Here is a 131,080-nt window from a genome sequence, read left to right as displayed (position 1 = left end):
CAGCCATGGATAAAGTCCTTGGCATAAAGTGGGTGAAGAATCTTACCTTCTGAGAATTCTTCCTTCTGGGAGCCACAAGCCTGGGCGCCCACCTATCAAGAATATCCAACACTGTCAGAGGGACTTTCGGGGGCCTTTGCCACAATATGATTCTAGGAAACTAAGTTGAACAAACAATAATCTCCCACTCAAAGGCAGAAGCGCACGAGTGCAGAAAATCCCCAGGAGCGACAAATAGGCAGCCAAGTCTTACCAAATGCAAGAGATACTAAAAACCTGACAAAAAAAATCATTTCTTCTTTTAATTTTACTGAGGACAAACATCTGACACTGGGTTGGTTGTTAACACATCCTATAAACATATTTTTATATTTGGAAGAAAATGGTATGAACACAGGGTATTATATTCAGGGAAGGTATTATATGTCTCAAATGCAAGGGTTTATAATTCAGTTGTTGGTTGGCATCCGTCTGTCTTGGGAGACAATGGAGGAGTGTGTCTTTGGGGGTGAAGTCAATCTTCTGGAAGGTTACAGCGCCTGCTGTGGCTGTAGAGACTGATAGGGGAGAGAGAGAGAGCTAGGACAGATGAAGGCATTCAGTTGTGCTGCTGCAGATGCACCATGGTGTTTCTTCTTTCTGTGCTCCTCCCAGCAGTGACCTCCTGGTCACTGCTATGGATGCATGTCCTGACTACCTGTCTCCAGGCACTGTGGTAATCTGCAAGGGATTCCCACATAGCAGGGTTGATGTTGCCAGCCTTCATGTTATGTTTGCAGAAAAACTTTGAAACACAAGAGTTGGTCTGCCAGCAGGCCTGGTGTCTGAAGCCAGCTCCCAGTAGAGAACGTCCTTGGGGATCCTGCCATCTTCCATCTATAGACATGACCAAGTCGGTGTAGATTTCACTGAGAAAGGAGTGCAAACATGCTGGGGATGTGGGCTTTGGAGAGCACATCTTTGTTTGAGACTTTGTCCTGCCATGTGATGCCCAAAATCTTCCTCACTCAGTGCATGTCGAAGTCTGGTAGACCTTCAACTTTGTATTGGACATTAGCATCACATTCTCCCATATCCTTTGGGAGAGGTAAGCCATTGCTGTAGTTGCCTTGTCAATATGTTTGTCCAGCTCAGTGTGGAGAGAGAGATTGCTGGGTATGGTGGAGCCCAGGTAGACAAAATTATCTACCACCTCAAGTGTGTGGTCACCAGTGCTGAAGCGTGGAGTGCTGGTGACATCCTGACCCAGAATGACACCAAGATCCTACAAGTTTTCAAACCTCACCCATATAACAGATTGGATCTCAAAAAGACTTTATTGCAATTGGAGTCCAAGTGAATTTTCCACTTGGAAACTGTCATTCCAAAGGGCTTAAATTTTAATTTAGAATTGAGTTTTTTTAAATTAATCATTCCTATTGATGGAGAAGATTGTATTTGGAGTCATGGCCCCTTTAAGCGGAACACACAGCTGTGTCTGCATCAGCCCTTACAGAATGAGCAGAGTGCCTTTTCAATTTTATGGAGCTGACTTTTCTATTTGAGCATATGTTTTGCTGTCATATGTAAGTGTAATTCCTTGAATAATTTTCAAATGTAAATTTATTATATTGTATGAAGGCTTTTATCAGCATGTTATATATAATTCAGCATTCCATTGCAGGCCAACTGGAAGAAGATATTAAAACGGAGATTTGCATCCAATGATCTCGTCATCAGAGTCCTCCTCAGGATTTCATGCAACTGGGGCACGGCCACTACGATTTGAGTGACTGAGAGCAAAGCTACAACACTCCCAGGACAGCTTTTTCCTGGTCTGTTGATTATCCTTTAACAACAAGTATACAGTCATACCTCAGGCTGAAGTAGCTTCGGGTTGAGCGTTTTTGGGTTGCGCCCCGTGGCGACCCAGAAGTAACAGAGTGCGTCACTTCCAGGTTTTGCCACTCGTGTATGCGCAGACACTCAAAACGATGTCACGCGCATGTGTGGAAGTGGCGAATCATGACCTGTGCATGCACAGACACAGGTTGCGTTCGCTTCAGGATGTGAACAGGGCTCTGGAACGGATCCCGTTTGCATCCAGAGGTACCACTGTACTTGTAGAGATACTTTTCTCTTTATTGAATGAAGGAATATATGGATGGAACTTTGGATTTGAGAAATCCTGTATTGCACTTGGATATGATTTTGGTATTGCACACATTAGGTTAAAGCTATATTTTAAAAAAACAGACTTGGTGGAATAAAAATGTCACATGTATATTTGATGTTTGGAAAGTTCTATATAATTGCATAGAGAGTTGGTTGAGCTGAATTTGGTAGGCTTCATTTCCTCAGAATATGGAACTACACCTGCAAATTGCAAATTTCATCCACTTCTGTCAACGTGTGTGTCTGTGTGTGTGTCTGTCTCTCTCTCTCTCTCTGTGTGTGTGTGTGTGTAGCCATTTGAACCTTTCCCCATATAAACCAATGCAAATATGTAAGAAGCCTTGACTGTTCAGATGTGAAATTCTGATTTAGACAAAGCAAGTGTCTTCTGCAGTGGTCCTAGCCAAATCAAGCCACTTTCTGAAGCATCAAAGCAGAATCCAAACTGAGTCATGTCTTCAGCGTATACCCCTAGTTAAAATTTGTGTTGATGAAAGTAACCTACACATCTCAAAGTAGCTTGGTTCCTATCACAGTCCTCATATCTTATTGCAGCTTTTGAGATCACCTAGTATCCTCCTGACGCTATTTTGCCAATCTAAACTGGAAGGAAAGTAAGAGAAATCCTATGGAGCCACTGCAAGACCAGATGTTGTTGGGCTTCACCTTCTATCAGCCCTAGCCAGCATGCCCAGTGGTTCGGAATAATGGCAGTTAAGAGTCCAGAAACCCCTGGAGGGCCACAGGTTAGCCATTCATGGTGTAGACCAGGCTTCCTCAAACTCGGCCCTCCAGATGTTTTGAGACTACAATTCCCATCATCCCTGACCACTGGTTCTGCTAGCTAGGGATCATGGGAGTAGTAGGCCAAAAACATCTGGAGGGCCGAGTTTGAGGAAGCCTGGTGTAGACAGTGCTGAGTTAGCAGGACCAAAAGTCTGGCTTGGTGTTAGGCAGCTTCCTATATTATTTCCTAATCATTTCTGATTTATCCAATGAATCTTCCATTCTCTTTAATGTCCTGTCACTTGTTCCATCCAGTTTCCAGTGCTCAGTTCCTTAGTATCTTATCAGTATTTAAAATATCCTTCTTCAGTTATCTCCCCCTCTTTACACATGTAGGCCTTTTTAATGCAACTCTATGTGTTAGGCCAGGCAACACTCATTCCCAAACCATCCAAATATTTCTTGAGTGTTCATCGGCTGAATCCCTCTAGTGCAGGTGTAGTTAAACTGTATTTGATGGGCCAATGATCAGGGATGATAGGAACTACAGTCCAACAACATCTGGAATGCCATAGTTTAGCCACCTCTAGTTGCTATGCCTCTAGTTCCCCAGGTCTCACTCTTCTTAAATAATTTTGCCGTACAGCATGGTAAAATCTACTCATGCATTATTCTTTAGTTCTAGTCTCCCTTGACAAACTGGAACATTTCTTCTTTCTTCATACTCTTGCTATATATTTCAGTATTAATTCTTTTAAATGATCTCCTTCCCTTTGCCTGCAGTCTCTCCTATCCCAAGATCTGGGCTCATTCCTTATAGATGAATGCCTCTGATCAATTTAGAATGAATCATAACTCAGCTCTGCTGAAATCCATGGGGCCAGTTAGGCCTCTTCAATGGGCTTTCTTGTTCTTATTTTGACCTCCCTAACCTTGCCTCACTCATTACAAGGAGGATAATTTATCTTGCTAGGCTGACCACAGCTTCAGTCTCTCCATCTCTCCCCTTTACCTCCAGCACAGACTTGTACATTTGTTCATGGGTATGTCCTTGCTATCTTTCTTTCATTTGCTCCAAGACTTTCGTCGTTCTCTACTATTCCCTAACCACAGCAATGTCTTTAAAATGGTCATTTCCTTTCCAGACTTCAAAGTTTTGCAGACTTTTTTTTTTTTGCAACTCCCTCTTTATTTCACAGAGCTCCTGCCAACGACAATTTTACTATATATACAATTCTACTTTATTATCTTTGCAGAACTCTATACAATTGCAACTGATGCACATGGCGAGGTAATAATTCAGTCAGGCTATCCTGGGTTGACACAACTCCCCTCAGGGCAATTTGACCATCTACATAGGCCAGGGGTGGCTAGCCTGTGGCCTTCTAGGACTTCACCTCTCATCAGCCCAAGCCAGAATGGCCAATAGTCAGGAATGATTGAAGCTGGAGAGCTGCAGGCTCCCCATTCCTATAGACCCACAACATAACTTTCAGAAACCTCCCCAGGAATCCCCAGGAAAATATGATGAGTGAGCACAATCCCTGTATCTTTTAGAAATAGCACACACACATTGGGGGGAACTTCCTCCCTCCTTCTGCCACAGCATAGATGTCTACAATTGCTGTATTTTAAACAATTCAAGTTTCATCTCATTGCTCATGAAAGTCAGACTTTCAGAAAATTCAGAAAACAGTATGCGTGGGCTAGTGAACAAAGTGTAAAAGAAGTCTGTTTGCAGGTGAAGCCATGCTTATCAAGACTATGGAGTTATAAAAGGTATATAATCCTCTCCACATTAGCTGGTTTGAGAGACTGAGCAATTACAGTGTGAAAGGTTTGATAAATCTTTCTTGGGAAACTTGTCTGACTTGATTTAGAACTAGGGAGTGGCATCTATGTTCCAGTGCCTCCATAGAAACCAGTAGTTTGAAACCAAGAACAAAGTCAGCCAAAGCTCCCGCTACTCTCCTGGCAGCACAAAATTAACTGACGTGCAAAGATTAAGGCATGTTTTTATGCATTGGTCTGAATCTAGCAACAATCCCAACAAATTAGATTAAAAAAAATAATTCTGGAAACAACGTGAAAACTCTTCAGCTTTTTTCTTTTCTTTTTAAAATTTCTTTTCTTTTCTGTTTTTATCAGCATCTGGATGCAGACTTAATGAAAAAAATAATACTAACACAGACATAATTTTATCATTTTATATTAATGAGAGTCTTTCATAATCTGAATTCTCTTGCACATTCTGAAGGGGAGTGTGTTCTTAGTAGAAGCTTTAAAGAAAAAAATGAAGTACAGTGGTACCTCAGGTTAAGTACTTAATTCGTTCCAGAGGTCCGTTCTTAACCTGAAACTGTTCTTAACCTGAAGCATCACTTTAGCTAGCTAATGGGGCCTGCTGCTGCCGCCGCGCTGCCGGAGCACAATTTCTGTTCTCATCCTGAAGCAAAGTTCTTAACCCGAGGTACTATTTTTGGGTTAGCAGAGTCTGTAACCTGAAGCGTATGTAACCTGAAGCATATGTAACACGAGGTACCACTGTATCTTAAACTGGAAATTCTCAATAATCTTGAAAAGTCAGAAAAGTCTGATTCTCACTATTTTATTTTATTTTATTTGACAAGTAAGTCCCTCTAGCAGAAGACCATGTGCACCCCAAAATTGACTAGGGGAGGGGCGGACAGCAGAACCCACAAAACAGCATGTGAGGGAACAGAGGAAAGAACATTCCACTGGGCACTGTGTCATAGAACGTTCACCTTAGTGCAACATTGAATTTCTCCCATTGTTATGTATGCATTCAATTAGAAACAGATATTAGTTATTTCATTTATTATAGCTATCACTCTTGCTATTTGACTAGATTCTTCGCTGTTACGATGTTAAAGAAGGGACGAATAACCTGTGGCCCTATGGATGCTGTTGGACTCCAATTCACATCGTCCCCGACCTTTGGCCATTTTGGCTGGGGTTGATGGGATTGGAGTCCAGCAACAGCTGAAAGGTCACAGGTTTCCCATCCCTGTGTTAAATGAATGTTTTGCTCTAGTTCATTATATTAATGCATATTTTGTACAGTGTTGAGCCTCTGAGAAAAGTGCCACCACCACACTTTCATTACATATACAGCTATGGGGTGAAATTACTTTACAGTTTACATATTGTTATATGAACTCAGATCACCTTGTGTTGTATTTGTTGAAAGCTAAAACAGAAATTTTTGTATCAGCATAAATTTAAGTCAACCTGATGTGCCATAGAGGAATGACTGAAGGCGATGCATCTGTGGTCAGATGACAATGACAACTGGGTTAAACTCTTATTTCCTCCTCCACTCACGCCAAATGTTCTGTTGCACTTGTTGCACCCTGGTGAGTTGTCTCTGAGTATGGCTACATGACTTCAGCTGTTTCTGAACTTTTTACTTAGATGGGTGGAGATTCATAATGATATAGCCTACAAATGATCAAGGACAAGCCCTTGATGAATACTCGGACTGGGCTGGGTTCCTAGTGCAAGTCCAATAATCAGACAGGGATTAAATGTGAAAACTGAAAATGTCTAGAAGCATCTAGTGAATTTGGCACCAACGAAACATTTGCTCCCTTAAGTAAACACAAAATTCTGACGTATACTTTCATTGTGTGAACACATCGTATATACTAACAGCAAACTCATAGCTTACAAACACATGGTTTTAACAAAGCAATCATCAGCAATCATGTCTTGTGTTTTTAAAAATTAAATAGCAGACTTGGAGGGTAATATCAAGATTGCAGTTTGGGAGCAAGAATATACACACTAATATATTCCTTTGAACCCACTTTCAAGCGTGTTAATTGAAAAAAAGAACAGCACCATAGAGCTGACCGGAGGAAACCACCACAGCAAATATGTTCAATTAAAAGCCTATTACAGTGCAATCCTTTACATGTCTGCTCAAAGGAATGTCTCAATGGGGCTTCTTCCTAGGTAAGTGGGTATGGGATTTCAGCCTACGATAACTGTGCTAATATATCAATGCTAATGTAATGAATCTACAAAATCTTTCAAACCCCCAAATCTTCAATAGCTTCAGGAAGGAAGGGAAACCAGAAAGAAACCAGAAACAAGTATGAAAATGCAGGAGACAATGCTGGAAAAAGAGGAGAAAATCCCAAGGTTTTCATGTAATATGAGTTATGCTTTAAATGCACATATTATTATACTTCTATATTGTATTAATATAATGTTAAATGGGTTGAATCAGTGTTGTATTGAACTTAATCTTTCAATTCTGTTATCTGGCATATTTCCATGTGACTATAACATTTGCAGTTGTCAGAGTTATTTACCCAGGGACTTGAAACATCTGCTTCATTATATGCACCCAGGCCAGAGTTAATCCTAGACATAAGATTTCTACATAAAGAGGACTGGTGATGTTGTTGTTGTTTGTTTGTTTGTTTGTTGTTGTTGTTGTTGTTGTTGTTGTTGTGAGAGTCACAGAGGCTTTAACAGGTTATTTCCTACAAGGTGTAAAATAACAGTAATTTCTCATCCTGAAAATCACGCGAGTCAGCCAATCATTTTACTTTATCATTACATTTACCATTCATAAAATCTTCCAAGGAAAACACTAAAATAGCCAACATCAGTATTTGAATGGTGAGATATTAAAAAACTACCGATACAGCTCACTTAAGGCCACTGAGTCTTATTAACTTTATTTTAGCTTAAGCGGGATGTAATTTTGCCTACTGATCCTTTTCATGAAGTGCAATTGAGTGCGTTGTCTAAAGGCAGCCAGCTCCATGGTGGCTGCCATACAGTCACCTCAGGAACGAATGTGACCACCAGCAGGTTTGCAAAGAAGCAAAATACCATGATATGGTATCCCCACACTGATATATGTAAGCACAATGACCTTTTCATTAGTGGCACTCTCTGCATTTAGGGGCAGCCATGTCCCCCACCCCATACAATGTCTTTGGGAAGGTTGGCATAAAATGATGTTCCTTTTCTTCTAGAGTGACCTATTTTCAATGCATGTAACAGCAGCTGTGTTTTCTGGCCACTCAGAGCAGCTTTTGCCAGTCAGGAAGGGTTTTTATTGGACCACCTTAGACAATTTGTTTTCTGAGGTGGTCCAATAAAACTGAATTATGCTTCAATCTGTAGATTAGTCCAGGAGCTGTGGATCAGGTGAGTTCACTTTGACATATGGACCCAATGAATTCATTGAGCATCCCTAATTACAGCATAAAAAACTGCTTTATAAATCAAGTTATTTATTTCTATCTAATGATGGTTTCCAAGGTCTCTCCGCCTGTGACTTTTTTTCTTCAGGCCAAAGGAAGTGAGTGTTCCTGTCCTTAACTAATTGCTGATTCATCCCAGGAAACAGAACACAAGTTTTTCTAGTGGGTCTCTTGTAGTGGTACATCCTTTCTCTTTTGAAATGAAAGGAAATGGCAAAGGGGTGTTTTTGCCCAGTCCACCCATTCCAGGTATGGTCAGACTTTGTCCTACAGTCCCATATACAGTGGTACCTCACAAGACGAATGCCTCGCAAGACAAAAAACTCGCTAGACGAAAGGTTTTTCCATTTTCGATTTGCCTCACAAGACGAATTTCACCTATGGGCTTGCTTCGCAAGACGAAAACGTCTCGCGACTTTGTTTCCTTTGTCTAAAAACAAAGACATGTTTTGTTTATAAAGTTAATTTATTTTCCCTTCAATTTTTGAACTGCTCTTTACAGTATGTGTGACTTTAAAGAGCAGTTAATAAACTGTTGTTGTACCAAATTTGGCTTTGTTTGGACTTTTTTTGACCATAGGAACGCATTAATTGATTTTCAATGCATTCCTATGGGATTTTGTGATTCGCAAGACGAAAAATTCGCTAGACAACAAAACTTGCGGAACGAATTAATTTCGTCTTGCGGGGCACCACTGTAGAGCATGTAGTCCAATTATGATGTAACTAATCATGTGGGACCTATTGATTGGCTTGAAGTATTGAAGTATTTAAAATTACTCTTGATTTACTTTTTCCTGCTATGTCTTGTAATTGCTACTGGATTCTCTTGAAATGTTATATTTTATTGCATGTCCCATTTTGCCCTTGTTGTAAGGGGCTTTGAACAGGGTTTACCACAGAAAAGTGGCATGTAAATAAACTGAGGAGAGACAACACCCAAACAATACAGTAATACCCCTGGTGACATTCAGCAATGCACACACAATGCTAAGCACACTGCAGTGTGCCCTGCACATGGGAATGGCAGGTCCATGAGTGCCTATTATGCTGACACAACCCTCCTCCACCCCAGGAGTGAAGTAGACACCCAGTGATTCAAGGATGCATCGGTGTGTGTAACGCAGCTACATAAAACAAAATCATTTTAGAAGGCTTAACTGACTTATTGACGCTTATAAATAAACTGATGATTCATTAGGGGGAAATGTGATGTTTCAATTGCAAGCTATCACTTGTCAGCTTCTTAAGGTTATCATGGGTTTTGTATAATTGTGCAGTCAACAAAGACAAGGAATGGAATGAGAAGTAAGAAGACATGAGAGGTTGGCCATTATAGTGCACTGAGACAAGAGATACATCCACAGTTAGCATCCTATCACCCAGGAAACCAAGGCACAGTTCCTCCACAAGGTGGTAACAATAAACCCTAGTAGTTCCAGCTATCTTCAAAATGACCTTTCAGAAACCATAGGGGCACTTTAAAGCCTTATAGTTTGGCTGGATCCTGTGTAAAACCAAATGTTAGTAAATAGGCATTTTCTTTGCAATGAAATTGCTAATAACCATCTATTATTACTTTATTCGTCAATGCCTTTATCTTAAGATGCTTTAAAATCTCAGTCTATGATTTGTTTTGTGCTATTTTCATGTTCTTCCTAATTATAGCACAAGGAAGTAACATTTAGTTCAGTGATGTTTCCATGTAGCATGTGTGTGTTGTGGGGAGAGTCTCATGAACCAGAAAGAGAGGGATGAAAGGCTACCTTTGGCTCCTGGGCTTAAAGTTCACCATCCTCACAAAAAATTAAATCCATCAATACAACTTAAAAGTGCTTCAGGTGAATCATGCCCAACATCTGGCAGAAAGATACTGTTTGAAAGTTACCACCAAGCAATTCAAAAAGTGGATGAACTGAAAGGAGAGGTAAGGCCACTACACAAGCACATCAGTGACCAGCAGGCCTACCTGTCCATGGTGGAGTTGAGAAACCGGGAAAATAATTTAAGATTACGTTCTATCCCAGAGCTTGAAAAAGAAGATTTGACTGGCTTTTTGACAGCAGAATTTTCCAAATTCTGGGGAATAAAGGAAGACGAAGACTTTAAAATAACAACGGCATTTAGACTGGGAAGTGCTACCAGGAAGGACAGACCCAGAGACTGCCTGATCATCCTAAGGACCAAACAGGAGAGAGACAAAATACTTGACCTTCATTTTAATAAATCACTTGAGATCCAGGATAGAAGAGCGGAAATTTATAAGGATATACCAAAACAATTACTGGATCTCAGAGCCATCTATACTGACCTAGCAAGACTCTTGAGAGGCAACGGAATACCTTATAGGTGGGAGTTCCCACAAGGCTTATCATTTAAATACAAAGGAAAGAAGGTTAGAATTAAGACAAAAGAGGACAACCAGAAGTTCCTGCACGACCACGGAGAGGATCTCCAGAAGGGAACAGCAGTCCCTTGGCCTCCGCCACAGCCTGGATTGGAACCAACATCATCTCCCTCGGACCCGGACAAAAAGGAGGACACCCCATAAAGAGCAACAACAGATTGATACAGGATGTCTCTGCAGCTGTACAGTTGGAACATTAATGGCGCAAATTCCCCGGAAAAACAAAAAAGGATCTTCCATATTTTGAAAAAGGAAAATTTGGATATAATTTGCTTGCAAGAAACGCACGTGACTAGGCTCCACAGGAAAGTACTAATTAACAAAAGACTAGGCCAAGAATTTATTTCATCAGACAAAGTAAAAAAGAGAGGCCTGGTGATCTACGTAAAGGAGAACCTAGCACCGAAATTTTTGTTTAAAGATGAGCAAGGGAGAATCTTGGCAATTGAAATACAATCTCAAGGAGAAAAAAGTTTTGATATTAGGAATTTATGCACCAAATGAGGGGAAAGCAGAATTTTATAAGAAGCTACATGAGACATTACTGGACTATCTGGACTATTCGAACATCATTATGATGGGAGACATGAATGGGGTGGTCTCTACTTTGATGGATAAGTCACAAAGCCAAACAACTAAGGACGGCAGACTACCGAAAACTTTTTTTGAACTGACAGACAATATGGATTTGATTGACATTTGGCGGACAAGGAACCCCCTAGGTAGAGAGGGAACTTTCTTTTCTGAGGCCCACTCATCATGGACGAGAATCGACCAAATCTGGACAACTAGAGGGCTGGCACCGAAGACTATAAGAGTGGAAATCTGCCCAAAGACTTGCTCCGACCACAACGCCCTGAAAATGGAATTGAGACTTACTCCAGCCGGCTCCTTCAGATGGAAAATGAATGACACCCTCTTTAGAGATCAAGAGATCGTAAAAAAGGCCCAAAAAACTTTAAAGGACTATTTTGAAATCAACTTGAACACTTCAGTGGAAAAAAGAACAATCTGGGACGCCAGTAAAGCTGTAATGAGGGGGTTTCTGATACAACAAAACACAATTAAGAAAAAACTCTGGAATGGGAAAAAGGATAAAATATTAGAGAAGATAAGAGATGGAGAGAAAAGGTTGAGATCTAAACCAAAATCCAAAGAGATCTTGCGAGAAATTAAATTCCATCAGGCACAATATTTGAAATTGATAAATCAAGAAGTGGAATGGAAAATTAAACAAATGAGACAAAGATCCTTTGAGTCAGCAAACAAATGTGGGAAACTGCTGGCATGGCAGTTGAAAAAAAGACAGAAACTTAACTACGTTACCAATCTAGAGGTGGAAGGGAAAAATATCCAGAAAACAAGGTGAAATTAGAAAGTGTTTCCAGAAATATTTCAAAAAGTTGTATACACAAGGGCATGAGGAAGTGTCTGAGATGGAACGATTTTTGAAACTCAACGGTTTACCAGAACTGTCTCAGGAGAAGAGATCAATCTTGAACTGTAAAATAACACAACAGGAAATTGAGGATGCCATTCAGAATATGCAGCTGGGCAAATCTCCAGGCCCAGATGGGCTTACCTCCAAGTACTATAAAACATTAAAAGACTATTTGATTCTACCACTAATGGAGGTTTGCAACCAGATTATGGGGGGAGGAAGGGCACCAGAAACGTGGAAAGAAGCTTTCATCACATTGATACCCAAAGTGGAAACTGAAAAGACTCAACTTAGGAACTACCGTCCCATCTCACTCCTAAATGTGGATTACAAAATATTTGCAGACATTTTGGCAAGTAGATTGAAAAGGGTTTTAAATGAAGTAATTCATAAGGACCAAGCAGGCTTTCTTCCTGGCAGGCATTTGTTTGACAATACTAGGAATATTATCGATATTCTGGAACTTTTACAAACAAATATTAACACTAAAGCAGTGTTAATTTTTATTGATGCTGAGAAGGCCTTTGACAACATTTCTTGGAAATTTATGAAGAAAAACTTGGAAGGGTTGGGAGTGGGACGAGGGTTTGAAAATGGTATAGAAGCAATTTATTCAGAACAAAAAGCTAAGTTGATAGTGAACAATGTGGTGACAGAGGAGTTCAATATTGAAAAAGGAACACGCCAGGGGTGCCCCCTATCCCCCCTACTATTTATATCAGTCCTGGAGGTTTTGCTGAACATGATTAGGAGGGACCGGCAAATACAGGGGATTACGGTCGGAGTGAAACAATATAAACTGAAAGCATTTGCAGATGACTTAGTAATAACATTACAGGAGCCAGAATCTAGTACAAAAAGAGTTCTGGAACTGATACAAGAATTTGGTCGGGTGGCAGGATTTAAGTTGAACAAACAAAAAACTAAAGTTTTGGGGAAAAACTTGACGCCTTTAGAAATAGAGGGGTTTCAGAAGGAAACAGAGTTAACTGTGGTTAAGAAGGTGAAATACCTGGGGGTAAACTTGACGCCTAAAAATTTGAATTTGTTTAAGGATAATTATGAGAAATGCTGGTCAGAAGTTAAGAAAGATTTGGAAACATGGTCGAGACTGAAGCTTTCCTTGCTGGGCCGAATTGCTGCTGTTAAGATGAATGTTTTGCCAAAAATGTTGTTCTTATTTCAAACCTTGCAGGTCGTGGACAGAGTGGAATGTTTTGGAAAGTGGCAGAGGGATATCTCAAAGTTTGTCTGGCAGGGCAAAAAGCCCCGAATAAAGCTTAAAATACTAACTGACGCAAAAGAAAGAGGGGGGTTTGCCCTGCCAGACTTAAGGTTATACTACGAGGCGGCAGCCTTCTGCTGGTTGAAAGATTGGATTTTATTAGAGAATACAGATGTCCTAGACCTGGAAGGTTTCAACAATTCGTTAGGATGGCATGCGTATCTGTGGTACGGCAAGGCAAAAACACATGGAATGTTCAAAAACCATATTGTCAGGAAAGCAATTTTTATGGTCTGGATGAAATACAAAGACTTACTTGAAAGTAAGACTCCGAGGTGGCTATCACCAGTGGAGGCTAAGGCGTGGAAAAAACCCAATATGGAGGCCGGCTGGCCGAAATATTGGGAACTAATAAAAAAAATTGGTGACAATTGGAGGTTGCGGAGCTTTGAAAATTTAAAGGATAAGGTGCAAGATTGGTTTCACTATGCCCAAATTAACGAGGTTGTTAAGTTGGATAAAAAAACAGGATTCCAGGTGGAAAAATCGAAACTTGAGACAGAGTTGTTAGAACCAAAGACCAAGGTATTATCGAGAATGTATAACTTGCTGCTTAAATGGAACACACAGGATGAGACAGTTAAATCAGCCATGATAAAGTGGGCTCAAGACATTGGTCATAATGTCATGTTTGAAGACTGGGAAAGGTTATGGACCACCGGTATGAAATTTACGGCATGTAATGCCTTGAAAGAAAACATTATGAAAATGATATACAGGTGGTACATGACCCCAGTCAAGCTTGCTAAGATATACCATTTGTCTGATAACAAATGTTGGAAGTGCAAGGAGGCTGAAGGAACATTCTTTCACCTATGGTGGACTTGCCCAAGAGTGAAGGCCTTCTGGGAAATGATCTATAACGAGTTAAAAAAGGTGTTTAAGTACACCTTCCTTAAAAAACCGGAGGCCTTCCTCTTGGGTATTGTCGGCCAAAAGGTCTTAAAGAAGGATAGAACGTTTTTTATGTATGCTACCACTGCAGCAAGAATTCTGATCGCCAAATATTGGAAGACTCAAGATTTGCCCACGCTGGAAGAGTGGCAAACGCAACTGATTGACTACATGGAGTTGGCCGAAATGACTGCCAGAATCCGAGACCTGGGAGAAGAAGCAATGGAGGAGGACTGGAAAAAATTTGAGAATTATTTGCAAAAAATTTATAAGTTATATGAACTATAAAATGACGCATAATTTGAAATGCTAGCCCCAGCAATGAGAGTGTAATATTTATGAAATTGGAGAACAATATTGAAGGAATCAAAGTTTAAATGTTAAAAAGGATAATATGTTTTGTTTTCAGAGTAAATGGACAATAAGGGATTTAAACTTAAACTGCAATTGAAAGTACCAAAGAAACACATGAAACAAGGTTACAATTTGCTGATAAATTTATTGTTAAGAATGCATTGTGCGGGAGATGTGAGGAAGTCCGATAGAAAGTTGAAATAAGCTGTTGAAGGGTTATGACTTTTTTTTTAATCTTCTTTTTATTTCTTTTCTTTTTTCTTCTTCTGTTTTCTGTCTGTGCCTGAAAAAATGCAATAAAAACTATTTAAAAAAAAATAAAATGAAAGTTACCACATTATTGCTGCTGATCTGCTGAAGTATGCGATTAAGCCATTTTTAAAGCCATTTTTTTAAAAAAACATTTTAAACAAATATTAATGTGAGTTACATTGATCTCAGTCAGCAGATGGATCCTCTTCTAAAGATTTGCTCTAGTTTCAAGGTGGAAAGTCTGAAAATAAAGTTTCAGATTGAATCAGAGTCTAGCTCCCTGAAAGTTTATGATTCATTTATCCTTTTCCAGCTTCAGGTTCATCTCTTCACTTGTCTTATGCTTAGTTTTTAGGATACAGTAATGCTGTTGTCGTTTGCAATATTGAGGAACCAGTCCCAGGTATGACATTTTTATTCTTTGAAAAATGCTTTATACACAATATTAATTCATCCCATGTGAGTTTTTAGACATGGGAGTCATTTTGAGGCATGAACACTCCCATGTTGTAAAACAGCTCTTGTGGGAAGCAGATGTAAGATGTCCTGTGAGTCACCATGCAATGGGGTTTCTTGAGGTGTACATCCAGATGTGGCCTCTTGTGTCAAAACTTTATTTGGAAAGGTCCCCAATGATACTGCCAGAATCACCTGCTCACTTATGTTAAGTATGCACAGCCATTTTGCTGGCCTCCAGTAATGGTATTTTCTTAAGAGTGTTTTAAATGCAGACATTTCTTGAGACATATACTGTAATCAAACACTCAGCAAAGTCACCATTTGGACAGTTTCTCAGGAAACTGTTGCAGAAGGAAAGCTGTAGCAAGCAACTGCTGTAGTCCATTGTTGCAATCCTCTCTTAATGTACTAAGGAGACAATACAAACTTTATGTTGCTGTCGTCAGAGCTTTGCGGAGTGGCTGAGCCACCACCGGATCTGCAGCTCTGCACTTCTCAGCAGCCATGATGGAAGGGAAGAGAACAGGACAATCAGGCTAGTGCAGCAATCAGATCTGGTCTGGTCCTACTGCTGGCTGACGAAAGGTGTGAGAAGATCTTGGGATCAAGCAGATCACAGGCTGGCTCAGCCCCACCTTCCAAACGCCCTGCTTGGGGCTTTCCACTGGGCTCCACCTAGCAGGGATGCTGTGAGTAGACTTCCCACAAGTTTTGCAGCTGACAGGAGACCATCTGAGCTGGTAGATTCAAGTGAAGGGATGTATCTGCTCAATCCAAACCTCTCACAGACTATTTGGATTGCTCTGTTGGTTTGTTTTAAGATTAATACTCTGCTTTTCTATTAAAGCAATAAAAAAGTGGCTTACAATAAAATGCAATAAAACCTTGATTAAGCTAAGCAGCTCTTGATCTGGTCAGTGCTTGGATGGAAGATCACTCAGGAACCTTCAGTTCTAATGTGGGGAAAAGCCATTATGTAAATGTACTTCATAATAACTAACTAACAAAGAACTAAAATTAAAACCACACATTCCTTTCAAACAAAAGCATCAACAGCTAAAATAACGAGAGGCAGCAGTACTGAAAGAAAGCCTTGTTGTTGAAAGAAACAATGAAAACCATTACATATAAATATGCACTCTACATTTAACCCTTCATGTAGTGTGGAACATATGACCCTCCGAACGTTGTTGGACTACAACTCCCATTATTGCCAACCACTGGTAATGCTGGCTGGGACTGATGGGAATTGGAGTCCAACAGCATCTGCCTCACTCCTGATAGAGCCTCAAGAACCGAGAAGATGCAAAATTCCCTGTTCCTCAAATGAATTTCCATCTGATATCAAGAAAACTGGGAAGGATTTAGCAGATTTAATCAGAGCAATGCATCAGCATCTCAGGCCCCTTTACATGTGAATGCTTCACTTTTTCCTGACAGCGTCTTTACATATCATAATGTATATGGCCCTTGGGGCCGCTTGAAAAGGTAAGAATAGGTTATAAGGGTGGTATTCGAATTAAACTTTACTCAGAGTAGACCCAATGAAATCAATGAACATGACTGCTCCGAATAATACTTAGTTGAATACTACCCTAAGTCTGCAACAGCATTTGTGGAAAAAGGGAGCCAGAGGCAGGCTGAGCACACAGCTGGGCCAGAGCAAGGCGGAACCTGGGATTTTGAGCCACCTTCTTTCTGTCAGTCATGGGATCCTCAGAAGGTTAGACTACCCTTCCAGACTGATTTTGCTGACTGAGGATATGCAGAGTGGTTCCACGTCTCCACCTAATCATCATACTCAGTTTGCAAGTAGCATCATGCAGTGAGTCAGGGATGAGGGGAAAGCATTTTGCCTCTCCTCATAAGCAACTGATGGAAAGAGGCTACTTGTGCATATACTGATGGGTGCCACTAGTCAAGATCTTCCTCACGAAAACTGAACATTGCAGAAGGGACTCCACATTGCGTTTATGTTTGTAGGCAGGTACACTTGCTGTTTACGACCATTTTAAACATGTATTTTCTGGTGCCATGAATGGTTGATTCAGAGAGTATGTTCTCTGTGTTGTAATCCATAGACTACTCTGCTCTCTCATCATGAACTGAAATATCTGATTTGCAATCATTCAATCTGTCTTGCTCTCAGGCATTCCTGGCCACACCTCTACTTAATGCACAAGTTGTTCCACAGGACAAGCTACAACAACGACTAGTTCCCTCTCTCACTTCACAAGTCTGAGAAGTTCTCATCCCTGACTGGTTATACTGGCATGATAGTTGGTTTCAAAAAAATAACAACCAGTCATACAATAGACATCTTTTTCTTAAAGGTGAATGAGCTACTTATTTCATGCAGAAAAATGCAGAATCTTTCTCTCCCCCCCTTTCTTTCTCACACAGAGGACTTCCCTGGATGAGGAAGTTTTAAACTAATGCCCAGTGGCATATATCTCCATTTGGGGCAAGGTGCTTGAGAGCGTGGTGGCAGTTGTGGTTCAGCTTCAGGCATGCTTGAAGGAGACTGAATATCTGGATCCATTTCAGCCTGTCTCCAGACCTGATCATGGCACTGAAGCTGCCTTGACCACCCTGGTTGATGACATTTGTAAGGAAAGAGATATGGGGAGTATGAACCTGGTTGTTCTTCTTGACCTCCTGATGGCTTTCAACATCATTGACCATGGTATCCTTCTAGAGAGGCTCATGGAATTGGAGCCTGGAGGCACTGTACTTCAGTGGTTCTGTTCCTATTTCCAGGGCTGTTTCCAAAAAGCAGTTATGAGAGGCCCAGAGGGTTCTTGTTCTCCACGTTATTTAATATTTACATGAAGCCACTGAGAGGACTTTTGGAACCAAGTGTCACCAATATGCTGGTGACTACCTGCTCTGTTTCTGTTCCATCTACATCAGGAGAGGTGGCTGAGATGCTGGATAGGTGTTTGGAGGCAACAATGTGCTGGGTATGAGCCAAGAAATTGAAACCGAAACTGTACCCTGAAAAAACAGGTGTTATGTATTCCAAGTTCTTGAGTCAAGGATGTGGGCAGGAAGATGGCCTGTTATGAACAAGCTTGCACTGCCCTAGAAGGGGCAGGACTATAGCTTGAGGGTATTCAACTCAGGTGGCCTCAGTGGCTAGGTTTGATTATTTCTAGCTCTGGCTAGTTCACCAGGTATGGCCCGTTTTGGACAGAGATAACTGCTACTCCATGCTTTGGTAACTTCTAGACTGGATTATTACAATGTGTTTGATGTGCAGCTGTCCTTGAAGCCCTCAGAAATTTCACGGTTCAAAATGTAGCTGTCAGATTATTGACTGAGGTTCCATTTAGAACTCATATAAACCCTGTTCTAAAACTGTCATTGACTGCAAGTTCATTTCTGGGCCCAATTTAATTTGCTCACACTAGTGTTTAAAGCCCTAAATGACTTAGGCCACAAATATCTGAAAGATCACCTCCTTTCCTACAGATACTTTTGGATGTTCACGGCTGCAATAGGGGCTCTCATTAGTTCCACAGAAGGCGCAGGAAAAGGCATCCCCACAGAGGTGCATCTGGCACATTCATGGTACAGCTTTTGGTGAATGCTGTAGATGCAGATCTTTATCCCCACTTTTGACACCTGAGGTGTGTTTTCAGGACCTACCCTATTCCTATAACTGTAATTTGTTTTAACTATTTTTACTTCTGAATTGTAAATTGTTGTAACTCACCCTGGGACTTGAAGTTGAAGGGCATGTAAAAATTTGTTGTTGTTGTTGTTATTAATAATCCAATAATTAAATAAGGCAAAACTGTAGAAAAAATACTTCATAGGGAAACATGAATAGGTTCCCTGCCTCACACATTGCCAAACCCCACACAAAATTAATATGCTTAAAAGCAAAACAAAACAGTTGAAAGAGAAATATTCTGCCCAATGTTGTTTGGAGAAGCCTTTTTCTCTGCAGAAAAGATATGAACAATTCAGATGCAAGGCATGTCTGTGAAATACCTGAAGAAAGTTCCCAACTGGGTGTGGACTATAATTTGCTCCCTTGGTTCTCTTTGCTTGGGAAGCAGCCAAAGTGAACACCCACGTTTCAAGTCAAAGGAATTTAAAAAAACTCTTTTGACCCAAAGCTTTTATTTCCCATGAATGAGCTGCTATTCACAAAGTGCTTTGAAACTCAAGAGATAACTACAGTTTAATTAAAAAAAATCAAAATGCAGTTGATTGCTATTAGTAAAATGAATACTTCTGGGTGAAGTTTATAACCAATCAAACCAAAGGGCGTTCCTTCCCTGTCCCCAGCTCTGCTGCCTTGACTTCATTGGTTGTGGGTTGCAGCTCTCTCCACTGCAATTCAGTGAAGGTCATACAGGGTTCCATATATGGATCGGCCTTCTGGGTGGATATAACCCAAATGTGTAAAAAGCTATGGGAGAATAAAACAAAAACTGTACTCAGTGCCCCAGAGTATATGCACATATTATGCTCCTGCACCATATAGGCAGGTCAAACAATCCATATTTGTCAGTTCAGATGGTGCCACTTGGGCAATGGTGAAATTAGACACGGGATTTAATGGGCTTACTTGGGAAGGAGGGTGGAGAAAAGGTGAAAAGGTGAAATATGACTTGTGGTCATTTTTGACACGGCACCATTTTGGACACTTGTCCTTTTATTGCTTGTTTGCATTTTTCCATTTCTCTAAACTCTTAACCAACAAATGAATATTTAGCAAATATTTATTTGCTTATGTTTATTTTACCCAGGTAAAAGATTATTTTTCAATATTTCACTGACGTACAAAGCAAAACTTCTAAAAACAGAATGCCATAAGGGCTAATATATCCAAACTCTACAATTATCTGTATAAAACAATGTGTAGTTAAGTAGGTCTAAGTTCAGGAATTATGTTAAGAAACTATTTTAGTAATTGTGATGGTAGCAGAGTCCACTAAGTGAGATAATAATGGCAGAAAAAATTGACAATTTACTTAACTCCTTCTAATATATTTGCGCATGTACGTTTGTTCATATGTGCAGATCTTAGCTTTGCTAAACTCTTAAGACAACCAGGAATAGTATGATCTCTGAAGGATAGTTTACAGCCATAGAGGTTACAAATATGCAGAAAACATAAATCAGCCATCATCACTACAGTTTTTAAAACACACAGGACACTGTTTATTATTATTATTATTTTATAACATACTCATTACATATATATTTCATTTGGCAAAGCCCAGTATTCAAACACTGTAAAACCAGGAGCTGGAACAGAGCAATAGTACAGCAACATTTATTCTGGCTACACAAGCCTGGCCGTGCATCCTCTATTCATTTCAAAGAGGCTTGGATGCCCAACAGCAGGACATAGAGAACTGATTCTTCTGCTTACATGTGGAACCTGCAGGTTCTGTGCAGGTTCTGCCCCTTTCGATGATATTCAATTGCATCCTCCTACCTTTTTTTTTAATCCCACCACTGCTATCAATAGACACTGTGGCCACTGAGTCTGGCCAGTCCTCAATGGGCTCTTGGCAATGGGGGAGGGGGTTCCCCTCTTAGGGTATTTTCCTCAGATTATTTTTACTTTTGCAAAACTTGTGGCTACCCTAAATGTGCCACTAACTCCCTCTTGTGTGTGGATGGTACAGTTTTGGCTATATAAAGAGTACATCATCAGTACTGTTATAGATTTGGGCGGATTGGTTTTGATAATGCTTGTGAATCGCCAACAAACCTGTGTTTTTTGTATCTACAAGATGGGGGCCTGTAGTAGCAGGAACTGCTAAACCCGTCATACCAGTTTCTGTTTTTAGTTGATGGCCTAGCTGGCACAAATAACTGCATGACTGAAGTGTTTGCTATGTTGCCACAGGTACAAGTGAGGTTATGAGGAGGGGGTAAGCCATCTCCCCTCTTATCTGCCTGGACGTCATGTAATCCTAGAGTTAGGAAAACAATGAGCCAGGGAACTAGTCTTGGTGTTTAGTCTGAAGCTGGAGAGGGAAGCTGGAAAGACAGACATGTCTTGATATGTGCTGGATCCAAAGCTATGGCTTCTGGCACCCTCCCTCTCCCCCCATAAATCTAATGAGGAGACAAGGACTTTTATAATGTTAATGCTCTGAGCCATTCTTCACTCTCCATCAATACAATTAATACAAATAAATGTATTGGAAAATTATCAAAGCAAAACGGTTTTTGTGTGATTCTTCTGGGTAGGATCTGCACTCTACAGCCTTCCTGGTTGCCTTCCAGTGGAATACACCAGGAAGAAATTCCTCCCATTAGACTTTTTCAAATCAGGAAGTGTAGGCAGCCAGGGAGGTTGCAGAGTCCCGGAGAAATGTTTGATGGAAAGGAAACACACCCATACCACCCCTGGCCACCGTGCAACCGTTAAGGTCAAAATCTCACATTCACATAAATTCCAAAGCGAGAATGAGAAGAAAGGACACCTCTTTCACAGAGGAAGAAAACTATTGAGAAAATGGAGAACAGGTCTCAGCACAGCCCTACTAGTAGCCATACAGTGGCCTAGCAACAATTGTAGCATTAAATCATGCAGACTTCTGTGCTACAAAAAACTTAAAATAAGGGGGGGGGGAACCATGCCAGCATACACATGACGTTTTATTCTAGAATCAATGGAGACTGAGCACTTGTTTTTACCCATGTAGTCCTCACAGAATTTAGATCTATTGCACTACATCTCAGTGTGTCCATTTGAAAACAGATGTAGGTGATCCTGGCAATGGATTTGCCACAGCTGTGCAATGATGCTGTGGGACGCGCACATTACCGCTTCCTTCTTCGTTCATCTGGAGCATGTGCAGGGAGAAAAAGGTTTGGCTAACCTAATCAAGGGGAGGGTTTCCAAGTGCATATCAAGTCACCATGATACCCTTTGTGGATGGGCAGGTTCTAGAATCAATCTAGATTGAAAGAAGCACGTTGAGGATGAGCACGAACGATTTTGCATTAGAAACAAGTTGGCATGCACACAACCTACATGTTAAATACAAACGTGTGCAATGAAGCCCTGATATGTCAAAATGGAAAAATAATAGGCTTGAGGGTATATTAATTTTGAATGGCCAGAAATGGAGTTGCACAGACTGTGTAACGCAGCAGTTGGGGGGTTGGACTTAGACCAAGGAGATTTAGACTCAAATCCTCCCACAGCAACAAAGCTTACTGGGTGACTTTGGGACAGTAACCATCGCTCAGCTTAACCTATCCGACAGGTTTGTTGTGTGGATAAAAGGAGAAATATGTATGCCACTCTTAGTGCTTTACAGGAAGCATGGGACAAAACCTTTTCATAAATAAACAACCCTTTTAGCCGCCAGTTGTTTCCCCATGCAAAATTGCTCCCCAGTCTGCTGCTCCCCTCCCCTTCACAGGGTTCCAAGTGCATATTTACAATGACAATTATACAATGCAAGGACAATTGTGACCTGCAGGGAAAGGGTTAGGCACCTGGTCTCTGTATTACTCTTTTGCTCCAAAGCACAGCCTCCCGAGGCAGCTTTTCATTAAAAACAAAACAACAACATCACTGTCTCCAGAGGCAGCTTCTCATGAAAAATAACAGCAGCAGCAACAAAAACGTTGGGGCTTTTGCTTCATGTAATAGCATGCAATGTGTGATTTTTCCCTTAAAAGATATCATTTGATTCATTTTTTTCTATCTTTTATAGTTTGTAAACCACCACAATTTATATGTGAAGCATGTAATGGATTTCCACAGCAAATACAGAAAAAGACACATCAGGCATGTGAAGCTCCAAATGTACATGGATTAACTTTAGTTAAACATTTGGTCCTGTACTTTGAACTAGGTTACTGATAGCGTAGGAATGCAGCTCTGGTCTGGATTTTGTTGAAATTAATGGGAAGCAAAACAAATCCTGCGCTCTAGGTTGGCAATAAATTATAACCATTTTTTAATTTGTTTGTATTTTTTTGTCAACATAATAATTTTTTTAAAAATGTAACATAAACTTACACTGTCATTCTGACAGGGCAGGGCCACAACTTGGCCCTTCAACTATTCTTGCTAGTTCCTTTCAGTTTCTTCCCAGCAATGAATAACGTGAAATCACAAATGAGGACAAACAGAAAGTAATTTTTCTCTGTGTCTATGGCTGTCAGATATATTTCCTATTGAGAAGTCTGTTGCCACCTCAAATATCAGGAGTACAGAACTAAATATTGAGAATGACAGCATTTTCTGGATTACACAAAGCTTTGCTACCCAAGGACTATCCTTATTTGTGATTATACATAATTGTGGCAATAATCGGACAAACTTCACTAGTTCCATATTTAAAGAATTCCTAACCAAAACCAGATTTAAACATATTCAAATATCAAATCACACAGTTTCCACTGACCATGCTGCAAGAATTGTCAAAGAAGAGACGGAAAAGATGACTAATTGGAGTTTGGAGACAAAGGTGGCTTGATTCCTTTTGAAATATAGAACCACACCCCAAATGATGGGTGTGCATCCAGCCCAATTATTGATAAGAGGATAATAACTTACTAAAACTTATTGCATTCTAGTATGAAAGAGGAAGTGCAAAGGAAATAGACACACTTGGGTTACAGCGCCATGTCTACACCAAGAGTTTAATTACCAGCCAATTTAAAGAAAGATTATTTATCTCTCAGAATTTGTTAAGAATGATCACCCCAAAGCACAAACTGGAGGTGTTATTGAGATTTCAAAAAATGGGAGTGTGAGGACCTCTATACAGTCACTTAGCAATTAATATATTTTTCTCTAAGGAGCTCAAGGTGATGTAGATGGTTCTCCACCTCTCCATTTTATCCTCATGACAACCCTGTGAGGTAGGGTTAGGCTAAGAGACAGCAACTAGCCAAAGGCCACCATGTGAGCTTCATGGCTGAGCAGGGGTATGAACTCTGATCGCCCGGGGGGGGGGCACTAGGTGGCGCATTGGAAGATGGCTGACAATAACATCTCTCTGACACACACGAGGTAATTAAGAGGCTGCTATGGGAAGTATGCAGCCTTCCCGACCCCCCAAGGAGATGGGGGGGACTGCCTTGCCAGCGGTGTCCATGATGCACCCCCGGATCGAAAGAAGGGGGTGTCCGGTCACTTTGCACCAGCCCTCGGTGAAGTCGGCTCTTCCTGACGCTTTCTCCAATCAGCGTACTGGTTCGCTTCAGCTCGAAAATATAATTGGAAATATATAATTGGAAAGAAGCTGAAGCACATACATCAAGCAAGGTTCGGGAGCTAAGACTGCTGATTAATGGATCTCTGGGACCGGAGCGACGGGAGGGACAAATAAATCAAGTGATGAATCACCATTAAGAGACTGGTATGTTTGGAGTGAAACAGAAGGGGGGTGGAGGAAAAAACTTTTCTTTTCTTTGCCTTATGTGAGTATTAATAACCCTCCACCCCAGAAAAGAAGAATCGTTGCATTTTATTAATCACAAGCAGGATTTTAAGAACTGTGTGGGGAGAATTATGGATCAAAGAGACGATTGGTAAACACTGGAGAACGGAGGAAAATTTTATGACGCAGTTTTAAATGGCGCCTCGTTAAGACAGGCTTGTCTAAGAAAGACGGGGGGAGGAGGACCAGGATCATCGGAATGTGAATGATGATTGGAATGTGATCTAAACCTGGCAGAGCCCTCGGATATACTTGGAAAGCCTGGGAAAATGGACAGACCGAGGATAAGTTCTTTACGGAGGTGTGGAATGGCGGCTGTCCCTATGTGATATGATTTTTGGAGAGTGTAAAACCCACACAGAGGATGTTTGCTTCTAACCCGCTTGTGAAGTTTATCAGAGATCGCAAAGAAAGGAATATATGATAATAACAAGAAGATGAAGAAAGTAATAAAGAGACTATCCGGATAGAACTGGATAGAACTGTCTAATTAAAGCAGCAATAAAAGTGATGCTTGGACCCCCGTTCAGAGCTTGAAGTATGGTTACCCCCAACAAAATTTAAAATTTGGCTATATAATTTGGAATTAATGTGTTTTGGAAATAATGTGATTTGATTGGCCTGTTAATAAAAATTATATTAAAAAAAAAAGAACTCTGGTTGCCCGGGTCCTAATTCAACACTAACCCCTACATCATACTGCTTTCTTAAAAAAAGGGGAAAAAGATGTCAAGCAAAAAAAAAAAAATAGCTAGGCATATGTTTAAGTTTTCAATTCTTCAAAGCAATCCCTGTTTTTGAACTTATTAAATACTGTGAATTTTTTTTGGCAGCCAAACTAATAAAAAGGCACTGGTAACTATAGTTCTTATTCTATATTTTAAATTGCACAAGCACATTCACATTGACTAATTAGGATGTTCACATGTAACTTCTTGAGCTAACCATATATCTTCTAACTGTAACATTACTAAAATATAGGTTGTACTTACCTACTTAGCAGCATTTATTTATTTATTTATTTATTTATTCATTCATTGCATAATTCTACGTATAAAATAACCTCTCTTAATTTCAGGATATTATCTGCCAGGTCATAACAAATACATCCAAAATGCCTTAGTTTTGTTGTTGTTGTTAATTGGAGGTTTCACTTGCAGGACAATTTGGAAACAGAACCTTGATTTTCTGGAGAATCACGCACATGCACACACACCACACACACATCCCATGTGTGATGTAATACAGAGAATGTAATGAATATCTAAATCTCATCAGCAGGATTTAATTTCATTACAGCATTCTGAAATATTAATGATTTTAGTCAAATATAGTTATAACTTCTTTCTTGAAATTTTGTGTGTGTGTGTGTACACACACACACACACACACACACACACACACACACAGGAATTAGGACAGAATCAGATTCGTACAGGGAACTTCTGGCCTGTGGATCTAATAAGGTCTGCCAGGCCATTTTAGCCAAGCCATGCCAACTTGCCCTATGTTGTCAGATGGGCTGAAAGGAGGGTTTGCACTCAGGCCCCACCAAATAGCTCATTTGTGGCCTGGGCAAAGCCATTTTGGTGCCTTTGGAATGATTCTGGCAAGTGCCAGAATCATTGGTGCCCTTGTGATGATTTGTAATTGCTGCTAATTAATAATTTGTTAATTGTTAAGGGACGCGGGTGGCGCTGTGGGCTAAAGCCTCAGCGCCTAGGGCTTGCCGATCGAAAGGTCGGCAGTTCGAATCCCCGCGGCGGGGTACGCTCCCGCTGCTCGGTCCCAGCGCCTGCCAACCTAGCAGTTCGAAAGCACCCTCGGGGGCAAGTAGATAAATAGGTACCGCTTACCAGCGGGAAGGTAAACGGCGTTCCGTGTGCGGCTCTGGCTCGCCAGAGCAGCGTTGTCACGCTGGCCACGTGACCCGGAAGTGTCTCCGGACAGCGCTGGCCCCCGGCCAATAAATGTGAGATGGGCGCACAAACCCCAGAGTCTGTCAAGACTGGCCCGTTCGGGCAGGGGTACCTTCCTTTAATAATTTGTTAGACTAATCAATTAACAACAACAACAACAACAACAAATTGTTTATGTGGAGGAAGTCTTTCCCTGTCCCTTCAGAAAGATTTACTCAAATGCAGACTTAATTTAAGGCTGCAATACGATACACTTATCTGAGATTAAGTCTCATTGAATTCACTATAGTTTACTTCTGAGTAAACATGCATAGGATTGCATGATACTTGATTCATAGTGCAATTTTATGCTCATTTAATCAGAAATAAGGGCCATTGTGTTCCATGGGGCTTACTCTCAGGTAAGAATGCACAGGATAACAGCTTAAAATTCATACCACTCAAATACTAAGTGTGGTATTCAATGCTAGGACTAGTGAAATTAATAGACATGACTAGCTTAGGTCTACTAATTTCAATGAGTCTACTCTGAGTAGGGCTTAGTTGACTACAACTCTTATGGGAGGATCTAATGTTACTCTTACATATGGTAAATTCACTGAAATTAATAAACATGCTTAATGAACTATTTTAAGTGGATCCACTCTGAATAGGACTAACATTGGAGACAACTCTAAGATATATTTAACTTGGTGACAGTTCTGATTTGGACTGACGTAATCAAATATTTGCACAGCATTTCCAGATGTCAGACTTAGATCACCTCTGAGCCTCTTGCACACTATTTATGTTAATATGTCATTTGCCAATGCAGAAAAGAATACAGAAGAGATGCATTTGGAAAGTCAGTTCTCCAGCCAGCAAAGATTTTAAATTTATATTAGGAACCAGAATGAAGCAAAAAGAGCTTTGACTTAATGTTTGGAAGTCCTGCTGTGTTCTGTGAACTCCTTGAGTTATGAAGCATTTCTGTCAGAATATCTCCAAAGGTGTTATCCTCCCCTCTTATGTTAATAGCTATGGAAACAGGGAGGTTTAGGCTTCAGAAGTGATCAAAAAGATAATCAGCACCCAAAGAGCATCACTTCAGGCTTCAAGGGTACAGAACTAGACGGGAATGCCACGATATTTGTCTGAAGCAATTGGATCAAGCAACTACTGGGAACAAGTTGTCCACTGTTACTTTTCAGATCGTTTCAAATATAGCTTCGTATTCTTTATGATAACAATAGGACCATGAACTTGGAACAAAACTAAAGATGCTATGAGGATTCATCATTAATCCACTGCCACATAGACCACCAAATGCCGTCTGTAGCTATTCACAGAACAGGAGAGAAAAGCAATTTTGCAGACTCTCAAAGCAGAAATGCTCCCAAACGTGAATCCTGAAGTTCCTAAAAGAGACAGCAACCAAACCAACTGTTTGGATGCTTCTGAGGACCAAACTAGGCATGCACTTATATACATTTCTGACAGCTACATAACTTGTTTTTTTCCTTAACTAATTACGGGGGTGGGGGAGCCCAGTTCTTAAGGTGAAGGCAGTGCATGGGCAGGGGAACCTTCTGTCTTCACTCCCTCATTGAGGTTGGAATGAAAATCATCTGCCCTGCCTTGCCCCCAGGACTAAGCAGCCTTAGAAAGATGTCCCCAAATGCATAAGTGCCACTACATGCTATATATTAAATTGCCCCTCTCACTGCTACAAAGGTTATTATGTCAGCACCTAAGTTCCAGCACACCTCTCTCTCTCTCTCTCTCTCTCCCTCTCTCCCAGGGGGATACCCTACAGCTCAGACCAATCCCCAATTACATCCATCAGGCTGTTGCATCCTGATAAAATCTCTCCTCAAGAGCCAAGGAGGCTGGAGAACTTGAGACAGATTCAGTTCCTACCTTGGAGTCGCCACTATTTGCATATTATTTTAGTAACTGCATGGCATATGGAAGTGCAACAGAAGATGCATCTCCTGGCTTACAGATGCAGGAATGATAGCAGCCTGTCCCACTGTTGTTGTTGTTGTGTGTGGGAGAAGATAAGGTTAAGGGTGTTTATTGTCAGGGACATGCCGCAGCCATGGGCAAGTGTACTTGAATTTTAATGGGGGAAGGTGTGTTCTTTAGCTCAGGATTATTGAGATAAGCTGCTGGAGCTGGCACCAAAGAGGCCGCAGGCCAGGGATGGGGAACATTTCTAGCCTGAGTACCACACTCCCTCACAGACAACCTGCCAGGCCACATTTGTGGTGGGTGGGCCATAGAAAAACGTGGGTGGAGCAATGGAGGTGATTTGGTCACACTGGGCATGGAGCTGGCACCACAGGGGGCACCACAACTATGATGTAGAATGGAAGGTGAGAGGCAGGTGGGAGGGCACCGCTGAAATTTGAGACCCAAAGGTCTGCCACTGGGAAAATGTCTGGAATGGAAAGGGTTCAACCCAGTCCACACATGGCCTCCCCATTCTGTTGCTCACAAACCTCTAAGGGCAGTTTGGAATAAGTGCATCTCCAGCTGAGCCTGGGTTCAGCCAGGGCTATGCCAGCCAAATTCCCCTGCCTGGCTCAGCTGGAGATACACTTCCATCTTCCATCCTAGCTCAGCTGGCTCTCATCTCTCCTTGTGAAGTCTGGCAAAAGTCCTGAAAAGGGCCGTTTTAGATGTGTGTGTGTGGCAGTGGTGGGACAGGGCAGGGGGAGACTTATTCCTATTCCAAACTCCTTATATCTCAGTCATATGACCCAGCAACCCAACTGAAGTTACACTGGCAAAAATGATGGTGTGTGTCAAACTCTGTTTTAAAGTTTTGTTTTTCTTCTGCCTGGCTTTGACCGATTCAGCAGCCTCCCTTCTGAGCAGGGTTTGGAACCGGGGTAACTTTGGCTGGCTTATGATATTTTGGGCTTTTGTTGTTGCTTTTAACAAAAGTTATTTGGAGAGGTTTGCCCTCTGGCATCTAACTCTTCTTTTATAGCTACTTACCTATATTCTGGGTTATTTATAATTATATATTTATTAAAAAAATATACCCTGCCCTTCATCAACAGGTGATTTCAGGGCAGGCAACAGAATAAGCAAATACACACTTTCTTTTATTATTTGGTCCATTGTCATTGCCCCCCTCTTTTGCAACTATATTTTTTTGACAGGTATCTTAAATACAACTCTCTCTATGTCTCTAGATATGACTTAAAAAGGAAAGTTACACACATGTAATTGGGCCATGAAACAAAACACTATAGAGACCATTCTACTCAGGGCCATCTTAAGCATATCCAGTCCTGTGGTGCAAAGATCCCTCCCCCATCCGTTTCCCAGAGTTGTCAACCTTTTTTAAGGGAGACACCAACAGCGGCGGAGGAAGCCTCTTGGGATGGGACGGTGCTGCCAGCAACATGCCCAGCTTTGTGGGGCTGGAGGAGGCGGGCAGCAGCTGGAGGGTGGCTCCTCTGGCGGGGAAGAGACAGAGGCTGGACGTGGCACCTTCCGGCTCAGCTGGCCACTTCATGCTGCAATGGTCATGGCAGGTGGAGGCTCCGGGTGTGACGCTCCTTTGGCATGGCATGGCGGAAGCAGGTGAGGGCAGTGAGCGGGCCCGGGGAGCCGGCCCCGTGGATTTCCACGGTGCCTGATACCCGGCTCAAAGACAAAGATGGCTAGCAGGAGGGGCACTGTGCATGCCTGTTGGGCGAGCAAGCATACCGAGCGAGCGGGCCTGCGCTAAGCAATCGAGGGCGCATGCGCCGCTCCTGCCGAGCATCGGTTTTCCCCCTTTAACCTTCTGGCTCCCCACAGAATTCGGTGCCTGCAGGCTAAAAGGAAAAAACCGAGGCGACGCTTGGCGGTAGCGGCTCATGCACCCTTGCTCACTCAGCGCGCTTGTTCGGTATTCCCTGGACTCTCGCCGGGCACCCAGAACTTGGTGCCCCGCACCACTAGCGTCTATGGGTAAGACGGCCCTGACTTAGTTTTTGTGCTTAGTTTTTCCCAACGAACATTTACTGCAGCCCTTTAAGACAGGACTTGGGAACATTTTTGAATCAAAGGGTTGCATTATCTTGTGGTAAATCTCTTAGAAGCCACATACCAAATATGGGTGGGACTGAAGTCATCAGTGGGTGGTGCCAAAGCCAAAATTAATTGGGGCCAGAGCTAGTGATGAGACACTCTTCTTTTTTCTTCTAGCCACCCTTTTAAGTTTCAGAAAAAAATGATTATAGGATATGAGACTTTATATCCCTTTTAAATTCCTGTCTTAGATTAATGAAGTAGAAAACATTAGCAACATTATCATGATTAGGCTATCATAATAGCTCATTAAAAGCTTTGCCTTTCTCTTTAACACTTTAAAATAAGGCTGTCCTTTAAATAAGACAAATTCAGATGGTGTGTTGCAGGTATTCTTGATGGCGTTATCACAGAAGTATGTGTCATACAATTTTGGATTCTTGAGGTGGGGCTGAAAAGAATAAGAAAGTTCTCATAGTGGAGGTAAATACCAAAGCATTCCAAAGAACCTGCCACACCAAAACGAAGTATTGGGCTTCCAGCACAATTAAGCTGACGGCTTCAACAGCTGTACTGGCACAAAAGAAATATACACACACACATATATAATAAACAGTGTCAATGCTTTGATCATGAGAATGATCAAGATTGTAGCATCCCTGTCATAATGTGGTTCCAGCAGTGAGAGGAGAAATCAGAGAGTCAAGCAAGGTGTGGCTCTGGAGTTTCATTGCTCAAGGCTAATTATTCACCCAAGTCCCCACCCGAGAAAAGCTGCTTGGCAGGTTTGGTGTTGCAGACAGCTGTCAAAGGAGACCAGTCAAGCCAAACTGTTTTTGATGAGGTTGCCGACACTGTACCTTTAAAACACATTTTAAGCACATTTCCTTCCTCAAAGAATTCTGGCCACTGTAGTCTATTCAGGGTGGCTGTCTACTGAAGCTCTGTGAGGGGTAAACTCAAGTGCCCAGAGAGGGGAAATGTGCTTTGAACATGCTTTCAGGATACAGTGTGTATGCAGCCCAAGATTGCACTGCACTCAGCAAAATAATCCCATACCTTCTGGCACACATTCAGTTCTCAGCCATTATATGTCGTATTGTATAAGAAGATGTATTTTTTAACATTTAACCATATGTGTCTTGAAACCCCACAAGGTTAATCTTTTTAAAAAATATAATTTTGCTCAAGGAAAATGTACAGCTGTGGGCATTTCTGGGCATCCCATTACGGAATATTTTACCATTTATTTATCCAGCTCAGAATATTTATTTGGTGGCATATGGAGAATAGTGGAGCATAGAGAAGCACAGCTCTAAGTCCTATTTTTCAGAGTATGGGTGATATTATCCACACTGGGATACTGGGTGAACCCTTCATGATGTGCCAAGTGAATGATGGTGACCACAAGGCTTTCAAGTTTGTTTGTGAGAACCTAGAAATCAGAGAATGACAAAGATAACTGAGCAGAGGTTGGATATTCCTTTCCTTTTCTTTACTCAGGTTCCTTAGGCATGCTGATGCTAATAAATTTGGTACAGTGGTGCCTCGCAAGACGAAAAGAATTCGTTCCGCGAGTCTTTTCATCTTGCGATGTTTTTCGTCTTGCGAAGCACGGTCCGTCACAACTGCGCCTCTTCAAGCGGCTTTTTTAAAAAAGCGCAAGACGTTTTCATTTTTCGTCTTGCGAAGCAAGCCCATAGGGAAATTCGTCTAGCGAAGCAACACAAAAATGGAAAACCCTTTCGTCTAGCGAGTTTTTCGTCTTGCGAGGCATTCGTCTTGCGGGGCACCACTGTATTATGTACTGTTGCTGTTTGATGTATAACTGCCTGTATTTTTGGATTCTCCTTGTGAACACGGCAATGGGGGTTGTTATTATGAGCTCCTGAACTTAAAGATGTACTACTGTGCCACTGGGTGGGATGCCAACGAGGAAATCTGCCACATAGTCCTACACAAAATCCCCATACATTGGTCTCGATGCTTAGAGGTACGCAAGAGCTACTTGAAGTTTTACGTCTTCTGAAGGGAGCTATGCAGAACCCTGGTTCTGCAATTCCCCTCCCAGCACATCAGCCAGTGCCTATGAACTACAGCAGAGGGTGCTAATATAGGTTCCCAGAAAATTTCTTCCTTACTGGGAATGTCTTTCAGGTGCTTCTTATACTTTTCATTAAAGCATTATTTGGTTTACAGTGCTTGAGGAAAACAAATGGCTAAATGGCACCTTAAACCTCGGTTATGGGAACAACAAAGGAATGTCTAGGCGTGTTTTTTTAATAACAAAAATACAAAGCTAAAAATGAATGAACTATAGCTAAAATATTATGTTAATTTTTCACATGGTCTAGTCCTTCCCCTGCCCCAGCCCCTATTCTTAAGAGGCTCTCTTCTCCAGAGAGTAACAGGAAGTAGAGAGGCAGAAAAAGGTCCTCCTTTCCATCCACTCTGCAGTTTTAATCTGAAATTTTAGGCACAGTACTGTGCCCAGAGCTCAGAAACTGCTTGCGCTAATGAAATTCCCTGTCACAAAATGTACCTAGAACAATGGGAGTTTTGAACACTGCAAACACCTATAGTATATTTCTCTCCTAAGGCAGTGTTTCCCAAACTTTTTTGGGCAACGGCAAACCTGTTTACTGAAAAAAAATCTCGCGGCACACCACCATTAAAGCCCCGCCCCGTGACGTCAGCGCGCAGCGTCACGCCGGGAGGGACGCACGAAAGTGAAAGTTTTTTCCCTCCCCCTTGCCGGGGAACCTCCAAGCTTTGGGGGTGGGAGGAGGCAGCAGAGCGAGGGACTGAGGGACGGCGGCAACTGAGGCGCCGGCGGCTGTTGTGGTGGTGGCGGCGATAGCGGGCAGAGGAGGGGGCGGCGGCGGGGCTTGAGGAGCCGTCGCCGGGAGTTGCTGCTGCTGTTGTTGCTGCTGCTGCCCGGACATGCCGGCCTCCTCCTCCTCCGCTGTCTCGCGCTCCTCCCTTTTGCACGCGCTGCCCCGCCGCTCAGCACCACCACCGCGGAGCCGCCCCCGGCTCGACGCGGATCCTTGCCGCCGCCGCCTCTCACCACCCGACTCGCCCGCCTCCCTCCCACAGCACACCAGCCAATGTCTCACGGCACAGTAGTGTGCCGCGGAACACCGGTTGGGAAACACTGTCCTAAGGGACAGAGGAATGTAGTATGCACAGATGTACTGGTTAGTGGTGTCTATACGTAATATGTAGCATTGTATATATAAAGTAATAGCAGCCTCATACTTGGTGTCACTCAGGAAATTTGAGAAGTGAAAAAAATAAAAATTAGTTCAGTTCGGAGAAGTTTAGTCCACTAACTTGATTCAAAATGGTATCAACTTATATCCAAAATTGCTCTTTCATCTCAGAAATCATGCAAAAATTGATTTTGATATCATACGAGGTGTCCAAATGCATCACAAGCTAACAGCTTTCCAAAAAATATGGAGTAGATGGAAGTCAGAAATGGGATAGGGAAGAATTTTATGTAACATCTGTTTTACAACTGATTGTTCTTAATGCCTCAGAACGCCCCCTCTTTTCTTAAGGGGTGAATCAAATGCTAGTAGTGTGTGTTTTGTGGGTGGAGTGGAATGAAGACTACACTGTAAATAAAAACACTGCCTGTTGTAAAAATTCCAAAAACAGGTATTTTTAGCAACCGTACTGGAAGAATTTAACCCATCAAATAAAGCAGAAGCTGCAAAATTAAAGCCAAGCACTTGTTTTCATGAGCTTCTGCAGCAGGTACACCCTATTTTAACCAATCATTATACAAATAATCAGCTGCAGAAATAATTGCTTCCTTGGCTAAAGGACAAAGGCATTCTTCTTTCCAGTGTGCACACTGTTGAATCCCTAAGGCACTGAACATGTCAAGACTAATGCTTTGTACTTAATATCTAGCTTCAGAGTGATAGTTCTCAGATCTACTTTGGATATGAAAAATTGGGGCTTGTTCTTAGTACAAAAATCCAGTACTGAGAGCTCACAGCTTCATCTCCCTCAATCTCATACAAACACAGAAAACTATGCGTAAAATACGTTGGAAAAATATATCCATTTGGACATGAAAATACATCAGTACCAAAGAGACTTTGAGGTTCCATTTGTTTTACGTTGCTTTGTGATGGATGGTAATTATTAATCAGGGCTGTACCAAGACATTTTGGCAACTGAGGTAGACCACAAGTGGCACCCCCTTCCTCACCAGGGAAGAAGGTGTGAGGGAAGATCCACATCAGGAGCCGGGGGTTGGGGGGGGGAGAGAAAGCTTGACACTGGGATCTGCTGTCCCTGTGGATTCCGCTGCCTGAGGTGGTCTCCTCACCTTGGCAGGCCAGCCCTGTCATTAATGCAACTGTTGCAGCTTCTTAGATTGCAATCCCATTCCTTCTTACCTAAAGGAAATCCCACTGAACTCAGTGAGCCTTTACTCCAAGCAAATACTGTATGTATAAGCTTGTGCAGTGAGAGTCTTAAAAGTAAGGAGAAAAGCATAAGTGTTCTAGCTGACACACAAGCGCTCTTTGTTCCTTGAATGGAGAGAGGTATCATAAACTAAACTTCCCCTCCCTTTTAGCTAGAACAGAAAATTGAGAGGTTTATCTTGCATTTATAGTGGCTTAATGGTATTTGTTGTTCCATGGATATTTTTTTTTGAAAGTATATAACCACACACTGTTTTCAGTAGATGTGGTGTTAAATATTGCTTCCTTATGTGTGTGAGATCAAAGGTGGATTCTGATGTGACAGAAGCAGCAACCTCTTCCATGTTGTCTTCCAACTGTACACAATGAAGGCGTGGCACTCCATCAAACCTCTGCCCCTGCCTGTCACACTTTGATTGTTGGAGTGCACAAAACCTATGATTTCTTCCCCTTGTCTCTTTGCTGTCGAGAAGATAGTAGGCCAAGCTGGAATTTGGAAACAAATCAAGAGAGCACGGAGTTTTCAGCTACAGATAGCTGAACTGGAAGGAGCCAGGCTGTGAGGGCCCATGCTGTTGTTTAGGAAATCTGAAGCGGGATCAGTGGCTGTGCTGCATGCTTTTGGAGTCTATCTTGATTATAGTATGCTCTACTTTGAAAATTACACCCATATTATAAAGACACCATAACAAGTGTTATCTGTCTCTCTGACACACACAGACATATGTATCCAAGGGCTTCACAATGTCTAATGGGATTTTTGATGCTTTCCTTTGCATAGGCAATATCTGTGCTATATCACAATTATTCCTGAAACACCCCACAGTTTCAAAAAAACAATTTAGCATACCACATGGGAGGTCTGCTCTTTGGGAAAATAAAAGTCCAAAATCCCTTTGGGGCATGTTGAACTAGTCATAGAATATTTATGTGCCGACTAGAGGCTAAAATAGGTGTAGTTGCACCTGTCTAATCTCTTAAGTCCAGTCATAATATTAGGTTAAGGATGTGAGGGCAATAAGTCACCACCTTCTCAATCATTTATGAGTCTTATCTTCTGCGTGAAGTTTCAGAAACTGGGTGTGGAAAGTGGGCACAGCAACCCCTGGGGGGTCATTAGGTACATCAAGGAAATTTTAATAAATGAAACTCAAAAGCTATCAGTTATGCTCATCTTATAGCTAAATAAGGATAATGAGCTACTATTAGAATAAGCTGTTCCTCCTTCCGTTAAAGTATGACCTTTAATCTTGGGCAAGAACTACACCCAGATAGAAATCAATGCGCTAGGACTACCTAGGTGAAAATGACTTTTTTCTTTCCCATATGACTTTTGTTCTTTACAAATCTCCTTGTTTACGTTTCAAGAACTTTTAGCACCTGAATCATTCAGATTTGCTTATGAATGCATTATTGCCTTCTTCATTTCCAAAAGCCAACTGTTAATAATGTGCAGGAGTATTTGTGGTAGATGGACTCCTGCCATACGTATATATTGCCACTAGGGAGTTACTGTATTTGTGTTGGTGGATTAAAGATTTATGAAAAAGAGAGGATGTCAGGGATGTGGCTGAATCGAATGCCTGGGAAGAGTCTGACTTGGGAGATGAAGGATTGCCAGTACAAAGAGAGCCAGAGTCTGACTCTGGAGACAATAGAATGAGGACAGAACAGGAGTGGGTGAGCTCTTTCTTCACTAGCCACAAGCTGCAGCCAAGTGAGAAGACACAAGCCCCTGTTTGGGTGATGCAGTTATGCCACACCTTAGCTAAGCTGAAGGACTGGGGAGAAGCAAAACAGCTGTGACCTCCTCTCTGGGAGCCTGTGAGTTTATGTAGTCTTGGTAAGCCATAATTTGGCTTACCATATTGTGTGAACAGGGCCTATATATAAAACGTTTGATTGCATTATACATATCTGTCTTGCTGGTGATTGTCAAAATAGCAGCTCTGAAGTTACAGTGCATCGAAGTTGTAATTAACCTCAGGAGGAAAGCCTGCAAATGGTAGTATTCCTTCCAAGGTATGTAGCAGTTGGTGGGGAGGATTTGTATTGGAACTGCAATGCATGGGGAAAGAGTTAACCCTCTCCCTACATGCCACAATTCTGATCACAACCACTTTCCATGGCTGCAATTTATTGACAGATATATGTGCAATGCAGTAATGCATTTCACATTCTGTCTAATTTGGACCTCACATGGAGACACATGATGGTTATGCTTGGTAGATCACACCCTTGCTTATATATAACTGAGGTCTCTTTTAGATTTCTTCTGACAGTAGGTCATCTACTTTTACAGCGTCCAACCTGAGACACAGCAGATTAGTAATAATTATTTAAGTACTTTGCATGGACAATTTCTAAATATATCTCATGGCTGCTACTTATATCAAGTGTACACCAGGAGCATAATAATTATTCAAACTGAGAGTGTTTGATGTGGATTTTGAACATTACAGTTTCCTGCCCATAAAGAACAGTGACGCTTTAAGCATTAAAGACCTTTACATTATAAATATACGTACTCACAAATAAGTATACATGAACTGTATTCTATAAGAGTACACGGCTCTAGTATGGCTAATTTGGAACCTAAGTACAAGAAATATGTAGTCAAGTCTATCCATTAAGTCAGCTGAACAAATGCTTCAGAACAAGCTGTATCCTTGGCATCTTTACATTATGTTACCTGGAAAATCTTGAGTACCTGTGATGCCACAGATCGATGGAGAAATTATGTCACATTCCCAGTCATTTAGGCATCCCAACAATTCAGTGTTCAACACCCTTAACAACTCACAGTTCCCAGGATGGCCTGGGGGAAACAAAATGGTATAGTTCAGGCATAGGCAAACTCGGTCCTCCAGATGTTTTGAGACTACAACTTCCATCATCCCTAGCTAACAGGAACAGTGGTCAGGGATGAAGGGAGTTGTAGTCCCAAAACATCTGGAGGGCCGAGTTTGCCTATGCCTGGTATAGTTTAAAGTGGTATGATATTGCTTGAAAGCAGCCCTTCTTCAGAGCAAATGCTCCAGAGGTTGTCTCAGTTGCTACAGTACAACTATTGGGGAAGAACACTTACACATACAACAGCAAAGGTGACAGTTGTAGAATGGCAGCAGTGCCACCCACAACACCCAGGAGGAGAAAGGAGGCACAGTGGTGGATGAGGTGGCAGTGGTGTAGAGGAGGAGGAAGAGGTAGTCCTCCACACTTGCACCAGGCCTGTTATTCAACAGTTTTATACAGGTCTTCTTGATGACTGTGCTATGTCTGTACAATTCTCTCCCCTTAAGAGTCATGGATGGTAATGTTACTAAGGGTCTTCCGCTCTCCAGTCAATATCTTTTCTCAAAAGCCTTTGGAGCAACTAATTCTGCCTTTGGGCTTTGGCTGTCTGTATTGCCTTGATGCTGTAATTAATATTTGTATGGTACTGTATGGATTTTATTTTAATTGATTGTGCCTTGTAGATGACATTATTTCGCAGTCAGCGTACACTTTGGGACCTTTGGAAAAAGATAGTTTATAAATTCTATGAAGTAAATTATAATATTATTTTTTTTTGCACGGTGTCCTTCAAGATGCTTATGCCGTATTTTGTTTTATCCTCATCTCAATCCTTTAAGGTAGGTTTGGCTCAGAGTGATGGAATCATCCCTGCTCTCCCCTCACATGCAGTTGCAGTTAGGTAGAGGGGAATGCCAGAAATGGCTATTCAGTTGAGCTTCTTGGCAGAAAGAGATTGGGTCTCTGTACAGTTTACCTGCTGTGCTACTTTAAATCAGCATCCAATTTTTAATGTCACATTAAAAAACAACACACACCATCCTTGTGGTAAAGCACCACAGTATTACTACAAGAGAAAAAATATACTTGGACAGTTACTATGAAGTAGTGTCTGACCTCATCACAGGATGATTCATTGTTCCTCTGCCAGAAAATGAATGGGATGTGAGGATGCGTTCTGAGGAGCATCTCCCTCTTGAGCCAACAAGCAAGATCACCTTGACTCACTGGGGATCTCAGAGTGCAACCATATTACTTTTATTGTACATGGAGGGAGGAGGTCAGGAGAGGGTGGACCCTGGGTTTGTGGAAGTAAAAGGCATCCTCATTCCATAGCTGACAACAGGCCAGCAAGTCTGATCAGTGCAATTTCATGACTAATTGTGACAAACTCTTCAAGACAGCTTGGAGAACAGAAGTTGTTACCAACTGCCTCTGAAGGTTCACATCAAGATCAGTGGCTCTGTAAAACAATGGATCTGTATTCCAAATTTTATTCCACTTTAATACACCTTCAGTTTTGCTTCCCTCTCCTCCTTTAAGTCACTGCTTGAGATTTTATCAAAGCCTTTCTGGAACTAGAGCTACTCCAATAAGCTACACCTGCTCTTTTATTGCCTACCTCACCTTGCCTATCCCTGTTATTCATATGTCATTGTCTGCCTCGTCCTGGTTTTCTCTCTTGCTTAACAGATCTGACTTAACGTACCATCAGCAGACTCAGTCTGCGTACACACCAGCCCTTCTATAGCACAAAAACGTAGTTCATGCTGATCTTTAACATGCTTCTTTTGATCTAGGTTGATTCTAGATCCTGCTATCCACCAGAGTGGGTATGGTTACCCATACCCATACCCATGCCTTTTCCTCCCTGCCCATGCCCAAGGCAAATGAAGCAAGAAATTATCATAATTTTGATATATACCCACTTACAACACCATTGGGCAGGTATTGATGTAGCTCCATTGTCAGGACCGCTGGTATCTGCTTTCAGCTGCACTGCACTGCAGAGTAATGCAGAATCACTCTGCAAGGAGCTTTTATTATTAAAATGAAGCTTGTTTCTCAAGAAATGCCTTTCAGGGTAAAACAATAATGCACCAGATCTAGATTATGTGTGAACTACATAGAAAAAGCAAGTACCCATTCTCCATTGATTTGTAGATCGGCATTAATTCATCAGAATTTATTTTATTTCATAAAATTTTTATACCACTTGATTGTAAAAACAACAATCTCAAAGTGGTTACTGAACCTGTAAAAAGACACACAGTGGTACCTCTGGTTACGAAAGGGATCCGTTCCAGAGGCCCGGCTGTATCCCGAAAATTTCGTAACCGGAGGACCACGTCTGCGTACGCACGAGCAGCAAACCCACTTCCGGGTTTGCTGCAGCCGTAACCTGAAGATTCCGTAACCTGGAGGTTACGCAACATGAAGTACCACTGTATAAGTGTTTTAGATTTGTTTTTTATATTCCGTGCAGCCTCAAGTACACCTGATAGTAAGTAAATAAATGGAAATGTTTAAGATGTCTGTGCTGCGTCTTTCTCCAAAGGCACTAAAGGAGCTAACAAACAGTAATAAAAACAGATTTATTTATTTTTAAAAAATGATCATTACCTCACAATACATGCTCAAATAATAAGTTAACAAAATCCGAGCTGTTCAGCAAATCCTAGAAGCACAAAAGTAAACACTGAGGCAAGATGAGAAGTGCTGACCTAGCCCTGTTGAAGCATCTCATACCTAGATTGCACAGCAGTGGCATGAAGCACCAACACTGATGCCAACCTCTGGCGAGATCTTGCAATATTTTAGTGAGATCTTTCTGGAAGCTGGCACCAATGCTAGTGCCGCTTCTCCACCAGTGTGGTACTTTTAGCACCCAATATGACATCCTGCCAAGATCATGTGACCACACAAAGCAGCTTGATTTGGTCTTGAAAAATGGTTATGTGATGAAAAGTCAAAGAAAAGGAATGCAGACATCTATGAAAATCCAAGTGGAACAGACAGGCCATGTCTTCAGAAGACAACACTGTCCCAAAGTATTGTATCAAGAGAAGTTAACTTAGACTATAATGGGTGGAGGGTAAGTGGGTGAGGCAGAATAGATTTGTCTTCACCACTATGGTTTCTATTATTCTGAAATTGATCTTTCAGGATTTCTATTTTGCAAAGAAGTAGATAAAACTGGGGGAAAGGGAATCTTCGGCCTCCAGATGTGGACCCCCATCATTTCCAACCAGCATGGCCAATGGCTAGGAATGATGAGAGCTGAACTTTAGAAACATCTGAGGGGCCACAGGTTTGCCACTCCTGGCCTGAATGTGTTGAAATAAAATGGACAGAACCACAGACAACCTATTTAAGGCACAGGAGAAAAGAAAACAGCTGGCTTTGAACTATTCAGAAATGACAGATTTCCCCCCTTGAATCATAGTCTGGGAGGTTGTTACATCTTGTAGTTGGGTCTGTAGCTATTTCAGCTCAAGTCAGCAGTGAGTCATGAATTTGAAGACAACCTGTAGAAATCAAATTTCTTAGGCCTGACTTTTTTCTGGGAAATTGTGCAAGACAGAAACACATAAATGAAAATGGGAAAATGGACGTGATAAACCTCTGACCATTACCTTTTAAATTCCTGCTACAGAATGCACATGCTTTGGCTGGTGAGTAGGGCCTCCTTGCATGCATTCAATTGACACAAGGAGTGAAAGCCTGAAAAAGCTATTACTTTGTTTATACACAATTACTGATTCATACATCCAATTTGTATCCACTTAATATAGCAGGTTCTCTAAGCAATTTACATAAAATATGCAAAATATAAGCCATAGGTAAATATTAGGGAAAATACCAATATCATTTATTTATTATATTTGTCAGTCACTTTATCTTGTCCAGCGAAACCCAAAAAGACTTGCATACAACAAAACAAATAGACAATAAACCCCATTTAGATACATTAAAGCCAAGAGGAAAGAGAAATACATTAAAACATCCCACCCTCTTAAATATGAATACAATACTGTACTTAATACAACAAGATTCGGTAAAAATTATATAGACTGAGTAAAAATAAATAAATCCAATGAGACTATATGGAATTAAATGAAGCTGAACAATGGAAAAATAAATAAATAAGGAATTAAGAGTTAGAGTGTGGGACAGCCTAGGTAAGCATACACAATTTTAAGAAGTGTTTAAAGCTCTTTGTTGTCTATGCCTCCTGAATTACTCGAGGAGGGCATTCCAAAGCTAAATTTATTTACACAGTTATCTGAGGATAAGATGCATGTCATTATACATTTTCTCAATTCCTAGGCCTGGAATAGAGTGCAGTTACAGAAAATTTGTATGCTCAAATACGTTGTGGACATCTTCAGGGAGAGAGCTTTAGCACATCTCCATGAGCAATTGGGGTATGAGATCATGTGGAAACCTTCACTTCCACAGTTGTACATGTGAAGCTCCCCTTCTTGCAGAGGCATGTGCTGTAACATATGGACTCCCAGAAAATGGTACTAGTTTCAGCACATGATGTCAAAGGCAGGGCTGGTTGGCACTGATAGCATGTAAGCAGTAAGGCAGGGGAAAAGCAGACTCTAGTTCCCCTCTTACACATGCATGCTTTATTGTAAAAAGTATACCAGCACTACTAGCTAAGGTATAATGTATAAAACCACTAGTTTTATACATAAATGGCACAGCTGTGTGCATAACAAATGTCACTGGGCCTGAGAATGATTGCATTCAAAACGCAGGAACATCAAACACCAGAACATCCCTGCTTGATCAAGCCAGTGGACCACCTTGTCCAGCTTCCTGTTCTCACAGTGACCAACTAGATGCCCACAAGCCGGATCTGATTGTAACAGCAAGCTGCCTTCCTGATGTTTTCAGCTACTGGTATTGAGAAGCGTACTGTCTCCGACCCTGGAAGCAGAACATAGCCTCTGTTAATTTGTCTAAGCCTCTTTTAGAGGCATCCAAGCCCGTGGCCAGCACTGCCTCTTGTGGGAGCGATTTCCACAGTTTATGTGCTGTGTGATTTGCAACAGGGACATTGGGTTGCAGAGGCTTTTTACTGGTTGCAGGGCACTGCAGGGGGGGGGGGAAGGAGACGAAGAGAGAACTCCATTGCATGAACTTACATGTGTTTGGAATTTTACTACATGGCATTGCAAAGGGGAGGCAGTGCAAAGAAGGCAGGTTTCTTCTTGTATAAGCTTCCTGAGAAGTTTTACAAGAAGGTGGGAAGTGTTGACGTACATTGTCAGTGTCTATGTCGTTAGCTGAAGGCAAGCGGTAACCTTGTGTCATTTGAGTGATGGGTGGAACGTGGTATTTCCCAAATCAGATTATTCACAACAAGACAAAGTAATTGGTGTCATTATCTGAAATAATAAAGCTGCTGTTTTCTGCTTGTCCGAAAGGTTTTGTCGCCATGATCAAAGAGGGCGGGGAGAAGACAGGAAATGTCAAAAGGCGTCATATGCTAATTGTCTATTGTAAATACATAACCCAGATTGTCAGACTGGTTAAAGGTAGTAGTGCAAAGACCCAATTTGTGCTCACACTTATGGCAACAGCATTGACAAATTAGATAAGGATGGTGCATTATCACAGGGACAAATAAGTTTGCATACACAGTTTCCAGGTTACTTCCCACATTAAAAAATAAAAAATGTGTGACTTCCCACATACAAAAACCAGCCATGCCTTTTGCAGAGCTAAATGTGTGAGTTGAAAATCTGTCACATTTACAGCCAGTATGGTGTGAATAATATGCTAGACTTGGACTGCAGAGACATGAGCTCAAATCCATGCTCAGGCACGAAGCTCAGTGGGTGAACCTGCAACAATTGGGTCTCTTTTTAAGAGTCATGCAGAATTCTGGTACCTTTAGTTTGTTAAGAGTGCTGTAGGTCTGTGAGGCCAGCACCCTTAACAAACTATAGTTCCCAGGTTTCTTTGGGGATGTGGAAGGCATGATTGGCATAAGAGTGCATGGTGTGGATATGATACCTCATAGGATTGTTCTGTGGATAAATTGGCATAACCTTACATATGACACCCTGAGGTCCATGGAGGAAAAAGTGCTATTTTTGTTAAGACTAATGCATAAGAACAGGGAGTGCTACAAAGAATGTGGGTGCTACAAAGTCCACTTCCTCTGGCCAGGACTTGGGCAGCAGAATCCTGTGGGGCAGTGAGTGCCCCGCCCTCCCCTGTTCATCAAACCCTATTCAGCTTGCCAGCCAGGTGCTTGGCAACCCCCACCCCCAGCTTTTGCAGTTCTAGATAGGCAGTCAGGGTGTATGGGGTGTTAGGGGAAGGGTAGTACCTCTGGTGTGGGCACATCATGCTCCTTCTGGGGTAGTTTGTCCACCTTTGGTCTCTGCATGCAGTTCTCAACTGTGGCTCCTAGAAGCTATCAGCATGTGATACAGGAGCCACATCCCAGGAATGGCTCTGACTGGCCAACTAAACCAGGTGAGGGTAACTAATGGGTCTCAAACTCTTGGTGAGTTAAGGATTTCCTTTGCATGCAAAGTCAAGCTCTGGCAGATTGAGCAGACAAGACCAATACTGGGTTCAATGGTCAAGAAGGCGCTTTCTGCACATACTCTAGAGAAGCCTTTCTCAACCTTGGGTCCCCAGATGTTGTTAGACTACAGCTCCCATCACCCCAGCCTAGCAGGACCAGTAGTCAGGGATGATGGGAGTTTTAGTCCAATAACATCTGGGACCCAAGGTTGAGAAAGGCTGCATTAGAGGGAAATGAGGGGCTGATGGGACTCATCAACCTGGGAAAGTAGCCCATTTAGGAGAATTCTGGTCCTAAACCTCTGTTGCCTTGCACAGTATATTCAGGAGAAGAAAAGACTAAGGAATAAATACTACACAAATCTGGACTGGAATCGCTAAAATGGTTGGATGGTACCTTGTACACCTCCTTTCAACAACTCCATCAGCCCAGCTGGTCCAAAATGTATTGCTCTGCTTTCATTTGGTCCAGATCAGTGAGGCTAATGCAGTGGTTTGGATTCACCCCTGGAGGCACACTCCATTGTCTCTCAAGACATATGGATGTTAACAAGCTACAGGAGAGTTCTTGGTGAGTTACCATATAGGGTTTGTGGGCTATGCTCAGACTGACAAGTCACAAGCTTGTTTTAATTTCAGCTGAAGTATGCCTGCAAGATTGGTCTGCGATAGCACATTTTGCATGCTGCTACAGTAGTGTTCTCAATGTATCCATGCAGTCTTCACTATCCTCAAATCTGCAGGATATTACAGATGTAGGTTAATTCCAACTCTTGGGCCTTTCATGTTGGAGCTTTATGAAACTTTATGTTGTTTACTGCTTTGAGGTGGGGTTGGAAATTTAAATGCAGTGGCATAGCGTGGGGGGTGCAGGGGGGCCAGCCGCACCGGGCGCAACATCTGGGGGCGCTCGCTCGCACTTGAGTGCTAAAATCCACGGGTTAGGGGGTGCAAATTACTTGCCTTGTCCCGGGTGCTGACAACCCGTGCTACGCCACTGTTTAAATGTATTGTTTCTAAATGGTTTCTTCTTGCTAAGCAGCAAAGTTGAAGCTGTGTGGAGTCAGTATGAATAGGGCTGCAGTCCACACAGCTGTGGAAAAGTAGAAAGGGCAGCTTTTCCCGGTTTCCAGTTTAGCAGTAACTCACCAAACCAGCAATGTGGGAAGCTCATGAATGGACTTGCCTTGGGTTAAGCTGTTTGGTAGGGACTAAGGAGTTAACAACAGCCCATTGTTGTAGCTGCCTCCCTCTTCTCTCCCTCCCCCTTCCCTTTTCCCTATGCCAGACTAGTTCAGAGGTACCTGGGGCAGTTGGGACATTATATCAGACTGCCTCTTGAAAAAAATGAAATAAAATGACAGGTGACATGTAGACAGTTTCTTTCTAAGGCACAGGCATGCCCTTTTCTCTTAACTGAAGCCTGGTTTCTTTATTGTTTAATGGCAGGCTGTGACAGAAACAGAAGGAAACCAATCTGTGTTTTCCCAGTGCCAGCTAACTAATGAGTCATGGCGTCTTAGCCAAGCAGGTGTGACATCTGATACAATATAAGTACGCACACCACCCTTCCTTGAAGCGTTTCTTTACCCAAAGGAGGGGTATCTAAATTAACTTGTAAACTCAGTACCAAGCCCTCTTTTAATTGGCAAGCTGAGTGTGTGAAAATGCTGACTGAATGCTATTCATAAGTGCTAGCATTTTAGAAGGGCATACTTGTGGGTGGGGCACGTGAGGGAAGGTGAGGAGGGGGAACCTCCCATGAATATGGTTTCCCTACAGGTTTAGGATTGGCTGAAAAACTGTGCTTTGAAATTTATGTGGCCCTTTGATATCTGCCCACGGAATATAGTAATGAGAACCATGGAACCTGGAACAAACTCTGTGAATGCAACTGAATGAAACTCCTCCTCTGATATCAAGGGTGGACTCAGATGACACAGCATTGCATGACTGCTGCTTGCAACCTCATTGTGCAGAGGATTCCAGAGGAGTAGCCTGTTAGTCTAGAGCAAAAGCAACAAAGAATGGGAGTCTGCAGCCACAGGGGAGCCAAGACCCAGCAGCAAAGAATGTGTGAATCAGCCAAGAAACACCAGCTCGTTCAGAGATATATCCATGTATGTGCATATATGTATATATGGAGGGAGAGGGGTGCACACACATGCACACCAATCACATATAAAATACAGTAAATTTAAGACAGTGAAGTATCCTGATCTAGATGAGCAAAGGTAAAACACAGAGCAATAACAGTTTTGCAACTCCACCAGCAATAGGAAAATAAGAACAGATTGGAATACGAAGTTTTAAAGGTTTGTGTAGAAGCAACTAAAAGGGGTACAAAACACACCTCCTGAGAGGCGGAGGTCTATGGAGATGGGACCACCACCAATAAGGCCTGTCTCTCATGTGCCTACTAATCTAATTGACCCTGATGACTAGCTGGCAACAAAGGTCTCTGTAGCTGATCTTAGGGCCTGGGCAGGTTCATTGTAGTGCAAGCGAACCGTCAAATACCCAGGTCACAAGTGATTTGTGGCTTTAAAGATATCCACCTGCACTTTAAATTGGCCTGAAAGTGCATCAGCAACCAACACAGCTGATGCAGAACTATGACTTATACTCTGAATACTTGGTCCCCACAAACAGCCAGGAAGCTGTGCCTAGCCAAAACTTCTGAACCATCTTCAGAGAGACTCCCAAATTGTACATTACAGTAGCCTAATATATGTGAAACACTTTGAATTTTTGAAAAGTTCCTTCTGGAGGAAGGGCAGGATATAAACTGAATGAATAATAACATAAATGTGTCTGACTACGGGGTGAACTGAGTCTACCAGAGCTGAAAATTATGAGGTTGGGGGCAGGGAGAGGTATTAAGTTCTAATTCAGGGCAGGGAAAGAAAGAGTAGGCTAATTACCATTGTACATACTTTGAACCCTCAGGATGGAGCAGACTATGTGTCCAGTAAAATAGTTTGAAAGGCTAAGTGAAGTGCATTGTATTTCTATACACACAGAAAGCATAATTTTGTCAATTGTTTGAGAATTAGCATGATGCATTCTAGCACTGCAAAGAAGAACAGCACAATTTCTACGGGAACAGTCTCACTAAAACATTAGATACAGCAGGAACTTGGCAGTGTACCAGTGATTAGGATTGTCATATTTCAAAAAGTAAAAACAAAGACATCCCAAAAATGTGATTTTTTGATTGACATGCCTAAAATCCAGAACAAAAATTCAGAAATCCCTCCTGGATGTCATTTCTGCCTTTAAAAGCCCAGTAATGTCTGGGAAAATCCGGGTGTATGGCAGCTCTACCAGTGATGGGTAAGCGGGACAGGAAACTACAAACAGAACTGCAACCAAGGAAGACTGGTAGGGGGAATTAGACATATTGTAAACTGATGGAATAGTATCATCTCAGTAGCATCTATTTATGGGATATTGTTGGAATTTAGTGAGTATGTATTTTAATCAACCAAGGCCTAAACTAAGGTTTATCTTTTGCAGACTGTTTTGAAGGAGTTGTTTTATCCTAAGTACTTTCCCATGAAAGCATTTGACATGATGAATTTTGTCAAGTGCGTGTCACGGATAGGAGGAGGATACAAATGATTATTCGGCTTGGTTATAAATGCCAATCTCAGTGCAGTCATCATTAAATCTACACCAGTTTCATGAGAAAGCAGGAAGAGGCATGTTCTAGTGATAGATCCAAGGGTAACCATCTTCTCAAGTGGCTTTTATGAGATAAATCTATACAAAGGAAACACAAAAGTTTACTATGTGAAGGATTAACCTCGGTTTCTTCCTTTTTCTCCTTCTCTAAGCCAAATAATACATTCCATTGATGTCAGTGTATGTGCATTCCTGCCAATGTGGGATTGTGTTCATGTGCATCTAGTGCCATTCTGCTCATTACCACTTTAAAGAAGAAGAAGAAGAAGAAGAAGAAGAGTTTGGATTTGATATCCCGCCTTTCACTCCCCTTCAGGAGTCTCAAAGCAGCTAACATTCTCCTTTCCCTTCCTCCCCCACAACAAACACTCTGTGAGGTGAGTGGGGCTGAGAGACTTCACAGAAGTGTGACTGGCCCAAGGTCACCCAGCAGCTGCATGTGGAGGAGCGGAGACGCGAACCCGGTTACCCAGATTACGTGACTACCGCTCTTAACCACTACACCACACTGGCTCACTTGTTTTGTAAGCTACATGGTTTTGGAATAGATTATAAAAAGTGTCTAATTCACATAATCTTATTTTTTGCCTTTTAAAATCACATGGAAGTGAATTTTTTAGATTTGCATTTATTGAGATGGTTTGGTTGTGCCAGCCAAGCTAAGGTATATTCCCTTAAAAATACAGACTAAATTGCATACCAGGCCACTGCATAGCCATAGGTCAACTCTTGTTCTTTTGAACTTCGAAATGAATTTTACCCAAATACTTAGTATCAGCTGGTTTGGACAATGTGTTCTGCATCTAATGACAGTCCATGACATTTGACTGTTCCATAATTACAGCTTTAAATGAGAAGATATTTCCTGGCAAATGTTGTTGGCATCTGCCTGTCTTGAGAGACAATGGAGTGTACCTCCAGGGATGAAGTCAAACCCTATAGTGACCTCTCCGGGGCATAAGTTTGGACAGTGTATATTGTGCCACTAGTTTCTGTAAGGACACTTATATAGCTGACATTTGCACTTACTGGGTGTAGGATCTATGACGTGTTACATGTGTCAAAAGATGCATAAGACTTAAATCTGCTTCTAATGAAAATGTGTATGTGGAGGGAATCTATTGCTTCAGTGGAAATGCCCATTAGTTTCACTACCTTAACATCTGTCAATTCTTTCTAAAGGACTCATAATCCTTTGCCATTTCTACATAATATCCAAGTTAATTTCTTGAAGGGAGCGTTGTCTAGACTCTTTGCCTCCATTAAAAAAAAAGTAACTGCTGGCACTCGGTAGCTTGCAAGACTAGATAGTCAGGATGAAAACCTGTGCAGTAAACATAACACAGCAATTAGGAGGAGTTAAGTTGCATTGCTCAAGGGAGAAGCTTCAGTGGAACGGTGTGTGGTATGAATATCCTTGGTAGTGCTTCTGAAAAATGCAAAAGTAAAATCTATAGATAGACACATTGCCAGATATGTAAACTTTACAAGCATTAAAAACAGTAGACTGTCTCCTGGATTATAGAACTACCATGTTGTCTATCTTCTCTCTTTGGGAAATAAAGGTTTACTTTGAGATAGGTATTTTTTTATATATCAGATTGTATTGTTTGCCACATTAAAATGTCTGAGAAGCTTGTTCCATTGGGAGTTTTTCTTGGAAAAGGCAGGTACCAGGTGAGTGCTTGAAGATAGTCCTGTTTTCTGCAAGGGTGGATGGGGTGCTTGATGGATTACACATGTTCCCTCATGAAGAGGTTGACGAGTCTTAGCTAGTTCAGGCAGCTTGGCAGATAAACCATCCTGGCAACACATAGCAGAGAGGTTGGCTTAGGGGTTTGCATTGTTAAAGCCTGTGTTTAGTTTTCATGGTCAATAAAGCATTTAACTGTGTATTTCAACTCATAGCTATCTTAAAGTGTGAACTATGTAATTTACAGGTGCTTAGCACACATGTCTTCCTTAAGAAGCACATGTGCTTTAATATCTGGCTAATTAGGGTGGATCCTCATGCTAGGTTTGAAGAACGAGAGTGCTCAGATCAGGACCACAGCATGAGGGTAGGAGAGCTTTGACCCTTGGCCACTGGTTGACTGCCCCCCCCCCACTGTCTGCTATTAGCTTTGGGGGAAAGCTCCTTGCAACTGTAATATACTTTTAGAAAGCCACTCATGCAATCTGCTAATTGTGTGAACGGCATCAAATCTGGTTTGACCTTTGGTGACCCTTGCCCAAAGGATGTTTTTCTGCAAGATGCTTGCTTAGTTTTCTCCTCACATTTTCCATTTAGCACAAAAGACATGAACGAGGGTATCGCTATCTTCAGGCTTTTTTACTTATTTATTTATTTATTTATTTATTTATTTATTTATTTATTTATTTATATTACATTTAGATGTTCCTGCAGACAATTGGAAGCCACACCTTGGTTTCTGAACATTTTGGAAGTCAAACGAACTTCCAGAACGCATTCTGTTCGAAAACCAAGGTACAACTGTATGCAATTTTGCCTAATATGCACATTTCTGCAAAGCGGTTTTACCTAATATAATGCATTTTTGTATGCTACTATATGCACACTTTACCCAGGTATATGCATTTTTGTACACATTACTTGGGATGTGGGTGGTGCTGTGGTCTAAAATCGAATCCCTGTGATGGGGTGAGCTCCTGTTGTTCGGTCCCAGCTCCTGCCTGCGTAGCAGTTCAAAAGCACGTAAAAGTGCAAGTAGATAAATAGGTACCACTCCAGAGGGAAGCTAAACGGCATTTCCGTGTGCTGTTCTGGTTCGCCAGAATAATAATAATAATAATAATAATAATAATAATAATAATAATAATAATAATAATAATTTATTATTTATACCCTGCCCATCTGGCTGGGCTTCCCCAGCCACTCTGGGCGGCTTCCAAAAGAATATAAAAGCAGTTTAGTCATGCTGGCGACATGACCCAGAAGCTGTCTGTGGACAAACGCTGGCTCCCTCGGCCTATAGAGCGAGATGAGCGCGCAACCCCAGAGTCGTCCGTGACTGGACCTAACGGTCAGGGGTACCTTTAGCTTTACCTTAAACATTACTTGGTTGGAGAACTGCATTGCAAAATTGGGAGAAGTGCAAGTTTTGAAGAACCATCTCTTATTGTTTTGCAAGGTAAGCATGCTCACCTTTAAATGCAAACTGAATCCAATGTCTTCTTCATCCCTACCTACAATGCCCATCAGCTCCCAGACAGCCCCGTTTTGTAGTCCAAAACATCTGGAGAGCTCCAGGTTGCTGAAGCAATGCCTGATCACCGTATTGTCATAGTGTCAAATTTTCAGTGGAATCTAATTTTCAGAATCTTCAGTTCTGCCGCCAAGTCTAACATCGACAAGGAACAGAATGCTGTTTATGGAAATCAGTTATTTTTCCTGTTCAACAAAAATCAAACAGCAGCAGTTACTGAACAACCTTCTGTGTTTTTACTGGATAAACATTTAACTTTCCTTCAGCTGTCCATGCCAACACCCACATTGTGTGATGAGATAAATATTTTCACCTAGACTTTCCAAGCACAACACACACTAAAAATACCCCTACATATTTGTATCAGCCACAGATATTGACATAGCTAGAGCATTAAGGAGCTGCCAAGACCAATTTCCTGTGTTTTCAAATAAGGAAACAATTGGAGATATTCTGATTAGAAGTCAGACAACCAGATCTGGAAACAGCCATTTATCTACCATGATAGAAATGGAAGCTTGTACTCCAGCAGATAACATGATATTCTACATGTTAGCAAATAGGGCTGAACCATAAAACACTTCCCTACTAACCACTGAAAAGGAATATTAAAATATGGAGGTCAAATGGCCGAAATATTGGGAAATTTTGGAACAAGAGAGAGATAGACTGAAATTGCAGAGTTTTGAGAGATTAAAAAACAAAGTGTGAGACTGGCTTCATTATTATCAGATAATGGAGGCATACAATTTGGACAAGAAAACTGGCTTCCAGGTGGAAAAATCAAAATTAGAAATAGAAGTGCTAGAACCCAAAACTAAGATTTTGTCAAAGATGTATAACTTGCTGTTGAAATGGAATACACAGGATGAAACGGTGAAATCTGCTATGATTAAATGGGCACAAGATGTTGGACATAACATAATGATGGCTGACTGGGAACAGTTATGGACCACAGGTATGAAATTCACGGCATGTAATGCCTTAAGAGAGAATATTATGAAAAAGATATACAGGTGGTACATGACACCAGTCAAGCTTGCAAAAATCTATCATTTGCCCGATAATAAATGTTCGAAATGTAAAGAGACTGAAGGTACATTCTTTCACCTTTGGTGGACGTGCCCACGGATTAAGGCTTTCTGGGAGATGATTTATAATGAAATGAAAAGGGTATGTAAATATACCTTTCTGAAGAAACCAGAGGCCTTTCTCCTGGGCATGGTCGGCCAAATGGTGCCAAAGAAGGACAGAGCTTTCTTTATGTATGCCACAACAGCAGCAAGAATACTTATTGCAAAGTATTGGAAGACACAAGATCTACCCACTCTGGAAGAATGGCAGATGAAGGTGATGGACTACATGGAATTGGCGGAAATGATTGGCAGAATCCGAGACCAGGGAGAAGAGTTGGTGGAAGAAGATTGGAAGAAATTTAAAGATTATTTACAGAAATATTGCAAAATTAAAAATGTTAGAATGATGTCAGAATGAAGTTAAGTGGTTTAAGCAGCAATGTTATAAAGGTGTATGTAAAAATGGATTATTAACAGGTGAGAAACCAAAGTTATAATATATTAAGTTAAAGGATTAAGATAAAAACAAAGAGGGAAAGAAATTGCTGAATTAACTAACTGAATTGGAATACAAAAAAGGGAGGTGTGAGGAGGTCAGGGAAACAGGGAAATGAATGTAAGGTATGGAAAGACTGATGTATTTTTTTAAGGGTTTTTTATCATTTTTTGTATTTTGTATTTTTTCTTTTATTTTTTCTTTTGTCTTTCTTTTCTTCTTTTTTAAAATTCATGTAATTCTTTTCTTTGAAACCTTAATAAATATCATTTTTAAAAAAAGGAATGTTAAAATATTCTTTATTGGTACACGGCAATATCTCTTATTCTTTTCATTTCCTTTTAACATTGAAATACTAACCCCTTATTATGAAGGCAATTGTGACATTAGATACACTTGGAAATGCAGATGGTTGTGTGTTACTATGTGTTACTAAGTGTGTTGCTATGGCATGTAGTGCCCCTCTTCCAGCTTCTGTTGGCAAAGAGGGATGCCATGACAGCTTCAAACCCCAGCTTTGCCCACTTGGGTAGAAATCCTCTGCTGGTGGTAGTGCTGCTGGCAGTAACTGGCAGAAAGGCTTGGAACAGGGTGTTTCAGGATGGGGTGGTGTGGTGGTGACTTTAGATAACTGGATCCTGTAGAACCTCTGAGGGGGCCTATTCTTGGGCACTTGGGACTATGCGAGCTTGGAGGTGGTGTGGCAATAAGAAAACAAAACACTGCCCCCACCTTCTATATTATGAGAACCAGCAGGACTTGGGGTCTAGCACTCCACTACTTCCTATCCCATTAGGATTGCTCTGCCTGAGATCTGAACCTTCTCATGCTTAGAGTAGTCTCATTTACTTCACTGGGATTACTCTAAGCTTCCATCCAATATGTTACTTGTTGTTTTTTTCCTTTTTAAACCGCTAAGTTGTGGTCAAGGAACAATTCATTCTTGTTCTCAGAGTCTGAAACAATCGTTTTAACACAGGTGGGGTTTGGTCCTCACTTTTGAAGGTAAGGTATTGTATTGTTTTGTTTGCTTGCTTATAAATGCACAGATAGAAAGAGTTTAGCTCTTTTGTACTGTGGTTTCTTCATAAAGTAACAATGACGATCAGTTGCTTAGCTCAGGTACCCAGGTTCCTCCTCTGCTTTCCCTTCTTCCACCTGAATTTTACAGCATATTACTAATTTTTATGAAGGATTACTTGAACTATGCAAACCTTGATAAGTTGGTAAATGTATCATTGGCTATGGCCATTCATTTTTGGTTTTTGATGACATAAACCTTTGATACATTTATTACAAACTAGCTGGTAATAAATATAATATTGGTTAGTAGAAATGACAATTGGGTTTTTAATTATATAAATCTGATTCATATGGAACTAGGAACTCTTGGCAGCCTATGATAGTTGGACCACACCTATAGAAGGAATGGTAGTTGCCACTGTACTGGTTTTATTTTGGGGTGTGTGTGATGGTAATATGGACCTCCATGTTTTCTTCTTAATGCCCATCATTTATTCATTATTTACCAATTATGTAGATACATCAAATAGTTTTCTGGTTTAGAGGTAACTGTATGCATTTGCTCTTTATGCTTCTGAAATTCCTCAGAAACCACATCACTGGTGAGGTCCAAGCTTTCAAATTGGCATGATCTGACTTGTTGTGTGGAACTCATCATAAAGAGTATCATTTAACACATTATTCATAAGGATGAAATAAAAATTAATACAGTGGTATGCGATCAAATACAGAGTGCCCAGCAATTAAAATTGAGCACTATACAATTGGTTATTATAGGACAATTTTATTAGCTAGTAGGAGTGTTTTGTATGCTTGTGAAGCTTTTTTTGGGTATGATTAAAGAAGGGGATTGAACTATTTTGCCACACAGCCTTCAGGTACTAAATGAATCACTGTGATAGAAGCTGGGAATGCTTCCTACTAAGGCTACATCATTCACGTGATTACTATGACAAGAGACATTTTCCACCCCTTGCATCACTCCATGTACCTCCACTACTGTCCCACTGCCACTGATGTAAAGGAAAGAGAGCATATGGTGGGCATAGCATGGCTGTTTTTTGTGTATGGATGAGAATAGAGATATACAGATTCTTATTTCTGAGAAGTTAAGAAAACCCTTAGTTATACTTTGGATTGTGCCCAACTAAGTTACATTCAGAGCAGACCTATTGAAATAAAGAGTCCTAAATTATTCATGTCCATTTATTTCAATGGGTGATTAGTATTAAGACTGGATACAATCCTTTGTACCTTGTTGTTTTGTTCTTTCTTTCTAGCAATATGCATCATACAGCAGAGGAATCACATCTAAAAAACCCACACAAACCATTCCAACTTCACACATTCAAACAAGCAGTGTTTGCAGGAATGGGGGAGAAATTTCATTAAATTTGCATTTAAAGGCGACCTTATCCAACTTGCATTTTCTGAAACGAGATGTGAATGGAAACACAGCAATCCTTTGAAATTTGCTATTCTTCATTTTTATAGTGCAGTTCTCCAGCCAAGCAATGTGTACAAAAATGCATTTAATAGTGCAAAGTGTACATGTAAATGTGAAAACATACAAAAATGCACTCTATCAGGAAAAAAAGGTTTTGCAAAAATATGTATACTAGGCAAAATTGCACATAAATTTTTATATTAGGAAAAGTTTGCACTAATGATTTTTTCACGAGAACCCTTAAAAAACCAAAACTGCAAGCTCACGTGGAAATCTGAATGCAAGTTTAAAAAAATGAGAAACTTAGAGAAACCGAAATTGACATATTCATCCATCCCTAGTGACCTGCCTATCTTATTTTCATACTTCCTGCACAGCATGTGCCATGGTGAATCAAACATCTCCCCTGTGTTGAAATGTGTTCGGGGTGCATGTAGAACCTGCTCATCTCATGAGGCATGAATTGACACTCCACACATTACACATTATTCAGGAATTGCAAGCAAGCCCTAAGCACTTTTCTGTTGCTTAAGCATTGGAAGTGACTCCAAAAGTGAATGCTACATAGCAATAAGTAACACAGAGGTGTGGAAGAACTCAAGTCTGCTGAGAAGCTATATCCTTTGACCAGGAAGAACTAACCACAGATGACTGGGAAATGGATGCTACTCAGAAAGGGGAGAAAGTGTTTCAGAATTTGGAACAACTATATTCTGTATCCTTAACTTCATTTCTCTGAACCCTGTAATTAAAAGTAAGTTCCACAGCTGAGATCTGGGAGTTCTTGCTGAGATTAACTTCTGATACATAAATCCTTAGGATGGGGATTGGGAGCCTGTGACCCTCCAGATGTTCCTGGACTACAATACCCATCATGCCTTACCATTGCTGGAGCTGATGGAAGTTTTGAGTGTAACAGCTGCCTTAGAACTTTCAGTTTACATCTCCAGAGTTCCTATTCACTAGACACACTGTGTTATCATTTGTGTACACTCAGAAGCAAGCCCGATTGAATTAACTGAAGTATAAGATTGGAGCAGGACCACAGGGAACTGATAATTCGCTTTTCATTGCCAGTGAGAATCACAATTGCCAAGCATTGGGAAGATTTACAAATTAATGACCTTGAATATTGGTATAAAAAGTTGTGGCACATTGCACTGGTAGAGAAACTCACACAAAAGGTGATAATTGCCAGGGTACAAAGCACACAGTGAACACAGGATAAGTTCACTGCTGCATGGCTTTGCTTTATTGAACATACAGGAGTTGGTTGTCCCTCCCCTCTGCAACATATGCTTGTTTGTGGTTATGGTGATAACTGTTGGTTTGGGAGGAAGTAAAGGGTAATCTGGAAGCTGTAAGTAAGATGCTTATTAATTTGAAATTGTCAACAAGCTATATTTTATTTGTTTGCTTGCTCATTTTCCAGTTGATGAGGTAATAGTATAGTTCATTTGTAACAATCCTTCACCCTACTTTATGTTTTGTGATTTGTTTTGTACTGATTGAAACAGTTTATTTTCACACACACACATTTTTTCTCTTAAAGATTGAAGCAGCAGCCCCTTTTCTGGTTATGTATCCCTGATAAATCCCCCCTTTAGAGATGCCTTGTTAAAATGTTGTCTGTTTGAGTTGCCAGCATTGTTGTTCTTTGGGGTTTACCTAGGGTGGCCTTATGCTGGTTGTAATCCAATGACGCCTGAAGACCTAAGGCAAAGAAATGGTGAGCTGGGTTTTTTTAGATGTACCAGAGTGCAAGGATTAACATATACAGGACATCATATTGTATTTTTAGACCACCCTTCATCATTTTTAGACCACCCAAGGGATTCCAAGGTGGTATGCAACAGCACGGCATCATATAACACATGTATTTAAACCATAAACACTACCATCTCAGTAGTTCAAAAACAAACAAATAAACAAAACAATCCTGCTGTGATCCAAACAGAATTTAGCTCACCCTTCCCGGAAGGGACAAGTATGCCTTTGCTTGGCAATAAAAGGATGATGAAGGGGACAAATGGGAAGGAGTTCTGTAACCAGAGTGCCATGATAGAGAAGGCTGCCATTTCACGTTGCTTTTGGGGGAAGTTGCAATGCATCTATCTGCCTTTCATGTAAAATGTCTCGGATTTAATCTGTGCCATCTCAAAGTAAAGTCTGGGAATGGCCCCTGCCTGAAATCCTGGAATGCCATTGCCATTCAGTGCAGACTATAGGCTTCAAGCAGTGGCTACGAGGCCTTACCATGTGGGTTGCAAGGCAACACTATTTGGGTCACAGCAAAGCTTCCACAGCCACATTGGATTCCAGCTGACCAGACCAGAGGAGCATTGCATATGGGATTGGACTAAGATGCACTCATTTTATCAATGTCCACAAGTGCTGCAATGTGGCAGGAGAAAAGCCTGAGCCATTTTAAAATAAGATACATATTCCTTGCCAACTACATGCTCACTCCTTTCCGTTGCCACATTGCAGAACTGTTTTTCATTTAGTAGTATTGCTAAGGTATATTGCTTTGTGATTTTCCATTTTAGTATTAATAATATGTATTATTAGCACTATTATGTATAAAGAAAATGTGAAAGTGGGTCTCATGTTGCAGTTTGGGAGTCAGAAGCGGGTCTTGGGTCTAGACTGAAGGCCACTCTTCTAACACAATACTGACCTACATAGACCAATGGCCTGATTGAGCATAACTCAGCTTCTTATGTTCATTCAGGGCTGTAGTTGCTATAGAAAGTGTTGAATTGTGGGGCACATGTTCTTCTGGTATTTCTTTAACTCAAAGGACACTCACCCTCTGTAAATCATGGAAGGACAGGATGCTGCACACACAAAAAGAATACAGTATGAAAATAGGCAGAGTAGAGCCTTCAGGCATGTTACAAGGAGAGTTGGCTGTTCAGCAGCAATTTTTCATATAATGGTGCTTCAGGTGTGTCACTATTTCCCTATTTGAAGTCTTGGATGGTTATGATTCAGTGATCTAAAATGGCTACCAATGATGAAGTTCTAATGCCCGGAATAAAATTTTACGGGTTCCACAATCAAATTCACGCAGCATATGAAGTTCTAACAACCTAAATGCAATCCTCATGCAGAACTGAGCCATCTGCCCTTTGATTCCAATGAACACAGGGTGTGTTGGATACCATGCAAGTCTTTCTTTTCCTTTGCAGCCACGCCAAAATATTACTACCTTCTTTTCTTAGACATCATTTTCTGAGTCATGAGGTTGGTCTTCTGAAGCTTTGACACTACCAACCCGAAAGTCATGGTCCTTCAAAGCAAGACAGTCTAAAAAGCACCCCTTCTTGCTTATACTGCTCCTTTAGAAATGTTTCTACTGGATGGAATGAGGCACACCCATCTCCTTAAGGGCTGAGTTATCCAAACACACCCAGTAGATGAAACAAATCCAGATTAGGAAAAGAAGCAGCAACTCTCTGGGCAGGCCTAACCTGCTCTTCTGCTCTTTGCTTAACCTAAAGCCTATTTTATTTTTAAAAATTATTATTATTAACTGTCATGTTTCTGTATTGTCTTGTCCCCATCCTCTTATTCTAAAAATACATAAATCTCAACGTTCATGTAATGTTACGTTTGGAAGGTTAGCTGACAGTTATTGGTTGCTCTAGAGACTGCATCTTCTAACTCATAGAGAAAGCAATAAAAAAGTTCCAGTGTTGAATTTAGTGTTGAACTTGGTCAGACATTTAGACCTACTAGAGTTAGTGGTACTAAATTTGCTTTATTCTTAATAAATTATTGATTGACCAGGGTTGGGGGAACCTGTAGCCCTGTAGATGTTATGCAAAGGTCTTCTATTGTTGCTGATCCCGCCCCCCTTCCCATAAGCTGCACCCCCTGTACTGCATTGCATGCCATTCTATCTTTTCAGACAGAGCTGCACCAGAGATGTGGAAAAGACCCATTGCATAAGTAGAATTGTGCCTGCAGTTGTTAGGCTCCAAGCCCCTACGTATTCATTACTATGAAATGACTGCTTATCATGGGTAAAATTATGCATGTCTTCTTGCATTTATTTTGTAGACACAAAACAGAAGGTCACAGAAAACAGATTTCTAGTGACACCCAGTCTCAGTTATCTAAGGCTCTCCTGGAAGAAGGCTCCAAATCAATCATTTCCTGATGTGAAGTCTTCTGGAACATGTCCCCGCAAAATGTTAGTTTGCTCAGAATCCTAAAATCAATATTGTGGTTTCATATTCAGTCCAAAACACACACACACACACACACACACACACACACACTTCAATGGTACTTGCTTAGAAATGGATATGCTTATGAGTGGAATGTCAATGTACTGTGTATGGACTATGAAGATTTACTGAACAAAAGTAAATGAAATATGGTAATAAGAGCCATCAACTATTCTTTTAATGATGATAAAGAGTGTCCACAAGAGATGTATTATCTATATGTATAACACTAATCCCCAGTATTCCACCATTCTCTAGAAGTATCACAATTCTAGTATCCTATGATGAAGAATCATAGCCCATAATATGGCTATGTAGAACCAAGAATACGGCTATGCAGACAGGAACATATGATAATATCTGGGATCCCTAGGAAGCAAGGAGCAAATTTGATCTTTTTCACTAGTGTACCCCATACATTCTTCCTGTTGCAAGAGGGAAGTGCTATTCTCTCCAGTCTTAAGCACTGGGAATGGGAAATTAAGCACTGTGCCCAGGAGCACTGAAGTAGAGGTTGAAAAACACATCTGACAGTAGGTGATGAGTTCTCACTAGAGAGAATCTGGGGCAGGGAACTTCAGGCAAACACCTTCCATATTTCTTGTCATAATGGCAGGAATGTTGCTGTTGTTGCTAGTCTCATATAAATGATAGGAAGAAAGAATCATCAAACAATTAGGAATTCATGGCACAAACTATGTATCATAATGATTTCAGAAAGCATCTAAATGAATAAATATGAAAACTGTGCTGAAACCAACATGCACAGGCAAGTTTGAGCTTAGGTAGGATATGGATCAATTGCAAAGAACATGTCAAAGAAGTTAGTAAAATAATATACACAGAACCACACCTTTTTTCAAGTCTTCAGATACAGATGACATACATGGCTCTTAGTTCTATATAAGTCATAAGCACAGTATTTCCAGTGAATAAATTAATATTGGGAGAGAAGCTCAACCTCTTTCTCCTCTTCTTCAAACAATAAATCAAACGAACCAGCTTATCTAGCTGGTTGTAATACAAATAAAGAATGTCTGTTCAAGATGCCTTGGATGAGCAAGATTCTCCTCCAGGCTGGATTACTGCAGTGTGCTGTATGTAGGGCTGCTTTGAAGACTGTACAGGAACTTAGAATCACAGTTGAAAGAGACACAAGGGTTATCTAGTCCAACCCCCTGCAATGCAGGAATCCCAACTAAAGCAACCATGACAGGTGGTCATCCAACTTCTGCTTTAAAACTTCCAATAAAGGAAAGTCCACAATCTCCCGAGGGAGTTCATTCCACTGTGTGACACCTTTTACTGTCAAAAAGTTATTTCTGATGCTTAGTCAGAATCTCCTTTCTTGTAACTTGAAGCCATTGATTCAGGTCCTACCCTCTGGAGCAGGAGAAAACAAGCTTGCTCCATCTTCCACCTGACAGCTGTTAAGATATTTGAAGATGGCCATCATCTCTCTTCTCACTCTCCCTTTTTCCAGGCTAAGCATACCCAACTCTCTCAAGGGTTCTTCTTAAGGCTTGGTTTCCTTGATCATCTTGATTGCCCTTCTCTGCACACATTCCAGCTTGTCAATATCCTTCCTCAATTGTTGTGCCTAGAACTGGAAGCAGTGCTCCAGGTGTGGTCTGAGGCAGAATAGAGAGTTCTTTTACTTTCCTTGATCTGGACACTATTCTTCTGTTGATGCAGCCTAGGATAGCATTAGCATTTTCTGCTGCTGTATCACACTGTTGACTCATGTTATACTTGTGGTCTATTAAGACCCTCAGATCCTTTTCACATGTACTACTGGCAAACCAGGTGTCTCTCATCTTATATCTGTGCAGATGGTTATTCCTACCTAAGTGTAGAACCTTACATTTGTCCCTATTAAATTTCATTTAGTTAGTTTTAGCCCAGTTCTCCAGTCTGTTAAGGTCATATTGAATCCCAATTCTGTCTTCTGTGGCATTCACTACCCTTCCCTGTTTGATGTCATCTGCAAATTTGATGAGCACCCCCTCAATACCTTCATTCAAGCCATTTATAAGTATGTTGAACCACCACGAGCCCCGGACAGAACCCTGCACCACCTCACCTGTCCCTTTTTTCCAGGATGTTGAAGAACCATTAGTTCTAGGATCTTTCCTGGTATCAATGTTAAGCTTACCAGTCGGTAGTTACCTGGGTCTTCCTTCACTCCCCTTTTGAAGATGAGGACATCATTTGCCCATCTCCAGCCTGCAGGGACCTCACTTGTCCTCCAATACTTTCCCAAGATTATAGACAGTTCTGCTTTTGATCTTTGAAAACCACATACAGTACCGCTCAGGACGCTTGCACCATCAGTAGAGCATGAGACTCTTAATCTTAGGGTTGTGGGTTCGAACTCCATGTTGCGTAAAAGATTCCTGCATTGCAGGGGGTTGGACCAGATCTCCTTATTTGTGAGTGGCAAGTTAACCAAGTAATTTTAAGAGATATATGCCTTTCTTTTGCACATAACTCTTGCAAAATAAGCAAATGGGTGTGTTTTAAATGAAAAATATGTGGTGGTAACTGAGCTTCTTGGCCTATCAAGTGTATTCTACATATTTTTCCAAATGGCTTGGAAAATTTGCATGGAATCTGCCTTAGATGAATCACATCTCTTCAATTTATCAGTGCTAGTTAAGTAAAGCTTAGCTGGCTTGTGCACCATTTGCTTATAAGATTCATTAAGTTAGGGCATGTAATTAACAGCTGAAATTCAGATTTTGTTTGTAAATGCCTATATTTAAGTATAGGTTGATTTACAATATGCCTTAGCTGAAAATATTGGAACATCTGGATGATATACATTCATTCTATTCTTTACTGTCTCATACGATATCACATATTGTTCCATCACCAAAATTTGAAATTAAATTAAAGGTCATAGTCCTACTGACATAAGATAAACCTTGTAATTTGAAAGTTTCTTTTACAGTGGTACCTTGGGTTACATACGCTTCAGGTTACATATGCTTCAGGTTGCAGACTCCGCTAACCCAGAAATAGTACCTCGGGTTAATAACTTTGCTTCAGGATGAGAACAGAAATCGTGCTCCAGCGGCGCAGCGGCAGCGGGAGGTCCCATTAACTAAAGTGGTGCTTCAGGTTAAGAACAGTTTCAGGTTAAGAACGGACCTCTGGAACGAATTAAGTACTTATCCCAAGGTACCACTGCAGTTATAATTCTTTCCTCAAAATGTAAAAATTTGCATAACTTATAATAATAATAATAATTATTATTATTATTATTATTATTATTATTATTATTATTATTATTATTAATAATACCCCGCCCATCTGGCTGGGCCTCCCCAGCCACTCTGGGCGGCTTCCACAGAAACCAAAAATACAATACAATATCAAACATTAAAAACTTATACTTTATATTGATGTTAAACTAACTTTTGTCCCTCTTTAGCTTCCTTGTACAATTTTGATCTTTTTTTAACAAAAAAATTAGGCAAGATATGTAAGCCACAAAGAGAGTATTTTACTGGGCCATTTAACTTCTGGAGAAAAAAGAAGCTTTCCATGTGTTTTTTAATATAAGCAAATTATCTGTGCAAGTAATTAAGTAAGATTTTTCTGTGCAAATCCCATGGGAGTGAAGAAACAACTAGTGCCATCACCCCTAGTGGGACTTGTTCTATGTTCACGCAAGGCATGTGGGGCTAAGAAGCCCTGTATGTAAGCTGCTCACTCTATTCCAAAAGTTTTAAAGAAAAAATGGGGGAGGGATGAAAGATGCATATAAGATTTCGGCCACCAAATAAGTACTTTTAAATGTTTTTTTCCAGGCAGATTTTTAAGGATGTGACATCAAAAATCTGCCTGGAAACAGGTTGAGGCAGACTATATTCTATCCCCTCTGAGATCTGAGAAGGACCAGACTTTAATGGGTCTCGTGGTTTACAGGTGGTTTATTCTCTAGTATTCTAATGTTAATGCTCTTGTCTAAAACTATTTGAACCATGATTGTTTTGCAAAGTGTGTGTACGTACAGTACCTTTTAATTTCAGAGCAGTCAGTCATTTTTTTATTATTAAGTGTTTGTTCCTTCTCCAGTTCTTAAAGCAATTATCTGAATCTAGATAATCCAAAACAGGTTATAAAGGAGATATGTGCATGCTTAATAACCACTTATTACAGTGCCATACCTTTAATCAATGTGAAATTAAACAGTTTTTGTTAATTTTGGTAAATTGGTTCTATCCCCTCACAGTGTTTTATGCAATGGAGATTTTAGGGGGTTCTCCTAAAATTGCAATACTGAGGAATCTGGAGTCCATGTCCAGTGTACTAAAGTAGCATTCATGGCTCATAGAAGATGTTCACATTTGGAACCAACAACCCACCCCTATTTCTTCAGCATAAAAATCCTTTGCTTGTCCCCCCCCCCTTATTTTAGATATACTTTTATATAAGATATTGCCCCTTTTTGATTTGCTGGTTTGTTATCCTAACTGAGAGTCCAATTCTTGATTTTTTAAAAAAACAATATTGGTATGAATACCATTTTAACCATAGTTACTCTTCCTGGAAAATAGTTTCCCCTAGTGTATTATAAAACCTTCACACTCTCTATAAAAGGATTCATGACTATTTGCATGGCGACCACAAATTCAAGCTCATTCAATTGAAAAATGGGATATATGTGCATTTATATGAATTAATAAAATTTCATTCTCCTCTTACATTTATAACAAATGCAATTGTGAATATTTCGTGCTTTGATAATATAACTGCCAAATGCAAAGTCCCTTTACAATGTCCAGGTATGATAGGAGTTGTTACCCAAAGTATCTGGAAAGATCACCAAGGTTGATTTAGTTAGTGCTCTGAAGCTTTTCTTTTCTGGAACAAGGAACACCCACCATCATTTACAAATCAATAGGTTTATAAGGATGATATTTAAATTAATCAATGTTCTTTGAACAAAGGACAACTGAAAACCCTTGGTGATGAAAAGGAAGGCTAGAGCTTCTTCTATAAATAGAAAAGAATTGTTTTATATTCATTTAATTGGGATCCCGGCAATCAAGAAAGATATGGGTAGATGAGACAAAGAGGCATGGCTGACTGGGGAGCATGGTCCTTGAATGGGGAGCCCAGAATCTTTGCACTGGTCTTGGCTGAAAACTCATTGCTTCAGCCTCCAGCTTAAGATTCTATGAAACCAAGAATTATCTCTGTGAAACCAAAAACAATTTAGTCCTAGGCAATTGGGAAGGGAAGGGCAAGCCCAGGAGCCCAATCCATCCAACTTCTCCCTCTCCCCCAGCATTTCACCAGGGCAAGGAAAGTCTGAAATGAAATAGAGCACGTTCCACAAGTCTCTTTCAGGACAAGCCCCATGACATTTAGCAAGAGAGCTGAATTAATAACCCGGCCCTTCTTAGACAGCAAAAGCTTTAAGTGAAAGGGAAGAAAAGGAAGAAAGTTGCATTCACTTTTTGCACCATATACTCGCTGCTGCTGCCTTGCAGTGTTTCCTTTCACCCTGACTCCTTCTGGGGACTATCGCCAGACCCAGCAAGTCAGTAGCCAGAAAAGCCCTGCAGCCCATTGAATTTCTATACTGGAAATGGTGCTACTAGCTGCAAGATGGTGTAAAGGCAGCATCTTATGTAGAGCTATCTGGCTACAGCTTCTCTTCAGTCTACTGGTGAGTAGAACAGAATGTTGAATTGGTTGTATATCAATAGTAAGTAGCCAGAATTCATCGTGAAATAAAGGGACCAAATAAAATCTATGTAGTTATTTGTATTTAACTATTCTCTGCCAAAGACTACGGCCATTACAGAGCTGTTCTCTGGAGTATGGTGAGAATAGTATGTGCTAAAATAAAGAACATCTGCTTTATTTTATGTAGCTGATGTATTTTTAAATATGTTGCATGTCTTAGTACAGGAGACATCCCCTACACTGACTCTTGGCAATGCTGAATACGAAACAGTTGCTATTATTATTTAAACTTCTTGCAACAATTCCAGTATGCCTTTCGAATTGTCAAAATAACACTGAAAGTCTAAAGATCATTGTGGGGTCCTATTTATTGTTTTTAAAAAGGTATGCTAATAAGCTGATTACATTTAAAGTAGTTGATGCATGGAACTGTTTGGTACAGTTTAATGGAATCACTGTGCTCCAGCATCAGGAATATTAATTTTGATTTAAGGAACTTTAATACGTTGATATCAACAAACTTTTGAGAGGTCTGGAAACTTACCATCACAGAAAATGTCTAAGCCTGAAATCCTGTGCCCATTTATCTGGGAGTAAGCCCCACTGAACTTAAATGAATTTACTTCTGAGTAGATATGAATAGGCTTGTGCTCTAAATGTTCTATATTAATTTCTTTGCATCAGGTATTGGCTCTCTTTAGAATTTTTTAGAAGGGGAAATAATCAGTGACAGATAATATCAGCAGGATTGTTTCTGCATTTGTACTGAAATATTATAATAAGGATTATGCTAAAATAAATGAGTTTTTATTTGATTCTTTGGGCAAAGTCCTAGTTAAATGTGTGTGTGTGGGGGGGACAATTTCTGTTTTCGTTAAATTCTCTTGTATTTATTTCTTGTGGGAATTTATGGTCAGTAAATTATTGCTGAGATCCTATCCTGGCTATGTATTGGAAGTGGTTTGTAATATTTAATAATAAGATTGCAGAATCTGTTTTGTTACTCTATTTACATAAAATAAAAAATGAGAAGATAAAGCAGAGAGGGTGGCTCCAGTTCCCATCAGCCCCAATAAACATGGCCAATTGTCAGAAATGATGGGAGTTGTAGCCAATAAAGGCCACAGATTTCCTACCCCTGAGGCAAAGGAAATGAGGTCCCGTGTTAGAACTTGTACTAAATAAAATAAAATAAAACAAAACAAAAAGATGGAGATAAGGAATTTATGGAAAACCTGGCCATGTCAGAGTCACAACAGGAGTGCAATATGTAACCCACATCATCACATTTAGGAACTTCCAGGAAAAGACTCGTATCCTTTCTCATCAGTCAGTTCAAACCATTAGGAAGGCATATGGTATAGGTCATATATGACTGTACAATGTCTGAATTAATGTGGGGCAGGGGTTGCTTGTTTTTAGTTTTGGCTGAGATCTACAGGTTTGTGTCTGACTCTTACACCTTGTTTGGGACTTTGGATTGAAAAACTATTGACCAGTTGCAAATACCCCCTTTTGGGAGAAGGTGATAGAGGCTGTGGTGGAGTAGCTGCACATTTTTGGAGGACACAGATTATCTAGGCCACAGAACCAAGTTGCTCTTGGTCGTCTCGATGGATGACCTCTGCAGAGAGTGTCACCTTGCTGCTGCTTCTTGATCTCTCAACAGAATTTGATACCACCAACCAAGGTATCCTCCTGGAACAACTCCAGGGAATGGGAATTGGAGGCACCATATTACAGTGGTACCTTGGTTCTCAAACTTAATCCATTTCAGAAGTCCGTTCCAAAACCAAAGCGTTCCAAAACCAAGGCGTGCTTTCCCATAGAAAGTAATGCAAAATGGATTAATCCATTCCAGACTTTTAAAAACAACCCCTAAAACAGCAATTTAACATGAGACCATTAATCCATAAAATGAAAGCAATAAACAATGTACTGCAGTCACACAATCAATCAATCAATCAGTAGCTGAACTGGGTTCCACACAGTCACAAAAACAAAACAAAAAAGACGCAAAAATAAAAATGCAAAATAAATGACAAAAACAGACAGACCTCAGCGTAACACCCAAAATGGAAGTGTGGCACTCAAATCAGAAGTGTAACACTCAAAATGGAGCACGTTTGGCTTCCAAAAAATGTTCACAAACTGGAACACTTACTTCCGGGTTTGCAGTGTTTGGGTTCCAAGTTTTTTGAGTACCAAGGTGTTTGAGAACCAAGGTACCACTGTACAGTGGTTCTGATCCTACCTTTGGGACCGAGTTCAGAGAGTAGCATTGGGAGATAGCACTTATCTCCACTGCTATTTAACATCTACATGAAGTCACTGTGAGTGGTCATTAGGAGTTTTAGAGTGAGATGCCATCAGCATGACACTCAGCTCTACTTCTTAATAACATCTGAATCAAGAGAGACCATGCAGTTCCTGGGCTATTGCATGGATACTGTGGTGAGATGGATGAGGGAGAACAAGCTGAACTTGAATCTTGGCATTGTGGAGGCACTGTGGGTGAGTAGTTCCCGGGTCTGAGACATTGGCCAATGGCCTACCTTGGATGGGGTTGAACTCCCTCTTAACAAGAGGTAAGGGGGTGGCAGGATCTACAGATCTGGTCTCCGAGGAATGAATCACCTATTGCTGCTGCTATAGTACCACTGGCAGTTGCAGCATACTCACTGGAAGCTGGATCTTCCTCCACAGTGGCCCCTCTAGGAGGCACTGCTGGTCTCCTTCCACCCTGCTCCCAATGTTGCTATTTATCTCACCCTTGTTCCTGATGTAGATCTTCACTCCCCCTTCTTCCCTGGTGATGGGAGGGGGCCACCATTTTGTGATTTGCCTCAGGTGCCAAAATGACTTGGGCTGGCCTTGAAGCAGCAGGTTCACAGTTTGGGAATGCTTCTAGATCCAGCTCTGTCACTGGAGGCTCAGACAGCCGCAGTGGCTAGAAGTGCCTTTTACCAAGTGCAGCTGCTTCAACAGCGACGGCCATTTCTGGACCAGGAAAGCTTTGCCACAGTAGTTCATGCGCTGGTAACTTCAAGACTGGACTATTGCAATGTGCTCTATGTGGGGGCTTCCCTAACACTTGATCCTGAAGCTGCAGCTAGTGCAGATGTTTATAAAGTTTGTAAGAGTTTTAATATTTTTAGTCTTTTATTGTGGTTTTAGCCTTTTTATGTTTTAAATTACAGTTGTATAATTTTTAGTTATAATTTCATTGTTTTATCCTTTTTGTAAACCACTGAGGTTTTTTTCTACAAGCAAGCAGTATATAAATATTATGAAATAAATAAATAAATAAATAAAACAAAGGGAAACTTTGTATCACATGGTTTGCAATATATTTCCCCCCAGTCCATTCACACATCTTGAATGTGATTAGATGCTGAATGATACATCATTTACTTTATACCAGAACTAATATTCTCTTCCTGCATTTGCTTGCTTTAATGATGTCTCTTGCAAGTGCAATACAAATATTGGTGGCTTGTAATACTAATCTGAAATATGATACAAGAAGTCTGGCTTCCAAAGTTCTTCTCTAAGTATTACAAAAGAGAGCACAGCAGAGGTTATATTTTCTGAGAATCCTCCGGAAAAACAATCTCTCAAAGGACCTGTTGATGGCATTTTACCATTGCACTGTGGAGAGCGTATTAACTTATGGTCTCTGTGTGTGGTTTGGGAGCTGCACGGCCAGGGAAAAACCAATGCTATCCAGGGTTGTAAAGACTGCAGAGAGAATAATTGGGTGTACTCTTCCCACCTTAGATCAAATATATGCTGCCAGGTGCCATAAGAAAGCAGCAGAGATAGTGCAGGATAGTACGCACCCCGGAAATGATCTCTTTCAGCTTCTGCCTTCTGGAAGAAGGTATAGGGTTATAAAGGCCAGGACTAGCCGCCTGAGAAACAGTTTCTACGCAAATGAAATTCTGGTTCTAAATGCAGCATAAGGGGTTTTATGTAGTTTTTATGTAGTTTTATGTAGTTTTTATGTAGTTTTTCAATTTCATTGTTCTGCATGGGACAATGACAATAAATATATTGTATATCGTAGAATATACATCCAGCTTCCTGCTGACTCCCTTACCCACTTGCAGCTTCAGAAATTGTGGAATTGAAACAGGAAGCAGGTCCCTCTCCATACTTCCCTGGTTCCTGACTAACGGTCATAGCAGCAAGTCAAGCGTAACAGAAAGAGTGTAGAGGGAGATACACTCCTGTCACTCTTGCTTCAAGACCCCTCTTCTTTCACCATTGTAGGAACACCAAACCTAGTTAGTGGGCAAATGGGAGATGGCTTGCAAACAGATGGTAAATTCATGGGAAGAAGGAAGGGAATTAAGGGGTTCACTGGGCTGGGGGAAACTGTTGCATTCCTGAAAATATAATTAGGAATATGAGTGATGGAGTCTGTTGATCAAGCTTGAGGTTTTTTCCAGTTTTGAGGGAAACTGTTCCATATTTCAAGCCCAGTTTATTTATTTATTTCACTACATTTATACAGTATATCACTTGACTGCAATAAAATCTCTAAGCAGTTTGCAAAATTCCAAGGACAATATTCTTCATTACTGATATGTTTAATTCTCTCTCTTTGTGTATTAACTTTTAGTAGAGTCTCTTATTTGGTGTAAAGGAACCTGAAGCAACATATATTTTGAAGATATAGGAGATCCATTAATGGACATTTTGCTTCTCAGCTGAACCCTTTACAATTCACAGGTCTTTTGAATTTGGGGTCAGCAAATAAATTTGCTGGAATGAGGAATACAGGATTGGGATATGAGAACTCTACAGTTCCACTGATGTAGACGTTTGTTGTTATCAAAGCAAACTAACTGCTGAATACTTTTAGAATTTAAATAACAAGCCAATCAATACAAAGTTTGTATTGAAATAATTTTGTTGCTTCATGAAAAAAAAAGAATGATTTACGGTTTTGGTCTCTCTCTCTCTCTCTCTCTCTTTAAGGTATTGAGTTTATCTTCTGAAGCTTGCAAGAAAGTAACTTTTAATGTCCCTCAGAAACTAAAGGCAGGGGCATTTGTCGGCCAAGGTGAGAATCCAAGAATGTGTTATTGCTGTTGTTGTCAAATATGTACTATTTGAAAACCAATAATATATAGGCAAATTAAAATTTAACCCGAGTTGTTTCCAGATTCTGGAGTTCAAATTCTAAGGTTACCTAAATTATCCTACATATTATGCGAATTGTACAGATCTGGAGGACAATAGGCTATGGGGAGTGCCCAGACCACCTGTGCCATCAACAGCTAAGCAATTTGTGGCCAGGGCAGCGGGGACTCCTCTGCCTGTCTATCATAAATTTGATTTGGCACTAAATATAGTTTCAGACACCTTTGTTTGGAATTACGTCTTTGTAAACTATTTTTCCTCCTCATTTCAACTAGTCCTTTAAATTTATATTTTCCTACAGTAAACATGAAACAGTGTCTTAATCATTCTGAAATTATTTACTCAAACAATCCCAATTTCACAATTCAAGAAGATGGCTCATTGTATACAACAAGGGATGTTTCCCTGACTTCCCATGAAATCATCATCACCATATTTCTTAAAAGCAATCATGAACAGGAACAAAAGAAGATACATATTAGTTTGCTCACACATTCAAAAAAGGTAAGCATATCTGATTTGCATCAGTATATCTTATCCTGCTTTTTCTGCTCTTTTCACTTCTTCCTCATCTTTTAGTGCTGCTGTTTTACTTTGAAGGACAATTTTCATAACTCTGTGATCAGAATCTGAATGTGTATTGTTGGAATCTTCTCCCAAATTACTGCTAAATATTCCACTAAAAACAGAACTGATAAAGCACAGATAAAAATAGAAAGTTATAACCTTGATCAATGACATAATACAAATTCAACATGGAAGAAAAAAAAGAATTTAATGGACATAGCGCAAGGACAAAAATATTAGATTTGTTTCGCGTGACATAAGAATGCTACTATTCCCATATGCTACAATTATCCTAGAAGTCAGGAAGTCTTATTAACTGTTAAAATATTTGTAATTCTAGCAGAGAGATAGACACAGAGGGACTGAAAAATAAAGTGACGCAACACATAGGGTGGCATCCAACTTAATCAGAGGAGACCCATTGAAATCAATGGATTTAGGTGCCTTGAATATGACTTGGCTGAATACTGCTCATGATTGCTATTGTTGTTTGCTTAGTTATCTCTCCCGTTCTTCTAGGTCCCAATAGCAAAGGCAAGACATTTACGAGATACTTTTCTTAGACGAACTAAACGGAGATGGGGTCCTGTCCCAACTATTTTAATGGAAAACTCACTTGGACCTTATCCAATGCAAATTCAACAGGTATGTTTTAAATTCACCTCTTCATTTTTACTTTTCAAATTATCAGTCAAGGATTTTTGAGCAGCTTGGCATATGTTATAAGTGATCAGTAACAGAACTTCAATCAATAGAAACTATGATTGAAGCCTTCAGATACACAGCATACTCTCTGCCCTCCAATTCTTGCTAGGCAGCCAAGAACTTTACTGTTAAACCCATCGTTTGTGTCTATAAATGATTGCCCCATCTGGTAAACTCATCTGTCTGGGGGAATTGTTTGTTGCATCACTATTGCTGATATATACATTGCTGCAGAAATCTGGGATTAGGGAAACCAGTTTGTCTCTGCCTACATCTTTTGAAGAAGCTTGTAATTGCAATGTAAATATCTAAAGTCAGCTATTTAACACCAGAGAATGAAATCCATTTAAATGCTTCAGCTTTTGCCTGGAAGTACCAAGGAAACAACAGCTTGAGTCTGATGGGAGTTCAATATAAGGCTTTTACATTTGTAAGCAACTAGCTATGTGGAACAGCCTAATCAAGTGCTACTGGAAGGATTTTTTTTATTTAGCCTAATCATATGAATTCTCCCTACTCTCACCAGGAACATGGTAAGCAAGTCACAAGCATTTTAGACTTTGCATGGAGCTACTATCACATGAAACATTTATTTCCTGTGTCCATAATATTTGAATTGATGTGTAAATATTTTGTTTTTGCATCTTGGGATTGCTAACGGATTCTGAATAAATAGACAAGAAAACAAGATTTTGTTAATTATTATTTCTGTTTCAAATTGGTTTGCATTTACACAGCTGCTTTCCGACACATCCCTAACATACGATATCAGATACTCCATAAGTGGTCATGGTGTTGACAAGCCACCATATAATTATTTCTACATAGAGGAGGACACTGGAAATCTATTTGTTACCTGTCCAATCGACCGGGAAGAGTACCCAGAATTTCAGGTATGGGTTTCAGACTTCTGTTTACGTATTTACTGATAAGTAACAATTGGACAGATCCATGGTATTTCTTTTACTAAAAGTTTCTCTGAACAGGGCTGCCTTCAGATGTTTTCTAAAAGTTGTGTAATTCTTTATCTCCCTGACATCTGATGAGAGGGCATTCCACAGGGAGGGCCCCCACTGCTAAGAAGGCCCTCTGAAGTATAGTCTCCTCAAGGTAAAGAATTAAAAATGAATGAACAGATGCAACAATTATCTGTTGCAGCTGTCTGTATGTTACTTTTTTGACAGGTAACTGCATGATTGAGGGAAACACGCAGGGAAATGAGTTTTCAAACACTGTATCCACTACAGAGAAGCTGTTTTTGGTAGCCTCACAATGTTTACATTAGTCCTCAATTCTTCAATAGAAGGTGAGAGGGATTTGGTTGGTGAGCAACATGTAGAATCATCAGCAGGCCATGCACAGCATCAACTTGCCAATCAGAGCCAGGTGTTCCTGTACATGTAAATAGGTGGGAGGAGAATACTGATTTACTGGCTGCTAGCAGTACCAAGGCACTCAAGGAAACCTGAGAAGGCATTTGTGGGTTTTCTTACAGATGAAAGATAGCAACCAGCCTGCGCTCACCCCAGCCTATTATCTTCCTTTACTTCACAGCTTTCTGATAACACTTGCCCACTCATACTAGTGAAACAGTTCAGGAAAAGGTGAACAGGCAAGCAGACACAAAGAACATGATGCTTGAACCAGGCATTTGACTGACTAGATGTCTTTCCTCCTAAACTGTTGTTCTGGGCTGCTGTGTTGATATTTTGTCATTGGCTGTATTGTGGTTTTATTTTATGATTTCAATGAAAATTGTACTTCCTATAACCATTCAGTAAAGAGGAGACTACAATAATAAATATATAAATACCAACACTCAAGGTGCAGTGCCAATTGATGGGGATATATATGAAAACTTGTCCACAAAGATGGATTGTAGTTGAACCAGCAAAAAGGTACTTGCCCCACCTTCCCTTCACTGTTCCCATGTGGTCTTTCCTATCTTTCCCATATCTCCTTCTTCCTTCATCTCTCCTTTCCATGGCCCAAATGGCTGTGCCTAGTCCCTTATTTGTTTCCTTGCCTCAGGCCCCTGTTCGAACACACAATTGCCTTGCACAAGTCCTTCTTTCCCAGGCCATTCAATGGACTACTTTATTTGACCATTGCTTCCTCTGTACTTCACTTTGTATGATGCACAACTCCTTTGTACCTCCTTCACATGGCTCTTGGACTCTGTCCATTTCCTCTTATGCCACTTTACCTCATGCCCCTGCCTCCTTTCTCTCTTCTTCTTAGTCCAACTCAACTGTAGCCTTTCCTTATGTCTGTTTTTAAATGCATATACTCTGGGAGATCACGGAGACACAATGTCCCATGCTTTTCTGGATGTACAGGTGGACTGCTCACCAGAAAGGCCACACACAGCATATAACAGCCTGTTCACCTTGGCAGATTCTTGTTTAGAAACTTGGACTGAAGTAATTGTATCCTGATTTGTTAAAAATATATATTTTTTTCTGCTTCAGATCAACTAGCAAATAAATGTTTGTTTGTTTGTTTGTTTGCTCTTTTTTATACAGTTGATTTGCTATGCAATGACAGCAGATGGATATACACCAGAGATACCGCTTGTGCATATAATTAGAATAGAAGATGATAATGATAATGCCCCAGTGTTTGAGCAGGACGTTTATACTTTTCTTGTCTTTGAAAACTGTGGAATTGGTAATTTTAAAAATCTTTTCTTTTTTAAATAAATCATGCTTAGTTTAGACAGCAATATTTTAAAGGACTAATTAAAAACTGAGGTTCTGTGAATTGTATGTAAGCTCCATATTATTTTTATTTGCTATAATTCTGAGCTAATATCTGAGTTCCGAAAAATAATATTCTAAATATAGCCCTATTCAAGGATTCTGATTCTGGTTGGAGTAATCATATGACAGTCCCCATCCTCAGTCACATGGGGATGAGAGGCCTACCTCCATCTTCATAGCCATCATTCTTGTTACTCTTGATAGGAGCCAACTCCTAGGGGCTGGGGTGTGTGTCTTTGCTCCCCTAGTAAAATATTTGAGGGGATCAGGGGCCCCTAAAGTTTATGGGTATTGCCATCCAAATGGCTTCCATGCAGCATATCATGTGAAATGATTGTGCAGGGCAGGGCTTACATGCCCCCCATATTTCATTCAAGTTGGCATCCCCTGTTGCTCTCCATGAGTTAGAGGGCAACTGTGTGAAATGGGGAGCCTTCTATACTTGTGGAGTCTCCCCATGCATTTTAAAATACTGATTTTCCAGGTGTCTACAAGCCCTACAAATACAGTAGGTTCCCTGCTTCCCACAATTGCTCTCTAACCGATGAGAATGATGATGAGTAAGCATGATACGGGTAAATTCATCTCCAGAGTGTACCTGCTCCCCAAATGAGTTGTTGCTATAACCAGCAGGAGAACTTCGGTTTCTCATCAAATAAAGGGTGGTGAACCACTGTTCAGCAATGCAGTCCTAAAATAACGAACTTCACTATTTATGCAGTAGGAAGTCCCCAACAGCGGGGAAAACCAATCTGTTTCAAATAAGAATATAGAAAGATGCATAGACAGATATATCTGTTTCATTGATCAAATGTTAAGAACGGTTATATTTCTCTACAGATGTTTTAAAATAGGTATACTTAGGTATACAGAAGTGATTTTTTAAAAAAGCATTCTGACATACATGCCTGGATTTACATGTTTAGGTTAAGTGAAAAATACCACATCTAAATAATTATTTCAAAACTATCTTATGAAGGAAAGCTGGAAATTTAAAGATGATGTCTTGTACATGCAGGGACGCTAGTTGGACAAGTGACTGCAACAGACAATGATGAGCCATACACCCTACATACTGAAGTGAAATACAGAATTGTGTCCCAGGATCTTCAAAGTTATCAGAATTTAAGGGTATTTGCTATAAATCCAGATTCAGGTTCTATTACGGTGGTAACATCACATCTGGACAGAGAGGTAAATTACCTGTGCACCTAGCCTTTATTCACATGCCAAAACTCTGCCAATAAGGGCAACTTGGAGCTTTTTAGAGGAAAGGTAGATTATAAGGGAAATAAATGGGTACATAGCCATGCAATTGTTGTTTAGGATCAGAATGTGAAGTCATTCTTGCTCCCTTTTTAAAAAAACAAGGAGATGTGTTTGATGTTGCAAACAGATCATTTAAAGCATTTATTTCTCATAATGCTATTTTGTAGGCTCAAACAATGCCAAGCTGTTTTTTTCAATGCAGCATCCGCCATCTTGGCCAATATTATACAAACGTGTAACTATCTGAAGAACTGGGCAGTCCCATGGTCTCTGGTTTTCCTTTTCATAAAATCCTGGTGATTTTAATCAGAACAGGGAAATTATGTTTATATATTCCTTTTAATGCAGACAACACCAGAGTACACGTTACAAATTGAAGCAAGAGATATGGGAGGCCAGGAATTCGGTCTGTGCACTACAGCAAAAGTTATAATTACAGTTGGAGATGTAAATGACAATGCTCCACAATTAGAACAAAATGTGGTAAGTTTGTTATTGTTAAAATTCAACAGAGCTTTAAAAGATGTGGGTACCTCCTGAGCAGCCAGTATTTCCTATGGTGTAAATGTAATCATAATAAATGTTAAATTGAGGAAAAATACAATTATTTGCATTTTAACTATAGAGAATTCCTTCCCTGGCTATCAGGATGGAACATGTATTTACAGAATAATTGCCCAGACTATTCTATTCCTCTTAATCTTTCAAAAGTATAGCTTTGTTACAGTGCAATCCTATAGATATCTGCCCAGAAGCATGGCCTATTAAATTCAGTTGGGCTTACTCACTGGTACATGAATATAGGATTGCAGCCCAAGTCCCAAAGCAGAAAAGTATGTGTCTAACAGATTCTACTCTGTTAGATGCATGAAGGGTTAACCTCAGTTTGCAGCTATATAGACATGTGGGTAAAAAAGAAGAGGTGGGAGTGGAATGCTATTACCATGTGTGGCCAGGAGGCCACCAAAACAAGAGATACGTGTGTCCTATTACTATGGTAACTAAGATACAAATGCAAACAAGGCATAGATGCAAACAAATTCCCATCCTAGGGGTAAAGTATCAACTCAAGAGTGGATGTGGTCTAATCTCCAAAGATAATGAACAGGAAAAGCAAAATTAATAATAAAATTGTACCTTGGGTTACAAGACGCTTCAGGTTACAGACTCCGCTAACCCAGAAATAGTACCTCGGGTTAAGAACTTTGCTTCAGGATGAGAACAGAAATTGTGCTCCGGTGGCACGGCGGCAGCAGGAGGCCCCATTAGTTAAAGTGGTGCTTCAGGTTAAGAACATTTTCAGGTTAAGAACAGGCCTCCAGAACGAATTACGTTCTTAACCTGAGGTACCACTGTATACGTGAACACCAAGGGACAATCACATCCTGTAGTGAGCTAGCCATTCCCAATTGTGGCTCAGTTCAAGTCTGGTAGTGTCAGATCTGCACAAGGCTTGAAACTCTGCAGCTTCACCACAGGAGTTAAAGTATTTTATTGTTGCTTTTGGAAAATTATTTCACTGTTCTAGAAGTGTTTATTAATTGCTTATTTGAAAACTTCATTTCAGTATGAAGTGAAAATATATGAAAACGAAGAAAATATAGAAATATTGTGCATTCCTGTAAGAGATAATGATGAACCTGGGACTCCTTCATGGTTGGCTGAATTCACAATTATAAAAGGAAATGAAGATAATGCTTTTTCTATGAATATTGATCAAGAGAGGAATGTCGGGTGTTTACTTGTTTTAAAGGTAAATGCAGATGGGGAAAAATTACTGTGGTACAAAGGTATATTACTAATGGGTATATTACTAACTGATGCAGGTATATTACTATATACCTGCTAAAGGTACTAAAGGTATATTACTAACTGATGCAGGGCATCAGTTGAAGAAGGAGCAAAAAGGGTTTTCTTGTGTGTGTGTGTGTTTCTTTGTGGCTGATTAGCTGTTTTCCCTGTGTAAAGGTCAGAGGGGGCAGGGTTTCTGTTGAGGCAGGGGATTAGCTGTGGGAGGAGCTTATCAGAGTTTGCAGGGCATCAGTTGAAGAAGGAGCAAAAAGGGTTTTCTTGTGTGTGTGTGTTTCTTTGTGGCTCATTAGCTGTTTTCCCTGTGTAAAGGTCAGAGGGGGCAGGGTTTCTGTTGAGGCAGGGGATTAGCTGTGGGAGGAGCTTATCAGAGTTTGCAGGGCATCAGTTGAAGAAGGAGCAAAAAGGGTTTTCTTGTGTGTGTGTGTTTCTTTGTGGCTGATTAGCTATTTTCCCTGTGTAAAGGTCAGAGGGGGCAGGGTTTCTGTTGAGGCAGGGGATTAGCTGTGGGAGGAGCTTATCAGAGTTTGCAGGGCATCAGTTGAAGAAGGAGCAAAAAGGGTTTTCTTGTGTGTGTGTGTGTGTTTCTTTGTGGCTGATTAGCTGTTTTCCCTGTGTAAAGGTCAGAGGGGGCAGGGTTTCTGTTGAGGCAGGGGATTAGCTGTGGGAGGAGCTTATCAGTGTTTGCAGGGCAGCGGCGCGCGCCTAGTGGCGCGCGCAGTTAGATCCATCTTTTAGATTTAGGGGAGCTAGTCTCAAACGTTTGTTGAGGGAGATCTAGGTGTTTTTTTGTGTGGGGGAAGTTATTTGTCCTGTCTTCAAGCTTTTTATGATGGAGGACCTCTGTAGCCAACCCCAACGACACGATCTCAAGATGGAAGGGGAGGGAACAGCTGCAGTCGCCTGCGATTCCTGCGCAATGTTTGCCATCTTGCCAAAGGTTGCAGGCAGCTTTACCTGCAGCAATTGCATGTTGATTGCCCTCTTAAAAGACAAAGTCCAGCAACTGGAGGAACGTGTAGCTACGCTCCAAAGAATTAGAGAGCTGGAGCTCTTCTTGGAAGCAACAGAGCACACCGTCTCCACCAAGGAGGAGACAGGGGACTCCCCTGAGAAGGAGTCTAGTTCACCAACACAGGAGCCAGATATATGGAGAAACGTGACTCAAAGAAGTAGGAGGCCCAGGGTTCACTCTGATTGCTTAGAAATACACAATCGCTTTGAGGTCCTCTCCCCTAGCATGGAAGACGAAGAGCAGACTCCATTTGAGGATCTCTCCCTCATTACAGTCGATCATATGAAGACGAGCAGCAAAGTCAGTCCTCAGGGAATGTGCAGGCGACCTTGGAACGGACAGCTCACGGAAGAACCCCGACCAAACCTAAGAGGAGGCGTGTAGTGGTGATAGGGGATTCCCTACTGAGGGGAACAGAAGCAGTGATCTGTGGGCCTGACAAGATGTCTCGGGAAGTGTGCTGTCTCCCCGGGGCTAAGATCCAAGATGTAACTGAACGACTGCAAGGAATCATAAAACCCACTGACAAATACCCCTTCCTCTTGGTTCATGTGGGAACCAATGACACTGCAAGCAATAGCCTCCAGAAGGTCAAAAGAGACTACGAGGCTCTCGGCAGGAAATTGAAGCAACTAAATGCACAAATTGTCATCTCGTCTGTCCTCCCAGTTGAACGACGTGGCCCAGGGAGAGAGGGGAAAATAGTGGAAGTGAACAGCTGGCTTCGCAAATGGTGTAAACAGGAACGGTTTGGATTCTTAGATCACGGACTGCAGTTTCTTGAAGATGGACTTCTGGCAAGTGATGGGCTGCACCTCACAACGGTTGGGAGAAATGTTTTTGCCAAAAATCTCAGAAACCTCATCAGGAGGGCTTTAAACTGACTAATGTGGGAGAGGGAGACAGTGCTCCTGAAGGTAGGAGTCTATCAATTAATGAAGATGATCATCCAAATGTCATAGACCAAATGGAGCAAACAGCACGCGGACCTAGTGGTGGGAGGAAAAAATCCTTAAATAAGAGACACGGGGGAATGATTAATGGACTTCAATGTCTGTACACTAATGCGCAAAGCATGGGAAATAAACAAGATGAGCTTGAGCTCTTGGTACAGCAAACTAAATATGACATAATAGGCATCACTGAAACCTGGTGGGATAAGTCCCACGATTGGAATGTAATAATGGGGGGATACAATCTATTTCAGAGAAACAGACCAGACAAGAAAGGAGGAGGAGTGGCGTTATATGTCAGGGATGTGTATACCTGTGAAGAGATCCAAGATTTAGATCCTCAAAGCCAAAGTGAGAGCATTTGGGTCAAAATTAAGGGAGAGAAGAATAACAGAGACCTCATTGTGGGAGTTTACTATAGATCCCCAAGCCAAACGGAGGACATAGATGATGCCTTCCTGGAACAGATGGCCAAGCATGCAAAAGGAAGGGAGATAGTAGTAATGGGGGACTTCAATTACCCGGATATTTGTTGGACGTCAAACTCAGCCAAGAGCATAAGGTCAAACAGATTCCTCACTGGCCTTGCAGACAACTTCATTGTCCAGAAAGTGGGAGAAGCAACAAGAGGAACAGCCATTTTAGATCTGGTCCTAACCAATGTTGATGACCTGGTTAGTGGGGTAGAAGTGGAAGGATCATTAGGCGCGAGTGATCATGCTCTTCTGAAGTTTACTATACAGCGGAAAGGAGCAGCCAAGCATACTAGGACTCAATTTCTTGACTTTAAGAAAGCCGACTTCATAAAACTTAGGGAAGTGCTGGGTGAGATCCCATGGACAACAATACTAAAAGGAAAGGGAGTTCATGATGGCTGGGAGTTTGTTAAGAGGGAGATACTAAAAGCACAACGTCAGGCAATACCAATGAGACGGAAACATGGAAGGTGCCTAAAGAAGCCAGGGTGGCTATCTAAAGAACTTTTAACTGAATTAAGATTAAAAAAGGATGTGTACAAAAAATGGAAAAGGGGGGAAACCACCAAAGAGGAATTCAAACAAATAGCCAGCACGTGTAGACACAAAGTCAGAAAAGCTAAAGCAAAGAATGAACTCAGGCTTGCTAGAGAGGTTAAAAGCAACAAAAAAGGCTTTTATGGGTATGTTCGTAGCAAAAGGAAGAACAAAGAAACAATGGGGTCACTCAGAGGAGAAGATGGTGAAATGCAAACAGGGGACACAGAAAGGGCTGAACTCCTCAATGCCTTCTTTGCCTCAGTCTTCTCCGATAAAGAAAACAATGCCCGACCTGAAGAATTTGGAGCAAATGATTCAGCAAAGGAAACACAGCCCAGAATAACTAAGGAGATAGTACAAGAATATTTGGCTAGTTTAGATGTATTCAAGTCTCCAGGGCCAGATGAACTGCATCCAAGAGTATTAAAAGAACTGGCAGATGTGATCTCAGAACCACTGGCAGTCATCTTTGAGAATTCCTGGAGAACAGGCGAAGTCCCGGCAGACTGGAGGAGGGCAAATGTTGTCCCTATTTTCAAAAAGGGGAAAAGAGAGGACCCAAATAATTACCGCCCAGTCAGTCTGACATCAATAGCAGGGAAGATTCTGGAGCAGATCATTAAGCAAACAGTCTGTGAGCACCTAGAAAGGAATGCTGTGATCACCAATAGTCAGCATGGATTTCTGAAAAATAAGTCATGTCAGACTAACCTGATCTCGTTTTTTGACAGAATTACAAGCCTGGTAGATGAAGGGAACGCAGTGGATGTAGCCTACCTTGATTTCAGCAAGGCATTTGACAAGGTGCCCCATGATATTCTTGTAAAGAAGCTGGTAAAATGCGGTCTTGACTATGCTACCACTCAGTGGATTTGTAACTGGCTGACTGACCGAACCCAAAGGGTGCTCATCAATGGTTCCTCTTCATCCTGGAGAAGAGTGACTAGTGGGGTGCCACAGGGTTCTGTCTTGGGCCCGGTCTTATTCAACATCTTTATCAACGACTTGGATGATGGACTCAAGGGCATCCTGATCAAATTTGCAGATGACACCAAACTGGGAGGGGTGGCTAACACCCCAGAGGACAGGATCACACTTCAAAACGACCTTGACAGATTAGAGAACTGGGCAAAAATAAACAAGATGAATTTTAACAGGGAGAAATGTAAAGTATTGCACTTGGGCAAAAAAAATGAGAGGCACAAATACAAGATGGGTGACACCTGGCTTGAGAGCAGTACATGTGAAACGGATCTAGGAGTCTTGGTTGACCACAAACTTGACATGAGCCAACAGTGTGACGCGGCAGCTAAAAAAGCCAATGCAATTCTGGGCTGCATCAATAGGAGTATAGCATCTAGATCAAGGGAAGTAATAGTGCCACTGTATTCTGCTCTGGTCAGACCACACCTGGAGTACTGTGTCCAGTTCTGGGCACCACAATTCAAGAAGGACACTGACAAACTGGAACGTGTCCAGAGGAGGGCAACCAAAATGGTCAAAGGCCTGGAAACAATGCCTTATGAGGAACGGCTAAGGGAGCTGGGCATGTTTAGCCTGCAGAAGAGGAGGTTAAGGGGTGATATGATAGCCATGTTCAAATATATAAAAGGATGTCACATAGAGGAGGGAGAAAGGTTGTTTTCTGCTGCTCCGGAGAAGCGGACACGGAGCAATGGATCCAAACTACAAGAAAGAAGATTCCACCTAAACATTAGGAAGAACTTCCTGACAGTAAGAGCTGTTTGACAGTGGAATTTGCTGCCAAGGAGTGTGGTGGAGTCTCCTACTTTGGAGGTCTTTAAGCAGAGGCTTGACAACCATATGTCAGGAGTGCTCTGATGGTGTTTCCTGCTTGGCAGGGGGTTGGACTCGATGGCCCTTGTGGTCTCTTCCAACTCTATGATTCTATGATTCTATATAGAGTTTTTTTGGAAATTATTTGATGGTATGCAACATAATTTTAAGCCCTGAAAGGCTGTTCTTGAAATGTTATATTTGTAACTATTTTCCAAGGGTTCCCAAGCTTGAAATGTTCCCCTAAAGGAAATTTATCCATGGTTTATGCAATTTGGGGGAAATAAGCAAGTATGAGGAAAAGGAAGGGTGGCAAGAAACTTAATGAAATTGCAAAATACCAATTGATAACCATTGTGTGGAATCCAAAAGGTGTCATTCTACTAATGGAAGGAATTCACTATACCAATAGGGAGGCAATTTTTGAAGACTCCCTATGCAGCCCACATCCCCTTAATTTACTCTGCAGGGTCCCTGGCCAGAGAAATCACCCCCCAAAAAATTCCCTCCCTGTTCTGCTTATGCATGTCTTCTGTCAGCAGAGTGACACCCATTGGATTCCACACATTATTTTTACCATATTTGTTCAAAGTTTATAACAGCAACCCAGTAATAAATATTGTGTTAGTTTTAACAGAAATGTGTTTGTTTCCAGGGACTGGACTATGAAACTTCCAAGGAGAGAAGATTAGAAATTGTTGTAAATAATGAAGCACCTTATATCCTAGCACCAAATTCAAGAGCCCCATCAAGAAACCCCACCACAATTGTGATTGAAGTTATGGATGTGGATGAGGGGCCAACATTTGCCACTGAATATATTATAACTTTAAGGGAATCTTTCCCAAAAGGAACAGTGGTTGGAATCTATCAAGCATATGACCCAGAAACTGGAGATAGCACAGGCATAAGGTACACTTTTAATTATAACACACTAATCTGGTTTATAGATTGTAGTTAAAAACAGGGAACAATTATAATTGGTTTATATTATCACATTGTACTAACGGTATACAACCCTCCTAAAATGTTCTCAATAGTTATGGAATAATAAATGACCCGTGCAACTGGATCACCATTGATGAAACAGGAGAGCTGATAACCACTACAATTTTAGACAGAGATATATTAAATGAGGAATACAGTCAATGCATTGTAACAGTCTCTGCAACTGACCAAAGTGAGTAACAAATGCTTGTAAACTGCTGATTATGCCATCTACATATTTGCAGTAGTATTTTGTATCTTTCTTTTAAACCACAGTGTTAAAAGAACTCTAATCCTATGACATCAGTGAGCTCACAATATGGATATAAATCATGGTTCCATCTGTATTTTATATATAATAAGCTTGCTACCGTGAAGAAAATGAAACAACAAAAAAACCCAGTAAACTGAATCATAAAAGGTTAAATTAAATAATACCAAATCCACATATTTTGTACTTGTTTTATGAATGCAGTTTTATCAATTTCATGCTGCTTATTTTTTTCTGAATGGCAGTACAGACATTTTTGCGAATAAATATTTTGAAATCTTGTTGATAATTCAGTAAGTCTTTAAAAAGAGCACTAAATGCTAAAAGGTAAAGGACCCCTGGATGGCTAAGTCCAGTCGAATTCGACTATGGGGTACGGTGTTCATCTCCGCTTTAAGGCCGAGTGAGCCAATGTTTGTCTGAAGACAGCTTTCTGGGTCATGTGGCCAGCATAACTAAATGGCTTCTGGCGCAATGGGACACCGTGACAGAAGCCAGATCGCATGGAAATGCTGTGTACCTTCCCGCCACAGCGGTACCTATTTATCTACTCACCCTTGTATGCTTTTGAACTGCTAGGTTTGCAGGAGCTGGGACAGAGCAACAGGAGCTCATCCCGTCACACAGATTAGAACTGCCGACCTTATGATCTGTAAACTCAAGAAGCTCAGTGGTTTAGACCACAGTGCCACTGTATCCCCTTAAAAAAAGCACTATTCCCATCCTAGCCCTGATTTTTGCTGTTGTTTAAGTGTAGACCAGGATAAACTTAATTCAGATACTTTTTTCTAAGCTTATTCATAGGTAAAGGTACCCCTGCCCGTACGGGCCAGTCGTGTCCGACTCTAGGGTTGTGCGCCCATCTCACTTAAGAGGCCGGGGGCCAGCGCTGTCCGGAGACACTTCCGGGTCACGTGGCCAGCATGACGAAGCTGCTCTGGCGAGCCAGCACCAGTGCAGCACACGGAAACGCCGTTTACCTTCCCGCTATAAAGCGGTACCTATTTATCTACTTGCACTTAGGGGTGCTTTTGAACTGCTAGGTGGGCAGGAGCTGGGACCGAACGGCGGGAGCTCACCCCGCCGTGGGGATTCGAACCGCCGACCATACGATCGGCAAGTCCTAGGCACTGAGGTTTTACCCACAGCGCCACCCGCGCCCCTAAGCTTATTCATAATAAGCTTAATTGATACCAGAAAGGTTGCATTTTCCTCAGAGTCCTACGGCGAACTCCATCTTCTGTTGCTGAACTGAATTCCTAGTTTGTTGCCCTGTTGCCACAGAAATAAGTCTAAAAGCTAGCTTTAATCCATGAGAGAGGGAGAGAGAGAGAGAGAGAGATTCTTATAATTTTCTATATTTGAGGCAGAACTTTTTTCCACTACTACATATTTGCACAGATTAGGTGAAGCCTGCTACTGTGTCAGTGTGTGACTATTTACAGCATTAAATCATGAAAAACTTCCATTTTCCAGGTGGTAAAACAGGTCTAGGGAAAATTGTGATAAACATCATGGATGAGAATGACAATTTCCCAGTGATTACGACAAAGAATTACACCATGTGTAAGGACAAAACACCAATTTGTATTACGGCCTTTGATGCCGATCTACCTCCTTACGCTGGACCTTTCCATTTTGAAATAGAGAATCGAATGGGCTTAACATGGAGGTTAACACCAAATGATGGTATGTACATGGTTTTCCCTGTCCCACTTCTGTAATAATAACTGTAGCTAACAGAACAAATAATGTAAAAATGTTCATCATTGCACAATTTGTTTTACAGATGAATCAGCATTGCTTTCACCCATGGAAGATATTGACTATGGCTATTATATAATACCTGTTAGGATATATGATAATGAAGGTAACAGTGGAATAAGTGAAATAACAGTTCACTACTGTGACTGTGACATTCCAAGTAATTGTTCTGTACGCAGCACAGTCGCCGCTCTGGAGAATGGGGCAATCCCTGTAGATCGCGTTCCATATCAAGCAGAATCTGCTTTTGGTCCCTGGGGCATTGCTGCAACAGTCCTTGGATCAGTATTATCACTGTGTAAGTATATCTCTCTCTTATAGATGATATCCAAAATGAGCCATTAACTCCAGTCTGCTGCAAAACTGCTTCTCCCTTGACTCTTCCTTGGAGTTCTAAATGTTCACTTAAAGTGGCTTAGTCCCATGTTTGTGTATATAGGTATGTTAAATGGAAAATGCACATAGCAATTAGCTACTGTGCACATTCACCAGGTGTCATGGAAAATGTGCACATGTCCACGAAGATGGAATTCTGCACATTTCCTGGTCAATTTGTACAATCCACAACAAGCTTTGGGCATATATCAACTACATTAGGTATGTTCTCTGGCCAATATGCATTAACTCCAACAGGGCTTGCAAAACGTGCATATCTCAACTGCATTCTGTACATACATGCTGACTGTTTGCTGTTTGGGAGAACTAGGCCTCTTTTCCAGAGCTATCAAATCTTCCAGAGGAAGAAAAGGGAGGGGGGAATGCCCTGAAATGAAAAATCATCCATAGCATTTTATTATTAGTCGTATTCATTAGATTTGTACACCACCCTTCATCCGTAGATCTCAGGGTAGTTCACAGCATAAAAATACAAGCTAAAGACACAAATAAACATAATAAGAACAAGACCAAACCAAACCAATAACCTCCTCCTGCTCCCCCAAAAACATTTAAAAGGCTATAGGATGTTAATCAGCCAAAGGCTTAGTTGAAGAGGAACATTTTCACCTGGTGCCTAATGGTGTATGATGAAGGTACCAGCTGAACATCCCTGGAGAGATCATTTCACAAGTGGGGAGCCACCCTTTACTTTACTATTTGCTTTATATAAAATATGTAACAATTTACTTATTAAATTCAGTTCCCTTCATGCATGACTTTGAATCACATAATTAAAAACTAAAGCTCAGATTATGTGTATTTCTTTCTACAGCGGGGATGATGGTACCCTGTGGTTACTGGCTCCATAAAAGAAATTCCAATACTGAAGAAGCGCCTGGAGCAGCACCTGGAGAAGCGTCTAATAATGCAGCTTTTGAGAACTTAATGATGTCAAACACAGAGGCACCAGGTGAAGAAATGACAGTAAGTAGCATTTTATGGCTAAAAGTTATGAAGTTCCGTACTGCATTTGCTTTCTAAAAAGTGGGGTGTGGGTGGGTGGGTGCACACTAAATATTAGAGTTGCTGTGTTACTATAAAAGGGGAAAAACATGCTTGCAATGTTTTATCTTTTTAGTGTGTGTACTTTTGAGCTAACTCCTGCACTGTGGTTGTGAGAGAGCGTGTGAGTGAGAGACAGAGAAAGGTGGGGGATCAGTAAGAAGACTGCTGAGCACCCAAAAAATTCCAAAACATAAGGTGGTATTCAACTAAGTTTTATTCGGAATATACACATGGAAATTAATGAACATGGCTACGTTTCTGGGTTCAGAAAAGATTGGGATTCATTTTCTTGGGTTTGGAGGTCAAGTTAAGCCAACTCTACTTGCCAAATAAGATGGTGGACAGTAAGTTAGCTGCAGCACTTTATCATGGTTATAAGAGGACCTGGCCATGTATTTCTGGATCCTGGAATGGCATGCAGGCAAGAGAGTTGCTGAGTTGTGGAGATGGTAAGGCCCACAAGTTACTGCTTTGAGTTGGTATGGGATATGCATACATAATGGGGGAAATAGTTGGTTTGGGTTCAGGCCCTGTTTTTCCGAGAATTCAGGAATCTTATCTCCCAAACTATAGATGGTAAAAAGAAACTGCTGCTTCTTTTACAAAATTCTGCTGTTATCTTTCTTTTCAGGTTCTAAATATACTTCCAGTGAGCACACTGAATACAGCTGTAAGCATGGGCACAGTTGCAGAGAAAACTGGAAAGCAGGAAGGTTTGGAAGTGATAAAAGGAGAAGGCCATCACCCACCAGAATTGGTCAAAGGTGGAGGAAATAAACTGGCAGCATCTTTACATGACATCAGAGGGCAAAGCAAACCAGAATTAGTCAAAGGAGGAGGAAAACTCTTGGCATCATCTTTACATGATATTACAGGGCATCGCAAACCAGAATTAGTAAAAGGTGGAGGAACTCTATTGGCAGCATCTTTACATGATATCAGAGGGTATCGCAAACCAGAATTATTCAAAGGTGGAGGAAATCACTTGACAGCATCTTTACACAATATCAAACAACCCATACGGAGTTCCTCCAGAGATTTGTGCTCACAATGGCAGGAATTTACCAATCCTCATTTAGCTAAAGTAAGCATACTGATACAGATTTCCCATGGTTTATGTTTGGATTAATGTTAAGACTATCCACCGTAGTGCGATATATTTCAGTTAAGTAGCTACAGTTAGTTCATGTTCTGGATTTTAATATTGGCTGTAGCTCTCTAGTTATTTGATACACTTAGGCTGTTTTACTGGAAAGATCCATGTTGTTCGTGCTTGTGAGGTGTTTGTGTGGCCCACAATTATTAATTTATTTCCAAAAAAGAATCGAAGGTCACTCACAGCATAGCATACCGTTAATACAATAAAAGCTAAAAATTCAGTTATAATACTAAATAGCATAAAGCAGTGAGATAAAACATAATCCATAAAGATCACAGCAGAAAACAAGTCAATACCATCAATGAATGCCTCATACAAGCAGTATAAAATAGTATCAGTCACTTATCAAGCAAGACAACATAGCTCAAAGAGTGGGGAAAGCCAGACCACCTTCCTTTGGGACGGTGTTTCAGAGCTTTGGTGCAACTACTGAGAAAGTCCTACCTATTCAAATGCTTCCATTATTTGAATGCAGAGCCTAATGCTGATGCTCAAGGTATCCCACAGTGTGATGTGGAGGCTAATAAAAGGTAAAAAATGTAAGGGTAAAGGACCCCTGGATGGTTAAGTCCAGTAAAAGGCAACTATGGGGTAAAGAACTCATCTCGCTTTCAGGCCGAGGGAGCCGGTGTTTGTCCACAGACAGCTTTCTGGGTCACGTGGCCAGCATGACTAAACCGCTTCTGGCACAATGGAACACCATGACATAAACCAGAGCGTGCGGAAACACCGTTTACCTTCCTGCCACAGCAGTACCTATTTATCTACTTGTACTGGCGTGCTTTTGAACTGCTAGGTTGGCAGGAGCTGGGACAGAGCAACGGGAGCTAATGCAATCTTAGGTTGCATTTATAGCAGCACGGTGCTCGGAAAACAAGATGAAAGAGTTCCATTCTGGTCTGCACTAGTCAGGCCAAATGTGAAGTCCTCTGTCTAGTTCTTGCCATCAAAATTTTAAAAGGAAATTGATAAAAGAAAGAAAGCCCACAGATTCTGTACTGACCAGGAAGGGGGTATTTTGTTCACTGCCCAGGCATTCTGTTGAATGAAGGGTGACATAAAAGCACAATAAATATTAATAAATAGGCGGCTAGAAAATCCCTTTCAACCCAGTGATTCCATCCTGTGTAGTATGGTATAGATTGACACAAGAAGCTGATCATTGCCTTTAATAAACAGTATGCAAACTGCATTGTTATGCTTTATAGAAAGGGACTTAAATAGTATGAATCATATACATGAATTATATTCTTCTTTGTATGCAGGAACCAGTTAGAAGCTCTGATTTATGTTTAGGTGCATTTAAGAAAATGGTTAACGTGTATTTTCTTTGTGTGCAGAAGGTGTTTTTGTGCGAACAGGAGGAAGAACGTAAACGTGTCGGCGAATATGTACATTCATATAAATATGAAGGAAAAGGATCGCTGGTTGGTTCCCTAAGCTCCTGTACTGGCGAGTCATCATCAGAAGAACTTGAGTTTTTAAATGAGCCAGAGCCTGCTTTTAAGACATTGGTTGAAGCCTTTGTAATGAAGAAGCATGCTTCCGTTGGTTCTGAAACCCACCTGCACAATTCTACAGGAAGCTATGTGCTAACTTCCACAGTTGGCGGCAGCAATGCTTCTGAATACCAGCTGCTGGAAACCACAGGACAGAAGAGTGCTCTCGTGCCCAGAACGTGCTTGCTGGTTTCCCAAAGGCAACTTGTTGGCCACTGTGAGAACAGGATGCTGGAGCAGATGGGCCACTGGTCTGACACAGCAGGCTCCTCTTATCTTCTTAACTCCATTGAAATGAATTAATGTTCTTGTACCTCCCTAGTTCATCCCAATAGGATTTGAGCAGGAAAGCATGGCCTACTGTAGGCTGTCCCCATTCACATGTATCTTTCTCCCCCCCTTTTTTATTTAAGTAGGCTCTAAAAGAGTTGATTTAGTGGGTTTTTAAAAAATAATAATTGAGATTCTGAAATTTGACCTAACTGCACAAAACAGTTTTAAGCTCAGGTGCCTAATTTCATATTTTTAACAAAATGTAGTTTCGTCCTTATCTTTAAAAACACCCTTTGGAAACAGTAACACTCTATTATTTCAATTTCAATATTATCTGTCACATGTCTGGCAAACAGAAAGTATTACTTGGTTTAGTGTCTCTTTTCAAAGACTTCTAGTAATAATTTTCTTAGTTTCTTACTTATATTAATTGCTTATTTATATTCTTTTAATTTCTTACATATCATCTGTGTACTGGGTTCTGAACTAAGCCAGCACATAGTTGCCTAGGAAGTCCAGCTGAAATCAACACAACTCATGTGCATAACAATGTACTGGATGCAACCTTTAGTTTTTATAGCCTGAACTGTGGAAATAAGATTAAATTGGAGAGCAGCACTAGTCCACTAGCAAATAAATGCCATTAAAAGCCCTCCATACTTTATCTCTGTCCACACAGCAGTTGTAAGCATATAGGTTCTCCATTTATTTTTCTGTAGCTCCTCCTGCAATGAAATAAAAAATACAGCCCTCATGCCATGTGTGTATGAGAGCAAGCATGTGCAAACTGCTGCCAGGCCCACACGTCACATGCTATTTGCCTTTCAGATCCTTTTTCACTCTTGCCTCTGGCTTCTGTCCACCCAGCAGAGCTGATCAATATGTTGAAACTGCATATTGATTAGATTATATAGATTATAGATTATATGGCTTGGGACAAGTAATAGATTATATGGCTTGGGACAAGTGCTTGAAGAATCATAGCAATAACAAAGACTACTGATATTTGCCTGGTGTTATATTTGGTTCCTGTCCACAACGTAATTGAACTTGAGCATAAAATGAAGATCAGCTAACCAAGCAAAAAACTAAATTTCAGATGCATTATGTATTTTCTAACACACAACACAACATTGTAAACAGTGAGGTCAAGAGGCCATGAAATCAAATTCAAAAAGCTTTGTATGCAAAGCTCAGGTCAGTGAATACATCAGCCTTTGCCAACCTTGTGCTTTCCAGATGTTTGGGGCTACTACTAGTTCCCATCATTCCCAAGCAACACAACCATGCTAGCTGGGCTGATGGGAATCATAGTCAAAACATCAGGAGGGCACCAATTTGGCAAAGATAAGTATGCAAGACCGGCATAGCAACCTTTCAGAAATAATCTTTCTTAAAATTCCAATATTCTCAATTTTATCTAATCTTTACCAAAATGCATTAAGGCTGTTTCCATACACTTATTCCAGAGATGAGTGCTGTTCTCGATTGAAATTAAAGAGAGTTATTGATATTTCATCAAAAAGGTTACTTTTGAGAACTGCCCGGACGCTAGCCTTTTCAGACCTTTAACCTAAACATGCATTTAGAGGCCCATTTCTTAATTTTATACAGTGTATTTATGTGCTGATGGTAGTGCTGCTGTTGTGACCCAGCAGTGAGTCCTGACCCACTGGTGGAAGACAAATGGCCTAGTTGAATATAAATATTACTTCCTTGCTGATTATTTTAAATATCTGATAAAGTGTTGTTCTTTCAAAAACAAACTGGCATTTAAACAGGAGCTCATTTTTTTGTATGTTAGAAATATTAATATACTTCTGTATAACAGTCACATCATAAATTAAGGTTGTACAGTATGACTGAAGTGAGCTGTTATGATTGTAAGCTGCTTGCGATAATGGAAAATGCTGAAAGAAGAATATGACAAAGTTTCTTCTCATGACACTTCTTCAGCGAGAAGGAATTAGAACACTGCCCTGCAGCCTCAAGGAACATAGCTCAGAACTGTGCCTCCCATACCGGAAATACTACCCTGACAGGGTAAAGTGTAGCTCCCAGATGCCTTGAGAGATGTTTAAGGCATTGTTTGCACACTTTTACATGTAATTTATTAATTGCCCAAATGTCAACTCTAACAGACATGCATGCAAACGCAGCAGTCTTCTTCTACTGTACTACATCAGGCTGCTTTCATGTTGCTGAAATTGAGGCTTTTCCTGCTGGACCAATTATCTGTTTTGACAGTGCTGATGGTTTCGGAGAGTAGAAAAAGCTGATGACTAGAATAAGAGCTGTTCAGTGCTGTGGGCAAAACTCCTACCCAGCTACAGTTACGGCAGATAAAACCCTAAAAATTTGGTGTAGGTTTCCATGCCCCTAATCCAGATGGGTGATTTGTGTGCAGAAAACATGATTTTGTTCAACTGTTTCCTTGTTTTATCTACCAAAGAAAACAGCTATTCGGACTAATATAGCGAAGTAGACCATTAAAATCTCTGCCAGTTTTGCATCTTTACAAAATTGTGCTTATTTGTTATGACAGCCTATAAAAGGCAGGAAAATGTAGTAATATAGCCCCAATCTGTGGCAAAATAGTTGATCGTAAAAGCAGCTGGGATCCTTTTGCTGTGATAAAAAGGGTGCCTGTGCACACTTAGCTTCGCTGATCTTCTGCTACAAGAATATATTGTTTTATATATTAAAGTTTTCATGTTTTAAAATGAGGCCTAGTTCTCTAAAACTGTGTGGATAAGGACACATTTGGGGCAGATGTGTTATGTGAATTAATCCTCTTCTATTCACAAAAGGGTCTGGTATGTAGAAAACAAAGGAGTGAAGCAGGCACCCCCAAACTTGGCCCTCCAGATGTTTTGGGACTACAACTCCCATCATCCCTAGCTAACAGGACCAGTGGTCAGGGATGATGGGAATTGTAGTCTCAAAACATCTGGAGGGCTGAGTTTGGGGATGCCTGGAGTAAAGGTTCTAGCTGCCCCTTGCAGAGAGGGAGAGGGGAGGGGAGAGGGGCAGATTGTGGTGGAGCCAAGCTGACAGTCCTGCTACTGTTTTTCTTATGATGGTACAGCTATTTGGGGATTTTTTGTGTAGGAAAGAACATTCAGTCGTGTGGGCCCCTACCGTCAATCTGAAGAGATGCAGCCTTCATATATAGGTTCACCAGCCCACCTGCTCTCTGTGACAACTAGGCCCATGACTGCCTTTTATTAATGCCAAGTTTTGTTTAGAATACAAGACTGGTCAGAGAGGGGAAAGGTAAAGCATATAAATGAGATTACACAAAACACGTCAGAGCTTATTCAGCACTATTTTACACATACACCTAAGCTTTCCAGGTGAGCAGCTATCTAAATGTCCCTGTTGTCACCCAAACAATTAACACAGCAACCAGAGTACAAAACCACCACAGTGTTGGACAGTCATTATAGTATGTAGTCACCTCTTTCTTCTCATGCTTGTATATTACTCATCATCCAAAGTGTTTATAACCTAATAAGAACCCTTAAAGAGAGATAAATTTGGAAGGTAATGGTTTACCAAAGGCCATCAAGTGCACTTCCTAGCCAAGTCAGGATTTATTATGGAGTTTTCCACATTCAAACCCAAGAAGTCAGCCGCTACAGCACATAAGCTTTTGTGACTCTTTTCCTGTAACACCCTCTCTCCCAGGCATCATGGCTGCAGAAACTGATATGTGATAGTTGCCATTTATGATTGGTCATGTCTTACAGGTTGCATTGTACAGACTTTTAGGCTGCAAGTCAATACAGTATCCTCTTTCCTGTCAATAAGCTCTGTTGACTCAATGTCCGAGTTGAAACATACAGGATTTCACTGTTAGTCTCTTCCATCATTGTAAATGTGAGAATATAAGACAGATAATTTCCAGTGATTTCTGAGATGCCTATAATTTATGTTCTCAATTTACAGCGGTTACATATGCTTCAGGTTACAGACTCCGCTAACCCAGAAATAGTACCTCAGGTTAAGAACTTTGCTTCAGGATGAGAACAGTAATCATGCGGCAGCGGCGCAGCGGCAGCAGGAGGCCCCATTAGCTAAAGTGGTACTTCAGGTTAAGAACAGTTTCAGGTTAAGAACGGACCTCCGGAACGAATTAAGTTCTTAACCCGAGGTACCACTGTATTGTTTTAGGAGAACAGTTATGAAAGGGATTTACTTTTTAAGCACTGACTGTGGTTACAGAGAAATTGCAACAATACTTTGAAAAAAATGTATACAATCGAAAGACTTACAAGCTACTGGAAAAACATTGCAATAAAATATTGTTAAAGACACTTTGTTATATATCTCAATGACAACAGCACCATGTACGCAGGCAGAATTGGATACAACATGTACATAAATTTTATTCAGGTAGTAATTCTTCTATGTTCTTAGCAGTGACTCCTATGTGATATCATAAATTAGCTTTGAAAACCCCAATTTCAAAAGCAGTTTGCCATGTGGAATGGGTGGCTTCTCTCTGAGGGAAAAACCCTTGGGCTCACAAAACCACAACCCTGAACCAGCAAATAATTGTTTAAAATAAGGAACAATTATTGCTGCAGTGGCTGAAGCTCCTCATAAGATCATAAGAAGAATGTTGTTGGGTTAGGCTAAAGGCCTATCTAGTCCAGAATCCTGTTCCTATGGTGGCCAACCAGATGTCTATAGGAAGCAGGCAAGCAGGACCCAAGTGCAGGTCTTCCCTTGCAATAACTGCCTCTGCCCTTTGCTGGCTACCCCACAGTTATGACATTGCATCCATGCCCAATATAATAGTGCTCAGGCAACACTATGCATACTCCGAAGCTTCCCACCCATACCACATTTGCATTAATAACAGGTGGTTGACTGGTACTTAATAATAGGATTGAAAATAATAGCACAACAGATCATAGATTGTTCTGCAGATACATTAGTGCAACTCCTTTCTAGTGCAACTATTCCTATATGGAATGTGAATCCTATATGGTTCATCAGGACAGGACAAAAAGGAATGTGCTATAAAATCACTGTGCCACTTCCATGGTCTATTTGGTCATAGAGTCTAAAGTGTGAATAATAACTGAATAGCACATAGGTTATTATGGGTAATTATTCTCAAAACAAAATACAAGTTGTGTGTCATCTACATGGATGGGATAACCATAAATAAAAAGAGAAATAAGAAGTGGTGCAAATCTCTTAGGCAGGACTTTATTTATTTGTACATTGGTTATTTGGTTTTCATTTTGGATATGGGTCTACCTTCTAAATAAAAGGGAATCTTTCAACAATATCCCCACAAAAGAGAAAGTTCAATTCAGAAATAAAAAAGGCATATAAGTACCAGTTTTGAGTATGGTAAGCATTCTAAATTCTTGTTTAAATGGCAGTAAAAGAACACAAACGAAATATGCACTGAACTCTGAAGAAATTATAAATAGTGTTTTATATATATCTATATATATATATATCAAACAGCAAACAGACCGCAGAATCAATAGTAACACTAAAAACATATAAACATCTGTACGTACATGGAGACTAAAAACTTTAGTCCTTGTATCTTCAGTGAGCAGTATATATTCAGATAAATTAACAATCATAGATATTTTTAAAATAAAAAGTAAGAAGTAATGTAGAATTACAATATTGGAAGTATCACGCCTTACCTATTTCACATGCATCCAATATAACTTGAAAACCTGCTTCTCTTGGTCTAGTCTGAGTCTAGTATTGAATAAAAAAAGATGATTTAGTTAAAAACACACACAAACACACCTGCATCACCTCCCGCCGTGTCTTCCAAAGCATGTTAATTTATTCATTAACATTTTACTTCATACTTTTCATTTTCATGCCTAAATATATGGAAGTTGAAGCCTATGGCAGTTTTATCAGCAATATACGAAATGCCATTAAAATGCTACAAACATAATACTCTATGCACATGCACACACATGGCTGTGCCCCTGGTCGCTAAACTCATCAACCCCCTCCCAGGTTCTGAATCACCCCCTGCTTCCTTCTCCTGCTTCCCACAGCAACTGTGTTCCTTCCCCCTGCTGCTGCCCAAGTGGAAAGTGAGAAAGCTTGCATTTTGCAAGCCCACCCCACACTGAACATTTCAACACCAGGCATCAATTGGAAGGATCAGTGCAGGGGAGCTGAGACCTTCTCCTTAGCACCTCGTGCTACTCCTGACACTATGGATCCTGAGTCTGGCTGCCTGCCACTTTGTCCTTTTCCACCTCGTGCCACTATGGATAATGAGGCTGACCAATGCTTATGGGCATCTTTTTCCTTCCCATGCCACTCCTCATACTACTAACGTGCTAACTGGTGGCCAGCTGCAGAGGATGAGGGCAGTCAGTAGTGGTACCAGCCTGCTTGAGGATCTGGATCCTAGGGGCAGGGCCGCTGACCCTGGAAAGTGGAGGAGTCAGCAGCTGCATATTCTTGCTGCCCCTCTGCAGCTCCCCATGGCTGGCCATCCACTGCTTCTTGTCACACACACTGTAGTTTGCATCGCCATCTGTTACCAGCTATGCAAACTACTGCATAATGGTGGGCAAGTGCAAATACACACATACACACAGAGAGTTCCCAACAGAACTATAAGAGGGTCAAATACTTTCCTCTATAATCCCTATAATCCTTTGATAATCAATAGTATTTGTCTCATTGCTATGGTTAATTCCCACTGTATGTGTTAACATGAACCTCTTATGGTACCGTAACTCCAATTTAACTCAGATCTGGATAATCTTATTTGGGTGAAATAGCCATCTTTAGATGGCCTTACAGGTTTGCATTATTGGCCATCCTGTTCTGACAGGGCTGTGATGATATGGAATAGGCAACATCTATTTTAAATATGGACCTGCCCCAACTGGGGGAATATGGCACCTCTCATTGTATTAGCATTATTGTCAATTCAAAATTCTGGGTGGTGGGCAACCTTATTGTAGTTGAAAATCACATTCCTTCAGAGGAAAGAGGTCAGGGGCTATATAGATCAGAGACAATGCACCCCCTTTCTCTCCATCCATCTATCTCCTCCCTCTCTCACACATAGGTAAAGGTAAACACTGTTTACCTTCCCGCAGGAGCGGTACCTATTTATCTACTTGCACTTTGACATGCTTTCGAACTGCTAGGTTGGCAGGAGCTCTCATACATAGGCTTTCCCAAACCCTAATGGCCAGCCTTCCTAACTCCCTTTGGGGTTCTCTTCCACTCACCCTTCATCTTTTTCTCATTAATTCACTGTGTGCGCTCTCTCTCTCTCTGTGTCACACACACACAAACACCTGCCTCCCTTTGGGTCCTCCAGCCTCTGCTTAGTTCCTTCCTCTCTTCTATTCATTATTTTATCTATCCATTTATTCTTTCTCCTACACATAATCACATTGCTCCTTTATTCTCTCTCTCTCTCTCTCTCTCTCACACACACACACACACACACACACATTCACACCAACACTGGATAGTCTCATTGTGAAATACAATTTGAACTGTCCTGTTGTGCAAAATATGACACCTATTGTATGCTAAAGACTGCAGTGTCAGAGGATCACCCTGAAAAGTTTTTCCCCCTGTCATAGAAGCTGGTATTTCACAACCCAGGAATCTGACAATTTATGATTGCTCAGTAATAGCTACTTTCTTCTGCAGCAACTGGTTTGCCTTTCCATGCAATCAAGAAAAAAACAATAAGTATACTTGTATTAACAGAAGTAAATAGTGGTGGTCAGTTAATTAGTAATCTAAAAAAGTGAGCTGTGGTATAGAATATAGGCAGAATCCCTTAAAAATGTTTCCAGATTACAGTATAACATACAGTTATCCATACCATTCAGAATACATGCTTGTGCAACAGTTCCCAAATGCTAAAACATTTCCTAATAAATCAGGTGGTGTTCTGCCACCCCGAAAGGTGCTTCTCTGTGGGTACCCACATTTTTCTTTATTGTGTTTCTTTCGCCTCACTAAAAAAGATCCCGTCTGTACTGGATAAAATGTTTTAAAGGCGCCTATGCTCGTCTGTTATGAGAGTAATCCTGTTTAGTACTACTCAATCCACGTTTACAAATAATTCTGTTATTAAGAACAGAAAATGAGCCAGGCGCAGACGTGCACGCTCTCTGCTCAGCAACCTGTGCACCCTGAGAGAAAAGAGGGCGCGGCTGCAGGACGTCGCTTTGGCCTGCGAAAGCAGAGAGAGAGAGAGAGGAATGGACGCATTGAAAGCGGGTCTAGAAAAGCGAAACTAGACTTCGTAGGGACTTTTTCCCTGTTCAAAACGAGGCGTTTGTTTGTTTTTAAAGACAGCTATGTGAACTCCTGATCTGAGTGTGGGCGAGGGCGCCGGCGTCTGCAGGGTCTCCCCTGGTGGGAGGCTCTGCTGGTTTCCCAGACGCCCACGGAAGCAGCCCGGGCTTGCCTGGAGAGGCGGCCCTGGACGTCCAGGGCAACCTGAAGACAGAGGCCGTGACGTCGCGGCCCGCCTCGCACCTTTGCCCTGCCCGCGCGCGAGTCTCGCTCTCCGGACACAGTCAGTGGCGAAGCAGCTGGGGAAGGAGCGTGTTAATCCTCCGCGCATCTCCTCTCTGCCCAGCAGCGGGGCGGGGTCGGGGCCAACCAGGGTGTCTCCCGCTCCACTCCCTGGCCGAGTAGAAAGAAAGAAAGCGGGGCGGGGCGAGGGGAAAGAGGGAGGAGGGAGAGAGAGAGAGAGAGAGAAAAGGGAACTTAATTAAAGGTGCTCGCTCAGAAGAGCCGCTGAGGTAAACTCACCTCCCTTCGCCTCGCCCCACACCCTCGCTCGGAGGCAAATCCTCCAGCGGACGGGAGGAGACTCGAGTTAACAGAAGAAGGACAAAAAAAATAAAAAATCACCCGAGTAGGAGAAAACAACCGTCTCCGCCTCTCTGCTGATCCACTATCGCTGCCGCCACCACCCTTGCAGCTCCTGCTGTGGAGACAGGCGGGTCGCCTCAGACTCACCTGGTCTCTCGTCCAGCGCGCGCGCGCCGCCGTTTCCGCTGGTCTCTTTTTCCCGCCGAGCCCACCTTCACTCGCTCGCGCGCGCGACCCCCATCCGGCTGCAGCATGGCCCCGCTAGCGAGAGCGCGGCGCAGGGGGGGCTGGTGGACGGACGCCGGCCTCCGGGTCTTCGTCGGCCTCCTGGTGAGTAGTAGGAGTAGGAGTCGCGCCTTGTGGAGCGGGAGAAGGGAGGCAGAGGGGGGGCTGAAGGGAGAGAGGCGCGGGAAGTCTGGGCGGCGGCGGCGACAGGTAACGGCGCCGAAGTGGCAACTTGCGGGGCGAAGTTCGTTGGGTTCGGCCTGGCGGACGTGCCGCGGGGCTCTTGGGCGGGAGGCGCTGCTGTGGCGGGGAGCGGGGGGGGGGCAGCGCCCACCTGAATTTTCCAGGGACGTCTCTTCGGAAGAAACAAAAAGCCGGACTCTTTATGCTATTTGCGCACACCGAAAAGTAATTTTTCGTTCTTAGGCTTTCGAAACCGGCTCGAAGCTGGGAGAAGCTTCCCCTCCCCAGATTCCGACTTGCATATTCCCAGAGAGAGAGAAAATGGGTGGGCGGGGGGGTTCTCGTAGGAGTTGCGAAACTCTGAAGTTTTTAAAAGTGGGAATGGGGAGACTTCATTGTGCTGTGGCGAGGAGAGAAAATGCATGGACTCCTTTAAAAAAGGAGAGACGCGTTGACTCGGAAGTGAGCTCAGTTTTTTTTCAAGTAGCTTTTTTTTTTCACACGGTGACTTCAGGGGGGCGTTCAGGGTGTGAGTTTCGTCCTGGAATTTGCTGTGGGGTTTTTTGGGGGGTGGGGAGAGTTAGGATCCGATGGAATATACCGTGGGACAGGCTTCTTCAAATCGGCGACGCGCCTTGGCTAAGTGGCGTTTGTGTGCTCTGCGGGTTTCGCCCTGCCCTTATTAACTCGCGCCTTTGATCTGCCTTAGTCTTCCCCGGGATGGTTCCCACTTTGAAAAGGAAATGTGCTGGTTTAGAATTGACGGCATGCTTATTATACCTGTGAGATGTTTAATCTGCGTGCTTACGTATTAGATTTGGGAATATATTTGCCTGGAAGAGGTCCTGAAGTGGGGGCAAAACTCTCTAGAGGCACAGGAAATTCAGTACCTCTTCTTCCTAATTTCTCTGCTGTATTTGAAACGGATTATTTGAGACTGGGAGGAGGCGACTTTTAGGTTGCTTTTCTTTTTTATTATGTACAGTGGTACCTCGGGTTATATACACTTCAGGTTAAATACCCTTCAGGTTACAGACTCCCCTAACCCAGAAATATTGCTTCAGGTTAAGAACTTTGCTTCAGGATGAGAACAGAAATCGTGCTCTGGCAGCGCAGCAGCAGCAGGAGGCCCCATTAGCTAAAGTGGTGCTTCAGGTTAAGAATAGTTTCAGGTTAAGTACGGACCTCCGGAACGAATTAAGTACTTAACCCAAGGTACCACTGTATTTTGTGTTTTCATATTGTGATTTTATGTTGTAACTGCCCTGAGACCTGCAGGTATAGGACGGTATACAGATTTAATAAAAAATAACAATTTTCTAGCCATTTGCTATCAGTAAACTATTGTTGTTCTCTGAGTTTGGCTTCTGTAGCCAATGGGTTTATGTTTACCAGAAAAGCTGTAAGCAAATAGGAGATTGGAAATACCCCCCCCCCTTGTCAGTCTTGTAGGAAATAACAGCTGCGGTACACTCTTATTGCAGTGAATTTGATTTGCATGTTTCAAATAATAATTCTAAGGTTGCATCTAAGAACATAAGAGCTCTGTTGGATCAGGCCAATGTCCCCTTCTAGCTCTCACAGTGGCCAACCAGATGCACCTATGGGAAACCCACAAGCAGGACATGAGACAGTACCCTGCTCCCCAGACGGTGGTGTCACATATCATCCAATGCTGGAGGAGCACACGGAAATCATGACTAGAAGACATTGATGGGTATAGCCTTCTTGAATTTGTCCAATTCCCCTTTAAAGCTGTCCAAAGTGCTGGCTGCCTAGTAGAAAAAAAGAAGCTTATATAAATTACCAACCCTTTGTCAAATACAGACAATGGGTTGGGTCCAGATTTAGTCATGCTGGGAGTAGACCCATTGAAATAAAAGCCACGGCTAACTTGTCCCCTTGGTTTCAATAGGCCTGCTTTGCCTGTATGCTTGTCTGGATCCAACCCACAAATGGGGAACATGATTAACAGTGTGAACATCCTTTTTAAAATCTATAAAAACTAGTGATTGTGCAGACATAGACATGCTGGTTGAAATTTGAGCTTCTAATCCTTTGTAAGCAATAGTCCAGTTAATTTGAATAGGCTCATTTACACAGCCCAGAGTCTCTATATCAGTTTTATTTTAAGAAATGTACCTTACTTTAAAATAATCTTCCTTTGTCCAGTATCATGCTAGACTTATGGAAAACACTGGGCTTACTTTGTTACTGAGATCTTTATAGACCCCATAGCCTTTCTGTGGCTCCCAGTACCTTACTGTATTGAGTTACTGATCGGAATTTTCTCTCACAATTGTTTGTATCATTCCTTAACATCAAAAAAATTGGAGTAATGACTGTAGTCATGTGCACATTTGCTTCAGACTAAGTCCCACTCTGGATTATTTTTGATATCTTTAAAAACTAATTAAATCAACATTCTAATTTATTTCAAAGCCATCAACCTAATTCTGTAATCCATACAAAAGCACAACCAGAGTGCTGCTCAGATTCATTTTGAGAGCCTGCACGTTTACCAGATTTTCGTTTCAAGACGCAAATAGTTCACTTGCCCCTTGGCTTCAATACATTAATAATAATATAACTATTAATTGGTGGCTCTTCTAGCTTGCCATTTGTGGCCAGAAATAGCAGTAATTTAATTTCCTAATTGATTGGTTTTACTTCCCCTTCAATGGACTTTTCCTGCTTTTTTTTTTAAGTGTCCTCTGCTACTGATGGTATTCAATCTAATGTATAGTAACTGCTTACACTCAGTCCTATGTGAATTAGTTGACAGTGTATCAAATTGACTTCCATGGAACCCACTTGTTTCAATTAATATTGCAGTATAGAGAAACTTGCACTCTTCCATCTAAGTACTTCACAATTATAGATACAGTATTACTTATAAGGCCTGCTGATATAATTGTACCTTGTTTTCAAACAAGGTGTTTAGGAACAGGATGTTTAATATGTTTGAATCCCATTGAAATCATAAGATTTATACATACCACCCAAGTCCCATTTTTATAATGCTTTCATTGTGACACAATACTTTAAAATAAATAAAGCCTATCTTATTGAACAGAATTCCATTGTTCTAAAATGCAAACACTTCAGAAAAAGTTTGCTATCTTTTTTTTTGGATGAAAATAGGAACTTCACAAATAAAACAATGAGTTAAAGTATTTGATTTACAAAACAGAGCTCTGTAAATCCCATCCCTGGCACTGGTATTTCTGTGAATGTTTAGAATGTTTGTATGTGTTTAAACCATTTTAAAAGTGTGCTGAATGTGTTACCTGAATTGTAATATACAAATAAAATCTGCAAAGTGATTTTTAGACTGCAATCCTACTATACACACTCTGAGTAAATCCCATGGAATTCAGTAGGACTTCCTTCTAAAAGGCCATGCATAGAAGCACATGGCTATTTTCTCTCTTATTCTTAATGTTCTTTAAACATAGCTAGGAAGAATGGAACTGTGCTGCATATATGAAACACTTGATTCTCAAGTTGACATGAATCGCTTTCAATAAGACAACTCTACACTAACTTTAACTGGTTACTGTTTGGTGTGACGTATTCTCTTTGACTTACTCATACTGAATTTATTAACACTCCTGTAATTCCAAGACCATTTGTAGTGCATTTAACAATTTTTTGCAACAATCATAAACCCACTTATTCCAGAGTAGAAATAATGAAGCAACGTGACGTCATTAGACTTTTGTAAAAGTATAAGACAGTAATGGAAAACTGGAATGCGGGAAAAATGTCGACTCTTTTTTTCTTAAAAACTTTAATCAATTTTACATTTAAATTGGTAATTGGTCTTAAATCTGCATACTATTTTCCTGGGCACTTTTGTTAGAAACCCAATAATACCTTTTAATTACCTCACTTTCACTTTCTTGCTGCTTGATAAAGGAGTGCTCCTAATCTGTATTCTCTTGCATCCCTCCTTCCCACGCCCAAATACTAGTACAATGGTACCTTGGGTTAAGTACATAATTCGTTCCAGAGGTTCATTCTTAACCTGAAACTGTTCTTAACCTGAAGCAGCACTTTAGCTAATGGGGCCTCCCCCTGCTGCCGCACCGCCGGAGCACAATTTCTGTTCTCATCCTGAAGCAAAGTTCTTAACACGAGGTACTATTTCTGGGCTAGCGGAGTCTGTAACCTGAAGCGTAAGTAACCCGAAGCGTATGTAACCCGAGGTACCACTGTAGTTCCATGTGAATTACCATTATTTATAATTTGCCCTGAGCACCATGGAAGGATGGGGTAAAAATCTAAATAATAATAATAATAATAATAATAGTACATATAGATAAATCTACTGCAGCAGCAGATACATTTGATACTCTGTGATTGTGACTCTGTAGGTGTTCAATTTATCAAGTAGTCTCCTTTTATGCCTCTGTTATCAGATTCTGTTATATCTGCCATTTTATTATTATTAATTTATTATCTTTTTATGTCTCTATTATATGGTCCCAGGGAAGGTCACAACAATTTAAAACACAGCATTAAAAATAGTTTTAAAACAAATTACAATCACAGTGTTTCTCAGTTTTGTCTTATGGACCAAACATCATACAACATGATGCTTAACAGCTTTCCTACAGAGGGCAAAGTCACTATGGAGAGGAACCATGAGAGTAATGCTTCTGTGTTAAACGGTAGACTGAAAAATGTCCCAACAGGTGAAGATTTATTTCCTCGAGCCCCAAGTGCTGGCTCCCTCCAAAGCTTCTCCTAGCCATGTAGCAATGGCACAATCCTCAGGCACTGAAGAGGTTGCAGTGGAATCTGTTCCTTATCAAATGAAATCTCCACTTGAAAAGAATGATATGCTCAGAGATGCGTCTAGTAATGCCAAACCTTTCATTAGTTGCTCCAGTAAAGCAATGTCTACTGATGTCAAAATAATAATAAGAGGAGAGGAATAATTGAAAAAAAAATTATTTGTGTGTGTGTTTTTTTGGAGACTCCTTGATTTAGGGGATCAGCTGATTCCAGTGAAAGGGGGCATATGGTGAGGGTTCCAATATTAGGAATTGCCAGTGCCATTAGCCTCAAAGCTATTGGGAATAAATTTCTGAAAACTTCTGGGCGCTGTATTCATAGGTAACCCATCAGTATAATGGAAAGGATCTTAGAAGGTGTGTTTTCTTAACTACCAAGCTGAATTCTTGCCTGTTGAGCATAGGGCAAAAGCTTCTTCAATTTGTATTTACATATATATATATATATATATATATATATATATGCTTTCGTAGATTTTCACGGGTACAGGAATGCAGGTTTTGGTGTCTTCGGGTGTCTTCCCGTGTAAGAGTCGGGGTGTCTGTGCGACGTTTCGACGAGGTCTCACTCGTCATCTTCAGGCTGGTGCTTTCGGCTTCTTGTTACTGGAACAGAGCAGAATCTGGTGTTTGAGTTCCTATAAATACTGTTGAGGGGTGTGGTGTATAGCCTCCAACGTTCTGGGCAGAGAGGAAGTTCCTAGATTAGTGTGCCTCTTCTTCTTTTGTACCACCCAGTGGTATTCAGAATATCACTCATGAAATCACTCAAGATATCCCTCAAGTAATTAAGGAACAAAAGAAGAAGAGGCACACTAATCTAGGAACTTCCTCTCTGCCCAGAACGTTGGAGGCTATACACCACACCCCTCAACAGTATTTATAGGAACTCAAACACCAGATTCTGCTCTGTTCCAGTAACAAGAAGCCGAAAGCACCAGCCTGAAGATGACGAGTGAGACCTCGTCGAAACGTCGCACAGACACCCCGACTCTTACACGGGAAGACACCCGAAGACACCAAAACCTGCATATATATATATATATATATATATATATATATATATATATATATATGAGCCAATGAGCCCTTCTTACTGTAAGTGGCACCACACTCATCTGATAACATGGCGGTAGGGCTGGATGACAACTGCCTCAAGATGGGTTTGATCTGCTGCTGACCCTCTATAACCAGATCATGTGTATCTAGGTTTGTTATATATAGACTATCACCAAAGTACCTCCTTTGAAGCGTGGTTTAAATCCTAAGAGCCTAGTATATCCACCTGTTGCTTTGACATGCCGTGTTTGCAAGCTTCTGAAATGCATGATCAGCATTCATGAACCCAACAACATACTGGTAAATACGCAATATAGTTTCTGCAGACACTTATCACCTGATTAAGCTGGAAATCAGATCAACTGATATTTCACTTAAAAAGAAGAAGGAAAGGCTTATGAAATATGAAATCATCAGAAAGTTTTATAATTTTGGATTAAGAAGCAATTTCCTCATCTTCATACAGATCCTTTTGAGGAAATGTGCATTCCAGGTTCACGTTAGTTTTGACTTTCAAGTGGGAGAAAAGTGACCCTCAAGGTAGTGTTCAGTGTGTTTGTCTTCTCTGTAAAGATTTGTTGCAGTGTGATATATCATATAGCATGCAGTTGCCTTTATGCAGGTAATTTCCAGATGTTCTTTAGGTCCTTTGTTACATGGCTTAATGAAAGATAACAACAACAAGCTTCCTGCTCTCACACTCTATATTGGTGTATACCAATCAGCTGTACTTTGTGACTATACCTTTATCAAACAAAAATAATTTGTTTGTACTTTTGCTGAAGGTGTAGCTTACATCCTGAAGTTACATTGTAATTCCTAGTAGTTTCATTCCTAGTAGTTTCAGAATGTATGTATCTAGGGTTGAACAAGAAGCTCACATTCTTACTGCACATTAACTTGCTAAAGGTGTTATACATGAAGGCACTGAATGTCCTGTTTTGCATTCTTCAACCACTTCAGGAACAGACTACACTTATATACTGCAAATCTGCAGGGTGTTGATCTACTCCAGACTAGATTTGGGGCTCCATAATGTACAGTTCTGCAAAGCTGTTTGCACTGAAGAAACTATATCCTGCTTATTGGGGAATTAAATTGAGCATTGGAGCATATTACACCTCAACTCCTTATAGCCTTGGTACAGACTATATGCAACAATTTGTGGAACGTTTTGAAATCTCATTGATTCCCACATATCTCTGAACTAATTCCCATGGTTAATTCCAGCCCAGGCTCATTCAGCTATAGCTAACATCTGTTATTTTTTTGTCTTTTTTCCCATTTGAAGACTCCTAGAGAAATGTCATGTTGTTTTTGCTGGGTTCCTGGGCATGCTGGAATTAAATTTGGTTGCCCAAGCTGCCAAGATGGCAACTCACCTTGCAACTAAGATTCCCATTTAGTGATTCTCCCTCCCCCAAGCTAAATCAATGGTACAGTGCCAAGAGCTGTGAGACAGTTGGAACAACAGACTTTGAATTCAAAATCAGTATTCCCATCATAAATACTTCCCTAAAAGAGCACTTCTCAAGAATTGCATGTCATTAACATTCCAGCAGTTCCTTCTGAAGAGAGAGGGCCTAATAGTGTTGGTGCTTTGCAGCACTTCCTTCTGTCAAATATCTTTTTATCTGCTTGTCAAAACTGTCTCTAAATCCAGCCATCTGATTGGCATCACATGAGCCTAACTTCATTTTCTGGGTGAATACATTAATTAATGTGTCAATTTTCTGGTTTGCTGCCAATTTCCTCTGGTTTGCTGACCAGAAGATGCTTTATCAACAGAACATAACCTTATAGATGGCTTACTGAAATGCATATTGTGCACATAACAGTGCAATATGGCCTAGATGTTGTTGCATCAAAATAATCTCAAATCCTTCCTCATATTGACATCAAATAGTATGAAGGCTTGTCAACCATTCTTAATGGGGGAAACTGGAAATGTATATGTGCAAATTTCAGTCATATTAAGGAATATTACAATCTAATTCATGGATAAGGTTAGATCACTGTGCTATATTTCAGCCTATTGTTTATAGTTCTGTATATACAAAAATAACAAAAAATAATAATGTGATTCTTTTACTCCTCAGGTACTAAGTTTATTTTGTGAAGCTAGCAAGAAAGTGACTTTTAACGTGCCTTCCAAACTTGAAGCAGGAACATTAATTGGCAGATGTGAGTAACAATTACTAGAGCCTCTTTCTGTTGCTTTCACAATGATGTTCTGTTTTCTTCTCCCTGCAACCCATCTCATATTTATAGCGCACTCCAATGCACATTATTTTGGAAGCCTATCTGTGTTCAGTGGGGCTTATGCTTAGTTACAGTATAGCATAAGCTTACAACTTATGGGAAGCAAGCCCCAACTGAATGGGGTTCCTTCAATCCTGGACACACTTCATGGGCAGCAAACCCCAACTGAATGGGGTTCCTTTCAAATAAATATGCTTTGGATTGTGCTGCTATGCTGAAATCTTATGGTCCTTGGGAGGGTGCCCATGGGGTCATAGGAAACATTGGATCTCACTTTCTGAAGGCAGAGAGAGCGCTCTGACCTTGGAGAAGGAGATCAGATGCTAGATTCCCCCACCCACACCACTGTGAAAACTTCATTGAGTCAGTGTCAGGGCTCAGACATCAGTGGAGCCAGAAAGGGTGGTGGTGTAAGGGGTAGACAAGTAGAAGTATTGAACCTGAAGGATCACATGCATTTCTGCTCTCCTGACATGCCCCCTAAGCATACTAAACACCCCCTGCCCTAAACCCATCCCCAGAAAATGACAGAGGAGTGCAAGAGGGCTCCTCTGCCCTTACAGTTGAAGCAGATGAACTGCCTCTAGTTGTGCTGCACTCTGCCATGCCTTAGGCAGCATGGGATATGTATTTCATTATTGATTGTAAATAAAGCTTGCTTTTGAATCTATAACCAACACAACTACTAAATAAGTTTTTGGATTTTGCATCTCATTCTCATCTGTAACCCGTTTATTTATCCATTCGCTTATTTGCTATTTGTTCATTTAATTGTTTTTAGTTTGAGTAATAGCCTTTTCCCCCAGTTGTGAAGGCTCTGGGTGGATAAGATCGACTTATTAGATTCATACTAGAGTGTCACGATCATGCTCTAGAAACTTTACCCTGACACTGCAACTATGTACAAATTTTAAAATTGTAAGCATGCAAATATAAATTTAGGACATGAAATTGGGAGTTGTTCTTTGCTGCTTTGTTTCTTGGTTTACAGTTTTTACTGTTTTTGTTTTGTTTTACAGTAAATCTGAGACAGTATCTTAGGACATCTGACCTGATCAGTTCAAGTGATCCTGATTTCATAGTACTAGAAGATGGTTCTGTATATACAACAAATGCTGTTTCTTTGTCTTCTGAGAAGAAAGCTTTTACCGTATCGCTTAATGACTTGCAAGGTCATCTGCAAAAGAAAATACATGTCAATTTGCTATCACATCCAAAAAAGGTAAGTGACATTTTTTAGATCAAAGTACATTTCAGTTATCTTCCTCGTTAGGCAAATATAGATGTTATAGGTACTGAAAAAGAGGTGGGGTTTTAGGGCGGGGAGAAGTAATGCTTGACATGACAGAACTGCACTGAAAGTTTCCTTGCCCCTGCAAGCAAACTTCAGCCATTGAAAAGGAGTGAGAACATTATGATTATGTCATATATACATTCCAGTATGGATGAGAGAGAAGGAGGATACATCATTCTGCTTCTTTTGACAGCAGCTTTGCAGTTCCTGTAATGTCCATTTTTGGCCTTAATTGACTGTCAACAGAACATTTGATTTAGCATATAACTTAAGCTCTCACTTCAGGTAAAGAGGAGGGCTGAATCTGTCTCTTTATTGCCCAGTTAAAACTGATCTAGCAAAAAAGGAATTATCTTCATCAAGGACATTAGAATTCCAAAAACACACACAAACATAATGAAAATAGAGGCATGAAAAACTGAAAACAGTTATGCAGGGTTGAAGTACTAAAAAATCACCATACCAGAATGTTATAGCAATTCATGGAGAAAAAGATGGATACCATGGTGAAATGCTGGAGAACGTTAATAGGAACAACACAGTATAGGAGAATGGAAAAAGTAAGGAATTACTAGAATATATTACTAATGTTTGTTTCTATTTCCTGAACACAGGCTCATAAAACAGGAGAGACTGTTCTTAGACGAACTAAACGAAGATGGAGTCCTCTTCCAACCCTAATAATGGAAAACTCACTAGGACCTTTCCCAATGCAAATTCAGCAGGTAACGTTTAATAAACCAGCCTGATTACACTCTATGCTCTAGCAAATGTGTTTTATGAATAAGATGAGTAGAAGAAACCTATGTAAGTTATGATCTTAGGATAATTCTAATGACTTTTTGAGAAGCCTTGAACATGAAAAAGGAAACATCAATGATATCAATACTGTTAATGACTAAGTAGTTGCTGGAGAGTAATTTGTACCAGATAGAACTGATTTTCAAGTGTGCTTAGGATCACTCTATTAAAACAGGACTTACTGCCTCAGTGTGATTATGATCTCATTGCCTAAACAGTGTGTACTAAATTACACTCCTGTATAAATGGTGAAGGATTTTAAATGAACAAATATTTGTCATGTTCTTCAGGAGTCTGAACTAACTTTGGTACCAGAAAATTAAGAGACAAATTGATACTTTAATTCTGAGATACTAGCTATAGTATGATGACTTACGTTTTTCTGTTTCATACATCATTCTCTTTATACAGCTGTCTTCTGATACAGCCCAAAAATACAACATCACATATTCTATAAGTGGTCGTGGAGTCGACCAACCACCACTAAATTATTTTTATATTGAGAGGGAAACAGGAAATCTCTTTGTTACTGTCCCAATAGATCGGGAAGAGTATCCAGAATTTGAGGTAAGAATGCAAACTTTGTCAGTTGTAACAATTATAATATGAAGCCAAATGTGTTGTAAGTATAAAATGATGTGTTTTAAACAATGGATCAGTAGTGTTCATTGACACTTTGTTCATTTTGAGTATTTGAATTGGAATGGTAGGATCTGCAACCTTGTTCTGCTTTTACTAAGCAAAGCATTTTCTGAGATACTGAATAGAACTTAATCTGATAGATGTTAATGATGGAGAAGTTTGACAGGGGAAAAGAATGTATAAAGTAAAAAGTTTGGATGTCTCTCTGATGAAACACAGAAATGTACTTGAGTTTAAGAATTCTACAGAAATATGGCTATTGGTAAAATGGAAACTGTAAACCTGTCAGTCTTTCAATGTTAAAGTATAAGAAACGTAAAACATTGGAAGTTCTTGTGTTTGTTCAGAAGCAAATAGCAATGCATTACAATAAAACCAATTATCCTTACATAGGTAGCTACTAAAAGTGTTCCCTCTTTTTTTTACAGATAATTTGCAATGCAAGGACATTAGATGGCTATACTCCAGAGGTACCACTTAGACATGTAATCCGAATTGAGGATGATAATGACAACCCACCAGTGTTTGACCCAGTTACTTGGGCTTTTAATGTTGTAGAAAACTGCAGAGCTGGTAAGCAGCTAGAAATTTTATAATATCATTTCAATTACTTTTATCCAATGAGTGAAATCTAATGGTGCCCTTCCACCAGTGGAATGAACCTTCACATGTGCAACATGACTTGCTCTCTTTCCCCTACTCCCTGCAGACCTCTGTGTGCTCCCAAAATCTTTGCTGAAGGATTGGCAAACCATCTGGAGCAAATGGGGGAGCAGTAAAGAGGAAGAAAAAAAAAAAAAGGAAAACCTGGATGTATAATCAGACATCTATTTGCCTGTCATTGAATGTGGCCCAGTGTTAAGATCTTTAATCTTCTTACTTTGATGTTATATAATGGCAGATGTTAAGCCAGTGTAGGTTAATATTAATTTGTTTTACTATATTGTGTTGGTTTTTAAAAGTATTGACTGCACCATCCCCTTGGAATGGGGCAGGTTAGTAATCTAATAAATAAATGCATGGGCAAACACACAAATACATACAATTTCACTAATTATGCATGAATGTGCCATATTATTATTATATTGAGCATTGATATATATGAACATACACCAAGTCAAATGACTAGCCCATCTAGTCCAGAATTGTCTAGGGACTGAGGCAGAAATCTTTCCTATCACCTGCTCCTTGATCATTTAACTGGCGGTGCCTGTGATTGAACCTGGGAGTCAGGACCTTCTGTTTTCAAAATATGCATTACCACTGATCTATAATCCTTCCCATCACATTTTTCAAAAGCTTTCAGATTAGACCATGTATTTGCATCCATATTCATTTCAATGACTCTTGATAGAAATGCTAGTCAGATTTATAACTGGTCTGTCCAGTTTGAAGAGTGTTTTCATTTATCTGTGTATGTTTGTAACTGGGTAAACCTTTGCTCCAAAATAGTGAAGATATTATTTTCTATGTAGAATAAAAGTTGTATCTCATCAAAACATGTTTTCATCGTTCAGCATTTCACTGCTGCTTATGAAGACAGGGATAAATGTTAGACGGCCATTAACAAAATGAATGTAACACGAACAGCATCAGTGAGAAGATCTGCGCCTACTGTACGCCTAGAATATCGTTTGACAGCAGCAATTGCGCACATGCTTATTCGGTGCAATTTCATGTAATTGCTAACTTAACAAATTTCCATAGGTATACATGGGGAGCAAGTGATTGTAAGACCACTTTTTAGACATCGGCCTGCATAGATTTATCAGAATATGATAAATATGAAACCTAGATTATTTTCTTAGGCAATTTTCTCCATTAGGAAGCTCTGTGATTCAAAATCTGTAGATCATTACAAATATATGTAATTAACTGAAAGCTCAGAATTACTTCTTTTAAAAAATCACATAAAAAGTGCAGGGCTTCTTCATCTACTGCTGCATATCTTCTGTTCATTTCACCAGGGCTTGGGCTGGAATCCCTTGCATTAACCCAGGCATAGGCAAACTTGGCCCTCCAGATGTTTTGGGACTACAACTCCCATCACCCCTAGCTAACAGGAGTCCCAAAACATCTGGAGGGCCGAGTTTGCCTAGGTCTGCACTAACCCAAATGAAGTAAGGAGAGGTTTCAAAGCAAAGCAGCAGTCCATAAGCTTTATTAAGGCTGAAGTTAACAACCATGTATTGTATTTTCTTTTCTAGTACTTTAGGCAGGGGTTGCGTGTGTGCTGTATTATTAGGCTAGATCTCCAATGATAATTTGATCAGTATTTTATAGTATAATCTTTAAAATGTTACAATGGTAATCTGTGTATGCAGGTACCGTGGTTGGACAAATAACTGCAACAGACAGAGATGAACCTGGTACACTGCACACTAAACTGAAATACAGAATTGTGGGCCAGCATCCTGTACCGCTTCAAGGTTCCTATACGTTCACTATACATCCAGATACAGGTTCTATTACTGTGGCATATCCAGTTCTAGACAGAGAGGTAATTTTATTGAAAGTCTAATGTTGTTATTTAGCATTATGCCTATGAGTAAGGCATAATTTGACGGGGAGGCGGGGAGAGGACGCATGAATCTCTGGGAAATTTATAGTTTGCTTGCTTGACAAACTCATTATTTTGTTGTTGCCGTTGACACCTCCCTTCTCTAAATCCTATGCAGAAAAGAGAGTTTGTGTTAGTGGCAGGTTGTTGCAGGAGATACAAGCTGCTGCTTAGTCCTGCAAAAATACAACAGAAAGGGAGGTAACCTATCTTGTCTTTCATCAACGGGGAAAAAGGGAGAGGTTCTCTCTCTTTCCATCACACTTTTGCAGGAGGCAGCAGTGAGAATGAGAGAAAGGGTACTTGATGGACTTCTGCATAAGAAGCCTTAAAAGCATTTGTTTAGCTAGGAACTCTGGTGGTTCCCTCTGGTGAAGTTCTGGTGGTTTCCTCACTGTGAGAAGTGAAGTTACAGGGAACCATGCAGGGCCTTCTTGGCAGTGGTGCCCACCCTGTGGAACACCCTCCCATCAGATGTCGGTGAGATAAAGTACTACACAACTTTTGGAAGACATTTGAAGGCAGCCATGTATCAGGAAGTTTTTAATGTTTGGCATTTTACTATGTTTTTATATGTGTTGTAAGCTGCCCATAGTGGCTGGGGAAACCCAGTTAGATGGATGGGGTATTATTATTATTATTATTATTACAATATGACTAAAGAGAGTCAGTATTAAGAGGATATTGTGTTCCATTGGCCTTCCCCTCCCATTACTGTGTTTATATTGTACTATATTCATATACTGTTTGCTGTGTTCTTTTTCAGAAAATAACGACATACACAATACTGGTAGAAGCAAGAGATATGGGAGGTCAGCCCTTTGGTTTGTGCAGTACTGCAACAGCTGTAATTGAAGTTGATGATGCAAATGATCATGCACCCATGTGTGAGCACAGCATGGTATGTTTGCTGCTTTCACACTTCTTAGAACATTACTCTTCATTTTAAGATCTTCTGCATTCTCTCTTTTTTATTTTCTTTCTGTCATTTGCATGAGTTTCATAATTATGTGTCCAAGCCTGCAGCTTTTAACTCTATTCTGATTGCATCAGCCCTGGTTAAGAAGCTGGACTCTGTTTCCTTATCAATAAGAAGTATAAAGATACACACTTTATTTCAGTTGCTGGCAGAGGTTTAATCTCATCATTGCATTATATCTTAAGCATTAATGTTTTAAGGCTATAATTTATCAACCCATAGCAATTTGCAAAAACATATATGACAGCATGTACATAGAAAACTATGTTGCGGTGACCATATGGTTTTGAAACAATTTTCTGAAAATCTTGTTCATTTCAGTATGAAGCATATGTTAGTGAAAACACAGTTGGCGAAAAAGTAATGGACATCGGTGTCGTAGACAAAGATTCACCTGGAACACCTGCCTGGCATGCTACCTTCAACATTATAAAGGGAAATGAAGATGGTGCTTTCAAAATTGTAAAAAATCCTGATTCAAATATTGGTACACTATGTGTTGAAAAGGTAATTGCATTTCACAGCTTTTCTATATCCAACTGAATATAGTTTAATAAGTATTATGATAATTCCAATCATACTGAGCAATACAGAAGTGCGTAATAATTTTCAGCAGAGTTTAACACCTCTGACCTTCTGTGGCAGCACCGAGGTCCCTGAATTTAAATTTATAATTATTTCTCAGCAATGATTTTCCAATCTGTATATTGATCACATAGAGGCTGTGGTTGCATGACATGCTAAGCCAAATCTTGGTTACAGTTAAGAGCATAATCACAAGCCACGGTTCAGAAGACACACTATGTTAAAGCTTGACTTAGCTTAATATCGCACAGCAGCAAGAAGTGCTGGGTAGAAACAAAGCAGCTGTGAGCTTCTCTCTGAGAGCCTAGATACTTACTTGTTTGTGGTAAGCCAGAGTGGAGCATCTCCACCCCCATTGTGCAGCTCAGACATTGTGTTCCAGCTCGAAGGGCCTTCTGGCAGTTCCTTCACTGCAAGAAGTGACGTTACAGGGAACTAGGCAGAGGGTCTTCTTGGAAGTGGCGCCCACCCTGTGGAACACCCTCCCATCAGATTACCAATTATATGACTTTTAGAAGACATCTGAAGGCAGCGCTGTTCAGGGAAGTCTTTTTGTTTTTGAGCTTTTTAATATTTTGTTGGGAGCCGCCCAGAGTGGCTGGGGCAACCTAGTCACATAGGTGGCATATTAAATAATAAAATTATTATTATTATTATTTATTATTTGGTTTAGCATGTTATGTGAACCAAGCCATTGTAGATGTTTTATTCTTTTCATTTTAAAGTAGATGTGTGGGAAAGTAAGACACTCACAATGCATTTGCGTTACGTAAAACTGTACCATCATTCCCAGTGTTCAGGTTTTGAGTGCCGTTGCTTATGTTGTCAAAATACCACCACCTCTGTACAAGAGGGAGGTATTAACAGGCTTTTCATAAGCACAAAATCTTTACATAAAATGCGAAGGGAGTGGACCACAAAAATACATTGAATTTTCCATAAGGCTCACCATCGCCAACTAGGGTCACATTGTATATTGCAATTAAAACACACTTAAATCGTTTTATTTGCAGCTGTATAGCTGAGTCCATGATGTCATCTGTGGGAAAATGGCTTCATGGACCTAATTTGGCCTGCAGGCTGTGGGTCCCTTATGCTTGTTTTAAGGCAAGTGAAAAGGTTCAGGGCCAGAAGTGGGCTCTGGTCCAGCAGACAAAGAGCCAATAAAAACCCTTGCTTCATTGACAAAACTATCTGTGAGGCAGAGACATTCCATCCACAACCTGCTTCTGAATAGGGAATCATCCCTCCATAATTGTCTGTTTTTGCTGTGAATATTAGAAAAATCTTGCCATTGACACACACATTTATTTATTTTCCAGGGGCTAGACTACGAAAGAAACAAGGAGAGAAAGTTGGAAATTGTTGTAAATAATGAAGCACCTTATTTCCTCCCACCAAATTCAAGAGCAGTTTCTACAAGTACTTGCGTCGTTGTTGTCAAAGTGCGGGATATGGACGAAGGCCCTGTATTTGATCCTTGTGTATTTTTTTTGAACATCAAGGAGTGTTTGCCTGCTGAAACGATGGTTGGCCAGTACACAGCAAGGGACCCAGAAACTGGAAATTCTGAAGGCATAATGTATAGTATTTTGTTGCCTAATTCATGTTATACTGTTAGTGTTAGTATTAATACAACCGTCTGATTCACAGATGTAGCAGCTGGCAGAGCAGGATGGGAGCAGGCAGTGCATTGCTTTCCAAGGGAGAGTTTGCCACTTATAACCAGGGGAGAGGGGTGATGTGGCAATGAGGTCAGTAGGTGTAAGCTCAATGGCAGCAGCATTGGCTTGGCTCTGCCACTGTACCTGCACTGCCCAAACTTCCCTCCTACCTCACCCTCCCCTCTTTGTTAAAAGCAATGACCTCCATGTTGGGAAGACAGGCAAGCAGTGCTGCTCTATCCCAGTCTGCCAGCTGTTACTGGTGATGCATAAACATTGCTGTACTTCTGTTGTTGCACCACTACACTGGGGGCTATCTGCACATTACACAAGCAAACCTTGTTCTGTTACATAGGAATACATGGGGGTACTGGGTTCATTCTGTGAGTTTTATGCTGGCCTGATGGTACTGCCATCCTCATAGAGTATAGCCAGAAATGCCAGTGGGGAGCAGATCAGGTTGGAAGAACTAAGTATACTCTAAATTTATTGGACACCAGCACAGCAGGGAAATGCTCTGAACTATAGAAATGTCTTACGTATATACTAAAGACTACTACCTAGTATGAGGCTGCTTGAGAATCCATTGCTGTGTGATGGTGCAACACGGAGATTTGTACCAGCTTATTTAACTGCACCAGGCCTAAAAACCATTAAGATACAATGAAGCATATATTTTGGTGTTTGTTTCTAACAGCTGTATTTGTTCCTAACAGGTATAGAATAATAAATGATCCCTGTAACTGGATCACCATTGACAACGCAGGTCAGATCAGAACCACTAGACTCCTAGACAGGGAACAACCACAAATGCAGCTCTACCAGTGTAACGTAACAGTCTCTGCAACGGACAGGAGTGAGTATTACATACTATAAATATATTACAAAGTTCAATTAAGTAGCCTACAAAACTACTGAATACGTATGTGGCAGAGCAAATACCACATCCAAAGCTGTGTTTGCTAGCTTCAGCTGGGGCGGGAAGTGTGTATATGTGGGGGAAGCTTTTTCTTCCATTTATTCTTTCTCAACCGTTCCTTGACTCCAGTGAGAGAGAGGGAAATCACACTGCTAGTCCCAGGGCTCATCATTTTGGGTCTTGTTTTTCTTTTGCCAGGGGTGGGGCTTATTTGTTTTATTTTTTTTTTAATTGGGTGTACCATTGCTCAGTATGATCACTTTATAATACTTTTGTCTATACTATCAAACCCTTTTCAAACTAAGTTAAATAATGAACAATTAGAGCCAGTACTCATGCCACCCCATGCCTTTGAATGCTTAACCACAATTAAGAAATTAGGATTAACCTACAGACCCATGCATTCATTCCTTGGCCTTCCTTTGTTGATTGTGGATTCCCCCCGCCAGCATTAACCATGGTTAAGCTTAACATTGGGACTAGTGTTAACTATGTTTGAAGCTAGCCATGATATTTTCTTAACCAGGTTTCTTAATAGTTTTTTTAATGTTTATATATACTTTAATTAAATTGACATTTTAAAACAACTTTGTACATGGGTTATGTATATCATAAGGCCACATAGAATATTACACAACATCAACAAACTATGAAACACATTAAAATGAAATCCACATAGAGGTTTACAAAGCAAGGGAAGATTCAGGCAGCACTGCTCCCCTCATAAATTGGTATAAAAATATAACTGCCATCCTTTACAAGAAAATATTGCCATTCAGGAATTAATTATTTTGTTTCCAGAGGGGCTGGCATGGGTGCTCAAAGTCTTTTATGAATATCCCAAGCCTCTGGATTTGCTTTCAGTCCATTTACATGATGTGGACACATGCCTTGCTCTTAGGGGTGCACATAACTTTCCCAGGCCTCTGTGTCAAAGAAAGGAAGGACCCGGTTCACTCTTCTGTTATTTAAAAAGCAATGCCTTTCCTCAGTGCTTTTCCCCCCTAAAAGATTGTTTAGGGGTACTCATATTTTCCTACTTATATTGAAATACTGCCCCTCAATGAGGCCAAACTTAGATTCACAAAATGTTTAGGGGTATGCATATCCCAGCGTTCCCCCAGAAAAAAGCATTGCCTTTCCTCATGAATGCTAGTCGAAAAATGGAACATCAGCCTGGAAATGCCTTGTAATTAACATTGAGTATGTAGGGGTGGGATCCATCTTGGACACAGGATATCTTATTGAGCCCATCTCAGATTCCATTGTTTGGGTGAGTTTCCTTGCAAGTATTTGTTGTGAACTGCTGTTGGAAATAGTAAAATTAATAATTTCAGAAGTGTAACTTATGAGTAGGACAAAGCAGCGGCGTAGCGTGAGTTGTCAGCACCCGGGGCAAGGCAAGTAATTTGCGCCCCCTAACCCGGGGCAAGGCAAGTAATTTGCGCCCCCCCACCCCCTAACCTGCTGATCTGAGTCGAGTTGCCGCTGGCGCTGCCGCCCAAACCACGCCGCTTGCCCGGAGGAGGAGGGGGGCAGAGAGGCGAAGAAAATGCAACATGGCCCAGCAGCTGCAGCAGCAGCAGCAGAGGCGGGGCTGTGAGGAGGGGCTGCCTGGCGCGTCCTCCGCGGCCCTGACGCGCGGGGCTGAGAGCCGCTGCCTGCCGGACGCCTTCAGCCCGGGCGCGCGCACAGCTCGTCGGTTCCACGAGACATGGGGCTCTGCTACAGCCTGTGCCGGAGGCTCTTCGGCGACTCCGGAGGCAGCGAGCGCGCCCCCCCAGATGTTGCGCCCGGTGCGGCTGGCACCCCTGGCACCCCCCACGCTACGCCACTGGGACAAAGATATGTTAAATCATGGAAACAGCATTAAATTGTAAGGCTATAACTCATTCTTTGTTATTTCCTAGGTGGTAAAACAGGCACTGGAGTAATAGTGGTTAATCTATTAGATGAGAACGACAATTTCCCAGTGATTCCCAAGAGAGAGTACATAATTTGCAGAGACAGACAACCAGTTTGCCTTACTGCTGTGGATGCTGATTTACCTGAACATGGAGCCCCTTTCAGTTTTACTCTTCCTGACCGCATGATCCCACAGTGGAAATTGACACAACATGATGGTGTGTGCTGCATTCCTAAATTTCTTGAATCTGCAGTAATTAATGATTTTGAAATAATGCTCATCACTGAGTTGTGTTTTTGTTTCGTTTTTGGCAGAGAACTCTGCATACCTGGTACCAGCAGAGAATTTGCCATTTGGCGCTTACGAGATCCCTGTGATGGTAACTGATCGTGCAGGCAAAGGTGGAATCACTGACATTCGTGTAATTATGTGTGATTGCACCACCCCTAGTGATTGCCGTTACTGGCCAAGGGTGGGGCCACCGGTTGCACGTCAGACTCCTAATGTGACTCTTGGTCTTTGGGCCATCCTTGCATTGATTGGGGGATCCTTGTTGCTATTATGTAAGTATGTTATATATGAAATGTAGCATTTGCCATGAATGTCAAGTTGAAGGGCTATGTTATAAGATTGTTAAGACTGCTTTGGACACCTGAAGTTTGCAAAGCTGTGAAGATGGCTTATTTAATTCATTTATGTAAACAATTGTCCATTAAATACTGCGTTGAAATGATACTATAGGCAATAAAAGAACTAATAATTTTTAAAAATGTCAAATGTTCTTCAGGCTCTTTAAGTCCCATAAAGGTTCCTTTCCTTAAATGCATAGGCACCCCAATACAGCTAGCATACCTCTGCATATTGAAGTAGGTTTCTATAGGTGTATCCCTAGCTGGATAGGGATGCACCTATACAAGTAAATGCTATGTGCCTGGCTATCCCCTCCAAGTCAGTTGCCAGGACTGAGTGTATGGAGTCATTATTTAAATCTAGAATTCAAGCAATTGACATTTGGGAAGGTGGAGCAGGGGGCTGGGGTCCCTTTGCCTAATTATTTCCTTCCAGCTAGTGAACATATTGGAGAAAGAGCTCATATGGTTTCCACTGGATAAAATTGTGCATTTAAATGATTTTTAGACATCCAGTGGATTATCTGACTACTCTTGGCTTTTGCTTCTGATATGTACAGTACTGTGCCTTGATTTTAACTAGAGAGAAGTGCTGAAACTTGTTCTGATTCTTAAAATACTGCAGTAGTTTGTGGTGGTTGCTTTTAAATAGTAAATAAATAAATAAATATATTGTATTTTCTAAGTATTTAAACTGCATTTTATGGCAAGGTGACTTATATCAGTGTCAATTGCAATTAAACCAGTACACTACTGAATATGGACTGGGTGAGGTAGATTTTCAGGGAACTACTCACTGTCAAATCCAGGCCCTTAGGCAAGACACCTTCCCTTCATTCCCCTGCTCAGTGAGGCTGCTTCATGTTGGTAGGTCCATCCTTGCCGGAGGGTGGGCTCTTGGCAAGTACCCAGTCCTGTCAGCCTTTGATGCCAGTTCTGTTAGTATTTAACCAACACATTATTTGACTTGCTCATTTACTCTAACAGAGTGATTGGCACTTCTGTGTCTTTCTTACACATACTGCTTAGGAGCAAGTTCAACTGAGGCTGGTCTGGAGCTTTCTTGGAAGCAAATATATATATATATATTATGTCTAAGTAGCGGGTTTTTGTGATGGTACTCACTGGTATGGAGTACTGCCACACCTCTTTTTTGCTGTCCGTGGCAGACATGAACCTGCAACACCTTTATCAAATTATGAATACCAGCACCTCACTTTTTACCCCAAAACACTGGGTCTGAGCATTCATAAAGAAAACCTGTGTGGATTGTAGTTAAGAGTGCTGAACTTAGATTGGTGAGACCCAAGTTCAAATCCCCAATCATCCACTGGGGGGTTGCTAGGTCACTTTGGGCCACTGATTTTCTATTTTCTTTTAAACTATCTCATGAGCCTATTGTGTGGATGAATGTGGGGGGAGGGTATAGACTGCTGATGATGCCATCTTGGAGGAAGAGGGTGGTAAAAATATTGTTAAGAAATAAAAGGCTAATAATAATATGTAGATGCCCTGATGCCTTATTGTATCTGATTCTTTTTCCTCTCCCCATCCGCTTTTCCAGTAATCCTGATAACACTTTGCGGCTGTTGTGGTGCTGCACCTGTGAGTAGCAGTAAGCATGTGTGTGATGATTTAGCTAATCAGAACTTGATCATTTCAAACACTGAAGCACCTGGTGAAGAAGTAATGGTAAGTTGTTTTATCTGCTCATTATTTCTTGGGCAATAGGTGCCACACACACACACACACACACACACACACACACACACGGCTTCAGAGCAAGTGGAAGGAGGGGGAGGGAACTTGATTTGAGAAAGTGAAAAGATTTTAATATTGTTTAAATGCTGAAGCAGAGAGGGCTAGATGGGAACAGATCTGAGAGTGAAGGCATTCTAATTATGTGGAATGACAAGACATAACAAAATATATGTTGCGTTAAACGACTTTTTTTAAAAAACAAAAACTGGCCTTGCACTGGTATTCTATCAGCCTCCTGGCTGCTATTTACCCCTAAAGATGATGTCACAATCCTAGGGAACAAATAGTAATGGGGAAGACAGTTTTTGGCATTGGATTCCCAATCTGTACTGGGAAAGCAGCACTGCACCAGGACTGCCTCACGTTCGAAATTAAATGCCGCCAATATACATGCTTTTCAAAAGCTATTAGTTTGGCTTTTAAGGGAGATAAAGAAGGAGAATGGGACAAAAGAAGAGACTATATATAAGGTGTTGGGGAAAAATATTAGTTGTAGTTTGAATGCTGGAACTACAGTGGTGCCTCGCAAGACGAAATTAATTCGTTCCGCAAGTTTTTTCTTCTTGCGAGTTTTTCGTCTTGCGAAGCACGGTTTCCCATAGGAATGCATTGAAAATCAATTAATGCGTTCCTAGGGAAACCGCCTTCAGACCAGGTCCGGGGACAGTCTGTCCCCAGACCTTTTCTGAAGGCTGGCGGGGGAAGAAGGAGTTCCCCGCAGGGCTCTCCAAGCTGCGGATAGCAGCCTGCTGCCCCGCACGAGGGGCGCTCTTTAGCAGAGCGCCCCTCGCGCGGGGCAGACATTCGCAGCTTGGGGAGCCCTGCAGGACTTCCCCGCAGGGCTCTGCAAGCTGCGGATAGGCGCAGCAGGCTGCTATCCGCAGCTTGGAGAGCCCTGCGGGGAAGTCCTGCAGGGCTCCCCAAGCTGCAGGTGTCTGCCCCGCGCGAAGGGTGCTCTGTTCTGAATGTTGGCGGTGGGGAGGAAAAACCCTCCTCCCACCGCAAGCCCCGGGAAGGCTGCGCGCCTTCTCCTTTGTTCCCGGACCTCCCACCACAAGCCTTCAGGACAGGTCTGGGAACAGAGGAGAAGGTGCGCTGCGTTTCCCCGCTGTCCCAGGAGATTTCCCTATGGGCTTTCGTCTTGCGAAGCAAGCCCATAGGGAAATTCGTCTTGCGAAGCCTCTAAAAATCGGAAAACCCTTTCGTCTTGCGGGTTTTTCGTTTAGCGAGGCATTCGTCTTGCGGGGTACCACTGTAATATAAATCCCATGGTATCTCAGCCAATTAATCTCAAGAATAAAAAATAGGGGTAATACATTGCTGATTACTGTGTTAATTTTTAAATCAGAGTTTAAGTTCATATATACACCACAGTATATAGTGGATTCTTATTCTTATAGTGGATGGCAATAAGCATTTGACACTTTATTCTTAACTAGCTTGGATGAGAGAACTGAACTTAGCTAAATGTTACATCATGCACACAAGTATAGAATATTAAGTGTACTTAGTATTAGCTACCATCTTTGCTTTAAGGAAAGCTGCTTATTATTTCAGTTAAAAGTATTTTAATGGCTCAAGCAAAGAAAATGAGACACTGAACAGTTCAAGTTTTCTTTATGCACATACACCCATTTAACAGGTCAGGTTGAGCTGCACTTTCTAGGCTAAGGTTAATTGAGTCATTTCCTTTTCTCAGTGTTCATCCTCCACTGGGGAAATAGTTATGATATTTTGCAGTGGGTAACTGACAACAATTACTTCAATCCTGAACATCTGTGTGTGTAGGGAGGACTTCAGAGTTGGGGTATTTTGAATTCCATTTATCCCAGGGCCACAGAAGTTGCCTATGTCTGTCACAAATGTAAGTGGAGGAGGATAAACAGGAGCTATTTCTTGATGTTAAGCAAAATCAGGGATAGTTTATTGGATTGGCTTCCATTGTATACCTACTGGAAAGACTGAATACCCAGCAGGGAATACAGAAATCCAAATGGCATTCCTTGTGCTCATGGTTTCTCATAATGTCCAATTCCTTCTTCCCAAGCACCCTAATGTATTTCTTTTGCTGTTTTTTTTTTCTTTTTAGGACCCCAATATACTTCCTGTGAAAACAGGAAACATGGTTACTTATGATCAAGGAACTCTTGGAGTGAAAACTGGAGGACAGGAAAGCTTTGAGATGGTCAAGGGACACCAGACACTGGAATCAGTCAAGGGCGGAGGACACCACACCTTAGACTCTGTTAAAATGGGGCATCAGACATTAGAAAGAGGAGGATATGGCCAATCTGCGATGGATGCATATAGATACAATTATTCAGAATGGCAAAATTTTACACACCCTCGCCTAACTGAGGTAAGCACTGTTAGACATACTTTTATTCAGAGCTCACATCTTCTTAGCTGGATATAATATTAATGGCCTGCAACTATAGGTGATATTTTCTGAGCCAATGTTTAGGATTTACTTTGAAATCGCCCTGCAGCTTGGAATGTGAAAAGCAATCCTTTAGTTTTAGTGTTTGGATTTAGAAAAGGTAACCTGACCAGGTATTTGTTTCATATATCTGTGTTGTTTTAACTTGTTTTCCCTGTAGTGATTCTCTCCTGCTTTGACCTCATCTCTCATTACTCCTCCAGTATTGACCACGGTTGATAGTAATGGCTGTAATGTCACCCAAGAAACTGTATATGTTATGAACTGGGCTCCTAAATCTGAGCCTGCCCTGTAATAAGCAATATATAACTAGGGTGTCCCCACCCCCAATTTATCTGAACATTGTTTTTTTAAAAACTGATAAGGACGTTCATTGCATTTGATTATTACGTATGTGATCAGTAGGTCTGATTTTGTTAAATTCGTCATAGAATGAATGATATAGACCAATCATGTGCATTTTTTGTATATAGGAACCCATTAGAGGACACACTCTGATTAAAAATTAAACATTGAAAGGTAAATCCACGAAATCATTTTTATGTCATGTTCAGGTTAGTTTAAGAAAACAAGTAACACCCAGTTTTTTCCCCCTATGCAGAAGGTATATCTCTGTGGACAGGATGAAGAGCATAAGCATTCCGAAGACTATGTCCTTTCATATAATTATGAAGGAAGAGGATCGCTGGCTGGCTCTGTAGGCTGCTGCACTGATCAGCAAGATGAAGAGGCGCTTGACTTTTTAGATCATCTGGAACCAAAGTTTAGGACATTAGCAGAAACCTGTATAAAGAGATAAATGTGCTGACAACAATGCAGAGAATTATCGCCCTTTCCACAGGATAACAACTTGAATACAAAATATTTTTATGTCTCTCCCTCCCCCCCCCACACTTTTCTCGTGGGAATAGCTAATCAGAAGACATTCTGACATTAGGTTTGTCAGTATCAAACTTTCTGTTCTTAAACCTCTGGATACTCTGTGCTATTTGACCTACCTACATGTGTACTGCCTTAGATTTACACCAAAAAGTATTTTTTTAAACCAAATGTACAGTCAATATTGTAGTCGCATAACTTTTCAAAATAGCAACAGAGTTTCTAGTGTTCTCTGCATCTACCGTTACAGGGAGGCAAAATGCATTCTTTATCATTTTAAGAACTGAGCTTCAAAAATTTCTGGCTGTTTGGGTCTGGGTTATAGCAAGCATGGTTTGATTCATATGAATCTTTCCTTTAGTTTTATAGAAATAAACGCTAAATACTACTGCTGAATGTTAAAATAGTTATTCATTTCTTACATTCTTAAGAAAAACAGGGTTTCTAAGTATTTTTTTAAAATGGGATCTGTAACAAAATTTGCAGCCAGCCATGACCTTTTCTAGAATACTCCATACCCCCCTACAGTCCCAGTTTCCCCAAAACACAGCTTATTGTGGCTACTGAGCATACATGCATTGGGCCGATTTGATTCTCCCTCTACATTTTTCTTTTTAAGCATATTCACTAACCTGATGAGCACCTCCTCCTTGAGTATGGACAGTGTTGCTTTGATTATGTAATGATTGATACTCATAGAATGCGTTCATTATTAGCAGGGCTTTTTTCCATCCTGAACTCGCCAGAATTCAGTTCTGCCACCTCTCAGGTGGGCGCCATTGCCATTCTATGAGAATGAGGAGGTGTTCGTGGTGTGTTCCGGCATCTCTTTTTCTAGAAAAATAGCACTGATTATTAGCATATATGTAATGGCAGAGGGGAGCTGGCCCTGCGAACGCTAATATTGCTTTAGCATACATGAATGGAGCACAGTGGTAGTGAGGTCAGTCTGTGCAGGTGCACTGGCAAAGCTCACCTGGCACAGCTCCAACCTCACCAGCTGCAGTGATACTGGTGTTGAGAGGGCTACACTGTATGGACTGCCTAGATGAGTTTAATTAGGCCAAAGCTCTTAAATTAGTAAATAGAGAAGGAAGAGAGTGAAATGTTTTAATGTATATATGTACACATTTTTCTTTGTACTGAATTTTTGTGTTCACCAAATCTGACAGCATTAGTTTGTATGTTCAAATCCACTGGAGGAATAAGTATAGAAATTAAAATGTGACATTGAAAACATTTGCCAAGGCCACAGTTTCCACCTAAAAGACTTTAGATTAATTCAAAGTATAATACTTGTATTTGCCACTCTAATACAGCTGAGTGTTAAAATACTACAATAGGAACTGGAGAAAATTGCTAGTATTCAGGCACAACTTATTGTTGACTCCTCCCATCTCAGGAAAAGTGGGGAGCTGAACTTGGAGCAACAAAGGTATGATCTGTGCTGATTCTGTTATCACGTAGTGACTGGTGCTTTGCACTTAACATGCATGAATGTGCCTATTGTATACGGTTCTGATGGAATAAACGTTGACTGATATTTTTTATACATCTGTATACATACAGTTTGTTTGGGAATTCAAGAGAAATGTATTGGAAATTTTGAATTGTAAATAAAGGGAAGGAGGTGTGCTGTAGCTGCTGTTTTGATGTTACACATCATAGTCTTCTCTTTAATCAAGTGGATTTAAAGATATGCATTTAAAAAACTGATTTTAATAAAGCAGATGTTGTTTCTTTGCTAGAAATTAATTGACCTAAAATGAAAGGTTTTTATTCTCATCAAGTTGGTATTTTAGGCTTTTCTTTTGTGCTTTATTATGCTCATGTCAGTGCCATTGAGCAGAGAATAACGAGTTTGATTCTTCTGGTGCACTAAGGATCTTAAACACTGAAGATCCTGTTACTTTGGTGAAATTGGTATATAGTCTATTTTAAATAGGTTTTTTTCCTAGTACATCTCATATTAGTCTTCTCGCCTTTTATGCTATAGACATATTTCTCTAGATCTGCAGAATCCAGAGAAGATATTTAAAATGTTGCAAAGCATTACAAGGCCTTAACTTACCAATAATAAGTTAGCTTTTAGGTTCAGGGTTTAGGTTTTCAGGGGTTGGGTTTCTAATGCACAGACTTCTGAAGTCACTTCTTCACACTTAACACTCACTGGCTTACATGGGTGTGTTATTAAAAAACAGGCCCTACTTTGAACATCAGAGCCCTTAACCAGGTTACAGTCATGATGAAGTCTCATTGAAATAATTGGGATTTAATTTACACATGAGTACCTTCTTGCATTTGCTTCAGTGGGTCAGACATGGATGACTGATTAACCTTAGGTAGATTGTAGCCCCTATACAAAAGACAAAGCAAAAGTAGTAAAAATTGATGGAACAGAAAGAAGATGAATGAATGGGCTGTATCAAATACTACATTCTTGGTATTTTTTTCTGGCAATAATAATATAAAAAGAAAATGGAGAAATCATGGGTTTTGTGGTTTACTTTTAAGCTTTGAGAAAAAGTAAAAACAGAAATACAGGCTTCTCTGTTTGTATCTTACACTCCAAATAATTCATATACCAATGTATAAAGCAAAATCTAAGAGCAAATTAAGTATATAGTATTCTGAACTAATTCTGCTAAATTGCAAGCTTGCAAAAGTAGTAGCTACGCCTTCTTGAGTAAGAGTTTTTGTATGTCGGGCTAGCTTACCCATCAGTTTAAATCTGCCTAAGTAATGTTGCAATGTTAATGGGTGTTGCACTGAGTCACAACAGCTATAAATCTGATGCAGGGGCTTTTGCTGAAAAGAAAACACAGTATGGCATAAATGTACTAACTGATGAGCTATCACAGAAGGTTTCACTTCAGCTCTTTCCCCTCATTTGTGTAACATTTAAACATCTAAGAAGAACCTGTTCAAAGTTATTGGAGAAGATGGAAGTCTCCAGAAGAATACTTTACTTTGAGAAGTTTTCTGTGGTTTTAAAATGGAAACCAGCTTTGGGTCCCTAATTTGTCACTACCCACCCCCCGCTAATCCTGAGTTGTGTCAGTGACTGTATTCATTGAAACCAAGGTAGTCTTACAAATCTATTTTGTTTTTTAAAACAATATAAATTGCAAAAAGCCAATTACAGTATAAACTAAGAAAAATGTTGCTATTTCTATTGGTTTTCTTCTAAATATGAAACGCCATAAAATAAAATATGAACTCCAAATCATACACTATATTTTCTGTTTCCTTAATTTAGTTCATGTTTATAAAAGGATCCCTAGAATCGTAGTGTTGGAAGGGACCACAATGGTTATCTTGTACAACTTCCTGAAATGCAGGAATCTTTTTGCCCAGTGTGGGGCTCAAACCCATAACTCTGAGGTTAAGAGTCTGATGCTCTACCAACTAAGCTATCTCTCTCTGATGAAGAGTGCAATCTTAAGTGGGGAATGAAGCAGTGGATGATATGCCACTAGCAAACCTTTGCTGGTTTGTGCTGTTGGGCAGGGGTCGGGTGTAGATTATCTATCTGCACACACATGTCCTGACTTCCTCAAGGCAGTGGATCTGGGGTTAGTATTGCTTTGAACAGTTGGAAGTGAGATGTGCCCAGTTAAAAACTTACCTGTAAATTTACTAGATGGCCTGAGGCAACCCAATATCTCTCAGATCCCTAGATTACAACTGGTGGGCTAATAGTGCCCTCCATATTAATGCTGACACACTCTGTGTAAAGTCCTTTGAGCGCTGAGGCAAAGTGCTGTAAAGTAATGCAAGATATTAATAGGTAATTGTTTTTAGCATTTTGCACTGGGTTATTTCCTCTGCCTCTTCAACCAGTTACTCCCTATTTGCTTGCTCTGCTTTTGGGTACAAACTATTAGAATCCCAAAGATGACAAGTATCTGTTTAAATTTAACAAAGCATTAATTTAACTATGTTATTTGTAATGTTTCTTTGTTACTACAGTGTGCAAATACGGTGCCTTTCCTAGCTGCATCTGTTTATCAAAGAGTCTTGGAGGACCAATAATGATGGATAAGCCTCTCTAAAAGTCAGGGTGTCAACCACTATCCATCTTCCATTGCAGTGTGCAGCTCAAATGGAGCATAACAGACCTTGTTTGCATCCTACATGAATCACGTGTACCCTAGAATGTGGCCAAATACTTTTTTAAACTGCATCAAGGTTCTGTGGCAGTTTGCTTGATATGGAAAGGCTGCCTGACAGCAGAAATTGTGAGAACCCCTGTACCAGGCAATCCACAGAATTATAAAATTTGCTGGCCTGGAGAGATAAAAATGTAAAATAACATATGATTGTCATGTAAAGTTGAGAGATTTGTATTAAGTATTTATAACTTTACAGGCTATAGGTGTATATCATCTTTTATGTTCTTTACCTCACCAACAAAATGCTTTGACTCAAAATGAAAAATGATTTTCTCTCCCCAATGACGTTCTTCTCAAGAACTGTCTCATTGTGTAAACATCTTGTTTAATTTCGTATCTTAAATACATTTTGTACAAGAGTAATAAAGTTGCTTTTATTTCAAAATCAAAGGTACCTACTATAGAATTTGCTTATTTCTTATGTGTTCTGTCTGATGCTCACTGGCAGGTACTGTTGCAAATATGGGCAGAGTTTCACCAGGGGCTCATTCATTGCCTAGTCTGTAGCGCTACTTCTTTCTTCTAAGTTGTCCAGATGGCAACCAGTACCCATTTCATAGATGTTGGGCAATATAATATCCTTGTTTTCCAGATATAATGATTTACTAGGCCCAGTTTCTAGCCACTGGCAACATGGTTGGGCAGTTTGTAAGTCCTGCAGGTTTTCTAGAGCACACTTTTCATCACAACGATGAAAGAAGCTTTTAAAATGGTAAGCTGCCTAATATACTGTCTATTTGGAAGTAAATGGAACAGATAGGATGGAGAAGGTATACAGTAGTCATTGCAGCAAACTGATGGATGTGTGAAAAGACAACACATGGGAGCCTCAAAAGGATATTTCCCAACTTTGTACAGTTCTATACCAGAAATACAATTGCTGCAACCTTAAATCATTCAGAACATAAAACTGCATGTATCCCAAAAACCTCAAACATTTGACACCACCTACTATATGGAAAAAAAAAATCAGTAAGTGGATAGGAAAAAATGTCTCTGCTTTGAAATCTGTAATTCTTGATTAGTAGGATCTCTCTAATGCTGTTCTGGACAATATCTAGTGCTGTTTACAGAATCCAGCAATACAAGCCTGATAAGGCATAATCAAAGGGACTTTTTAAAAGGGTTAAATCAAGCCCTCAAGAAGAGCCAGGGGCCAAGAACCCTTTGGCTCATGCATCTGGGTGGGTACCTCCCACTTAAATACCTGAGGGGTGGGAGGAAGAAACACAAGCTCAGGATACAGACTGAAGTTCCCAGGTGTTTTCCTTCACTTCCACACCAACTCCCCACTCCCTGAGTTGAAATGAGCTGTTCTGCTGAGGCAGCACTTCGTAGGAAAAGCATAATGATGCTGGCATAAGATCTAGGGATCTGCCAAAACTTGTCCTCCTAGTTCTTCAGGGTTTTCTTCTGCTTAAAGAGGCTTCTGATTTTGTTCTCTGCCTCACTTGCAGGCTGTTTCAGAATTCCTTTATAAATATGGCGAGACATTCACAAGGATTCCCATCGCTATGTTGGAAATCCTACATGTAAGCCAGCTTGCTTTAGGCCAGAGCTTCCCAAACGGTGTGTCGCGACACATAAGTGTGTCGGCTGCAGTGTGTAGGTGTGTCGCGTGAATGCTTCCCATGTTCTTCCCGCGGCTGGAAAGGAGTTTAACCTCTGGTTTGCTAGTACGGTGGTACCTCGGGTTAAGAACTTAATTCGTTCCGGAGGTCTGTTCTTAACCTGAGGTACCACTTTAGCTAATGAGGCCTCCCGCTGCCGCCACTGCATGATTTCTGTTCTTATCCTGAAGCAAAGTTCTTAACCCCATGTACTATTTCTGGGTTAGCGGAGTCTGTAACCTGAAGCGCCTGTAACCCGAGGTACCACTGTAAAACTGCATTACTGTGTTGTGAAATTATGCATGTCTAAAACGTGTGTCACCAATATGAAAAGTTTGGAGAGCTCTGCTTTAGACTAGTGCCAATCATACATTAACCTGGGAGTCTGCCCTGTGTCTCCCATGACAGGCCTTGCTGGTGCATTTTTGCTCATAAGGTCAAACCGAATGCCTGAAAAAGGGCAAGCATCTTACAAAAAACCTTGGCTACAGTACCACAACATAGTGTTTCTATGTTGCAGCTGCGATCTTACACAGGCATTTTAGTACAGTCAAGGATGCAAGACAGAACAAAGAACCGAAGAGTTCTTTTCAAACTCTTGTTTGTGTGAAGCACTACATGAAGCAGTATGTTCAACACAGTGGAATGACTGAGAAAAGAGGTCATCAGACAAATACAGAATTCCACCAAGAAATGAAATAAGTCATATATAAATCTACCAGACTCTGTGATGCATTCTTGCAGAACATGTTCTAAGATGCAGGTATCGGTACATGATTTTTCATGCTCAGCATGATTCAATCCTGTCACCAGAGGAAAGGCACATGGGAATGTTCAAACATGTTTTATCAACCCAAATGGTTGAACTGCAAAATTTCTGAGCAAGGGTTGCAAAACACATTTCAACATGACTCACTTGCTGACAAGTTAAAACAGACTCAAAGGAATGAGCAACGGGTGTGAGCATTGAGCAACTAATTCTACCCACTGCCACGTGAGATTTTTTTTTATCAAAGGCATTTTTTTAAACCTTAAATTATGCCAGTTTCTAAGATTCTCATGTCAACGCTAGGTCTGGGAAACAGGACAGAAGACCAAACATATTTCTGGCTT

At 40.8% G+C, this 131,080-nt stretch overlaps 2 protein-coding genes and 1 long non-coding RNA gene across 4 annotated transcripts; 2 read left to right on the top strand and 1 right to left on the bottom strand.

Annotated features, from left to right (window-relative positions):
• Positions 1-19,240: 19,240 nt before the first annotated feature.
• Positions 19,241-98,371, bottom strand: LOC309539081. The gene is made up of 3 exons (XR_014222675.1): positions 98,251-98,371; positions 95,406-95,463; positions 19,241-19,641 (listed from the first exon to the last, which is right to left on the bottom strand). It is a non-coding gene; the product is annotated as an uncharacterized lncRNA (long non-coding RNA).
• LOC309539754 (desmocollin-1-like) lies at positions 70,742-90,026 on the top strand (the record flags this gene model as incomplete). The annotated part of the gene is made up of 14 exons (XM_082236103.1): positions 70,742-70,939; positions 71,522-71,647; positions 72,445-72,600; positions 74,233-74,377; positions 75,488-75,663; positions 76,087-76,221; positions 77,306-77,491; positions 82,984-83,240; positions 83,369-83,508; positions 85,063-85,275; positions 85,376-85,648; positions 86,561-86,712; positions 87,425-87,877; positions 89,293-90,026. The coding sequence occupies 14 exons, from the start codon at positions 70,742-70,744 to the stop codon at positions 89,752-89,754; spliced, it is 3,072 nt and encodes a 1,023-aa protein (XP_082092229.1). The 3' UTR covers positions 89,755-90,026.
• Positions 98,372-98,829: 458 nt separating the features above from the next.
• Positions 98,830-128,747, top strand: LOC309539026 (desmocollin-1-like). Of its 2 annotated transcripts, XM_082234798.1 has the most exons (17): positions 98,830-98,922; positions 106,961-107,045; positions 108,143-108,345; positions 109,032-109,142; positions 109,630-109,785; positions 110,289-110,433; positions 112,185-112,360; positions 113,187-113,321; positions 113,721-113,906; positions 115,307-115,566; positions 116,365-116,504; positions 118,478-118,690; positions 118,788-119,036; positions 120,667-120,794; positions 122,953-123,222; positions 123,777-123,822; positions 123,905-124,021. In XM_082234798.1, exons 1-16 carry the CDS (start codon positions 98,845-98,847, stop codon positions 123,810-123,812), a joined length of 2,571 nt encoding a protein of 856 aa, XP_082090924.1. In that variant the 5' UTR covers positions 98,830-98,844; the 3' UTR covers positions 123,813-123,822; positions 123,905-124,021. The 2 variants fall into 2 exon arrangements, with proteins under 2 accessions (XP_082090924.1, XP_082090923.1); XM_082234797.1 differs by lacking the exon at positions 123,777-123,822 and having other exon boundaries at positions 123,905-128,747.
• The last annotated feature ends 2,333 nt before the right edge of the window (positions 128,748-131,080 follow it).

Source organism: Podarcis vaucheri (genome assembly GCF_965113315.1).
Source record: "Podarcis vaucheri genome assembly, chromosome: 8".
NCBI lineage: Eukaryota > Metazoa > Chordata > Lepidosauria > Squamata > Lacertidae > Podarcis > Podarcis vaucheri.
The sequence above is the reverse complement of the archived record's forward strand: the minus strand, read 5'-3'. Positions and strand labels throughout refer to the sequence as shown.

Coding starts and splice junctions, on each gene's coding strand:
- LOC309539026 (XM_082234797.1), top strand. CDS start 98,845: ATGGCCCCGCTAGCGAGAGCGCGGCGCAGGGGGGGCTGGTGGACGGAC. Junction 109,786..110,288: donor AAGAGTATCCAGAATTTGAG/GTAAGAATGCAA, acceptor TTTTTTTTACAG/ATAATTTGCAATGCAAGGAC. Junction 119,037..120,666: donor GGGATCCTTGTTGCTATTAT/GTAAGTATGTTA, acceptor CCGCTTTTCCAG/TAATCCTGATAACACTTTGC.